This window comes from Equus asinus, chromosome 2 (assembly GCF_041296235.1).
Source record: "Equus asinus isolate D_3611 breed Donkey chromosome 2, EquAss-T2T_v2, whole genome shotgun sequence".
NCBI lineage: Eukaryota > Metazoa > Chordata > Mammalia > Perissodactyla > Equidae > Equus > Equus asinus.
Window position 1 is genome coordinate 21,105,473 of NC_091791.1, and position 121,896 is coordinate 21,227,368.

At 39.1% G+C, this 121,896-nt stretch overlaps 2 protein-coding genes and 1 long non-coding RNA gene across 5 annotated transcripts; 1 reads left to right on the forward strand and 2 right to left on the reverse strand.

Annotated features, from left to right (window-relative positions):
• Positions 1-23,137: 23,137 nt before the first annotated feature.
• On the forward strand, positions 23,138-36,462 carry SMNDC1 (survival motor neuron domain containing 1). 2 transcript variants are annotated; one of them, XM_044751045.2, is made up of 7 exons: positions 23,247-23,387; positions 24,621-24,740; positions 27,347-27,536; positions 29,395-29,537; positions 30,158-30,319; positions 32,153-32,306; positions 32,765-36,462. In XM_044751045.2, the coding sequence occupies exons 3-7, from the start codon at positions 27,534-27,536 to the stop codon at positions 32,900-32,902; spliced, it is 600 nt and encodes a 199-aa protein (XP_044606980.1). In that variant the 5' UTR covers positions 23,247-23,387; positions 24,621-24,740; positions 27,347-27,533; the 3' UTR covers positions 32,903-36,462. The 2 variants fall into 2 exon arrangements, with proteins under 2 accessions (XP_070339522.1, XP_044606980.1); XM_070483421.1 differs by lacking the exon at positions 27,347-27,536 and having other exon boundaries at positions 23,138-23,387.
• Positions 29,594-30,266, reverse strand: LOC123278345 (uncharacterized). The gene is made up of 2 exons (XR_006515692.2): positions 30,131-30,266; positions 29,594-29,732 (listed from the first exon to the last, which is right to left on the reverse strand). It is a non-coding gene; the product is annotated as an uncharacterized lncRNA (long non-coding RNA).
• A 3,626-nt stretch (positions 36,463-40,088) lies between the features above and the next one.
• On the reverse strand, positions 40,089-121,682 carry MXI1 (MAX interactor 1, dimerization protein). Of its 2 annotated transcripts, none has more exons than XM_014865714.3 (6): positions 121,285-121,682; positions 101,998-102,130; positions 75,998-76,027; positions 46,730-46,844; positions 45,944-46,115; positions 40,089-41,878 (listed from the first exon to the last, which is right to left on the reverse strand). In XM_014865714.3, exons 1-6 carry the CDS (start codon positions 121,544-121,546, stop codon positions 41,715-41,717), a joined length of 876 nt encoding a protein of 291 aa, XP_014721200.1. In that variant the 5' UTR covers positions 121,547-121,682; the 3' UTR covers positions 40,089-41,714. The 2 variants fall into 2 exon arrangements, with proteins under 2 accessions (XP_014721200.1, XP_044606971.1); XM_044751036.2 differs by lacking the exon at positions 121,285-121,682 and adding an exon at positions 104,651-104,934.
• Between the last annotated feature and the right edge of the window lie 214 nt (positions 121,683-121,896).

Below are 121,896 nucleotides of genomic sequence, written 5' to 3' on the forward strand. Positions count from 1 at the left end.
CAGGGCCTTTACATTTGCTCTTCTTTCTGCTGGGAGCATTCTTCCTCAATTTTTGAATAGGTGCCTCTTATTATCAACATGACCTCTTCATTATAACGTCAACTCAAATGTCACCTCCTCCCGAGAGACCCTCCCTGGCTCCCCCACTAAAAACAGCCTCTCCTGCTCATGATCCTATTTAATCTTCTTGATAGGCCTTATCTTACCTCAACTTTTCTTATGTATTTATTGCTGACTCCTTTAAAGACTGTCTTCTGCTAGAAGGTAAGTTCCTTGAGGGCAAGAACTCTTTTTTATTTGTGCTGTATCCCCATTTCTTAGAACAGTACTTGGCAATAGAAAGTACTACATAAATATAAGTTGTCTGGCTGCATCTCATCGGCTCATCTGAGAAGATGGGAAAGCAAAGTTATTTATCATAATATAGTCTCTATTATTTATAATCTCAGGACGCCAAGTTGCAAGTAACAGAAACCAAATTTAGGCTGTCTTAAGCAAAAGTAACAGAGAAGACCAGGAATAGGCCTGTATTCTGGCACAACTAATACCAGAGATACAAATTATATAGCCAGCATTATTGTCTTCCAATCTCTCCCCCGTCTCAGTTCTGCTTTCCTCTGATCAGCTCCACTCGTTGGCCAGCCCTCTCCATGCAGTGGCAATTGCCAGCTCTGTGCTTACAGTCCACACTGTACAGCTCAGCAACCCCAGCAGAAATACAGTTGCCCCTTCTCAGTAGTTCCAGCAAAAATCTCAGAACTGACTTTCTCTGGACCAACTTGGATCACATGCCCATCCTTGAACCAATCACTGTGTCTAGAGAGATGGAATATGCTAATCAGTCAAACCACATCACTCTCCCACTCCTAGATAGGAGAGTGTGATTAGAGGTTGGCATCATGTGAATCACATGGTTTGAGGTCAGAGGAGCAGCAAAGAAAACTGCAATGCTGTCACCAGAGGAAGAGATGCAAGTTGAGGGGAAAAAAATGATGCACACCATGATTGTCTTTTTGTTTCAGGGAACTTAAATTTTGCCAGTTCCAGAAGAACCTGTAATTTTAGAGCTTAAGGATGAAGAACTGAACTGTCTGGTTGCTGCCATCTTATAGGGCAGCCTGATGAGCTCATTCGTCCTCTGAACATTTACACAGCACCATGTACCTTATCTCATGAGGCCTGTATGACACCTCATACCCTGGAAGGGGTCATGCTTTGTTAGTCTCCTGTCTGTCAACTGGTGCTGAGTTTTATTACTAAGGCCTGATCTCAGGACCTTAGGGTCAACATCCTTGACTCTTGTTTCTCTGGTGTCAGGCTTCAAAGTTCCCTAGCCATACTGCACGAAGCCCTCACTCTCTGAGTCTAGAGTGCTTACTTTTGCCTAGCCTGGTCATTAATCTACCTGATTTTGCCCCTCACCTCATTTTGCCAGAGTGCTCCTTCCTACCCCACTCTTCTGAATTTGATTTCTGACCATCCCAGCTGAATCACCAGGCCTGTTGCTACCCAAAGCTGGCCTTTACCTCATTCACTTCCCTCACCAGGTGATTCCTTCCTTAATCTTCAGTAATGGGTGTACTCACCCTCACTAGTGTTCATTTCCCCAGAAAAGTAATGAGATCATCCATCCCACCACATGCACAAAGAATACATCTAAGGCAATCTTAAATGAGAATCATCCTGTACTAAAATATTTCTAAGGAAGGCCCCGCCCCAGTTTCAGCTGGCACCGGACTATCTTTAAGGGGAAGATACCCTCCCTTTGCCTGCTTTCATGTGAGGGAAGACCTGGAGATGTGCTGATCGCTACCTCTTGTGATTACCTTTCACATACTCACAGGTTGACGTTCAGTGGGTCATCGGTTTTCCCTTCTCCAAATTCCGCTCATTTATTAAAATCAAGTTTTCCTAACCCTTTCAGATTGTTACTCCCCATTCAATTTTCTGTATTTACCCATCTTATGTTCTGGGGCTGAGATCTTGTAATAAGAGCACTGTAGTTTTTCCTCTGAGTCATAAATTCGTGGACAAAGTATTCTTCACGATCCCACTTGTCATTTCCTTTTCCTTTAACTGCAGAAAGTCACTCTGGTGGTCAGGTGAATTCCTAAGCAGTGATCCTTTCAAGCAAGTGTCCCCATTCTAACCACTTACGTTGGCTGAACCCATCTACTTGCACAAGTAGGAACATAAAACTTATTTCTCTAGAGAAGCTGCTAACCTGACTCACGAAGGCAGTTCTATTCCCACTAGAATATAAAATCTGTGATGACAGGGACTCTTAGTTACTACTTTATCTGTGGTACTCAGCATACATGGGCACTCAATGACTATGAATTCGTTCATTCAACAAATGCTTATTGAGCATTTTACTAAAGAGGGCATTGTGCCAGGTGATACTTGGGATCAAAGAAATAAAAATGATTATATCTGGGAGGATATTTCAGACACAAGTAAGAGAACTGTCCTAAGCAATTAGGCATTCCACATAAGTGGAAGTCCAAATTTAGATCAGCTCAGGTTTGCTTGATCTGGGTTTTTTCACAGCTTCATCCGAGGACTTGTTCCCTCTGAGGAAGGGGGAGAGGAGAGGGAGTGAAAAGAATCATAGGGTGGCTTCCCGTAACAACTAGGGTAAGAGCAGGAGAAAGGGTAAAATTTCCTGCAAGAAGAAAACCCTTTCTAGAAGTCTCCAGCACTCCCCTTGCTTCTCAAAGGCCAGTACTGGGCCACACACCCATTCCTGAAACATGGATTTAGCTTCAGACCACTCAGCTCCTCACCTCACACCGAGGGTGGGGTGCGCTTCTCCTGAAGCTGGGGGACTGTGTGGAGAAGGGGCGGCCCTCTGAATACATGGAGGTTCTGTTAGAAAGGAAGGGAGTAGGAGCTAGGGGGCTGGGGGTGGGTCTAGGGGATAGCCATAGCATTCACTACAAGCAATAATGAGCATTTATAATGAAAGTCTATAGTTTTAAAAAATGCCTGTCTATATGTTGGCTCCTGTAATCCCTACAACGATGACAGAGTGGTAGTCCTCATCCAACCTAAGTAGAGATTCTGATTCAGAAGGTCTGTTGTGGGGCCTGGACATTTATAGATCTTAGAAGCTTCACGAGCGATTCTTCTGCCCAGCCTACATCACACACCAGGGCTGTAAGATAAGCACCATCATCCCATAGATGTGCAAATAAGAATTCAGCACAGTCCCTGGAAAGCCTACACATAATGTCGATTAAGATATTTTGACATATGTGCCAGAGGAAATCAGGGGAGGAAAAGCTCCCTCAAAGCCGGTAAGTTGCGGAAGGTTACTGGGAGAAAGTGGGACCTCCAAGGATGAATAAGACTTAAATAGAGAACCCTGGGAGAGCAATGCAGCCAGAAGGGCACAGCCTGAGCAGTAGTAGAAGAAGATGGAACACTTGTCAAATTCCAGTGTCATGTTTGTCAGAAGACAGGCTGATCTCTGGTTAGTTGCCATATTAGTATGTGAGAAAGGGAAGTTTTCTCATCTTGAGCCAATGATTAGAGAAACTGAGGTTTGTTTCCAGAACTCAGTGATACCAAGCGCTATCTGATATTCCTGATACTTTGTGAAAAGATTCACCAAGCTTCCTCTTTGAGCACAAAGGGGATTTTAAGAGGCAACGATTGGGGCTTTCACATATTTATGTTTTTAAAATCAGAATCATTGTGTGGAAAAACCCTATGAGATCATCTCTCGGCTCTGCTCTACCTGTGGGAGGTGGGGGCAGGGGAGATACACAATGATCTTCTTAGAGAGGGAGGCATTTCAAATCCTCCTCAAAGCAAACTAAAATGAACCCAGTCAAATCCAGCCGGGCTGAAGAAGTCATGAGGAGGAAGGTTAGAAGCAACCTGGACAATATGGAGGAAGTTTGTAAATTGGCTGACAACTGGATTACATTTAAAGATTCAATTAGTGACAGATTCAGAGTAGAGTTTCCTTCAGTGAGCTTTTTAACTCCCAGCAGAGGCTTGAAGGTTGGCTGATAGCACAGAAGGTGAGTCATATAGCACTTGCTCATTCAGCCAGGCTGGGACAAGCGTCACCCACTCGCTTTGATGGATGCACCCCATGCATAGAAATATGTGAACAGATATTGATTTTTTTTATCTCTATCATTACTCACTGTTCTTGACAACTTATTTTCCTTCTTCGGTATACCTTTGTTGTTGCTACTTCTACTGCATCAAAATTGCTTTTTAGTGAAATCTAAGGGGGTCTCCTTCATGCTAAAGGAGTTTCTCAGAGGTAGAAAGAGAGTTGGCAAGAGACTTACCGTGTGTGGCTTGGGCTGGACTCTGGAGGAATATTGCTTCTCCCAGGTTTCGAGAGCCCTCTCTATGTTCTCTATTAAGTGGGTTCAGGGCAAGAACTCTGGGTAGATCAAGAGGTATCTACAGAAAGTACTAATGTGGTAATTAGATTCAGCAGTGAAAAACCCAAAATATGTGGATACCTTTCAAATAGGGGACACCTGTAAACTTTATAAAAGAATGGCTATTGTCTGGGGGCTCCTAGAAAGAAAACACCAGGCTACAGAGGAGAGGGCTGGCATAAGCCAGTGAGGGCAGAGGTAAGAGTTGGCTCATCTGGTTCCCAGCCCTGTACCCAACCAGCTGCAGAAGAAAGAAGACGGAATGTGCAAGCGGGCAGCTGATGTGGGGGTGATGCAGTGGTAAAGGCCATCCCACAAACTGAAAGAAGAGTCACACCAGTTCAGCTGGGAGAGCCAGATCTTTCTGTGGGTTCCATCTTTCCTAGCGTGAGCTGGTCTCTAAGTGCAGAGAGAACGATTTCCCTAGTGTCAACTCTTTACTCTTCTCTTCATGGTGGATCTGAAATCAATAATGCTGATGAGCTGAATATGGCTGCAAATGAAAGACAATATTTTGGAGAAATGTGAGCCTTGTTTTGACAAATGAGTTGTTTAAACCCATTCTGGATAGACTCATAAGGGGGCCTACTAAATCTAGGTTAGGAGCAAAGACCCCCAGGAATACAAATGATTGGCATGAGTACTATTCCACAAAAAGTGGTATAAAAAACAAATAGGGGTAGTTTATCGCCTATAGCTGGGAAGAGTGCAAAAACAGTTACACTGAAAAAGACCACTCTCCCAGTTTAAGCCAGCTGGTCTACCCATATGCTAATAATCATACAAGGAGGCGATCATTTAGCCCAACTCATCCTTTTGGTGGGAAAATAAGCCCAGTATGCCTCACTACCTTCAGGTCTTCTTACCTATGCATGTGTACGAAGTTCCTCTCCTTGGGCCCTTACCCAATGTTCTTTTCCGATTTTCTTACTTACATATTTTCATCTTGGGAAAATTTATCATGGCAACGAAGATCTTAGTGGCTAAGAAATGGGTAGTATCCATATAGGTAATCAATTCAAACTCTGTTTCACTTAGGCATTCACTCATTCAGCAAACATCAAGCACACACCATATGCCATCTTCTGGAGATCTATAGATGAACAAGACTTGATCCTAAAGGAAAATCAATGATGAGAGTATAGTGGAACACTAGATATAATAGAAATAAGTAAGCACAGGATGCCATGGCATCAGAAAGGAGGAGCATGGGGACACCCGATTCCACCCGGGGAAAGGGCTCAGGGAAGTTATCCAAGAGGAGATGATCTTTGAGCTGAAGATTGAAGGACGCCTACATATTAGCCAAGGAAATGAGAGAAGAAGAAACTTCCACAAAAAAAGATCAACATTGGCAAAGCCCTAGAGGTGTGATGCTATGGCTCATTCAGAGAACTGCAAGAGATTTGGTATGACTAAAGCTGGAATGTCAGCAAGATTCAGATCTTGAAGTACTTTCTAGATCACACTAAGGTGCAGAAACTTTATTTCCAAAGGAATGGAAAACCACTGGAAGATTTTAAACTGGAAAGTGACATGATAAGAACTGGAGTTTAAAATAACGATTCTGGCAGCTGAAAGAAGAGAGAGCAGGATGAAAATTTAGGAGGCTTCCAGGCTATAAATGATAAGGGATTGAACTAATACTGTGAGGGGGGAAATAGTTTTGAGCTATGTAATGGTATAATAAATAAAGTTGGTGTCCCATTGAGGTAGAGAAGAAAGGGAAGGATGAGTCCAGAGAAACTACAGGCTTCCCTCTTGTAGGAGAATGTGGCAGGTGGCATCACTTCTCGAAAAAGGAAGTGTAAGAAGAGGAGCAACTTTGGAGAGAAGAAGATAAACTATTTTACACATGTCTGTGATCTGTGACTCATCCAGGTAGCAGTCAGTTGATATTTAAAAATAAGTTTGCTCAGTAAAAAATACACACCCACTGTGAAAAGAGGGACTACAACTATTTTGTGCACTGTTTTATTCCAGTGCCCTAAATTGTGCCTGGCACACAGTAGCTGCTCCATAAATATAAAAATCTTTTGTTCTTAGCAATTTGAGTATGATGTGTCCAGGTTTGGTTTTCTTTGTATTTATCCTGCATGGGATTTATTAAGCTTCTTGAATCTATAATTATATATCTTTCATCAAATTTAAAAAATTTCAGCCACTATTTTCTAAAAAATGTTTGAATTATTTTCTTTCTCATCTTTAGGGATTACAATTACACCTATGTTAGAACTTTTGATATTAACTCAGAGGTCATTGAGGCTCTGTTAGTTTTTCCTCAATCTTTTATCTCTCTTATCTTCAGTTTTGATCATTTCTATTGATCTGTCTTCAAGTTCACTGACTCTTTCATATGCCATGTCTAATCATCTGTTAAGCTTCCTGAGGAATTTTTGAAAATTTCAGATATTATATTTTTCACTTCTAGCATTTCTGTTTGGTTCCCTTTCATAGTTTCTGTTCCTCTGCTGAGGTTTCCAGTCTGTTCATTCATTATAAGCATATTTCTGTTGATGTTCTTGAACAGAATTATAATAGCTAGTTTAAAATAATTATCTCCCAATTCTGACTTCTGCATCACCTTAGGATCAATCTCCATTGATTGTCTTTTCTCTTGAGTATGGGTCACGTTTTTCCGTTTCTTTGATTGTCTGGTAATTTGGGATTGTGCTTGCACATTGTGAACAATACATTGTAGATACTACAGTTTCTGTTATGTTCCTCTGAAAAGTTTTGAATTTTTTGTTTTACTAAACAGTTAACTTGATTAGAGTAAATTTTTCTCCACATGGTGGGCAAGGGTTGAAATTTCTATTCAGTTCTTTTATCACTGGTAGGCTGATTGAAATCTGCTCCACACGTGTGTACTTCAGAAATCAGATAGAGATTTGGGAAAATTTAATGCACAGAATTTGAAGCTTCTTCTCTATGATTCTCTCTTTTCTTGGATACCCCACCACCACTACCATTTTCCAGTTGCTGTGATATCCTTTTAATTCCTCAAACTAATTCATCATAACTGTGGGTTTCTATCCAAATTCTAACTGACCCAGCACGGAACTGACTGGGACTTGCCTTCAGGCAAAGTCATTCTCAAAAAACAAACAGGAAAATCATCTAGTGCCAGTTCTTTCTTTTAAGTGTCAACTCTCCTCTAGTTTCTAGTTTGGTCACTCTTTAATGCCTCTAGGTAATTTTTATTTTCCTCCAGAGTTTGCAATTGTTGTTTGCAGAGGGATTATTCCAGTATAAACTACTCTTCTATTAATGGACATTAAATCCCAGGTGCTTAATAAACATTTGTTGAATAAATTCAAGTACCCACTATCTATCTCTATGTTGATCTCTATTAGACACCATACACTTAACCCAGCCCCAATTAAACTAAACTCTTGATTCTCTCTCTATCCCACTCCCACCTCTAGCAAACCTGCTCCTCCTGAAGTCTTATTTATATTTCATATGTACATCATATATATGACATATGAAATGACTGTAATCCACAAAGTCACCAAAGCCCTTCTAACTCTCAAAGACAGAGGGCAACTCTGCAGTTCTCACTTCACTTGCTCTTTGCAATGTTTGACACCTTCCTTGTGGAAACTCCTCTGTGGCTTCTGTGACATTATTCTCTTTTGGATTTCCTCTGTTTGGCTGCTGGGACCTTGGTCTATTTTAAAGGCTCTTTAAAAAATGTTTAAATAGCTTTTATTATTGAATTATAGTTGACATACAATATTATATTAGTTTCAGGTGTACAACATAGTGATTCAACATTTATATACATTTTGAAATGATTACCATGACAAGTCTAGTAATCATCTGTCACCATACAAAGTTATTATTATTGACTATATTCCTTATGCTGTACATTATACCCATGTGACATTTATTTTATAACTGGAAGTTTGTACCTCTTAATCCCCTTCACCTATTTTGCCCATTTCTACTCCCCTCCTCTCTGGTGACAACATTTATTCTTGGTATCTATGAATTTATTTCTCTTTTGTTTTATTTGTTCATCTGTTTTGTTTTTTAGTTTCTACATAAGTGAATCATATGGTACTTGCCTTTCTCTGTCTAACTTATTTCACTTAGCATAATACCCTCTAAGTGCAGCTATGTTGTCACAAATGCAAGGTTTCATTCTTTTTTATGGCTGAGTAGTATTCCATTGTGTATATATACTACATCTTCTTTATCTATTCATCTGTTGATGGGCACTTAGGTTACTTGCATATCTTGGCTCTTGTAAATAGTGCTGCAATGCACGTAGGGGTGCATATATCTTTTTGAATTAGTGTTTTCATTTTCTTCAACTAAATACCCCTTAGAGGATCCAGAACTGGATCATATGGTAGCACTATTTTTAATTTTTTGAGGAACCTCCATATTGTTTTCCATAGTGGCTGTACCAATTTACAGTCCCACCAACAGTGTATGAGAGTTCCCTTTTCTCTACATCCTTGCCAACACTTGTTATTTGTTGTCTTTTTTTGTTTTTTGTTTTTGGTAAGGAAGATTCACCCTGAGCTAACATCCATTGTCAATCTTCCTCTTTTTTATTTTAATTTTTTTTCCTTGAGGAAGATTAACCCTGAGCTAACATCTGTACAAATATTCCTCTATTTTTTGTATGTGGGTTGTCTCCACAGCATGGCTGATGAGTGGAGTAGGTCTTTGCCCAGGATCTGAACCTCCAAATCCTGGCCACCAAAGCAGAGCACGTGGAACTTTAACCACTTGGCCACAGGGCTGACCCCAATTGTCTTTTTGAAAATAGCCATTCTAACAGGTGTGAGGTAATATCTCATTGTGGCTTTGATTTGCACTTCCCCGTTGATTAGTGATGTTGAGCATCTTTTCATGTGTCTCTTGGCCATCTTTATGTCTGAGCATTTGTATATTTCTTTGGAAATTCAGGTCCTCTCCTCATTTTTAAAAAAATTGGATTGTTTATTTTTTTATTGAATTGTGTGAGTTCTTTATGTATTTTGGATATTAACTCCTTATTGAATATATCATTTGCAAATATCTTCTCCCATTCCATAGGTAGCCTTTTTATTTTGTTGATGGTTTCCTTTGCCATGCAAAAGGTTTTTAGTTTGATGTAGTCCTATTTGTTTACTTTTGTTTTTTTGCCTTTGCCTGAGGAGACAGATCCAAATAAATGTTGCTAAGACTGATGTCAAAGAGCTTCCTGCCTATGTTTTCTTCTAGGAGTTTTATGGTTTCAGGTCTTATATTTAAGTCTTTAATCCATTTTGAGTTTATTGCCATATATGGTGTAAGAAAGAGGTCTGATTTCATTTTCTTTGCATATAGCTGTCCAGTTTCCCAATATTAGAGACTGTCTTTTCCCCATTGTATCTTCTTGCCCCCTTTGTCATAGATGAATTGACCATGTAAGTATGGGTTTACTTCTGGCTCTCTCTTCTGTTCCATTGATCTATGTGTCTGTTTTTGTGCCAGTGCCATACAGTTCTGATTACTATAGCTTTGTAGCATAGTTTGAAGTCAGGGCGTGATATCTCCAGCTCTGTTCTTCTCTCAAGATAGCTTTGGCTATTTTATAGGTTCTTGTTCTACCACCCAGCCTGTGGATGCTAGTGCTCCTTGCTCATCCGTGTTTTCTTCTCCCTCTCTTCTATTCAAGTAACTTCAACATTCATTTAACAAACTTATTGAACACCTACTCCATGCCAGGCTCTTTTCTCAGTGCTAGGGATACAGCCATGACAAGGCCTTGCCCTCGTGGAGCTTACATTCTAGTGAGGGGAGAGATATATATATACATGTTCATATATATTTATATATAAATGAATACATTATACATATTTTTTACTGCATTCTTGGCATTTCCTTTTGAATGTATAATAGGTCTCTCAAACTCAGTGTGTCCCAAACCAGACCCCTCCCATCTCAGAGTCTTTGCACTCACTGTTCCTTCTGCATGGAATGATTTTCCACCAGATATCCACATGGTTCACAATTCTTACTTCCTTCAGGTCTCAGCCTCAAAGTCAATTTTTCAGTGCAGCTTTCCTGACCATTAGCTATAAAACAAATACAACCCATCCCCTCCTTTTGCAAGACCTCTCCCCTTAGTCTTTTTCATCTTTTCTCCATAGAACATATCACCATGTATATATTACAGATCTGCTTTTTAAGTTGTTGCTGTCAGGGAGCGGCCCGGTGGCATAGTGGTTAAGCTGGCGCACTCTGCTTTGGCTGCCCGGGGTTCGTGGGTTCAGCTTCTGGGCATGGACCTACACACTGCTCATCAAGCCATGCTGTGGCAGTGTCCCACATACAAAATAGAGGAAGATTGGCAACAGGTGTTAGCTCAGGGCTGCTCTTCCTCACCAAAAAAAACCAGTTGTTGCTGTCAGTGTTCCCACACTAGATTGCAACTCCATGAGGGCAAGGCCTTATCATGGCTGTATCCCTAGCACTGAGAAAAGAGCCTGGAATGGAGTAGGTGTTCAATAAATATCTATTAAGTGAATGTTAAAGCTACTTGAATAGAAGAGAGTGAGAAGAAAACATGGATGAGGAAGGAACAGTAGCATTCACAGGCTGGGTAGTAAAACAAGGCCCATAAAATAGACCAAGTTCCCAGCAGCCAAACAGGAAATCCAAGAGAGGAATAATGTCACAGAAGCCACAAGGGGAGTTTCCATAAAGAATATGTCAAATATTGCAAGGAGCAAGTGAGGTGAGAACTGCAGAGTGGCTCTCTGCTTTTGAGTTAGAAGGGCCTTGGTGATTTTGTGGATGACAGTCATTTCGGTGATGTGCTGGAAGAGCAAACAAGATCACAGTAGCATATGAAACGGCAGCAAATAGAAATATAGGGTCAAAGGCTGGGAGAAAGAGGTAGTGGGGAAGTAGTAGGCTAAAGCTGTGGGAACAGGGCATAATGATAGAGGAGCTCAGCCCAGCTGGAGGGGTTTGCCATGGGCAGGAGGAAGGAGATCTCACTCTTTGAGATGCAAGGAAGGAGGTGAAGATGGATTTGTTCATTTGATATAGAGAGTCAGGGCTGCTATATGTGGTTGTAAAGGTTATGTTCTGTTTATGAGGACCCCCTGAATGAGCAGGGAATTCTGCTCTCCAAGTCATAAGCACTGGTGTGGGGCAATGTTGGCACTTTTTATTAATGTAGTATCCAAGCCATGCCTCAGTGGTGTTGGGTACCTTTTCCTAAGATTTACAAAAGAGGCCTTATACAGAACTTACATATTTTTAAATAAATATATCATGAAGACTCCTACGAGATTTTGATTTTCTCTTCTTCTTTTTCCTTTTTTTTTTTTTTTTTTGAGGCAGATTAGCCCTGAGCTAACGTCAGCCACCAAGCCTCCTCCTTTTGTTGAGGAAGACTGGCCCTGAGCTAACATCTGTGCCCATCTTCCTCTATTTTATGTGTGGGATGCCACCACAGCATGGCTTGATAAGCAATGCATAGGTTCTGCGCCTGGGATCCAAACCAGTGTACCTGGGCCACCAAAGTGGAGTGTGGGAACTTAACCGCTGTGCCACCGGGCCGGCCCCTCTTCTTCTTCTTTTTAAGTACATTAAACATTATATATTAAAGAAATAAAATATTGCAGATATAGTGGACAGTCTCCTGGGTACCACTCTCTGATCCCGATGCCCGTCTTTCTTCCTCCGAGACAACGACCATCCTGAATTTGGTGTGTTTCATTCCCATGCATGGTCTCATACTTTTACTATACATGCATTCCCATAAACAACATATTTTTGCATGCCTTTAAAATTTGTACATATTACTCTGCAATTTGCTTTTTTTTACTGAATATTGTTTTTGAGATTTAGCCATATTGACCCATGTACCTCTAGTTCATTCATTTTCATTAATTTCATAAGTATTTATTCATCCATTAAATAAATGCACCACATTTTTTCCTCCATTTTCCTGTTGATAGATATTCAGGTTGTTATTTTTACATTTTTTGTTTTTAAAATCAAGCTGTAATAAAGTTTATGTGCCTCCATATTATATCTACAAGAGCTTCTCTCAGTGTGGAGTTGTTGGCTCACGATAAGTGCCCACCTTCAACTTATTAGATAATGACAACTTGCTCTCCAAAGTGGATATAACAATATGTACTCCTATCAGTTGTGCATGAGTCTTACCATTTTCTGGGTCTTTTTCAGATTTAAATTTTCTTCCATTTGATGAGTTATAATTTTTGTTGGCATAGCCCTGATTATTCATAAGCTTGAGTATTTTTCATATGTTTATTGGCCATTTGTTTTTTTCTTTTGTAAATGGTTTGTTCACATCTTCTCTTCTTCCTCCTCCTCATTCTTTCCACTTTTCTATTGGGTTATTTATCTGTTTTCTTAATGACATGTAGGATTTTTTAAAATATTCTGCTTACTAATTCTTTATTGCAAATATTTTCTTGTGGTCTATGGGTTGTCTCTAACTTTTAATGATCCTTTTGGTTGTATACCTAATTTAAATTTTAGTATACTCAAGTTTTTTTGATCTTTTCAATGATGAGTTAACACAAACAATTTTCAGGTGTGTGTGCTAGAGGGAGGAGTTATCAAAGGAAATTCTTGCCCAGTGATGTTTCTTTTCTCTGTAAAGTAGAAGGAGAAGTCAATTATTAAGAGAGAGCTGTAGATTCCCTGAGCTTCCTCCTTTAGCCAACATGTATTACTAATTGAGTCCACAACAGATGCCTAGACGTGGGAGTTGACTGGTGTAGGGGCAGGGAGGGAGGGGATGACATGGGATTTCATTCAGGGAGCCCTGCCCTACTAGAGCTTACCATCAGGGGACTAATACAAGTTAGACTGTGTAGACCTGATACACTTCAGTAGAAACTCAGAGGAAGGAGAGATGGAGGTAGGATCAAGGAACTGTCTTTGGACTGGATCAGTTGGAGAGACCATATGTCAACTTTCTTGACTTTCTATAAACTTAGGAATTACAAAGTCTGAGGGCTGCAAGGAAACATAGATAAGGAAATGGAAGCCCTCCAGAATTGAGGTCTCCTTGCTGAAACTCTCACAGCTAGTGAGAGGCAGAAGCCACACTAGAACTACAGACCCAGGTCCAGTGTGCTGTTGCCCCTGCCAGTCAAGCATGTTGACATGTATTCCTTTGGTCATAAAATAGAGATCTGAGAATGATGCAAAGGAAGAATTGAGTAAGACAAAACACAACATCAATGACAACCAAAAAAAACCCATGACCAGTTAATCCAGGCTCACAAACTGTCAGAAGTAGCTATTATATTTACATCAGTTTGTTTGTCTTATGAGGATACAGCAAAATATCTTATCCTCATGTTTTTTTTTCCAGATGTGACCCAAAAAAGTAAAGTGCCTTAACCCAGGGCACTTTACAAGTCACAGCAAAAGAGAGTAAATAAACATGGCTCCATGTCCAATACTTTACTTTTCTCTTCATAAACCACAAGACCAACAGTCCCATATTAGATCTATAAATTGTAGTCACTTTCTTGTCCCAGGTACATGAGTTTTATTCTTCCATTGACTGTCAGGTTAATTGGCTCTACTTCAGTCTACCTGTGAAGATTACATCAAACTAGGCAGCTAATCAGCAACACTGAAACAAATAAACTGGAGATACGTTGATTAAATTGTTCCCAATCAAGCTGCTATTATAGTCCTGTTTTTCCTATCTACATCCTTACCTGCACACAAAGTGGAAAAATCACTTTCAACTACCTGCAAAGAAACACATCATTAATTAGGATCAATCAGAAGTCCTCTCCACCAAGAAAATGCTTCAAAAAATTAACTCCTTATATCTTACTATAGTAATAACCTTATGAAGAAACTTCTATCATACGCCTAAGAGTCAGAGAAATATCATATCATAATTACAAGAAATCTCTAGGATGTTCTCCAAAGTCAAATATAACATTCACTGCTATCAAAATTTCTTTCTCTGTGTTCTCAAGGAGACTGAATTCTACTAGGGCCAGGCACACCTTGCCAAGTGTTAAAGATGCAAAAAAGAAAAAGACGTAATTACTGCCCCTTAGGTATGATGCCTAGTGAGGCTCTGTTCTAAAAACTAATAGTCCAGGATGCTGTTACTAGATGTAAAAATACTAAGGGAGCAAAATAGGGAAGCAAGGAGTTCTGCCTGTGAAAGCTGGTGAGCAGTCACCAATGCCCCATCAGAGCTGGGACTTTAAAGATATTCTTCCAGGCGGGGAAGTGGGGAAAGGCATGTGATGTCAAGCAGACACTAGGAGCAAAGTAGTAAGGCATGAAACAGCATGGCGGGTTTGTATATGGAGTGTGTGGTCAGTGCTCAGGCCAGGAAGCAGGCTGTGGCCATATCACCAATGACCTTAAAAAGTGGCTAAACAAGTAGGGATTTTAACAGGTAGGAGTGTGCATGCTTAGATTGGTGTTTCCAGAAGATCAGTCTGGCAGCCGAGTGAGGAGGATGCATCCCAGGGAAGGAATCCCATTCTTAGGCTATTGCATCAGGCTAGGTGAGAAATGACGACAGCCTGGTCTGCAGCACTGGGATGGAGAAGAGGGAATACATCCACAAGACATTCAGGGGGTAGAATGGTCAAATGAGCATAAGGAGGAAAAGTGATTCCATTAGCTGAAACTGGAAAAAATTAGGAAGAGCATCAGTGTGACAGAATAAAAACAAAGACAAAGTCAGGTAAAAACATAAACTTTTAAACTTCTTTATAAATAGCTAGTTATGTATTTTCTACCTGCAAAGAGGTTATTTTCAGAAAATATCATTTATTCCTCCTTTTTGAAAAAATAAAATTCACCCTAATGGCTTTTCTTTTTATAAGAGTCACCCTAATGGCTTTTGATGTGCTGAAGTAAATAATCATCAATTGTGCCAAAAACTTTTGGAGCATTCTTCAATAGAAGAAATGCTTAATCTTTGTAGCTGAGTTGCATATACATAAGCAAGCTCTCCTACAGCATAATATATATATATATCAGAAATTAATTTGAAACAAATATGATATCATCTGCAGGAAGTGCAGAGGCATTTTTCCATTAGCTTTTAATGTGAGGAAAACAAGATGAGAAGGTGACATTGTTTCATGGTTTCTAATACGGGTGGCTTCTGCAAGACACGCAGCATCAGAGGTGCTAGGAATAGGGGTGACATGGGGAAAGTATGCCTCCTTCCCTACTGCGGATGCTGTGGTGCACAGCTCAGATTCGCCTTCGGGACTGAAGTGCTTATTCTCCCAGAGGTGGAGAGTGTTGGTGGCTGTCAGTTCTCAGCTGAATTGCTCTTAGCCCCCTTCACAGGGCCAACCCTCATCTATTGACTGATCATGTGGGGTTGGGTGGGTATAAAGCCCTGGCTCCCTTGACTTAGTGGGGAACATCTCTCAAGAGCCATCCCAGCTCCAGAGCTCCTACAGGATTGGCTGAGGTTACAACCGCATCACAGCTCCTTCTCCCTCTGCTTGGTCCTGCTCCTGTCACCTCTCAAAGGTGATGTTCCCAAGGGTACTTCTCAATAAACCTCTTGCACAGAAATCTCAGAGTCATTTTCCCAGGAAACCCAACCTGTGACATCTACCAGGACCACAAAGAGCCTTTCATGAGCACTTTCACAGAGAATAAGGGATATTTACATGTAAGGAATAATTACAGAGAATAAGGGTGTCACCAGAAGAGAATGTGTTAAATGTACTGGGTTTTGAACAAAATGAGCCACCCTTCCCACCTATGTCCTAAAACTGACAACAGAGATGTTGTAAACAGCACACAAGTGATCTAAAGGACTTGAATATAAAGTTATTTTATTAAAAGAATCACAGCAAGGACAAATAAAAACGTATATATTAAAACCAAGAAAAGGAGTTGAGCACAGATGACCAGCAGTTCTTCATCACTTGGATACTATAAGCCATAGAGTTTTTGGCTGTTTGTTTTTCCCCGATCTCCTCCCCCACAAAGCTCCTTGGCAATGTTCCTTCACTAGGGCTCCATCACTGGGGAGCAGGGAGAAAACAAAAACAGACATCAAACATGCCTGTGTCCTCACTGCCACCTAATGGGTTCTTTGAGTATTAAGGCCTCCATTGTGTAGTTCCTTTTTTTCAACTGCTGACACTACATCAATAAAATGGCTAAATGTGACCCTATCAAATTATAGGCCAGTAGTCTTAATGGGGCAAAACTCTGGGGCTCATTTTGACTCCTGGAAAAAGTCATGTTAACTGTCTCCTTGCTCCTCTTTACATTTGGGAACATATATCCCCTGCCACCTGTGGTTGTTTGGTATAAATATCCTATTGTTCTATTATCTACCATAGATATTGTTCTATTATCCACCATACCACAAAGGTGATGTGGAACATTCTAGGATTTTTCTGCAATAAAGAAGCTTTTTCTAAGATAAATAAATAGGCAATATGAACTTGGGGTTGGAAAACACCGAGATAAGGACACTTGCAGGGGCTGTGATGCAGATGAATCCAATTAACTCTAGTTTAAAAGACCGTCTTAAGACTGCACCAGAGGCTATTACAGGAGAAAGGCAAACAGGGCCAACAATGAATAAAGCTCCTGCCACCACATCAGAGGGCAGGGCCCACTGGACTCTCTCCTGCATGTGGGGAAGTCACAGTAATTGTTTCTCATGCTTTCCTTCCTGGCCTTCAAAGAGCTCCTGTGACTGCTTTGGCCTCCACTGCCCACATCTTCCTGCTGGGCCTTGACCCATCCGGCTGTCTGCAGACTTTTGTTTCTGACAACCACAAATGCTTTCGTAATCTCTCATATTACTTCTGCGCTTGTTAAGCTATTGTTTGCTCCCAGAGTTCCCCTTAACTATCTGCAGCTTTCCCCCACCATTCCTCAAACACACACTCGCAACACCCACCAAAACTATTCTAGCTAGTCTATGAACAATTTTCTTCATCTTTTTATTTTGAAAAATTTGAAACAGAAAAATTTAAAGACTAGTACAATGAACTCATACATCCAGCACAATGACGGTTGACATTTTGCCACATTTTAATTCTCTTTGTCTCTCTCCATATATAACTATACATGTGCGTGCACACACACATGTGAATTTTGTAAAATTTTATATAACTTTTTTGGCCACACCATTCGAAGGTAAGTTATAGAGGTTATGGCACCTCATCCCTAAATACCCAAATAGACATTCTCCTAAGTAACCTAAGTAAACTTCACACCTAACAAAATTAACAATAATTCAATATCATCTACTATCCAGTCCATATTCAAATTTCCCAAAGTGTTCTCAAAATTTCTTCTATAGCTTTATTTTTCCAAACCAAGACCCAATCAAGATTTATCCACTGCATTTATGTCTTTTGTTTCTTAATCTAGAACAGTCTTCTGCGTTTTTTAATGACACTGACCTGTTGAAGAATTTAGGCCAGTTTTCTTATAGAATGTCCCACATTCTGGATTTGTCTGATTCTCCTCCCAGGATCATTGTAGTTGTTCCTCTCTCCGTGCATTTCCTGTAAACTGGAAGTTGGGTCAAAAGGCTTGATTATATTCAGGTTAAGCACTTTTGGCAAGGTTCCTTCATAGGTGATACTGTTACGTCATGTTGCATCAAATCAAGAGGCCTATAAAGCCAGGTTGTTCCACCATTAGTAGTGCTAAGCGTGATCACTAAGTTAAGTTGGTGACTGCTGGATTTCTTCATTGTAAGGTATATTTTTCTTGTTCATAATCAAGTCATCTGCGGGGTGATACTCTGACACTGTGCAAACATCCTCCTTTGCCCTGCCTCCTTTTATAAGATGGGTTTTAGCTTCTATTGATGATCTTCGCCTGAATCATTGGTGACTGCACATGGTGATTTTTCCAATTCTACCATTCCATCTACATTTATTGGCCGGCATTCTTCTATTAAAAAAAAAAGTCCCTTCCCCCACCCTTGATTTTGAGAATCACTCTGGACTTACGGATTTTAAAAATGTACTCAATGCTTTGATAATCTATCAGTCATTATTCTTTTTAGCAGCAAAAGTGACTCACAATTGGCCAGTGGAGTTCCCTCAAGCTGGGTCTGTAAGCTTTTGACTTGATCCTATTAGTTTTCGGGCATTTCCTTGATTTCTAGCACGATGTTCCAGGCTCACCTTTGTACTCTTTACATTCTAGGCCTGAGATCCAAAATCAACTATTTTTCCAAGAAATTCGATCTCCTTTTAGTGGGGAATGGTATTTAGATATCTAGATATGGGCATCCTCCACTGGGGTAACATTACTTCTAAGAAATATATATACATAAATAATTCTAATTCAGGTTTTAACATCAGAGAGTTTCCCCCCATAACTTTTTTATTTTATATTTTTCTTTCTTCTCAGAGTTTTAACTAACATAAATATATTAATTATTCACTTTATTTATAGTAGACATAAAAGAGTTTCAAAATTACACTACCAATAGTACTATTAGCAATAAGTCTGTAATTGAGATTTTTTTTCTTTGTACCCTCAGAATATATCCTACTAAGAATGTATGTAAGATTACTACTTAACACCACTTTAAAATAGGTCTAAAAAACTTTGAATGACTCTGCCATTTCTGATCCTTGTAAAGCCTTAGATCATATTTTTCAAACTGAAGGAATCTGTTTTGGGGGATGTCATTTTACAAATTTTTTTCTTGTGATGAGAACTTTTACGATCTATTCTCCTAGCAACTTTCAAATACACAATATAGTATTACTAACTATAGTCACCATGCTGTACATTACATCCCCATGACTTTTTAATTTTATAACAGAAGTTTGTACTTTTTGACCAGCTTCACACATCTCACTCACTCCCCCCAACCCTTGCCTCTGGCAACCACCAATCTGCTCTCTGTATCTGTGAGCTCGATATTTGGGGTTCTTTTAGATTCCACATATAAGTGAGATCATACAATATTTGTCTTTGTCTGACTTATTTCATTTAGCATAATGCCCTCAAGGTCCACCCATGTTGCCACAAATGGCAAGATTTCTTTCTTCTTTACGGCAGAGTAATATTCATGTGTGTGTGTGTGTGTGTGTGCACTACATTTTCTTTATTTATTCATCCACTGATGCACACTTAAGTTGCTGCCATGTCTTGGCTATTATAAACAATGCTGCAATGAACATGGAGACACATATATCTTTGCAAGTTAGTGTTTTCATTTTCTTTGGATAAATACCTAGAAGTGGAATTGCTGGATCATATGTATTTCTATTTTTAATTTTTTGAGGAACCTCTACCCTGTTTTCCATAGTAGCCACACCAATTTACATTCCCACCAACAGTGTACGAGGGTTCTCTTTTCTTCACATCCTCGCCAACACTTGCTGTCTTTTCGATAACAGCCATTCTAATGAGTGTGAAGTGACATCTCATTGTGGTTTTGATTTGCATTTCCCTGATGATTAGTGATGTTGAGCATATTTTCATGTACCTGTTGGCCATCTATATATCATCTTTGGAAAAATGTCTTTTCAGATCCTCTGCCCCATTTTTAACTGTTTTTAAATTGTTTTTTTGCTATTGAGTTGTATGAGTTCTTTATATATTAACCCCTTCTCAGATATATGATTTGCAATACTTTCTCCCACTTGGTGGGTTGCCTTTCCATTTTGTTGATTTCCTTTGCAGTATAGAAGCTTTTCAGTTTGATGTAGTGTTTTCTGTTTTTAGTGGCATGTTTTCTCTTCTTTAGTGATACAGTGGCACAGTTTTCTGTTCTTTAGTGGTACAAATGAAACACAGGACAGCTGAAAATGCACATTCTAAAGACAAACAAGGCAATACAAATTCAAGTGAACAAATCAGGACTGCTGTGACTGATGAGCATCTGCATTGAACAGCACCCATTTAAGGATGATGTCACCTAAGACTCATCCCAGGACATGGTTTCAATGCACTGTACCCCAAAACACTCAAGAAGCACAAAAAGCCAGGAGCACGCCCCTGCAGCAAATCTCCATGCAAACACTCAAAACACCTATTATGATTAAAGAGGGCAAAGGGCATAAGCAGTTATTATGACTATGTGCACATCTCTAATTCATCACCTTAGGCATTTGTGGATATAGCAAAAAAATCTGGGCAAATCGGGAGCTGCGTTTAGTCAAGAAGGGATACAATAAAAGCAAAGCTAAAGAATGCAATCTCCCAAGCCAGCCCTGATGGCCTAGTGGTTAAAGTTTGGCACACTCAATGCTTCGGCGGCTCAGGTTGTTTCCTGGTCACGGAAACACAACACCCGTCTGTCAGTTGCAATGCTGTGGTGGCAGCTCACATAGAACTAGAAGGACCTACAACTAGGATATACCACCATGCATTGGGGCTTTGGGGAGGAAAAAATAAAAAAAGAGGAAGATTGGCAACAGGTGTTAGCTCAGCACGACTCTTTTCCGGGGAAAAAAAAAAAAGAATGCAGTCTGCCATTTAGCCAACATATATTCGTTTACTGCATACTCCTGTGCCCTGCAGTGAGTTGGCACATTTCCAAAGGCAGCTGCTACACTCTAATTTTCTTTAGTATTTCTTTAATTTTCTTTAGCAGTGATAGGAAATAATTGTATATTCTGATGACAATTTGGGGTTTTAAAATCTTGTTTACTTACTAGGTTTCAATAAAATAAATACCAGGTTTAAAGAACTAGAGGTTTTAGATACTAATAATTTTGAGGAATAAACATGACTAAATTTGAATTAATGTTTTAAGAAAAATTAGACACTGAAAGTAGATTTTGACACTTGAAAGGAAGCGGTAAGTCAGAACGCCTATTTGAAGCATCACTGTTAAAGTTCACACTTGCTCCAGTTTTGTCTTCAATAGCATCTAGAATCATTACGAAAATTAAATGAATACATGTAAAGTTCTTAGAATGGTGCATGGTACCTACAACTGTTATCATCTCTTTGTGAGAACTAAAATTCAATATAGCTTTTCTTTCCAAATATAATCGATGTCGCACAGAGGGAGAAATTAAGAGCAATCTTGCAAACAAAAGCTTATCAAGGTGATAAAGAAATCTATACAGTAGCTTATAATAAAATATTTCCCTATTTTCCGACCTAAGAGGTTCATGAAGAGTTCCTATTTGAGAGATTTTCATACAACTATATAGTTTATATTCAAGGAAGATCCTCTTGGCATGGTTAAAATACACAAGGAGAATAAGAGCGGGTCCGGGCCGGCCACTTGGCAGAGAAGTTAAACTCCCGCGCTCCACTTCAGCGGCCCAGGGTTTCCCTGACTTGGGATCCTGGGCACCGACCTAGCACCGCTCATCAAGCGACGCTGAGGCAGTGTCCCATATAGCAGAACTAGAAGGGTCTACAACTACAATACACGGCTATGTTCTGTGGGCCTTTGGGCAAAAGAAGAAGAAAAAGGCAACAGATGTTAGCTCAGGTGCCAATCTTAAAAAAAACAAAGCAGTTATAAACTACATTGTATTTTAAACAAATTTCTACCCTGTTACGGAAAAGTACATCCTTTATGATTCGTCTTCTCTCTTAACTCTAGCTGCACACTGCTGCCCTCTGCAGGATTTTCGATTCTTTCAAATTGACTGCCATCCCAATCATACTCACAAACCTGATCTTGTTTCCATCTTTACAGGTTATCTAACTGACTATGAGGAATACGTGTGCGTATGTAGAGAAAAAAAGGAAAGGCCCCTTGGGGGCGGGGGGGGCGGAGCAAGGAGGAACTGAAGAAAGATGTGAGTTCAAAAGTTAGCCCATCTGAGAGGAGGGCCTTCTTAAGGGTGCCACAACAGACTCCAAGCCCCAGAAAAGGGTCTTTCTTGGCATTCATGCAGCCTCTTTGTGTTTCAGGCCTTTATCTTCTCTCTTTTTAAACTAGTTTTGTTTTTTAATTGTAAAAAAATTACATAATTTTAAAAAAGAGTAAACAGTAAGAACGGTAATCAGTGAAAACCTTTGGCTTCCACTCCAAATCTCGATAGGTTTGTGTATCTATCCGGAAAGTTTATATTACAAAATACACACTTAATGCGCATTTCTTTTTACACATAGATAAACTATTCACACCAGTCTGCTTATCATCCAAGACTATAACTTGAAGATTGTTCCCTATCAGGCTAGATTAACCTACATAATTAACTTAGTTAAAAAACAAACAGGCTGTAACAAAATGTTTTAAATAAATCCATCTCCTCTCCAATAAGCTCTCCCATAATTAGCTTTTTGTTGCTACTAAGGCGTTTATTATTATATAAAGCAGTGGTCCTCAAACTTGAGCGGACACCGGCATCACTTGGAGGCTTGCTAAAAGACTGCTGAGCCCATCCCCAGAGTTTCTGATTCAGGAGGTCTGGGTTGGGCGTTGAGAATTTGCTTCGCAATAAACAAGCAGGCGATGCTGATGCTGCAGGTACAGGACCACACTGTGAGAAACAACCACTAGCCACGAATGCTGCATTAAACCCCGTTCCTCCCACCTCCCAGCACCGCTCGCCTAAGAAGACATACACAATTACCAGCCTGGAAACCCCAGAAAGGACCCAACAGCTCACACACCCAAAAGAAAACTCTAACGGCTCCCACTCAGAGCCGGAACTGACATAAAACCAACGCACGTCCGGCTCCTGGCGCAGCCCAGCTACGCCATTTCCTCCTTACTAAACTCCGCCCACTCTGCGTCCTTAACGCCACTAAGGGCGGGCGGCCTAGAGGGTGCTAGTAATCACGTGAGTCGAGCCATGTCTCGCGAGGGTTTTTAACCTCTCGCGATGCTTCATCCGCCTCTGTCTTTTCCTTCTTCCAGTGACCGGCTTTTTTCCCCTCCCCCTCACCGCCGACCGAGTTCTTCCTTTTCAGAACGAGTGGCCTTGTTGTCGCCGCGGAGATTTTTGCTGTCGCTGTCGCCACCGCCACCACTGGGCTCTTTTGCCCCGACCCCTTCCCGCCGCCCCGCCCCCAACCCCACACAAGGTAACAAACCCGGTGAGGGAGAGAGTAAGGCCTCGCCGGGCCCCGGCGTCTCCCGAGTTGAAGCAGAGGCCTGAGGCGGGGGAGCCGGCCTCGCCGGCGAGGCCTGGGCGCCGGCGAGAGCGGTGGGGGCCCCGGGTGCTTCTCCCGCCCGGAGCTGAGCCCTCAGCGGCCCCCGACGGGTTGGGGCTCCGCGTCAGAGCGGCGAACACGGCCAACAGGGGGCCCGTCGGGCGGGGTCGGGACGCGGAGGCCTCCTGAGGACATCCTGGGCCGCTCCGTGCGGAGCCTGTCCGGGGGCGGCGGCTCCGGCCCCGCCGGCGTCCGCTGAGCTCGCGTGTTCGGTTTCCCTGGAAGCTGACGTCTGAGTTTCGAGGTCGGAAGTAATGGAGCGAGTTGTGGCGGGCTTCGCGGTGCGGGTGCTGGGGCGGAGGGCAGCGGGCTTGCTCGGGCCCTTTGGAGCCCTTCCAGGTTCCAGGCTGTGGTCGGACGGGACTCGTAGGACAGGGTCCTCGGGAACCCTGTAGGTTTGCTTCCAGATCGAGAGCGGATTCTCTCGGATCTTTCAGGAGAAGAACGAGCCGGATTTGGTGAGGGCAAGTTCCTTAGAATACCTAAATGGCAGAGTATTTGTGCTGTCTTGTACTGAACAAAACTGCATCGGCACCATTTAAGGGACTGGGTGAAAGATTTTTGCTCTGGAGAAGAGCTTTTAAACACTTATTAATTGAATAGCTCACGTAGAGAGAGTAATTTGTGTAGTTAATCCAAAAGCCATTTATATTTGGTTTTGGAAGTATTCTTGAGTGCTTAAAAATAATTTTGTCGGAAGTCTCTATTCTTCTAGCAGATTAGTGCTGTGTGTTTTGTGGTGACGATGTAACACCCGTGTTAATTGAGCCGAACACAATGCCTTCCCTGTTACAGGAGTTTTTTTAAAAAAATGACAAATCCTCCTTTTCCCGCTTATCTGTTGTTTTTTGTTTCTCTTTCTATATGGAATTTATCTGACATGTTTATAATCTTCAGAATCCATTGCCTTGAAGTCTCTGGTTTGGCTCACAGCTTTTCTCTGAACTGAGAGGAAAGGTCATGGTGATAAATTAAGCTGCAATGATTTATAATAAAGAGTTAAGAGCAAAATTGGTAAGGGTTAATTCAGGCAAACAGGGAAATTATTTTTGGTGGTGGTGGTGTTTGGTTCAGTTTTCATGATTTTACCCTTATTTCCCCTAGATGTCAGAGGATTTAGCAAAGCAGCTGGCAAGCTACAAAGCTCAACTCCAGCAAGTTGAAGCTGCATTGTCTGGAAATGGAGAAAATGAAGATTTGCTAAAATTAAAGAAAGATTTACAAGTAAGTATGAGGGGACACTTACAGTTACATTGCTTGAAAAGAGTCTTTTTGTGTTTTTCCAATGATTTGTTGCTTAGAATGTATAGGTACCCAAAGCACCCTTTGGAGTGGGTGTCCGCCCACTTAGTGGGTGTCCACTTATAGGCATATATGGCTTGTAGAAGTAGGATTGCTTCCTCAGTTTTTATACATCAAATTGAGTGAAGCGTTATTCTTTGTTACGTGAATCTTGGATGCTCATATAATTTTTAAAAATGATATTAGAAGTCTCTCTTAAACTTTCTAGAGGAAAGATATGTATAACTTTACAGTGGAAAGTGCTTTTATTTTTAAAGACCTGGCAAAGGAAATTTAGTTCAAAGGGTAACTAAAATTAAAGGAGAAAAATATAACCTGATTAAGATTCTTTTTAATGTCACAAGATTCTCTGAAAACGAAATGAGTGTGTTTTTTCAAAGCTAGCCCGTAGCACTTTGTATTGAAAACACATAAAAATATCTAAAGAGATACTTGTTTTCTGCATAAATGTCACGTAATATTTGAAGTTAAGGCTAGGTTTTACAGTGTAGTTGTTGACACTTGTTGAAGTTAAATTGATCTAATTGAAAAGGAGATTTTAATTTACATTGTTTGTTTGTTATGGGAGAGTTCACTAGGTATGAAACCTGCTCTTAAAAACTTGCTCTGGGTTTTCAAGACAAATGTAAAGCCATAATAGTAAATATCCTTTGTTTCTCCGAACACTAGGTTGATTAAGAAAAACACTATGTGATATTTGTAAATATATGACTTTGCCTCTTAACAAATTTGAGAACTTAAAATTCGCAACCTGATTTTTTGGAAAGTTTTGAAAGGAGTTTTGATTAGGTGGTCTTTCTTTACTGATTCAACACAAAACTTGAATCATCCTTATCCTGAGTAATCCTTTCCCTTCCTTTATCATCCTCTTGCCTATCAAAATTACTAATATTTTAGGAATATTAGAACTGCAAATAAATGAAACTTATTTAAAATGGGGTCCAGATTCAGGATTCTAAAAGAGCTTATCTGGGCATAATAAAGATGAGTTGAATATTTTCAGGTTCATATTTTGGATTTAGGAAGCTTGTAAAGTTGCAATAGTATGTTATTTTTAAAAACACAGAAAACAAGACCCTTCTTCAATATGTAGAAGTCAGGCCAGTGGATTTTAGGGTGCTAGGCAATAAGAAAAAGACATATTGGGAGCAGTTTCTCCCACTCCCAGGCCGACTTTTGTTTGCCTCAGAGAGAGATCCTGGCATCCCCTCATCTTCTTTTACCAACTTAAAAGCAGGGTCTTTTTCTTTGAAGAAAATAAAACATTTTGTACCAGTCTTGGGTATATTGCTTCCTGGGCAGTGGGAGGAAGGGTATATGTGGAACTGGTGGAGGAGGAGTTGGGAGTGAAGCTTGAAACAGCATTATTATTAGGTCTTTTTAATATTTCTAGAATAAATTGTCAGAGTCTGGGCAGAACTGCCTTATATGACATGGTCTACAGTGGAAAGTACTGTAGGGAGAGAGACCATTGTGGTAGACATTGTAGTAAGCACGTAAATGACTGACTTAGGGCTCATTGATGACCTAAGGGTCATTTATCTGTAAAATATCCTCTTTTCTATAACCATTTAGAACATCACTGTCCAACAGAACTTTCTGTGGTGATGAAAATGTTCTATGTCTGCTGTGATACCGTAGCCAATAGCCACATAGGGCTACTGAATATTTGAAATATGGCTAGGGTGGCTGAAGAACAGAATTTTTAATTTTATTAAATAGCCACATGAGACTACCATATTGGATGGCACAGATTTAGAAGCTTAAGTTCTAACACTTCAGTTAGTAGTAATACAGAATGCTTTTCCTGACCAATGTTGATCACAGTTTCCTTTCCTCCTCTTTCTATCATGAAAAAAAAATTTCATTCTGGTTTAGATATAGGTTTGTTTTGAACTGCAAATTATTCAAAGATGGAAGGCATCATTTAAGGTTAGATAAAATTCTGAAAAGTGTTTGGATATCTGCTTCCACCTAGTAATTGTTGTCTGCATTGACTACAGTTACGGCTTCTATTTTGTCATGGGTTTTTTAAAAAAAATTTTCCTCTTTTTTTCTCCTCTGCTTTTTGGGATATGCCTTGTGCCATTGATTTAATTCTGCCTTTTGTATTTCCTAAAAAGTCTGTTCAGACTGATGACTGAGTTTGTGGCCTCCTTTATTTTCTTGAGTTCCTCTTATGGAATATCCTTAACCTGGTTATGAATTTGTTTGCCCTATCATTTGACAAAATACTCTTTCTGCATTTTTTTCAGTGACTTCCATTTTGCCAATAAGGATCTCCTTATGTACTGTCTTTCATATAAAATAAAGTTACTCAGCAGGCAGGAAACTAATCTACGAAAGTCCTAATTGCCTTTCTTCTTTCATGTAAAAAAGTCGGTATAGTGAAATCCAGGCTAGCTAGCTGACTAGCTCCCCAGGCAGTCTATGATAATCACAAAAATAGTCAATTTATTAGGCTGTTTTGCTGAATAAACTGGTTCTAAAGGAGGCAGGGGTCAAGTCACTTGTCTCATATATTACAGTGGCTCTCTGCATCCCCGAAACGCCTTCCTTCAGTAAGCAGAGTGCTTGAGTGCACCCCCTTTGACCTGCTGATATGTAGATCACAACATCTGATGCTTCCTGGAATTACCGATTACTGTAACTGCTGCCCATCTGTCGATGAAGGAGCAGTTTCAGAACTCAGACTTGGGGGAGGAAAAGTAATTAATGGTATGTACCTTTAAGAACCCCCTCATACATAAAATAGTGTCTCTAATACTTTGATACATATGCACATGTGAAGAAAAAAATTTAGAAGGGTCTCCAGAGTTTGTTGGGATGGGTATGTAAAACATGGCAAAGTGAAAGGACAACTAGGGATAAATGCTCTGGATTTTTTTAAAAAGTGTCACTTAAGTGCAGGGCTCTGAAAATTCTTTGTAATATGCACAGCTTTTCAGGACCCTTTTCTTTGGTGAAATGTATTTCCTTATGAAAATGTGGTGGGAAGATGTTGTAAAAGAAGTAGAGTTCTAAATCTGATACCTACAGATGCAGAATTCATGTTTGTACTCTAGTAGTGAAATGATACCTAGATAAATGGAATTATTTAATGATAGGGATTGTATGGGTTCTTGAGTCAGGCTTACTGGATTACATTCCTGGCCGTAAAAGTGGTTAATTAAAAACAAAACTGGATAATTACTCTCCTCCTTTGTATAGTACATGATCTGTTTATTTGGAAGTTCTTTGCTTTATTTGCAAGTATTGTCTAATTAAAAAGTATTTGAATGGCTACTTGGCACCTAATAAAACTTCATTAAAGCTACTACTTGACTGAATTTTTAAGTCAAATCTGAGACATCCAGTTTTTTTGTTCACAAAATTTTTTATTCACAAAACTGACCTTTTTCCACGAGCTAAATTTTTTTTTTTTTTAGGCTCAAATATTAGTTTTTCAGAAATAGCCAGGAAGATTTAGAATCTTTAGGAAGAGGTAATATTTAACTTTCTTGGCTACTGAACCAGAACTACTATTATGAAACCTTAGTAGGAGCCAGAAGAAACTCAGTACAGAGTTTAACTTGCTAATTTTTCTCCCCAAACACACACAATGTGATGTTTTAAGCAACAGTAGGGGAACAGGTATGCAAGTTCTTAAATCAGATAAGATGATGCATAATATGGATCTTCATTAGAGTAAAAATATAGGAGATAGGTAGCAGAATCTCTCAACTTGTACTGTTTCTTAAGTTTTCTAACCAACCCTAGTAAACACCTTTGAATGAAGCTAGTAAGTGTAAGCCTGAATTAGAAAAAGTATTTGCCACACAGAAAGGCATTGCCTGTCTGTGTGTGTGACATTTATTTTTCCCTGTTAAATGGAGCTGTGCTAATGTGCTTAACAGAAAGATATTGGGATATTTTAAATCTAACCTGGTAATTTGCTTACCCGAATGGGCTAAGTTTTACAATAAATAAATAAGAAGACTACTGTTTTCTTAATATATGCCTACAATATTTTAGTAGAAATACTATGAGCAGGAGCATTTTTATTACTAATAAGGCCACTTCAAGTGTTTGAGGGGGAGAGGGAGCACGTTGGCTGTGCAGTTAATACTACTGCCAAGTAATGCTCTGTAAAACAGCACAGTTGTATGAAATATACATGACAATGATATGGGATAAAATGATCTTGAACCTAGTTCAGTCCCTCATAATTGACTATTTCTCATCTTTAGAGATCTGTTCAGCTAAAATAGGTGCTTAGAAATAATGTACGGTACAAGCTCGTCTACTCTATTTCTGTTAGTATTTGAGGTTAATTAAGCTGAAAGGCAACTGTCTGGGTTTAAATCCCAGCTCTACCCGCTGTATAAAATACTGTATCTCATTTTCTACATGGGGATAATCATAGTACCTACTTCATAGTATTTTTATGAACTGCAAGTAAATGTGTAGAGTACTTAATAAGTGCTATGTGGTATGAGAGCTGTCATCATCAAAAACTGAAAGAACTTGCCTGTTGAAAGTAGGTGACTATGTGAATTATAAAAATAACGTTATTGTTTTTGTTTTTCCATTTTAGGAAGTTATAGAACTAACCAAAGACCTTCTGTCAACTCAGCCTTCTGAAACTCTTGCAAGTTCAGACAGTTTTGCTTCTACTCAGCCCACTCATTCATGGAAAGTAGGAGACAAGTGTATGGCAATCTGGAGTGAAGATGGACAGTAAGTGTAGAAAAAACTCTAACTATAACATGAAATAATAAAATACAATGGTAAGATGTTTTTGAAATACCCTATTTTAATCTTTTTATGTAGCCAATATGATATACAGAGCCAATTTGATTGTGGGGTGGTTACCATTAATACAGTAGGTTTTAGCTTTAGGTTAAGTTTTGGGGCAGAAGATTGGCTTGGATCCTAGAGGAAAGAAAAATGAAAGCAAAGGAAAATGAATGGATATTTTAAAAGATAATCTAAATTATTTTTTCCTTATATTGAAAATTGACTGAATGGTTGGTATCTTAGACTTCTGTGAAGCACATTGAAATTATTCCTGTAAGAAATATCTTAAAGAGACTGACTAAAGCACATTTAGTAGACATGTAAGAGACTTTCCTGATAATGTTTTAATTAGGACTTCTTTTTTGATAGATGGCTAACTCCAACTATTCCTTTATATTATCTTTGTTAAAGGGCCATTTGATTGGACATATGTAATTAGACACATGTAATTACATCTAATTACATTAGACACATGTAATATTTGAATCACTGCAGTTTAAGTCTTGTAGGCTGAGTACTAAACCTTTACTCACCTGCTTACAGCCATGATATCTTTACAGGTGTTATGAAGCGGAGATTGAGGAGATAGATGAAGAAAACGGTACCGCTGCAATCACCTTTGCTGGCTATGGCAATGCTGAAGTGACTCCACTGTTGAACCTCAAGCCTGTAGAAGAAGGAAGGAAGGCAAAGGAGGACAGTGGCAACAAACCCATGTCAAAGTAAGTAACTTTGACTTTAGCATTTTAAGTATAATCTTCCCCGTTTGGGTATTTGAGGTAGTCTGCCGAATTTATGCAGGCTAGATTAGGGTAAGAATGTTGTAATACTGTTTACCGTTATCTTGAAGATCAGAATTATAGGGTCAGTGTTGTCTGTATAACTACGTAAAGTGATGACATTTTGATTCCCACTTAGGCATTCAATAAATATTAAGAGGATACTATGTACCTCTCATTAAATCAGGTGCTGGGGTTCCACCACAGTGAAGACGATCAACTCGGGCCTTCTGACTGAGTTTATAGTCTAGAGAACAAAATACGTAATAAAAGAAGGACTTAAGTGTAGAAGTTATGAAGGGAACATAATGGGTCCTTCAAGGGAACAAAGAAAAGGTAGCTAAGCTGCATTTTAGTCATCAGTTCACATTTCTTTGAAAAAATGACATCTTAACTGAGATTTGGGGTCGGGGGAGGAGTTAGCCGGGTAACAAACTAGAAGGTATGACCTTGGGCAGGCTGCTTAACTTCCGTTTCCTTATCTGTAAAACAGGGTTGTAGTATCTACATTATGGGGTTGTATTAAATGATAGCATTAATAAGGCATGTAGCACAGTTCTTGACATGTAGTAAGTGCTCAGTAAATGTTTACTTTTTAAAAAGAAAACATGGTGGGAACATAGAGGTAACAGAAAGAAATTCCTGTGGTAAAAACTTGGGGCTGAAGGGTGTGTAGTTTGACAAGAGAAGAGGTTAGAGAGGTAGAGGCCTGACCAGAAAGAGCTTGAAAGCCAGTGATGCATTGAAGTAGAGGGGATATAATGTGATCGGATTTGAGCTTTTGAATGATCACTGGCAGCAGAGACAAGGCAGCTACTGCTGTGATCCAGGTGTAAGAGAATGGTGGCTGGAACCCAGGGAGTAGCAGTGAGGATGGAGAAGTGTACAGTTTGACAGGTATTTAAGAGAGAGAATTAAGAATATTTTGGTTAACTTGTTCATATCTGACACAATTTCCTATCGTTTGGATTTGTCAAGAGTTCTCAAACTTAAGTTGCTGCATAAATATATTTGAATTTTGGAAAATTATATCATCTATTAAAATAACATTTGAATTAAGCACCCCAATAAGAAAATCAGATCAAAGAACAATAGAACATCTCTGTTTTTAGTCTTTAACATCTGTGTAAAAAGCGGCTCTTAGCTTCATAGTGGTCATTATATGATACAGAGGAGTCTAGATCTTACTGCCTCTTTTTTAAAGACTTCTTCATCTTTCTTATGGTGAGAAGTCAGTGTTAACTGAGGAGAAATTACTGAGAGAGCTTTAGAATCAGATCCTGTTGAGAGTGTTTTTGGAAAACCCAAGTTGTTTCTGTTTTAAGAGTTGTTAGCTATGATTTGCCTTTGTGCTGCTGTGCTCTTCCGATCTAAATGAAATAAAGTTTTAGCTGTACTGAATCTCTCATACACCTTTTCCAAATGCAGCATATTATACTTGCTAACTATTGATTTAGAAATTGATAAAGGTTCAGACAGCTACTAATGTTGAAACTCATTCCTAAAACACAACTGGCAAAAGTATGTAAAGGTCAAATGAAGAGTCATAATTGAAATATTTTATTTACGTGGGTAATAGATAGTTATGTTTGAAAGCTTTCAATGTAATTTCAAATAACATTTATTTCTTAGTAGTGCTGGGTGATTGGCATTGATACTAGTGTTTTTATTCATGGAGAGGAGAGTGTATACATTTATAAGTGTTTTTGTTTTTTGGAGTTTTTTTGCACTGCTAAATATCTCCAAGGAAGTCATTTAGCTGTTATATCCTCACAGAAAAGAAATGATTGCCCAGCAGCGTGAATATAAAAAGAAGAAAGCTTTGAAAAAAGCACAGAGAATAAAAGAACTTGAGCAGGAAAGAGAGGACCAGAAGGTGAAATGGCAGCAGTTCAACAACAGAGCCTATTCTAAAAACAAAAAAGGCCAGGTTTGTAAATCTTTTCATCATACTTTGTAAATTTGAAAAGTACAACTGTCATTAAAATAAGATTAAAATGAAAAAGCAGGTACACAGATTTTAAAAAATACATAACTAGATCTTGAATTCAGAATCTACTTCAATCTTCACTTTGGCTTATTGAAAAGTATCTCCATTAGCCAATGTCTCTGCAATAGAAACACTATGAATGAGAGTTTATGTCAAGAATTAGAAAAGATCTAGGTTCTTTTCCTTCTACAAACTAAAATTTGAAAAATCTGCTGCCTTACATACTGCTTAGAGTCAGTGTGTTGAACCCTGCCTGCTTTGTTAACATGCCTTATGCTGGGCATCACTGGTTGTTTTATTTAGAAGAGCACTCAGGTTCCCTTGATGTACTTTTCTTTGTAAGTGTATTTTGATTTTTTCCGAAACTAATCAAGAATGATTTGTGTCATTTTTCCCAGGTAAAGAGAAGTATTTTTGCTTCACCTGAGAGTGTAACTGGCAAAGTTGGAGTAGGAACTTGTGGAATTGCTGATAAACCCATGACACAGTATCAAGATACCTCTAAATACAATGTCAGGCATTTGATGCCTCAATAATCAGAAAAACTGTTGGATTTCATCTCTGCAGGGCTTTACATTTACCTTTTTATCCTTATATTTTTCTAAAGGTAAATTATTTGTTAGATGAGTAAGGAAGATACCATTGTCGTCATTGTTTGACTTCAATAGAATGAAACTTGAAGAGATTGCATTTGATACCTATTCATTTAACTTTTTTCATTACTACTACCAGTGTTTCCTCAAAGTTTGTTGGATAAAGCAACTTTTCTAGATAGATGCTGCATAAATACAGCACTTAGATGAAATGTTGATTTTTCCTAATATCAGGCCCCCACTTAATGGATGGTAGATACTTTTTGTAAAGTCCTAATTTGGAATTTTCACATGCTTTGAACATGCCATATATTCTAACAATTCACTGGAACATCAAGGCAAAATATCAACCTGCTAAAGAGATCTTTTCATTTTTTTTATCTTCAGCTTAAACCTCACTGTTGCCTAATTAAGCCTAAAAATAGGTTAATTTATAAATGGTAAAGTGAGGTTTTTCCTTGTTTCCTAAGCCCGTTAGACCATCTCTAAAATTGATCCAGCTCTTTTATTCTTTTCATTGGGTTTTAGTTTTGTATAAGAAACAATGTTTAGGACCAGCTACCTTTTCTAATGTTTTTTTTTGTTTGTTTTGTACGTTTGCTTTCTTCTTGTGTTGATTTTTCATTTATGGTAGTGGTACCATTTTTTGGATGTGTAATGTTTATATGAGAAAACAAAAAGCTGATGTATAGCCCTGTATACAGTGTAGATACTATTTTTGTAAAAAACCAAGGCTAAATTAATGAACAAGAGTACTGAATGTTTCATCATTAAAAATTTACTGTATTTCTTGTGCATTAATCTGACCATAATTTCCCTGTATATTATGTTCATGTAGCTGAGTTTGTAATTTTTGTTAACTAGATCAAGGTGTCAGCATTTCTTGGTATAAGTGAACGTCACAGTTATCCTGAGTTGAGTTTAAGCCAAATATATGCATAGAAAAGGGCCTTCCTATTAATGGAAGACGGTGATTTTTAGGATGTGTGTTAATTTCAGTTTTTGTATGTTTAACTTTTATTAAATAAAGTGTTTTTAAAATCTCCAGGGTGTGTTAACAGAAGGGTGAAGTCTTAGCTACCAGCACTGATAGAGTGATTAAGCCTCAGTATACTTGCATACATTATTTCCACAGAGAACACTGAGTATGTGATAAAAGTTTCAGTAAATCTTATGTACTCCTTCCATTAGACCTAAGAAATTGGATCCTAAAGAACAAACCAGTTTTATTTCAAGGCTTTGTGGTGTGTATACAAGTGTTAAATTTTTGGTAGAAGGGAAAAAGAAAAATTTTTCTTTCATGAATTTTATTCTTTTACTTTTGGTAAGTTGAGGCTTTTAGGAGGATAGTGATGAGTGGCAGAATTCTTTATATTGCCCCTCTACCTCCCTCCCAGCCCAGGAGATCACTGTTTTTTTTTCCTATAAGTGATGGCCATAGGGTAGAGCATGTAGGACAGAATGAAAGGTGAAGTATTTTTTTTAATACAAGACACAAATTACAGTAGAAAAAGGGCTACTTAACCTGAAAAACTTGTAAATTATATTAATGTTCTTGTTACCAGTGTAACAAACATCTTAAGAATGTACTAAAAATCAACAGTATCCTTAAAGGACTGCAAGAGAACCCTTTGAATTAAAAACCATTTTTAAAGAAATTTGATATAATTGTGTTAGCACACAAAATGGTTTTTGGTGAGATTACCTTCGTACGTTGCAACAGTAGTTCACCTAGTGTGTGTTTGTGTGGGCAAGACTCTTGTACTAAGACTTGTGCCTTCTTTGACCCAGGGGCCTTATTTTCTGCATGTTAATTTTCCTGGAGGGTTTTGTAGTAGGAGAAAGAAAAAGGAATAAAGGTGAACGTATTATATAACACAGTTAAAAAAAAAAATAGGCATATAGCATGAGATAGGGGGCCTTGTGTCAAAGACCTGGATGTGACCCCTTGAAAAGTCCTAGTGTCAGGATGATGGTAGGGTCTCTGGACTTAACTAAAAGGACTCTTGGGGAGATAGAGTACCTGTCTCTCTCATAGTGTGGTACTGGAAGTAGAGCAGATGCTTAAATTGAAGCATGATACCAACAGTATTTTACAAATAAAGATGTTAAGCTCTCAACATTCTAAAACCAAATATAACTCTTGGTCTTATGAAACTTTGTTATAAAATTTAATGTATAGTTTCCCCTCTGTCAGGAAAGGAGACTTGAAGCTCTGAAACTAACACATTGAACCATTAGTCATTTATGGCCCCCAAGTAGCTATGGTTGCATGTGTCTTCTCAAAACTTGACACCTGACTGTTATTGACCATTTCAAAGAAAGAACAGTCCTAACACTCTCAAAATAAGTAAGGTTTTAAATTTTAATATTAATCACACATAACAAATGCTTTTTTTAATTAACATGTAGAAAGGCCATATTGGAAGAGCAAGCACTCGGAGTCAGACTGCTGTTTGAATCTTGGCTCCCTTATTTATTACCTGTGTGCATAACTCCTGTTTGCCTCAGTTTTCTCAGCTGTAGAATGAAAATAATACCTATTTCATTAGGTTGGGAGGATGAGTGAGTTAATGTGTGTAAAGTGCTTAGTAGAGTAGCTGGCATGTGGTAAGCACTATAGAAGTGTTTACTGTTACTGTGCAGAGTGGTAATGGTGAGTATCTGATCTTTTTTCCTTAACGTGAACAATAACAATTCACATTATAATGGATATTAATGTCCACTGCTTATGATTTGAGGCCCCTAATTATAAATGTATTACTGAAATGTTAACAAATTACTAAAGTTAGATGTTTAAGTACATTCTAGTAAAGGTTTAAATTTTTATATTAGAATATTTTAGGGCATGTTTCTTAATGGGAAGGGGATACAGATTATAATAAAATCACCCCTAATGCTTGTTTGAAATTAAAGGAGGGTTCCTGGATCTGGGTCCTACCCCAGACCTATCCAGGCCAAGGTATGGCTGGTTTTGAACAAACCACAGGTGATTCTGATAACACATCCCTGGCCAAGACCTATGTTTTAGGTTAAATGTAAAAGCAGTTTGATTGGTTTTTGAAATGAAGGAGCAATTACCTTAATAAGTGGCAGTTTTGTTAGCCCAATTATGAAGACTATTTATCAAACCAAAATGAAATGCATCTATTTAACAACTCATTTTTTTAAATGCTTGCTTTTGTCACAGTGAAGGATGTATATGTGTTTCAGTTAGAATGCAGTTGTAATGCTGAATGTGTCTGCCTTTAAAATAGCACAGGCAAACCATCAGGTAACATAAAAGGAAAATCATAGTTTTGTAAGTGGTATGTGTCTAGATTGTAATTATAAAAGGTGAACAGTAACGAATTCAGCTAAGAAATATTTTTAAACTTTGATTTGGCTTTTTGCCTCAACATGGATATTAACTGAAATGTAAAAGAAGAAAACCTATTAAAACCAACAAGATTTTATATTTGTTAAAATTTTTAGAGAGTTCAATAAATATCTGCTGAATTGCATTAAGTATTTGTATTATACTATGAAGCAACCAATTAGTATAAATGATAATTTACAAGTTCAACAGTAAACGTAAACATTCTTTATATCTAGGATTTTTGAGTTGCAAGTTAAACTGAATTTTCACTGCAGTGGAGAGGAAGAGCATAGCAGGCAAAATAACAGGTAATACTGTATTTTAAACAAACAAAAACCCAAGTAATTGAATCCCCTTATACTATAATTTTTTAAAAAGCATATCTATGTATATAGATGTGTTTTTAAGAAACAAGAGGTTCAGAAATCAGTATTGACATTAAGAATTTGTTTTCACCTAGCCAAAAGTAGTAAAAGAAAACGTAAGATGAAGGTGTTAGATTTCTGTGAGGTTCTTCAATTGCCTTTTCTGCCTTTCAGCTTATGTATAGAAAGGTGGTTCTTTTGTGTCCTTGGGTAGGGTAAAGCAGATCTGAGAATAACACTGGCCTTGTGGTAGTTGACAGCTGAACTAGCTAAAAATATCAAATTTTGGATACTTAAGTTATCTTTCAGTTCCCAGGAAATAAAAATTGGCAATTTACTTCCACCAAGCACCTCACAGTTCATTTTTACAAAACCAGTACAGATTTAAGTTACTGGAATTATTAAAATTGTAATTTGTGTTTCCCCAGTTGTCTTTCGTAAGAGAACAGCTAAAGCAGCCATGGTTATACTCAACAGAAAAGGTCTGCTTTTTGTTTGAAGAGCTACTTTCTTAACTTGAGGCCCCAAATCATGGTTATTATCTTGCTGGCTCATGATTTCCCTTTCTTGGTGAAACTGATGTGCTTTTGTTTTTTTCCCTTTCAAAGCCCTGTACTCACTTTAACAATATGCAGTGAATTCCTGACCAAACAACAATTCAGGCTTGGAGGAACACTTGACTCTATGCTGGGAAAACTAGAGTTGAAGCCTGAGATGTGCAGCTAGGCTAGTCTTAATAGATGGTAATTGTCCAATTGTTACTGCTCAGAAGTATGCAGGAAATAGGAGTAAGGGTCCCTTGGGTTGTTTTGCCCAGAGTTTTTCCCTCCAAAAGTGTTGTCAGGTTTAGTTGACCTAGCTTTCAGAGTAAGTGTGATGAAGCTGCTAATTTAGAAACAACTGGCTTAAATTTGTATTTTTTAATTTAGAGATATTTTATGTCTTTACAATGCTATTCTGTGCTCTGGTGTGAAAACCTAAAATAAATATCCCAGTCATTGCACAACCAATAAAGACTTTATGCATTCTTCCATAGCGAAGAGCTTGAGGAAATGGAAAAAATTCCAAAATTATAGGCAGTTAGTTGGCAGTACTTTAAAACAGCTTCCTTTAAGCCATTTCCCCTTATAATTTATGACTGTGTAGAAGGTAAAACAGAACCAAGAAGTGGTCAGCCAGTACATATTATTTTAAACTACACTGATTATTTAAAAGAATCAGATGCATTCCATGAGAACACTAGTTTCCTAATAGATATGGTACATGGGCCAAGATTTTTTTTCTTTGCAAGGCCAGCACTAAATATTAACTAGGACACTCACTTATTATGCAGTAATTACTATCAAGGTATAACATACTCAAGCTTAGTTTTTTTTTTTTTTTAGAAAGACCAGGTAATCACTAAAACCGATGATAGATCAATCTTATAAAGCCTTTATTTAAAAAATTCTATAGGACATCAAAAATGACTTCTTACAAAGTATAACCTGCCACGGAATTTTGTGAAAATGAACCATTTTATTTAATAGAAGTTTGTTCCTGCAAGACCCAGAGTCATAATAACTAAAATTCATGATTAAGGATGAAGAAATTAGAAGGTTGCATTCATCAGCGAAAGTAGAGTACAAACCTCTTAATTTCCTTTTGCGCTACAAGCTCCTAGATAGGGAGGGGGTTAATTTACATATATCGGTTTTAATCCTTACAACCTTTCAAGATAGAGGTAGTATTTGTAACAACTTTTCAGGAGGAAACAGGCTCCATGAAGAAATTAAGTAACTTGCTTAGGGTCCTTAGCAAACGTTAGAACTGGGATTTAAACATGACCAGAACCCTTGTTCTTCCCACATTATCCTGTTTTTGGTAGGGAGTATGTAATTTTTGAGGTGGAAGGATAATAAAAGAAGAAAGGGAAAAGGCAGCTAGTTGCTTCTTCAAGTGGAAGAAGAAAAACTCACAGAAAACCTTCCCCCAAGAGGCTAAACAACTTTCTCATGAGAAATGACCCTGGAAGCAGTGTGGCCTTGTTAGGAGCTTTGCCTCAGTAATCCTCACTGCCTTTTAAAATTCTTTTGTAATGCTAAAAGCTGTCATTGTCACGGGGACTAGAAAAGGCATTTCCACCAGAGTTCTCGTACCTATTCTAATCAGAAACTAGAGTCACAATGATTTGATCAGAATCTTTGGTAATAATATAGACAGAGATAGGATTTACCTGTACCTATTAATAGCTCATTCAGGCATTTTACATACAGGGTAGCTTAACTCAGGTTAATGAGGACTAAATGGGAACTTCTGGACTTGTTTTCAACTGGAATAATAGTGTAGCCAAAGGGATTCCTTAATGTTATTTGGAGAGCAGATAATAGGAATGACAAATAGCTTTGTGTCCTACCTGAAGCAGATTATCAGATACCTTAAACCATCTGCAGTTAGGTTTACGTGGCATTATCAGTCAAGAAGGCACCTATTTAAATTATAGAACAGGAAACTTCAATGATTCAAACTGCCATTAATTCCAGACTACTGAAGTAGTATCAACATAGACATTTAGGAGTTAGTTGCCTCTCAAGGTGTGGAAGCTCATTCACATTGTTTCCTTCATAGAGAAGGGTGGTACAAAAAGCACTCGGGTATTCTTCATTCACAATTTTTATTTCTTGCAATTAACTTTTGTATCTTCAAAGTCGATTTGTCTTTTAAAAAATTAAAACTTCTTACTCATCATACAATCCACACCCTCCCCCAAGGAAAACAAACCCAGGGAAGGAGTAATTTAGTGGGCAGTTGAAATAGGTACTATAGGTTTGTGACAAAGGCTTCCCAGCCCACCATCCTATACACATACAACAAAATGGCAGCACCTCAAGTTCACCTGAATGAATTCCCAAATTCCAGCCCTAGGCAAGTGATGCAAGTGAATGCCATGGGAATAACAAAATGGAAGCTTAGTCACTGGCTTCCATTTCTTTTCCATGGTAGTTAGCAGAGTCTTCAAACTGTCTCACTTGGGAAAGTCAAAAGTAAGCAAGTATATAGAGCAACATTTTGACCCAGCCAGGAGTAATCATTAATGAAACCAGAAATAATTTACCTGGGCCACAAAAATGAATTTGTTTTATCATGTTTTTCATTAAGTCCCCAGCACCTGAAGTAGCAAGTTCTAATAATGGGCTTCTAAAGGCATGCAGTTTTCACATATCTACTTCAAAGAATTTCTTCCACTCAAAACATAGCACAATCAAGGATAAAATATTTTTGGAGGCACAGGAAGAGCACAAGAACAAGTAAGTATACGCTGATGCCTTGTGTATGACCAAGATGGTACACTTCATATATAGAAGCAGTGAAAGCTGTTAAAGTGCTACTTACAAAGGATAGTCTAACATTACACACACAACTCAACTCACTGCTAAATATGGTTGTCTTTATTTTCTTTTTCCTTGCCCAGCCCTATCTAAAACAAAATAAAACTACAGGACTGAAATTAACAACCCATTAAAATCAGCAATAAGTTATGAAAATCATAAAGCTTTTTTTTTTTTAAGTAATTAAGGGTAGTTAAATTATTTAAAGTATACAAAGTCCAAAGATCCAGGGGTAAGGTCTCCAAGAAGGCTTCCTGGGGTAAGGGAGAGGGCCAGGGGGAAACCTTGGAGTTTGAAAGACAAAGTGAACACATGACATCAAAGTGCAGGCTAGAAATTTCACTTAAAAGAAAATAACGTTTCTGAAAATATTGATAAGAGCAACAATAGCACCTGCACAGCGGGATTGTGAGGAAGAGAGAGACAGCCCGTAGGAGAACGGAAGCAAATCTTTACATTAAAATGAGACAAGTGCCAAACTTAACTATGTTAACTATGATAGTGTGTCTATTATAGATATCAGATGGTTAAAAGCTGGTAAAAGGTAATGATTCTAAAACAAAACAAAAACAGCATTGACCTTTTTTCTACGTAGCCCAGACCTCATTTATTTTGTGCACTATAAAGAGTGAGGTGTGAGGTGTTATCATTATCAAATGCTGCATCAAAATAGATGATTTTTTCCCATGTGTTTTTCCACTATAAAAGACATCTATGTTTTTATGGACAAGCTTTAAAAAGATGTCATTTTGGTTTTCAACACATACAAACAGTTATCAAAATCTGAAATAAAAATGCTGCTGTGGCTCAGACCTTGGCCTGCTAATCTGCGTGCACAACTCTTCTGGCCCACGCAGACACAGAGGCACGTGAAGCTTTTTCCTTCTGGCCCCTCAATCCAAACTCAGGCCCTGTGTGGTAGAGGCTGTCATGTACAGACTGCCCCATGCTGCCCAAGAGCCTAAGAGCAGCTGACTGTTGAGCTGGCGGTTGGGTGCCCTAGTGCTAACAATGCAGGATAAGGTTAGCTTGCTTAGCATGGAATCCAACAGAAAGCTGAGCTGCATGATGATCCCTTTCAAAAGGCTTCATGGGAGTCTCTCCTTTGGCAGAGCATGAAATGAGCTTTTTTTTTTTTTTTTTAAGAATTGATCATCCACAGGCTTCATGATAAGCTGTCCCAGGCTGAGTTTTAATAGCTCTTTAGCTATCCAAGATTAATGCCTGATTATCTTGTCTTGTCATTACTATAGGTTTGATTTTGTTTTTAGGACCATAAAGCTCAGGAAGGGTTCATAATCCCAACCTTAAGTGTGTTTACTCAATGCGGTATGAGCAAACTAGAAAAGAAAAAGAGGATGGAATCTCCAATGTCCTCTTTCAAATCAACTAAATCAAATAAAGAAAACTTCACACAAGTTTTCTGCTGCCATTAGAAATTGTGATTTTCAAATATGAATATTATGAATATTTGTTCTGCTGGGGAGGCTCTGCCCCACTTTTTGCTAAGTATTTACTTAAATAGAGGTCTTTTGACCCTTTTGTTCAAGTATAGTTTTGTTTAGTTTTAAAGAGGAGACTGTATCATGAACCCAATTTAGGAGATTGTTTGGATTGAATTGGCCCAGTGAATATTTTGCCCTGCACTGTTGTCATGCTGGGTTCTAGGAAGTGAACGAAAGTTTGACACTGGCACTGGAGTAACCCTCGTCACTCCCAATACTCTGCAGGCTGCTGTGGTCATCAATGTCACTGATGCTGGTGGTACTGATATTGTCCACTTCTCCATGGGAGAACTCTGTGCTTTCAACATCCACTTCAATCTCCTCTGCCAAAGGAAAAAAAGGAAGAACATTAGTAATCTAGTATATGTGCATTTTCAAAAACTAACAAGGCATGTGGAAAAGTGATTACATTTTGTAGTATAAAATAATTGTTATACAAGCTTATTATCAGTGATCTCTGGAGAACAGAAAGAAAGGTGAAGAGACACAGGGATATATTTTGCAAACAGGAATGTCTGGTATACACTGGTGGTCTCAATTTAGGCAGCAAGTTTACTTAAAGCCTTTGACGCCAGTCCGTCTGGACCTCCCACCAAAATCACTTGGCCTATTTGGGAATTAGTGCTTAATATTAAAAGATCCCAACCCCAAGTGGTTTAACGACATCTGTTTTGCATTTAACTAGAAGCTAATTCTCAGTGATATTTATTAATCAGAGTTGCCTTAAAGGGGGAAAAAAAGCATAAACTTAATATAGGTAAACTAGAAAATTTATCCATCCAGGCCTTTGGTGGTATCATTCCACAGATGGTTATACAGACTTCTAGGATTCAGTGCACAAAATAAGCTAGTCATTATAAAGTAGACTCTGAGAGATTTGTCTTCAATTTTCTTGCATCAACTATAGCTTGAAATGAGGGCCTGAGGCTTAAAAGTCTTTGGATTATAGTGAGATCTACAGTAAAGATTATAGTAAAGGCATTTGAATGGTGGTATTTAACTTTACTTCAAAAACAAACATGAAAAAGAAAGACCCTAAATGCATTTATGACCCAGCTATCCATAGATATCTTAACTGTTAAATACTATATCTACAATCACCAATAATACATAAAAAGCAATAAACATTTTAAAAAATAAAAAGCACTTGAAAAATTGTTTTCTCCCGTAACAGAATGAACTCAAGATTCTTCAGTTTTCTTAAAACAAACTCAAAGCCTGATGTTTCATATTTGGCACTGACTTTAAGGATTCACACTGATCACAACTGCTTTAGGAAAAGTGGATTCTTGCTGAGCCTAAGAAGACAGAGTAAGTTATTTCAAAGAGTATAATTTTCAAAAGGGCTTGTTCCTTCAAAAAGTTTTAGAGGTCTGTTTTTAAAATGCAGGCAGCTGTCCAAACAAGCTGTACAAATAATCCTATGAATTCATAACTATTTGTTTCATATCCATAATGCTTCACAGCCTATTTAGTGTTTCCCAGTATCACAGAACACTCATCCAACCTACAATTAGGAAATAAAATCGAGATCTATCCAACAGTGCATGCTGAATTCAATCAAAACAAAGTAAAATGAGAGACTGCTCTAGCCCCATGGACTAGAAAAGAACACTGGGAAAGAGGGCCACCAGATAAGAACAAGAATGGTACTAGATAAGGTACAAGCACACTGAGAGTACTAAAAAGATGAGAACTATTATGATAAAGATGCATCCTCTCTGAAATTTGGAGGTGGGATGGGTACAAAGAGGAGAGAACAGCAGGAAGTGGACTAAAGCATGAAGACCTGACAAGGTCACACAGCTAGTAAGCAGCAGAAGAAAAGACTAGGACCAAGGTCTGCCTCCTAATTCAAGGTTATTTCTGTGACACCTCACTGTCACTCATAAATGTAGCATGTCCTTGAGGTTCTTGCTGCTGCCTCTGGTGAATTTTTGTTCTTCAAAGCTGAGTGCCACATAAAAACAAACTTTTACATAGCAAAACAACAACAACAAAAACAACAAACCCAAGGACTCCTAGGGTTGTGTTAAAAGGGATCAAAAACCAATGTGAAAGTCTCCTACAGAATATGGGAAATTTGAGTATTAAAAAGAATGACTGCAATGAAGTGGAATGCATTCAATACATGAAAACATATGAGTTCATAAGATAATCAAAAACCAACAGCAAAACAAAACACCTTGTTACCTCTGGAGGTTGCCACAGCAGCAACTCATTGTTCAGAAAATAGATAAAGCAAAACCCAAAAAAACCAAGCATTTATCCCATCTTCCCTGTATGGACTTTTACTTCAGGGCAACCAAAAAGCTGACGAGGAAATGTTCTTTATAGAAGAAAAAGTTGATAAATGCAAGAAGAATGACAGAATTCAGAAATAACTATTTTATAACACCTAATGAAATGAAATAATGATCAGGGCAACAATCATCAATGATTGCTAAAACTATTAAGTGAAAGGTGGATACATTTTCATAAATGTATCAAGATGACATCACCTAAACTCACTGACCAATGTTATCACTAGAGTGAGACAACTAGACATAACACTGATGCAACAGGAAGTACACAATACAACCTATGAAGTATTCTTGCCTCAAAAAAAGAACTTGAATTTAATCAAGCCACTAGACCTACCAACCAGTTTACAGGAAAGACGGGGGACAGAAGAACATGTTAAATAACACCATGAGGATTCCATTAGTCAAATCTAATATGTGAGAAATTCTATAAGAAAAATGACCCAGTTTCCCAGTTTCTACAACAAATAAATGGCACCGAAAAAAAAAGTGGGGAAGGGAAACTATTATAGATTTAAAGTATCTTAAAAGACACAAACAAATGTAATGTGAACTTTGTTTGGATTCTAATTCAAACATACCAATGGTAAAGAGCCATTTTTGAGAAAATCAGAGACTGGGTATTAGATGACATTAATAAATAGGATTATGTGATTTTATTAATTTTGTAGGGTATTATAATAATAATATTGTGATGTTTTCATAGTCTTTTTTATTAAAGATAAATACTAGGGACAAAATGATAATATTATCTGGGATTTGATTTAAAATATTCCAGAAAAAGTGGTGAGGCTGAGGGTGGTGGTGAATAGATGAAAGAAGAATGACAGAATGTTGATAGCTGTTCAAACTGCATGATGGGTACATAAGTTCATTATTGTACTTTTGTGTATGTTTGAGAATTTCCATAATAAATCAAAATAAGAAATTCTATAAATTTTCTTTTTTTGTTTTAGAATCCTTAAGATCTCATCAACTCTATTTTCCCAAATGTAAAACTTAAAATCACCAGAGTTCACCTCTGTGATCTTTTACTGTGGTATGAGGCCTGATGTGGTGAAAGCAATACACGAATAGATCAGTGAAATTCAAACAATTTCTTTTTTGGCTGATTTTTGTTCTTTAATTCTGCCAAAGACAAATATTCTGGGACAGATGGAAAGAGAAATGGGGGGTGTGATACTTTAAAATACAGATATAAAAATTAACATCACCAGTAATAAAATATATCAACATCATATATCTTCCTGATACAATGAATTAAGAAGGGCACAACATCACTTCTGTAATATTTCTTCCCCCAAATGTATAACCTCAATCTAACAGAGAAAACATCAGACAAACCCAAATTGAGGGACACTGTATAAAATAACTGGCCTATAGTCTTCAAAAGTGTCATGGTCATGAAAGAAAGACTGAAGAACTATCTAATGCAATGTGGGGTCCTACATTGGATCCTGGATCAGATAAAGGATATTATTGGGAAAACTGGTGAAATTTGAATAAGGTCTATGGATTAATTGTATTGCGTGAATGTTAATTTCCTAGTTTCGCTAACTGTATTACGGTTACATAAGATGTTAATATTAGGGGAAATTTGGAAGGGTATATGAGAACTCTACAATTTTCTACAGAAAATTTACAACTTATCTGTAAATCTAAAATTGTTTCAAAGTAGAAAATTAAAAATACATACATATATAATCAAGAAAAAAAGTTCTATGCAGTCATGCACCACATAACAATGTTTCAGTCAACAACAAACCACATATACAACAGTGGTCCCATAAGATTAGTGCCATATAGCCTAAGTGTGTAATAGGCTATACCACCTAAATTTGTGTAAGTACACTCTATGGTGTTTGCACAATGACAAAACCCCCAACGACGCATTTCTCAGAATACATCACCATCATTAAGCAATGCATGACTGTAGTTCATACAGGCATTGTTAGACAATGATGTGACTACACAAAATTTAGAATGATACAGTGTTGGCCAAAAAGAAGCAGCAAATACAGTGACTCCCTAAATCCAGATACAAGGATGCTTAGTATTTCATTAGGGAAGAAGTACACTGCCTACCTCGCTCTGAATCAGAACGATCTGAAGAAATAGTGGATCCAATGCTGTCCATTCGTATTCGCTCCATCTCCTGAGGACCCTGCAGCTGTTCCAGTCGCCGCTTTAAAAATCTCTGTTCTCGTTCCAAGTTCTCTAGCTGGTGCTGGCTCTTCCTTTCAGCTTCTTCAAGTTTCTAAAATGATAAAATGATATTTAAGTTTGTATATAGTCCAATACAAACAATAAAACTGATTTGTACCTAAAATATCAAAAGTTTTCGTCTTTGGCAGAGAAAACATGAATGAATATACAAGTATGTGTGTGTGTATAAAAACATACATAAATACATATTTTTAAACATCAAAAATAGTTCTTCACTTTTTTGTATGTGTAATGAATGCTACATTACTAGAACAGTATGGAATTTTTAAAGTCTGTAAAGTTATCTCCACAAAAGAGACACTTGCTCTGTAGTCTAGTTTGATGGAAAAATACTGAGGGACACAGCCAAATGAAGTCACCTCCACCAGAGGGCACAACTGCCTTTCTTCTGGGTGTCAGCAGAGTAATTGTTATTTTCCTAGTATTCCCAGCTCTTCAAATGGCCATGCTGTCAAAACAATTTAGTTTAATCAGGTTACGTTGCTCCCATCAGATTCACTGATAAATTTTTAGAAAGATTTCTCTTGAGGTCAGTTATTAAGGAGGGCATGGTGAGCTAGCTGATGTATATGAATAGGAATCATTGCTTATAATGAATCTGGGACCGAGAGAATCAGGTGCAAATATGATAGCAAAAATTCTCACCTTAATGTGTGCTTTGGCTTTGTTGAGCAAACCAAGTGTTGTGTGCCTGGTGCAGTCTGGTCCTAGTGGAATCAGAACTTTTAAGCGTTCTAAACACAGGCGCAGATGAGCTCGTCTAAAAAAGACAAAAAAGTCAAATTAGCACAGCCTGAATATTCCACTAGAAACATCCTAAAACCTGTTTTTTAAGACAAATAATTATTTATACATAATTCAGTCTATAACTATGTTATACTCCTAAATCTTCAGTTTCAAAGTATCTGCAAGTGCAGGCATGCCTACTGATTTTCAGTCTCTGCCATTTCTGTTGTACTCTGGAGACACTGGTCATTTCATATTATTATCCCCAGTGGTAATCTCTGTCAGAGATGATTTAATTTTTAACCTGCCCCATAAACTGTCTCAATTGTACTAATGTGGAAGTAGGAAAGCATACTAGGGCAATTGTATTTGATTTTGAATGCCTAAAACCACAGCCTGGAGTAGGGGTTTTCAGCAGGGGTACCCCAAGGGAGTATAAAACGTTCACAAATTTCCATTTCCTCCTTCCCACTTTTTACACACACATACACCCCTCTCTACAACTGTAGCGATCCTACAGTGTTACATGTTATTATGTATTAGGTTGAACCATATGAAATTTCTGATATTCAACCATTTCTCATTTATATGAATGGCAACTTCATATGACCCAACATAAAACAGAAACAGAAAAATTCTGTGACAACCTAGGATAGTGTTAGGCAAAAGATACTGGCCCTGTCATCAATTCTAGCCACTGAAACAACAGCCCATACAACAGTCCCCTGCTTCCTAATATTTAAGGGTACCAGTTCGTTAGCTTTTAATTTTTATTTCTCTCTCTCTCTTCTCTCTTACTACCCACCTCCGATTTTCTACACATGGAAAAAAGCCAGGTGACAAAATTCTTTACTAAAAGTCACTGTATTCTTTAATGCGTCCATCTTGTAGACAAATTAGGGGAAATTTCTCCTGGAAATACTAGCAGAGAGCCTCGTGGATTTACCTTCCCTGTACCCTAAAGAAACTATGATCACCATGAGAGTTCTGGGTACATAATTCCACTCTAAAAGAATACCAGTCCACATCTTTGGTCCTGTGCCTCTTAAGGCATAACAAAATTCAGTAGTTAATAGCGGATCTGAAAAGAATACCCATAAATGTGTTCATAGTTTAAAGAGCTATAACAACTTTTAACAGCTGTCTCAACTTCACCGGGAATAAACACATCCTCCATTTTCTCCTCAAAGAGTGCCAAAATGGTTTTATTGGCTCATCCACCAAACTATGCTTTCTCTGCCTTGATACACAAGAAATAATGTCAAGTGAAATTCTCAAATACTAGCAGTTTGAAAGAAGGGTAGGAGAAGGCGATAAACAGCCAATTATGTCACTGACAAGCAAGGATGATTAAGGGTAGTAAGGTCAAGAGGTTTGGCTGATGAACTGTCAAAATTCTTCCAGTACCTGCTAGCCTACCTATACTTAAATGTTCATTAGTATTTCTATTCTAAATTTCCATTCTCTTTATTGAATTCAGTAACTCAGTTCTAATAATTGGCTCTAGGCTGAAATCTGACATACCTGATGTGGATAAACAAATTTTGTTAATTTTCACCAAATGAAAGGCATATCAATAGATTCCCCTTAATGAGATTTAACAATTTTAAGGTCACTCTTCTCCCCTGTTGTGCTACCCAAAATCATAGAACCCTTAGCATTTTTTTTTTTTTGCTGAGAAAGATTCCCCCTAAGCTAACATCTGTTGCCAATCTTCCTCCTTTTTTTTCGCTTGAGGAGGATTAGCCCTGAGCTAACATCTGTGCCAATCTTCCTCCACTTTATATCTGGGTCGCCACCACAGCACGGCTGACAACTGGTGTAGGTCCATGCCAGGGATCTGAACCCGCAAACCCAGACCACCAAAGCAAAGCATGCTGAACTTAACCACTACACCATGGGGCCAGCCCCCAAAATTTTCATTTTTAATTGGAAAACCTTAGATGAGGATTCTCACATGCTCACAGCACTCTTGCTGAGAAGACTAAAAACAAAAATCCACAGTAAAAAGTACCTGTAAATTCTTCATTAGGATTATTATAGCATATGCCTAACAACTGCACTCAAATGATATGACTGGAGGGTGGAGAGAGAGACTGGTGGTTCTCTTGCTAATAATTAGAGGCTCCCAAGGGGGCTCTGAATTCGGTCATCTAAAAAAAGTTAACAAAGCAACTAACTAGTAAAGTTAACATGTTGCCACAAGAATAACTTGTCAATTTTGCTTAAATTACTTAACCCCAGAAATTCAGTGTATATATAGGAAATATCTTCTACTTTAAGAAGCTTCAGAATGACCCCTTACTATAGTTTCACATCAAGGAAAAAAAAGGGTGGGTCAATTTTCTGTTTTATGAAATCTAAGTTAAAGTCTTACTAAACTAAGTAGAAATCAACTAAAATAATATTAAAATGTCTATTTTTTTCTCTTTTTTAAATCATTCAGTTGTATATTCATTACGTAACTTTTATGTACTCAGCAATGTCCCAGACGCTTGAGTGAGAAAAGTAAAAAAAGAAATGTAAACTAAGAGTTTATAATCTAGACTACAGAATGAAACATATTGTTTTGTTTCATTGGGTTCATAATGAAATGAGTCATACAGATATCAAGGGCAAAAGAATCTGAATAAAAGGAGAGACTGTAATTGGAGGGGGGAGACATATAAAAGAGGTTGAAACTTGACTTTGGACTTGAAGGATACTGAATTTGTCTATGAAAAAGCACGGATTTTCAAAGTTATTAAAAGAAGAGTACAGGACTCAAAGTTCATATATTGGGACCAAGTTTAAATCTAAAATTAGAAATGCCTTAGTTTTCTTTATTCAAGGGAAAACAACTGAGTTGGAATTCTCTAAGAAAATATCAGCCAAGTTAGCAGTCTGGTGATCTGCAACAGCACTGTCAAATCAGGAGCAGCCCAGGCCAAGGAAGTCAAGGCGTAAGTAACGCCTAAACGAACAGGGAAGGCAGACTGCCCTCTAAAATACTTTTTATTAGCCACTATTAAACATTTCTTCAGTCAAGTAATTATAAGTTTGCTCCAAAATACAGCTTACACCAAGAAAACATACCCTGAGATATCATGTCTCACAAAGGCCAGTTATGCCATTTTCCATATTTTGTAAATACGATCCTCCAAAATAGACAACAGTACAAAGGATGAATGATGAATGATGTCCTCTGCTCTCCTGTGGGGAAAGGTGTATCTGTGGGAGCCAAATGTCATTTCCTCCAGTTTTTCTACTTGTAAGTGAATCAGGCATTTGAAGAGCAGAATAACCAAGGGTTAATGCCCATTGAAGGACAGCAGCTGACCAATGGGGAGCCACACTTTTCAAAGTCGCCACCCAAATACTGCACACAGTTTTCCACATATGCCACTTTTAGGTAAATACACCCTTCCAAGAGTAGTGGATACCCTATAACTGTAAACTGGAAAGTTAAATCAGAAAATCCATTCTCCTTGATGTGCAAATTTTTCTCTCCAGTAAATTATTGAAACAAACATCCCCAATCCTTCTTCCCTTACAATGGTGCTGTGCTGCTCTCTACCCTTACCCCCATCCCTGCTAGTAACCAGATTGCAAGCTTAACCACCAACGACCTAGAAAAGGCGTATCTTTTGATGCCATCTGGTCCTTTCTTTTCTTTTCTTCATTCTCATGTGACTGGTGGCTCAGGAGCCTCCTGTACGGGATTGCCAAATCATGGGCTGTAAGATATTGGGGGAAGAAAAGAGGACAAGAGACAGAGAAGAAAAAAGCTTGGTTTGATTTGAAAATCCTTATGCACTGAGAAAAAAAATTGCAAGTATCACAAGATGATGTTTTCCAAGTCTCCAAGAAGTGGAAGAGCTGACACAGAGAAGAAGGATTCATGAAAGGCATGGTCCTGTATCTTTAGTCAAAGTAGGAAAAGCAGATTGGGGACAGTTAAGGCTGCTGTTCTGAATATTCTGATGAACACTAGACTAACAACCAATAGAAAAAACCTGACATTGTAAAATTTATGGAACTAAACTTGATGGAAAATGTGAAAAAATTTTAGCCCCCTAGTTAGCATTTACTTAACTTTTCACAACACATGGGTAGCTCAACGAAAACTATAAAATCCTTCCTAATTTAGCATGAGTGACTGTGATGCAAAGTCAGGATGAGACACTGCGGTAGGAAGCACCCTGTGAGAAAACTGGAGTCTCCTTGCTGAGAGGGAGGGAACAAGAAAATGGAGAGATACTAAAGTACTTTTATTTTCAAAGACACTTTGAGGTCTGTTTTAAAATGAGATTTAAAAGTGGGTTTTATCCAGGGGAAAAGAGACAATTCCCAGAGACTAACCCTGTTAGAAAGAAGGTCCTATCAAAATTACCCACACCTTCACAAAGGGCAAGCCCCTTGTGGGAAAAGGAACAATTAGAGACTATCTGGCTTTTATTTTGGTAGATTGGGATCATTTTTCCCCGAAGGAACCAATGCTGCTTTTGGTTTCAAACCTTGTAAACTCTACTGCCGAAATGAAATATCGCAGAACATGAGGGGATATGATTTTGCTATAAAATGACCCCTCCTAGTAGCTGCGATATTTTAAAGCATAGGTATATCAACCACAAGCACACATTGTTGAGGGAGGAGAGGGGAAAGAATTCGCTTTCAGGAAAAAAACTGCAAATATAATAAGATGATGTTTTTCAAGTCGTGTCTCTCTCTCTCTCTCTCAACTCTAATCCCTCTGCCCAACAACAAGAAATTTAACCCCTGCCTGGCCTCACAAACCCTGATGCCCTTGGAGGCATGGTCCTTCATTGGAACTTGCTTGTATTTCATTCCTCCACTACAGGATACCAAGACTTTGCCAAGTAACTAAATCAAAATGGAAAACAAGTCAAGTGATAGGGACAGTACTTGTATTTTCCTCGGCTGGATGTTACGCAATGGGCTGAGAGTCCTCCCTTGAGCCACATTCTTCAAAGCTGCAGTGGCTTGTGGCCAGGTTTTCCAACTCCCTACACAACACTTTTGTACATGACAGCAGCTAGCTGCTTATCCTACACATTTTATATTCCAACGCTTCTCTAAAATTTAATGTGTTGAGAATCTTCTGAAAATCTCCAAAGTTACTCCCTCCAAAAATCTGCCTGCCTCCTTTTCTTATGAAAAATGACATTAAAAATGGAGCCAGATATCAAGCACATTCATGCTACTCATGAATTTTATTTACAAAACCAAATATCATGTTCAGCTTATTCTGTTTGTGAAATAAGAAAGCTTAGACAAGCTATTCCCATAAAATGGCATACAATTATGTTTCACTTCTAACTTATATATTACCTACTTCACAAAAAATAAACAGACAATAACAAAAGTAACTCCCAGGTAGTAACTTAGTAAGTGGCATTTCCCTAGCATCAGACCTGGTTGTGGTATCATGAGGCTTAATGACAACAAAATAAAAACTTAGGAGAGAATAGCTTGGACACTCTTCTCACTTTTCAAAAAAACCTGCTTTTATTAATATTCCTCTTTTTTTTCTTTTTTACAACTGTTGCCAATCTCCTTCCCCCACCCCCCCGCTTCTTCTCCCCCAAACCCCCAGTACACAGTTGTATATATTTTAGTTGTGGGTCCTTCTAGTTGTGGCATGTGGGACGCCGCCTCAATGTGGCCCGATGAGTGGTGCCATGTCTGTGCCCAGGATCCGAACCAGTGAAACCCTGGGCCACCGAAGGCGGAGCGTGCAAACTTAACCACTTAGCCATGGGGCCGGCCCCTCATTAATATTCCCCTTAATTCAATTTGTATCTTGTAAAATAACCAGATAGGAATATTAACACGTATTATAATGAAGTTGCAAATTATATGAATTATATATACTATATAATATTATAATAATATAAATTATTCTACAGTCACATTGTTCACCTCAGCAATAAAGGGCTCATCCATACACAAATAAGAAATAAAATCAGTAAGGTTGAGACACACATTATTCACTCTTGGAAGATTTTTTTTAAATCGCTTTCTCCCAATAAAATCTTAGTTCTTATGGTAGGGAGCCAGAGAGTACTTAAAGCCAGAAGGATAAATACAGTATGCCTTCCAGAACTCATAATTTTCCTCAAAGATTTGAGAAAAACCCACCATTTTATATAAAAACAAACACAGATAATGCAAAGTATACTTTTAAGATAAAACAAGACTTCAAATAAATCTCACATTATTTCACACTACATCCCAGGACCTCCAGGATTCTATGTTAAAACTACTAGACGAAATTACCACAGATCACTATCAGAGTTCTAGACTTCAGAACATCATTTCTGAATTATGGCTTGGATTATGTTTTTCAAACGTTTACAGAGGAAGAATGGCGGGGGAGAGAGGATGAGGGGAAGAGGGAGAGAGGTGAGTACTCAATAAATTAATGATGATAAAATAGTGACATATTCTTTCTCAAACTACACAGATTCTATGTAGGCTAAAATTTTATTTAGTCTTTACACCTCAGAGATATGAACAGGAAAAAGTGCCACTCAGTCAATAACAATGATCATCAGTAAAAAATGAGCTGCACCAAATTGTGCCACTGAACTAGATGCCATCAAGATTTTTAAAAGATGCCAGTAGTATTCTTTATCTGTTTGAAGATGCTACAATTTGGCCTTCTGCCTACCACCTTTCCAGCCTCACTTCCCATTACCCATACCCTTGCAAACCTCTTCCACAAACCAAATGTGCTTATATATTTACTGATTTCTCTACCAGGAATGCCCTCCTCTCCACTGTCCACCTAGTGGGCATCTAACTCATTTGTCAGCCCACAGCCAAACTATTGTTTCTTCATGAGGCCTTCCTTGACATACCTCTTCACACTAATCACACTATATTTTAATTATCTTCTACATAAGACTGAAGGAATACTTTCAATCATTTCAGTCCTTCCGATACGAAACAGAATGACTGGCACAGTGGGGAGGAGGGATGTAACATATTTCTAGGATACTTCTGGGACTCTTAACTCCCCAAAGTTGAGGTAGCAATACTAGGGCCTCCGAACAATATAATCAGATGCCAGGCCAATATTCATGAGAGATCTGCTTATGGATGCCAGAATTCTACACTGGGTTTTTTTGTGTGCAGCTGAGGTCACCACGAAAGATGAGCACATGTAGAGTAACCGACAATCTCTAACTTAACTCTTGATTAGAGTCGACATCTCTTTTAATAATGAAGCAAAAGGTTAAGAATTACAGCCATTACAACACAGTGACTTGTCAAAGTATTTACAGGAATGGGGGACTAGGACAAAAAAGTCAGATGAAATTCATAGATAATTTTTTAAGTCCAATTTTTTTGTCTCCAATTTCAACTTTCTGACTTTATTAACAGGCCTCTTAGCAGGGAGAAAATTTGACTCTTTTAAGTTTGGCTTCTGTTCTAGTTGCAGTTCAAGAAATAGTGATGATAAGAATAATGACATGGGGCGAGCCTCGTGGCCAAGTGGTTAAGTTTGCACGCTCCGCTTCAGCGGCCCAGGGTTTTGCTGGTTTGGATCCTGGGCATGGACATGGGACTGCTCATCAAGCCACGCTGAGGCAGTGTCCCACATGCCACAACTAGAAGGACCCACAACGAAAAATATACAACTATGTACCGGGGGGCTTTGGGGAGAAAAAGGAAAAATAAAATCTTTTAAAAAAAAAAAAGAATATTGACAGGAAGGCAATCACTAAGGAGAAAAGAAACAGCTAAGAAAATCCAGGTTTGAGACGGGAAAGTCTAAAAAGAAATACTCCACAATGCAAGGCAGGGAAAAAAAAAAAGTATAGTTTTTATCCTGTCTGATACCATGAGAAACTAGTGTTGCACAGTTTTTACAACATCCCAGGACTGCTGATCAGTTGAAGCTCTAGTGCTTCACGTAAACACACACATAAACAAATTATTTTTTTTATTGTCCTGCATTCATCTCTAAGGAAGACTTGACTTCTGACAGCCTCATTTGAAAAAAATAATTAAAATCTGGTTCTGGAGGCATATGTTCTTCACTGAAACTCCCATAAGGAATCCAATCTCCAAAATGATTTAACAGAAATTGTTCACTTGACGTCCATTCTGTGCTAAATTTAGCTTCCATGCATACATCTTAACCCCCCACTTATCTGTTTATGAGGATTTGGTTTAAAAAAAAAAAAACTTGATCATTCATTCACCATATTTCTTCATTGGTCACACAAGAACTTTCTGTATTCCAAGTTTCAAAGTCTGGGAAATAGGGCCACATCACTGGAGAAAACAGTGGCAATTTGTTCTAAATACAAAATAGCTTATTTTCCTTTGGCCACTCTCCAGGGATTCGGGCGAAGGGAAATATCCGGATACTCCTCTCTGGAGAGACCAGGCTCTGAACCTGGCCTACTGTCAAAACTTAGCTGTGGGTGGGAGAGAAATTTTTTAAATTATTTTCTTTCACATCAATTTGGAAACTGATTAAAGATTTTCGCATTATTAACAGTTTTTCTACTCTTCAGCCTTTTGTTGGTGTTCATCCCTATTCTGGCAGCCCCCATTGGCTGCTTTAATGGTACCAAGGGGCTGAGAAGTGTTGCTGTCCAAAAGAAAAAACATGCTCTCACAGGGACTGGGAAGGCAATCTGCAATCACAACAGTAGCTACTTGTTAATTTTCTATTTGAAACCCAGTGATGTCAATAGTATTGTACCCTGCCAGCCACCATGGGGTAAAGTACATTTTGAAACCAAAATAAACTTCCTACGTGGTGGCAAGTCAAATTTGAGGCACAGTGATAACGTTAGTTCTATAAGACATTGCCCTAGTTTTATATACAAAATGTACACAACAAGCATTAGTCTACTCTTCTATAAAAGTTTAAGTCTAACTCTCACAGCCTTACTCCTACCCACAGCTCAGTGCAATTGCTTTATTATATCAAATTACAGTCCAGGATGGCAGAGGGAAATGAAGAAATATTGTTACTGATCTCTAATAAAATGGCAATCCTACACAGCACAAACAGCACACCCGAAGGAAGAATGCTTTGTAATGTAAATGTTCATTTAGAAGCATAAAATGAAAACAGCACAAAGCCTTTAAAAATGGCTCCACTAATAAGAGCTGTTTAGTATAATAGTTCATTTTAACAGACTGTATTCACTTAAGAGGAAAGACATGTTTTATTAAATGGAACAGGAACACTCTGGCCTATGAATTAATGCATCCCTGGAAGATGAATATTCACAGTATGTACTGAATATGAGTAACCTGAAATAGGGAGCTAAATGATTAAAAGTGGTGACCATGCTTACTACTGGCAGACGGCAAATGGTTTGGCATTGCTGGATATCTGCCAATTCAGTCAAGCCAGCCAGGGATTACTTTTCAAGTCACATTTTAGCAAAATTTCCCCAAAATCAAAATGCAGGGTTTTTTCATTTGTTTGGTTTTGTTTTTTGGGGGAGGGGGTAAAACTTGGGACAGGAAAAGGATAAAGAGCAATTTGTTGGCCAATGTGTAATTTAAAAAAAATAATAGTAATCCCGAAGTATTCATAAATCATTTGGAACCTCTGGAAAAATAAGGCTCAAAGAATTTTTTAAATGCCATAATCCTGACAAGCAGAGAGATTTAATGTTTTGGTATAACTTTTTATTTCAATGTTACTTAACGCTTCTGATCTTTCTCTTCCATTATACTGTATCACATTTTTTTCTGACCCCAAAGGGCCCAACTGAAGAATAGTTTTTGAAAGTTACTTTTGGAGGCAGCCTCGCATAACACCTGGCACCAATCCTGGACATGCTCTCCTCTGATAGAGCAGAAATTTTTTCAGTGTTGTTTTAGGGTGATGACAGATGAACATTTTTAGGTAGATAGAAAGTGAACATGCCTTAAGAACTACCTTATTTTTTAAAACGCTTATGAAAAGGAAAAGATATTCAACAGATTAACAATTATTGTAGTCTCCTAAAAGGCAAGCTTTTATCAGTAAAAAAACTGGGTTCAAATTATGACTGGTTTGCAACACTACAATTTGTGACTTGTTTCTATTTATATTTGTCTAAATCTTAGTCTGACTCTCCTCTGGATAAGCCCAGGAAAAAATTAAATGAGAGAACAATCAGAGATCTAATATTTATTTTGTATGATTCCAGCCTCAACTCAATACTATTATAGTTTTCCATCTAAGAAGGACTGCTACATACGTGTCGTTAGACTTTGATTCTAGAATAACCCTGAAAAATGCATACTGTGCTGTGAATCTGAGAAGAATGAAAAACCAGGCTGAGGGAATATGTTACATTCTGTTACCATCGCCAATCAAAATCCTGGCTATTCATAAGGGCAGGTGTGTGGCTCTCTGGCCTAAGGATATTCCAACCACAAGAACATAAAAATTGTTGCTCTAACCAAAGAAGGTGGTAGAGTTTGGAGGATAAGTTTGTCCAACTTGGCTATATTTCCTTTCAGATATTAGAGATACTGCAGGATGATAATCCCAAAACATCTTTCAGGATCACCAACATCTCTAATTTCAGGAAACAAAACATATATGAAGGATCTTTTGAAACGATAAAAAATAAGACCCCAAATTTTTCAGTATTTTCTCCTAAGCACACCAGTATTTCCTGAACATTGCAAGCCAGCTAATACACGTTTCCTCCTCCATCTGATCCAATACATGCAGCAGTAAATTCCAACTGCTTTCAAGGGAGTTCTAAGAGCCCAGTATTACCAAATTGCTCTTTAGGAAAAGCCTCTTCCATTACAAAAATAGCAGTCTTGCAAAGTCGTTCAGCTCTATCTAAATTGTGTTATGTTTACAAATGTTTTAACTGCAAAGATGGAATTTCCAATTGAAAGAGAACCTTATTTAGAAGAGACTGGATTTCTTTTACAGCTATGCCAAATACAAGCTGTTCTGTAAAGGAATAATTGTGAATCAGGCTGGAATAAAGTGAATCAAGATAGAAAAACCATACTGACGTTACAATCTTAGAGAAAAATGCCATAATCGGTCACACCAATGATCTAAATGCCAAACAGTATGTTTTTGTCAGTGACACCAACAGATGGCTCAGGGAAACTATGATGGTTGTCCTCCATGACAATACATATATATTACAGAAACAGGGGCTGGCCCCGTGGCCGAGTGGTTGAGTTCGCGCGCTCTGCTGCAGGCGGCCCAGTGTTTCGTCAGTTTGAATCCTGGGCGCAGACATGGCAATGCTCATCAAACCATGCTGAGGTGGCGTCCCACATGCCACAACTGGAAGGACCCACAACTAAAATATACAACTATGTACCAGGGGGGCTTTGGGGAGAAAAAGGAGAAAAATTTCTTTAAAATCTTAAAAAAAAAATACATATATATTACAGAAACATAACCCAACATCTTACTAAAACTCAATAACAATGTTTATCAAAGAACTGATCTAAATTGCTTGATAAATTCGTTGATTTTATTTTCATTTTTTATTAGGGTAGTAAGTCCCTATTTAGTTAGCACTTACTGTGTAAAGTAGGATTGTCCCTTTTTTTTTTTAATTTGAAATTTCTTCCTTCAAGCTTCAAGGGCATATACTCCCTAATGCTAGTCTAATTTATGATTTTGGTGAAAAAAATTTTAGCGTATCCTTTCTTAATTTCCAGATTTCTCCCCGATCTAATTTAGCTATTGCATTTCCAAATTAGATAGCCCATATTTTCCTCACTTAATTTTAGGTTATTTTAAAGGGTCAGCATTGCTCAAATTACTTTTGGATAAAAGTATTGGAAAATAAAGCAGTTTATGAAAAATAGATTTTTTTTTTTTGTAATGGCATAAAATCCCATATCAACCTCCCATATCGGCTTTTAGGAAAACTTAAAAGAGAAAGGTTATATGTTGAAATTTTTAAGTCAATAATCTAAGGTTGATGTACTACAGCAGGCAGAAAGTTTACAAAGGAATAGGATTTCCCACAGAAACATCTTGTTTGGGGTCTCTATTAAAGGATAAATTGAGAAGCACTCACAGGAAACAGAAGTTACAAGGGGAAATACATGATCACAAAAGTTACTAGGCTCTTCATCATATAGGGATTACTAGAATAAAATGTACATCTTCAACAATACTCCCAAACAAAAAGACTTAAACCTAAGAGATTCTGGAGAGCTAAGGAGATGGTCTTTCACTTATCCTTATTTACCCAAAGCTATAGCAGATTTTTCTGTCCCAGTTGAAGCTTTTGGTTGTTTTCACAAGACACTTGGGCATTCACCAACACTGCCACTACAGGAGAGGGAGAAGAGTAGTAGACATCCTTTCGTAGGGAAAAAACAGCCATTAAAAATGACACTGTATTTTAGCTGTCATTGGAGACATACCAGGAAAGCAACTATAGATTAAGAAAGTAAGAAGGCTTTATCACACTCTCTAAATGTAGTCCCAGGCCCATATCTATCTTATCCATGCTGAATAGCTGAAATAAGTGACAAACTATACTTTAATGATTAAAAGAGCAAAAAAGCTTCATGTGCAGCATTTCTCCTGAAAGCCCATTCAAACATACTGAAAATATGACAAAACCAATTTTGACAAACTCCTAGAGAGCCATGCAAGTCACAGGAATAATCATTCATAACTAAATTGTTCATATTAGCTTCAGCCCATGATAACCACCTGCTATGAGTTTACCTCAACTCTCATCTGGGATACATACAACTTAGCACTTAATTACATATTGCTCATAGGGCTTTATAATAATAATAATCTTTTGTCTTCTACCTAGTTAGATTATAAATCCTTAAAAGCAGGGCCCAGGATGACTTCTTTTATCCTATCACCAATACCTAGCATACAGTCAATTTCTTATAAGTGTTTGTCAGTTGATTTTTAATTATCTTTTGGAGTCTTTTGTCAGTGCCAGGAACTAAGCCACTTCAAACGAACTCTCACTTCCACCAAAGATTTTAAATCAGAAAACATGATCTCAGGGTTAATGGTAAATAAAACTGTTAAGAAACCATTATTATAGACATCTGACCATTACCTATTACTTGTAGGTCATCCTAGATTGATATTCAAAGGAGGTTCAAAACAAATTCTAAATTTTCAAGATCAAGGAAGTTTAAAACAAATCCTAAACCTAAATTTTCAACATATTTCCTACTTATTGCAAGTAAAAGGGCAAAGGGTGGGGGAAGGGAGAGAGTTTGAGAGAGAGGTCAAATTGTACTTTAGTGCAAACAGTAAAACTCCTGCTAAAAGATACTATTGCTTATTCCTAACCACAGTTTGTTGAACCTGTAACTAGCATCCAATTCCTCCCTACTAAAGGTCTCAAAGCTCCATCAAAAATGTTGGGCCAGCCCAGTGGCATAGTGGTTAAATTTGCAAGCTCAGCTTTGGCAGCCTGGGGTTCGCAGGTTCAGATCCTGGGCACGGACCTACACACTGCTCATTAAGCCATGCTGTGGTGGCATCCCACATATGAAAATAGAGGAAAGTTGGCACGGATGTTAGTTCAGGGCCAATCTTCCTCAAGCAAAAAGAGGAAGATTGGTGACAGACATTAGCTCAGGGCCAGTCTTCTTCACTAAAAAAAATGTTGAGAAACCTCTAATTAACTTATACTTGCCAAGAAAGATAGGGCCATTTTGCAAATTAAAGCTGCCAAGTTCAAACAAATGTTTGAGCTCCAGCTTTGCTATGTCTAAACCAAGAAATCCTAGATAGAAGTAGAATACAATTCTTCATATCATTTCCAAGAAAGCTTCTCCATAGAAGACCACCATCTGAAAAAATTTATTTTTAAATTAAAGCACTAACCAGAAAATGCCCTCAAACTAATGTTCGAAATCCATTTTTCTATTCCATTAAAATATTACTAAATTAACCACTGCTGACTACAATTTTAAAGTAAAAGGAATTTTATTATGGCAAATTCTAAGGCCAATTAAAACTTTAGAAAATGACAGGCAAATGGGGGTCAGCCCCGCGTCCTAGTGGTTAAGCTCAGCCCACTCCACTCCAACAGCCCAGGGTTCAGTTCCCAGACATGGATCCACACCACTTGTCGGCAGCCATGCTGTGGCAGCAACCCACACACAATATAGAGGAAGATTGGCACAGATGTTAGCTCAGGGCGAGTCTTCCTCAAAAAAAAAAAAAAAAGAACAATAAGCAAATACCTATTAACTTAATCATGAGTAAATTAATCTACATATCTTTATTTGTATGTAAATAAAAAATCTACAATCTCAAGAAAAGCAAAAAACTAACCACTAATATCTTTCCATATCTTTCCTTCCAAGCATAAGTCAAAACGTGCTAACCATAATTATCTTTTAAATTTCTAATAAAATGCTCAACAGAGCAAAAACAAGTTTCAGTATACCATATTTGAAATTCTCTAGTTACAGATCACTTCCTATTCTTGTTATCTCTATTTTAATTACTTCACAGCTTTCAGATGAGCCAAACTCCTAACTGCTTTTTTAACAAAGCTACATATTTTTATATTCTTACATACACACATACGCAAACAAATACATATTTTTAAATTCTAGTATAAGAAGAATGGCTCTAGATGAATACCTATGAGCTCCAAATGGACATTTCAGTAACAATCTCTTTGTGTAGAAGGACTTAGGGAAATTATCAGCATTCTATGATGTTTTCTTACAGCTATTAATTCTAAACTGAGAGAGACATTACCCTTCCAAAAGAGAGTAAGTCTTCCCAAGGCTCCTCCCAAGAACAATGTTCTAGCTGATCATGGAAACTTCCATTAAAGGATCTGTTTAAATGATTCTACAGGCTTTTAATGACATCAAATTAAACAGCTATCAGAATAAACCAAGTTACAAAAAATCAGAAGCAAAACAGGATTAACACACAACTGCAGATAAAAATCATAGAGAAGAGTCTATATCTAAGAAAGCAAGCTGAAATTTAATAAAATGCTGATATCAAGTTATATAGCTATGTAGACAGAAGAGGGTGACAACACATCAAGGGCAAGACACTTGTATAAATTCCAAACATTTTGAGGAAATGTTTTTACACCCACAACAAAAGATCTGTCACAGCTTCTATGCTATTTATAGTAAAACATTAAGTCACAGTTGAGTTTCTTGGTCTGCCGTATACCAATTCAAATACAGAGAGAAATGTATTTTCATCTGTAAAACCATCACACTCAAGAGGCATTTTCCCAAGGTACGACAACTTCAGCAGAGGTCCCTATTATGAAGCACAACCACCACATATTTCCTAAGTGGGTCATATTACCTAGAATATCCTATGGGGACAAACTGTTCTCTCTGAAGCAAGCGTGGAGAACATAACTACTTTCCTTGGAAAGGGAAGGTATTTGCAGGGTGGCAAATATCTCTATGTGCCTTCCTAAAATATTTTCTATCTTCAAGTGGCAGGTTTCACAAAACAAAACAAAACAAAAACACACAGCTATTTATTTGACTTGGCATTTAAATTCTTTCTCTTAATCTAACATGAGGTGCATAGCCTGCTACAAAAATCAAACAAATAAAAGTGTTAATTACTAATTCACTGACCACCTGTTATGTGCAAGACACTGTGTCAGACACAAAGACAAGCAAGTTATAGTCCCTCCCCTCAGGGAATATAGATGATCTAGAAAGAGAGGACATTACAGTATAAGGTAGTGTGGGTTAAAATTCATCTGAGTGACACAGTGAAGAGAGAGGAATTTAGAGGAGGTATCACTTTGAACAATCAGGAAAGACTTCTTGAAAAACACATTTTAGCTATACCTTGAAAAAGTTGTGATTTGGGAATCAGAAAAATCTAGGTTCTCATCCTGACTTTGTCACTGATCAGCTTGGTGGCGCATGTAAATTGGAGGGACTTAGGTTTCCTTATCCATAAAATAAGAATACTAGACTAAATGATTTATTTTCTAAGGTCCCTTCCAGCTTTATCATCTATGGAAATGTACAGATAGGATTACATTTATTGCCTTTGTAAAAGGAGGAACAATGAACAGAGAGGAATTTGAGCCATAAGTATAAAAGCAGAAAATATAGGGGAAGATGAAGAAGTTAGGACCAGGCATCCTATTTTCAGCAAAGAAGGAAATGGGAGTTATAATATCATACTGGAAACATCTTCAGACTAGGAGTTGGGAGATATGGGCCCTAGCTCTGGGTTCAAAAACTAGATCTGAGAGTAAAAAGCAGGATTGGATGCTTGAAATCTCAGAATTTTTTCAGATTAGAAGAGATCTTAAAGATCATTCAATTCTATCACCTAATTTTAAAGAAACTAAAGCCCTATCCAAAAACTGGAATGTGATTTTTGATGACCCCTAGCTTTGTGCTTTTGCTCCACACCCTGCTGGAGGGATTTTTAAAAAAAGGTTTGAATAGTCACAATAGTCACATTTATAAGATAAACGCTTATAGGGAGACAATAAGGAGTGAGAATGGCTGATCCGTAAGGAGGTTACAGTTAAGGACAGCAAAAAGTTCTACAGATCCAGTCAGCACAGCTCTGATTTCCAGGACCCTTAGCACCTCTGAAGGAGGGAAAAAAATAAATAGTGGAGCTGTCCCAAAATTAGAGATGGGCTTGGCAGACTATCAAAGCAGTGAGGACGTTATTGAAAAGCTACTCTGATTGTCCAAATGGTAAGGAAGAAAGATTCCAACATACTGATCTGCATCTACTTTCTCTTTAGACTGTTTGTAGACAAACGTTCTAAATAAACTAAGTCATCCTTCCTTGGAGTTTTGTGTAACAGTAGTATGCCTTTTACTCCTGGTATGGCACACCTCATCTAATGATCACTGGGGCCTATTAAAATGACTGATTCCACATACCAATACAATACAGTTACAACCACAAAACCAGATTTCTGAAGCCTGTGCAAACATAAACTTGTCAGAGAATTACAAAACAAAAAGAAGCAACCAGTGGGGCCAGCCAATTGGTTAGGTTCATGCACTCTGCTTCGGTGGTGGCCCATGTTTTGGCCGGTTTGGATCCTAGGTGCAGACATGACACCACTCATCAAGCCAGGCTGAGACAGCGTCCCACAAAGCCCAACCAGAGGGATATACAACTACGCATTGGGGAGCTTTGGGGAGAAGAAGGGAAAAAAAAATGATTGGCAACAGATGTTAGCTCAGGTGCCAATCTTTGGGGGGAGAAAAACTGACCAGTATTTTGCACCATAATGTTTATAGATTAAATTGTTACATTTCCTTAAAAGTCAATGATATGTGTTTTTCCAAAAGGGACAAGGTCCTATACATTCATTAGTATTTAAATCTCAGAATTCATATCTATATGTGTGTGTGTGTACAGTTTTAAGGAATGTGTTTATATTATTTATAGACACAGACGTATATGCTTCTTAGGGCAAATTCTAGTTATATAGAAATATTTACTATTTATCCTTATAAAATAAGTACTTATAAAATAAATTTTTATCACTGTAGCTATAGCACCATGTGTTATAATAATCTTTAGATATTTTACAAAGTTCCAAAGTTTGAACGAGGTGAGGTTCTAAGCTCATTTTTCCAGCTCTTCTTTTATTTTGTATGTATGTGTGGGTATTTACATAGATACACACATATGTATATATTTATATCAAGGAAAACGGTTTGGAGACAGAATAGTAATTAAGTTTCTAATATGGCTACAATTACTGAACTTAAAAAATTGACAGAACTATAAAATTTTTCATGTAGGGAAAGAATTCAGAGAGGTCTCCTCCTTTACAGGGAAAGCAAGACCCCAAGATGTTAGACAACTTATATAACATCTATAGCCTATTAGTAGTAGAGATGAAAGGAAAAATTATTATCTTCTAACTTCTGGTACAATTATCACTTCAATATGCATTACATATCCCCAAAGAAGCCATCTGTGTTGGATTCCAGATATCCTTTTTGATAATTTAGCTCCTAAACCATGTTTAGTATTTAAATTACCTTTCTCCATTGGCTTTCCCCAAAATAACAAAACAAGGAAGTCATTTACTTATGAGTTCATTAAGTTTCAACTTTTCTTGATTTAGAAGACATGAGTATAAGCAATATATCACGTGTTTGTCCCAGGGCTGAATTAATTATTTTTCAAGCAAATTTGTCTTCAAGAACTGGTTAGCAACTAACCATATTAGGAATTTCTATTCTCATCACTGAATCCTCCTTTAGACCTGTGGTTTTTCACTATGGGACTTTTGATTAGCCTTATTTACTAGAATACGTAGCAAAAGATAAACAAGTACAAAATAACTATCTCCTTCTCTGCAAGAGCTAAAATATATAAAAATAATCTGAATCTCTATTTTTAAAACATAAGTAAATGCAAGATACTGAAGAAGTCTTTCATGTAATAAAAAGATTTCTTACTGATGTGACTCTTGGCATGCTTTAATTGCCAAAATTTATACCAAAATAGAAATTTCTTTAAATGAATAAGATGCTAGTTTAAGAAAAAGTACTCCAATTCCACTTGTTATTATTGTTAAACCAGTATTTATCAGAGTAGTTAAACTGCATTAATTACTGTATAGGCAAAATAATTTAGCAAAATAGCATATAGTCATGCATCACTTAATGACAGGGATACATTCTGAGAAATTAGGCAATTTCATTGTGTGAACATCACAGAGCGTACTTACACAAACCTGGATGGTATAGGCTACTACAAACCTAGGCTATATGGTACTAATCTTATCGGACGACCATCATATATGCAGTCCATCGTTGACCAAAACGTTGTTATATGGCACATGTTTAAGGCACTGTGTTACCTTAAAGTCTAGTAGACTTCTGCTGCTGTATAATAATTACGAGCATCAGTATAAAAGATTTGTTAAGTTTTATGGATTAAACACATCCGTCAAAGTTGCTAACAGAATAAATTTTTGAATGCTGCATCTAAAATATATCAGAAAAATCTATTAAATTATTCCCTTTTTTAAAATTATGAATTCATAGTTTGAGAGGAAATGTTTTCTTAAACAAGTTATAGCTGCACTGAGATACAGACTTTGCAATCACTTGGATAAAAAGCTACTGCACCTTCACTATAATATTTACCAGGTCAATTATTTAAAGTCTGACTTAATTATTTGTTTATTTCTAAACATAATTTTAGAAGCTGAGTTTCAAGTTATATTTCTGGGTTATTTTTAAGACCTAATGATCGCATCTCTTCCCATGTTGTAGAGTTGATTTAAACTTCAGGAAATGGATAGCTGAAGTTCTGAGAACACATGGTTTCTAGAATGCAATCCTTGTCTGAGTCAGCCTCTGTCACCTTGCAGCCTGGGTCAGGGAGTAGAAAGCTTAGCCTTAATGAGCTATTTCTGACAAAGGTCAATATACAAACTGTGAATCTATCTAGACACAACTGCAATGACTTCATTGCATAGACTGCATTTTAGATGTAATTTTATCCTGGCTATGCTTCCTCTATTAACCATAAATTTTATCTCCAAAACTCACCCGTTACTTCATCTCTATCTCATATAACATTCAATCCCAACTCTAACAAGTGCCTATCTCTGCACTCTTACAGCTATTTTTTTAGTTTGTCTACAGTTTTCAGCATTCCTACCCCTGTAAAATATAGTTTTTACATATTCATTTTTTTGTATATTCATTTTTCTGTATATTCATTTACTTGCATATAAAAATAAATGCATCAATTACATGTCTCTGAAAAATGATCATGTTACTCTGTGTATTGGTTGATAATGTTAACTTCTATATTTATCTGGCTCCATAGCTTCATAAATAGTCCAATTCAGTTAAATAAGTGTCCCCTACTTTCCAATGCATAGCTACTTTTTTAGTGTTCTATAGTTACTCTCAATAACTCAATACTGTAACTGGACTGTCTAAAGAAATACAAAGAATAAAATTACAGGCATACCTTGTTTTATTGCACTTTGATTTATTGGCCTTTGCAGATATTGCATTTTTTACAAATTGAAGGCAAAACCCTCCACCAGCAAAAAGATTACAACTCAATGAAGCCTCAGATGATGGTTAGCATTTTTCAGCAATAAAGTAGATTTTACGTAAGGTATGTACATTGCTTTTTTACACATAAGCTATTGCACACTTAGACGACTACAGTATAGTGTAAACATAACTTTTATATGCAAAAAATTCGTGTAACTCACTTCATTGTAGTAGTCTGGAACCAAACCTACATCTCCAAGTTATGCCACTATCTTCTTCAGGACTTTTACATGAATTAAAAATAGGTGTTTCAGTTTTCCATCTTTAGACTAAGAAAGGGAAGTAGCCATCATTTTTATTTGCCTAATCAGAAAACTAGAACATTAGCTATTTCCTGGCCTCTGAACAATGCTGTTTCTCCTTCCCTCCACAACTATACTTTTCAAATTTTGTTGTTCCAGGCCTAACCAACACAATCGAGTTATATTTTATTATACCTTAAGTGAAACTGATACAATTATTATATTCTTTCAATATATGGTCTTAATTTTGTTAGATTTCATTGTTAATTAGGGGCTCTTAAAAATCTTTAAATATATCCTTTTTATACGTTACAGAGCTCAATCTTTCCTCATTATGAAGTACTCAAACCACATCAGGTAGTAGCACCATATAATATATTAGAAACATATGTGGTTATTAAGGACATTGTAAAGTGTTGAGTCATTTGTGCAGTGCCATCAGATGATGATGACATCAGCACTTTTTAAGTGCCGAACTGCGAGGTCAGTGTTCTTTTCAGGACCTTTTCCCTAATCAGTGGTGACTGGTATGATGAATGGCTGACCACAAAGTTGATGAGCAACACTAGTGAGCCATTTTAGTGAGTGTGAAGTGGTTATTTCATAGTTTTTATTTGCACTTTCTTATTGATCACTGATATTGAGTATTTTTTAATGTGCTTATTAGCCATTTGTGTATTGCTTTTTTGGAGAAATATCTATTCAAATCCTTTGCCCATTTTTATATTGGGTTGTCTTTTTATTGTTTAGTTGTAAGAGTTCTTTATATATTCTGGATACAAGTCTCTTGTCAGATGTATGTTTTGCAAGTATTTTCTCCCATTCTGTAATTTGTCTTCACTTTTTTTTAAAAAAGATTTTAGTTTTCCTTTTTCTCCCTAAATCCCCCCAGTACATAGTTGTATATATTTTAGTTGTGGGTCCTTCTAGTTGTGGCATGTGGGATGCCACCGCAGCATGGCCTGATGAGCGGTGCCATGTCCACACCCAGGACCCCAACCGGTAAAACCGTGGACCACCGAAGTAGAGTGCACAAACTTAACCACTTGGCCATGGGGCCAGCCCCGTCTTCACTTTCTTGACAGCGTCCTTTGAAGCACAAATTTTTTAATTTTGATGAAGTCCAATGTTTCTATTTTTTATTTTGTGGTTTGTATTTTTTGTTTCATATGGAATAAACCATTACCTAGTCCAAAGTCACAAAGATTTACTCTCATGTTGTCTAAGAATTTTATAGTTTTAGCTCTTAAATTCAGGTCTATGATCCATTTTGAGTTAATTTTTTTATGGTGTGATGTAGGGATCCGACTTCATTATTTTGCATGTAGATATCCAGTTGTGTCAGCATCATTTATTGAAAAGTCATTGAATTGTCTTGGCAGCCTTGTCAAAAATTAATTGACCATAATTATGAGGGATTATCTCTGAACCCTATTCCATTGATCTCTAAGTCTATTCTTAGGCAAATATCACACTATCTTGATCACATAGCTTTGTAGTAAGTTTTGAAATTGGGAAGTATGAGTCTTCCAACTTTGTTCTTTTCAAGATTGTTTTGGTATTCTGGGTATCCTGCATTTCCATGCGAACTTTAGGATCAGTTGTCAATTCTTGCTAAAAAGGAAGCTGAGATTTTGATATGGCTTACATTGAATCTGTAGATCAATATGGAGAGTACTGCCAACTTGACAATTTTAAGTCTTCCAATCCATAAACATAGGATGTCTTTCCATCTATTTGGGTCATCTTTAATGTCTTTGAACAGTGTTTTGTAGTTTTCAGCATACAAATCTTTCACCTCCTTAGTTAAATTTATTCCTAGGTATTTTATTCTTTTGGATGCTATTGTAAATGGAATTGTTTTCTTAAATTCATTTTCAGATTTTCATTGCTGGTTTGTAGAAACACAACTTTGCTAAATTCGTTTATGAGCTATAATAGTTCTTCTGTGAAATTACTTAAGATCTTCTATACATAAAACTATAACATCTACAAAGAGAAATCTGAATGCCTTTTCTTTCTTTCTCTTACCTAACTGCCCTGGCTAGAACCTCTAATACAATGTTAAATAAAAGTCATGAAAGCAGACATCCTTGTCTTATTCCTGATCTTAAGGGAAAGCATTCAGTCTTTCACCACTAAGTATGATATTAGCTGTGGGTTTTTCATAAATGCCCTTTATCAGGCTAAGGAAGTTACTATAAGGTATTTTCATACTGAGATTTGTATCTTTGGTAATAAACCAAGGCTAAGAAGAGCTTTTGACTAAACTATCCAGAATCGTCAAACCTAGTCCAAAACTTTAGACTTTTGATCCAGCTATAGTTATATATTTCAAACCTACAATAAAAGTTTAGTTTCCCTAACCCCATAACTTGCCTTTAACGCAAACAAATATCCTTTAGGTACTATTAGTTGAGGTAAGAGTTTAAAGAAAGTTCTACCAAACCAATTTTATAATTTGTTTTTCCTCCTAACAAAAAAAATGCACATTTTTTTCTAGAATGTGCACAGCATATATAAAAGTGTATGTTCTTTTTAAACAAATGCCATACAAGCACCTAAAACATGCAGCTAAAACCAGTTAAGATATGCTCCTCCTGCCAAGGAATCCTAGCCAGGTGATGTACTAAGAAACCATTGCCTAACCCAAAGGTTTATTACTCTTATGTTTTGTTCTAAGATAAAGTAGATCAAATCAACCACTCTATCAAAACGTCCATGTCAAACGGGGACATGCAGATTGTGTAGAAAAAAATATTATATTCATTATCATGTCCAAACTATTGGGATAATCATAACTAATACATCAAAAATTCTAACACAAAAAAGTTGAAATTTACACAAATCACAAAAAAGTTATGATACTCTAGTCTCCAAGTACATATAAATCTTTACCTCATAAAAATGCTTACCATTTTCAACTCATGGAAAGGAGTAAAGACGTCACAAGTGGAGCACGAACTCCATCAGGTAAACTGTTCCCCTTTATAAAATTACCTGTCTTTGTCTTAGTGCCCTATATAATATCCTAATGAACTGAAAGAATCAATTAGGCTCAAACAAAGTTATTGATTCTCTTCTTATAAGCAAGATAAAGTCCTGCATAGTAAAAATCCCTTAAGATGTTCCCACTTACCAAGTTTTTTGCATATAACTTCTTTACATTTTAAGAATTCATTAAATTTTCCATTTATCTCCTATGAAATTATTTTATCATAATATGTCTGTTGAGCTCTCAAGAGTATTTTATATATTTTTCATTTTTCACTTAATTTATTATAATTCAATAACATATCAATTATAGATATACTCAATAGCACATATAATCACTTTTTAATTCAATGAATATTTAGTGAAGGACTCCTATGTGTTAAGGGTAAATAAGACAAAGTCTTTGCCTTCTTGCAACTTATATTCTAGCGAAAGAACTAAAATAACTCAAATAAATAATTCAGACAGAGATAAATGTTAAGGTGATAGAAAAGGCAGTGGGATAGGGAGTGACTGGTGGGGCGATTACTATTGTCTAAGGAGATGACCTGAGAACTGAGAACTAAATAATGATGAAGAGCTAGAGCAAGGGCTTTCTAAGCAGAAGGAAGAGCAAGTGCAAAAGCCCTAAGATGGAAATGAACATGGTGTGTTTGATGAAAAGAAAGGAAACAGTGTCAGCTGGACCATAGGAGACAAGGGATAGAGCGGTAGGACTTTGTAGGTCATAGATTTTATCTAATAGCAATGGGAAGCCAGTGGAGGATTGTAAACAGAAATGACATGATCTGATATATTGTTTGAGAAGATCACTCTTGCTGCTATGTGAAGAATGAAATTTAAGGAGGAATGAACACTAGCATTTAACAGAAAATAATATTCTTTCTTTATGGTGTTTCTTAGTCCTCTCTCTTCTGTTCCCAATTCCATCACCTGAGTGCTGGTTCTTATATCCTTCTACTATATGGCTACTGCAAAAGCATCCAAACTAATCTCCTTGCTTCTACAGCTGGACTGTACTTTTAAAAATACACAAATGCTTTGATCAAGCCTATCTCTTTGCTTCAAAAACCTCAAATATTCACTACTGCCAAAAAATAAAATCTAAATTCCTTGATATTCAATAATATTCCACAATCTAATACCAAAACACCTCTCTGGCCTCATTTCCCACTACTAATTTGATGGACTTTGCTCTTCCACTCAATATGGTCTACTCACTTTCCTGATCACAGCTTATGATGCCACCTTCCTGCTTCTATGGCTCTACTCACGCTGACCCCTTTTCCTTATTCTTTCCTTAGATTCAAATCTACCTCTTCTTCATGGCTCAGCATATATTCTCCTTGACTATCCAGAGCAGTGGCTTTTTGACTATGACCCAGTATTTTACATCATGACCCAGGATACACAAGTTTTACAATTCTACATTTAAGTTTACTTCAAACAATGCACTTTGGTTATTTTCTATTCTATTCTACTTATTTTTCAAAATGACTGGAAAGACCACTAATGGGTTTCAATCTTCAGTTTGAGAAACTCTTTTTAATGCACCTTTCTAGACATTCACTGATAACTTAACCAGATGCTGGTATTGAAAGATGAAACCTATAACTACCAAATTACAATAACCTTAACCTTAAGGATAGGATAGGGCCAGTATCTTATACTTCATTTTATCTACTATGATGCCAAGTACATTATTTATTAATCATTACTGAAGAGAAAGACTGATATTAAACATAGCTGTCATATTTATGATCAGACAGGATCATGATTAGGACTGTTTTGTGTTCCTATCATCTTGCTTCAAATTGTAGTTATGATGGTCAACATGGCTAGTTTTCAATAACACTTTGACCTACACTTTCTGCATTCCTACCTTACGGGATTATATAATAGCTTTGCAGAGTGAGGGAACAGTACTCCATAAATGCTCATTTTCATCTTTCCCTCAGAATTATGAGGAAGTCTCTATATGGAGGACACCTATTACCATTCATTGAACATGCTTCTCTTTTATCACAAATACTCAGGACTTCTGCTCTGCCTAGGAAGGCATTATTAGACCAGTGTCCTCATTTGGTCCATCTAGCTTTGCCAAAGTTGTAATAAGGGTAAGCCTTTGTTTCAATGGAATGACAGCTATTAAGGTTGAACAGCCTCTCCTGCAGTCAGCACTAAATTCTTGACCATTACAGTTCTATTAGAGTTGTGGACTCTTTCGAAAACATCAGGAATTTGAATAAAGAAAATGAAAAAGCAGTGAAGCGATCTAAAATCTGTACTAAATGGTTTCTTCTCTGGCAAAGGACCCAACTCATAAGATAAGTCAATGGGCAACGTAAATTCTTAATTCTTAAATCTCAGACTCGTTAATTTTACCATCAGATAATTCACACAGGTTCATGAAGAATGCAGAACATCCAAAGGTATTATGCTTCCCTTTTACCTCCACTCCCTGAGCCTGGAATGACCTGTTGTGGGTCTAGGGAACAGGGTAAGTACACAAGTAACAAATGCTCTGAACCATCTAGACCAGGTTCAGTGTAACCATCAGGGTTTTAGGCAGAAATAAGCCCCCAAGACCTATCCAAGAAAGAATCTGAATTTCTTCATCAGTCCTGAAACTATGTAAAGCTCCCTAATGGACTGTGGGTATCTTGGAGTAACTGGGGACCAGAGCAAATAACTCTAGGCCTGCCAGACCCCAAATCTCCACCATTAGGCTTCCCTCTGAGATCTGGGAGTATATGAACCTCAATATTTGTTGACTATTGTCTCCTCAAGGCCAGATCCAGGGCTTCAACAATCTTAGAGCTTTGTTTGAGATAGCCATCTGGAATTACTCTGTCATTCACTAACAATTCAAAATCATCTACTCTAATTCTCACTGCATTGTCCCAGTAAAAAACACTAACTCAGAGCAGCTTTATATGCAAGATTTTAGAACCAAGCTAAAAAAAACTTCTGACATGAATATATTATATATAAAGTGGCAAAATTTCAAGAATATGAATCATTTCAGGAATATCTTTTCAGAATGAAGACAAAATCAAATTATCCTTTTGATAGTGAATTACTTTCCTTATATAAGCTCACACTCAAAAGTAAATGAAAGGTAAAGACAAAATTCTATTTATTTTAGAGAATGACAAAGCTAAGTTAATTTTCTTTAACATGTCAAATAAAAATGGTGCCCTGGGAAAAAAGATGGCCATTAAATAGAACTGGCTGGGGGCTTAAAAAAAAATAACAATATAGGCTTAAATTTTAAAAATATTCCTGTGCTGCCTTCCTTCTATTTGGCTAAAACATCTCCTTCCGTTTAAATCATCCTGTGTCTACCAATATTTTTGTCTTTTTGCTAAATAACAACCCAGTAACTTTTCAGAAGTGGACTACAGGTTATCCAACTGGATTCTTCCTTTGGCACTCACCCTCTTACACATTCCACTAAATTAGGGATTTATTGACATTGATAAATACCAGTTTTAAAAGCAAATACACCTTGGAAAAGTTAATTCTATATTACCTCTCAATTAAGCCTCAAGGAAGAGAAGGAGAGAAGGAGGGAAAAAGGAAAGGAGGGAAGAAGGGAGGGAGGAGGAGAAATAATTTGAGGAATTATGACTATCTAGGACTATCAGAAGACAAGGGAACCATGCCTTAAGTGAGGCAGGGTAGGAAACCAGCCAGAAAGTCTTAGATCTAAGTAAATAAAATGGGAACAAAAAGCCTTCACTAGAGACACAGATCACATACAATTCAGGCAATAAAAGCCACACACATTATACCAGTGCCATAGACAGATACTAGATTAAACAACTTCAGGGCATATCAAAGTAGTATTATGGATGATAAAGTACTACTTCTGACTTATCAATAAGTCAGAAGTGATATGCAGAATTCATTAAACAAAGTTTACTCAAAGATTTAAAAAGCTCCATTCCAAACAGTTTACAAAAGAATCTCTTTACTCCAGGGTTAAACAAGTTTTTGCCAGATTTCCAGTGAAGGTCTTCCAAGGACCACATTTAGGTGGGTGAAATAATTATAAAAGCCACATGTTTATCAGTATTTAAAACATGTGGCCCCAAATACACTTTGTGCTCTAATTTAAAGTTCAATATAAGGTTTCATTTTCAGAATCCTCAGAGCTGTCATTTCTTGGTCTTTTTGTCATGTTTAAACTAGCCAGATACTTCCTTTAATATACTGGAAATATAAGGCAGAAAAGAGATTCTTTAAAATAAAAGGTCTCCTGCCAAACTGCTTTGCCACAAACTAGCAAAACACCTTTGACTAGACCACTGAACTTCCTCTAGTTTCGTCCTTCACTCAATATTAAAGCCATTATCCACCATACCTGCATGAAATGTTAGGCACTAAGGATACAAAATTGAACAAAACAGAATCCCTGCCTTTTAGGCAGTCACAGTCATCTGGCAGAAAGAAACATATGAACAGATAATTACAATACTACCTGGTTAAGTTTTACAATAGGAAATATGAACAGATCATTGTGCAAACAAAGTGGTAAAAACGACTAAGTCAGCCTGGAGGACGATGCTAAGCCTGTTCAAGAGGATTTGACATTTAAATTCATCTGCAATGAGGCAGTTAGGCTAGTCCATCCATAAGGCCCCTTCTATTTAAAAAAAGGCAGGACAAAAAGTTGAAGGTCATGGAGATCTTGTTTGACGAAAATGGCTGGTGCAGACAACTCCAATTTGTTGGTTATTAATCTAACCTCTGTATCAAAAAGAGAATACTTTACTCCTACAATCCTCATTTCCTCTCCCAAACTTGTCCTCTTCCTATACTGTTTCTCGGTAAATGGTAATACCATCTAAAACTTAACTTTCCATAGCCAACTAGTCACCAATTTCTACTGATTCTATTCCATACTATCTCTTTATTCTGTCTACTTCTATCTCCAATGGTTACCATCATCTTTTACTTTAGAGGCTTCCAATAGCCTCCAAAAGAGTTTTCCTGTCTCTGACATCCCTTCTCCCAATCAACCAGTTCTTCACACTGTAGCCAAAGTGATCTTTCCAAAATACAAATCTGATCTTATGACAACCCACCTTAAAATCATTCAACTGCTCCCTATTGCTCTCAGAAAAAGTCCAAACTCTTCAGCATAGTTGTCAACATCTGTCCTGGCTTGCCTTTTGGCTACAATCGTTTCTTCTCATATCGAACCTCCTGCAGTTTCCTCAACACACGGTGCTCGCTCACCATCCTCTGCAGAGCCTTCCAAGACTCCCTCAAAAGAGAACTGAGTGACCATCCAAAATGATCTCTCAGCACCCTCTGCTTCTGCACTACCATACTTTCCACACTATACAGTATTTTAATTACCTGTTTGTCTCCCCCAGGAAGCTGTAAGTTCCTTAAGGACACAAACTATCTTACACACTCTTGTATTTCCTATGTAAAATATTATGCCTGTGAGGCACTAACATATAGTTTATGCTTAATAAAGATTTGTTGTGTGTGTGAATAAATGAACGAATGAATGAACAAACTGCAAAGAAACTGAATATCCTACAATTTTTCATAATATTTATTAGCTACACTAAAGAAATCTAATCCTTTAGCAAGACCACATTTAAACCCTGAGCCTATCACACTTACCCCATTTTCAGAGACAGAAATAAAGAAGGCTATACCATAAACTAAAAATTCAAATGAGCTTAAAAATGTATTTACCTCTTCCAATTTAGATAGTATAAGCTTATTATTTAAGTCATTTTTTTGGAGAGAATACATATATATCAGAATCATGATATGCTATACATTTTTTTTAAAATTATATAATTAGATATGCACTATTACATTATTTTCACAGGTAAAACATTGAGTTTGCTTTTTTAACATAAATGAAAGCTGCATCTCATCACTGACTCACCGATTCTTTTCCAGCTCATTGTGCGTAGACCTTAAAGGAAAAAAAAAAGAGCATTAGCCATGTTTTGTCACTAAGGCTATAGAAAGGGGGATTAGTTTAGTTACTGCTATACCAACCACAACCAGTGAATTTATTTAACATTGCAATATATGGTCGGACTTCTATAATCTCACTCATCAAGAAGAAACAGTTACATTCACTAGGACTGTTCATTCAGATACAGTGTTTTCAGTTAACTCTAAATATTCTGAAACTAGAGTTTCATTGTTATTTTAATAAAACTAACACACGTTCTCTTGTCTACTTCTAGTATCCTACATTTTGTTGATTTGTAAACATTATATCAGAAATTTTAATTCACACAGAATCTTATTTTTGTTTAAAAAGAAAAATAAAGGAGTAGTAAATACTTCTCTGCCCTCTTCCATCTCAACTTTCCATTCCTAAACATGCAGAGAAAAAAACATTTTGCCTAGCATAGAAGCTGAAAAAGGCTTGCCTTACTGCTAAGTGATACAGACAAATTCAAGCCTTGCTGCCCTTTGTGTGAAACATAAACAAGAAAAAGTTGTACAAAGAAGAAAAGTAACATAAATAAAAGAAGAAATATTAATAAATCGAGAAACACGTTTTTAAAAGACTGGAAGCATACAGCTCAAAATGCTAACAAACGTTTTCTTTTAGTGACTTTTTTCATTTTGATTATCAGTATCTGTTATAATAATACTTACCATCTATTGAACAAGCATAGTGTCTGCTAAATAGTGTGCTAAGCAGTTAACAAACATTATCTCATTTTTATCCCCAAAACAATCATTGTTTTATAAACAAGAATACTGAGGTTCAGAGAGAACAAGAGACAGGCTCTTGTCACAAGAGGTAAAGCAGCAGCCACGATCTAAGACCAAGTCTTTCTTACTCCTTAACTAGTTCTTAACCACCACCAAGTTCTTAACTACTTAGTGACAAGCAATACCAAAGACAGGTTAAAGGCACAGACTCTAAGGCCAGACTGCTTGGCTTCAAATACTGTGTAGCCTTGTTAAAGTCCCTTCATTTCTCTGTATTCAGTTTCCTCATCTATGAAATAGGAAAAATTTTCCTATTCCTATGACATAGGAAAAATTGCCTCATATGATTGTTTTGAGGAATAAACAAGTGTACAAGGAACAGCAAAATACAATGAACTCTATCTAAAGTTAGCCACTATTAGAATTATGTCATACTAGTTCTCTTGCATGAACATGTATTACTTTTACAATAATTTAGCATTAACAATAACAGGAATTTTATAAAGGAGAGTTTAAGTTCCTGCCACCAGAACTAAAACTTTAATCACTTAATATATTCTGATTAATGTCAAATGCCTTCAGAATATTACATTACTGATTACTTTAATCTCATTTATTATTCCAATGGATTTTTGTTGTTGTTGTTGTTGTTTGGTGAGGAAGATTGGCCCTGAGCTAACATCTGTTGCCAGTCTTCCTCTTTTTGCTTGAGGAAGACTGTTCCTGAGCTAACATCCGTGCAGACCTTCCTCTATTTTGTATGTAGGATGTTACCACAGCATGGCTTGATGAGTGGTATGTAGGTCCGCGCCCAAGACTGGAACCTGCAAACTCCAGCCGCTGAAGCAGAGCACACGAACTTAACTACTACACCACCAGGCCAGCCCCCAATGGATATTTAATAACCAAATTTCTAAATTTTAACAATAAGAGTATTTTTGTCAGTCTCATAATTTGTGGAAATTTTACCCACTGTCTTAGTTCAAGAGCCAAAAGGCTTCTTTGAGTTACTGTCTTCTGTCTACTTTTTGCTTTCTTAGCAGTTTCAAAAGGTCCAAGAGACACGGGATGAAAAAGACTGATGTTCATTTTCAAGAGATTATCTTATGGGGCTGGCCCCGTGGCCGAGTGGTTAAGTTTGTGTGCTCTGCTTTGGTGGCCCCGGGTTTCGCCGGTTTGGATCCTGGGTGCGGACATGGCACTGCTCATCAAGCCATGCTGAGGGAGCATCCCACATAGCAAAAGCAGAAGGACCTACAACTAGAATGTACAACTATATACTGAGGGGTTTTGGGGAGAAGAAGAAGAAGAAAAAAAAAAGAAGATTGGCAACAAATGTTAGCTCAGGTGCCAATAAAAGAATTTTAGGATGCTTCAAGACTTCAGCCAAATTATCAGCAAGGATATGTACAATCCAAATGGAAGAAACTATAAAAACATAGTCAGAACTTTTAGTCTAACAGAGATTCAGAGTTCAAAACCCAATAAATAAATTACAACCAAATTTCTATCACCATATAAGTATTTATAGAAAGTTTTGATGAAGTTCTTTTTTGTTTGAATAAAATGATAAAGTAAATCAATAAGTTACAAGAGAGAAAAGCCATATTTTAAAGAGATTTGAAACAAAAAATATTATTCAAAATTTGAGTGCATAATCAATAAAGTAATTCCCTACTCCCTCTTAGTAAGCAAGTTTTGGTTTAATTGCCTTCATCTAAGAAGAAAACTTAGAACAAGTAAAACAAAAACAATGAAATACTAGAGTAAGTAATAAATGAAAACAATCTATTTAGAGAGAAGTAGGCTATTTACCATAAACTTATTCTAAACAGTCTGGCAATCCCACATATGGCCATAAATGTAAAAGATAATATATCCAAAGATAACCAATTGCTCAATTCCAGTATTATATTGAGACTATTATCAAAGCTAGCACCAAAAGAACATAATTTGACCCACTGCTGTGAACAAAATTAAAACAGCAGGTTCTTCCCACCTCTCTAAGACTTTATTATTTATCTTCTTTCTAAAAAAAATATAAAATGATAGCTAAGAATATGAACTTGTTCACCAAACCAGGAAATGCATGCCATATCTAGTTAAGTCACTAGCAAAATTTAACAAGATTTTGAAATACCAAGAAGCAAAAATGATCATACATGTATGAATCTTTACCATATTGCCATGTTCTTCCAATGTTTAAAAAATGCATCAGTAGTGTTTACTCCTATTTTGATGGCTTTTTTGCCTGTGATATCAAGTCAACAAATACTGAGTATATTCAATGTTCAAGACTGTCTTAGGCTGCAGGGAATCAAAAACAGTCTCTAGTTGGTAAATTAAGACATGTATAGGAATAATTATAACTCAAGGCAAAATAAACATATAAAGAAAGGTACAGAGTGTGTGGGAGTTTAAAAGAGGCAGTTTACTTCCAAATAAAGCTATTAGAAAAAACTTTAGAAAAAGGTGGCATTTAGTTTGGGGCTTAAATGATGAGTATATTTGCTACTAGGAGAGGCTGGATCTGGTGGGGAAAGGACATTCCAAGTGGAAAGGATAGCATAAGCAAACAAGCAGAGTTGTGAAGTCCAAAGCAAAACCAGAGAATAATGTATAGGTCACAAAGACCTCTGGTGTTAGAGGAAAGAAGTCCTGAGTTTAAATGTTAACTCTATCACTCACACTAGTTATGTAACTTTGGACAAATTATTTAACCTCTCTGGTTAACAGTTTCCTCATTTGTAAAATTGGAATAATACCACATGACTTGGCTGGGTTACTGTGAGAATTAGAGAAAAATATGTAAAAGCATCCAGCATGTAATAAGTATTCAATAAATGCTATCTACTGCAAATATTATTATTATTTTTAACAAGACTAAAAATATACTACGCATAATGATGTTAACTATACTATGTGGGACAAAAAATTGGTAGATTCTCAGTAACACTTGGAATTAACCTGGAAATAAACAAAAAGACAATAATGATGAAAAAAACTGAAATAAAAGATAGATATTTTCATCATTTAGTCATCTGTACGAGGACAGTACAAAGTTTAGGGTATGAAAGAGAGAAAGATGCCTAATTATATGTACACAGAGAAAATAATGATCCAAATAGTGCTGGCAATAAATGACTAATTGAACATATCACATGCTAGCACACTCAGAAACAACCTCTTTGCATCTCTGAGCCTATATGTTCAACCAAGCCATTCCAATAATGTGCCATAGAAATATTCAATTATGACAAATTCCCTATAAGGTTGAGATGTTCTGAATAATCCATCTGGTTAGCCCACTTTTCTTCTCCGAATAAAATGTACCACTGAGCGCAAACACTAATGAACTGCCTTCCTTTCAGTCCCCCTTACTCTGAATGCTTAACAACTTCCAAGGACAGAAAGAAAAACATTCCTATTATTTTACTATTGAATCACAGGTAATCCCTTTCACAAATAACATCCCTTTGAGAGAGACATGTTAACGCTATCTCTATTTGAATGGGAATCATTATCTCAACCAGACTGGTGACTTTTCATTGAGTACGACACAACTCTAATACATAAACTTTTAATTCTTTAGAGTGCAGTTTGGTGCAGTCAATGAAATGAAGCAAAGAATTGAAACTGCACAAAATGGTATAGTTTGGCTCAAGAGTAGTGCCACTATGGAAAGAAAATAAAAGCCCCCATTCCCAGAATTAATATTCTCTTCTAGCAAAAGAAAAGACCTCTATCTTTGTTGAGTTAATGAGCCAAGTCCCAATTTGTTAGCATTTTTATTTCACTTACTTTCTAATCCTAAAGTCCCTAGTGGATGTTGCCCTCCATACAATGAAAAGAACACATTCCATAAAGCTAAATGATTATCTTCTAACTGTATCCTAAAGCTTATACTTTATATACACATACTCAAAAGGCAAGAAAAAAAGAAAACTTCAGGTACATTAGAGTAGGGGTCTCCAAAGTATATACCTAAAGGGAATTGAAAAAGAAAATCTACTAGAATTAGTGAAATGATAAAACTTCTATTTATATTTATTATTGGTCTTAAAATTTATTCTGTATTTATAAAATATTAGTACAGTAATACATGTACACAGTTATAAATACATAAGCATATATTGGAGTACAGTAATACATGTATACAATTATAAATACACACACCTATATTGGGGATATAGAATTTTTTGTTGCTAGTGGTATAATAAAGTGGGTTTAAAGTTTAAACACTGTAATAGAAGAAAATCATGCTAATTGTCAATAAAGTAATTCTTTCAAAAAGGTAGTTTTGTGAATTTGTTTCTATAAAAGGTATATATTTTAAAAAACCATTAAAGGCAGTAAAACTTGAATATTGCGGACTTTTAGGAAAAATGCCTCATGAGACATGTATTGTTTCTTCCTTAACAACAACAAAAACATCACCACCACAATAACTAAGGCCACAAAAAAGCAAGGGTCTAAAAACACAATAACAGTAACTACAATCAATAAGTTTTTCCTTAAGACTTACACATCAAAGCTGAATATATGCATACTTTATGACTCAGTATTTCCACTCATAGGCATATACCAACTAATATATGTATATATGTTTACCAGGGGACATACAAAAGAATGCTCATTCTTTTTGTACTAGCCAAAAGCTGGAAACAACTCAAACGACTATGAACAGGATAATTGGTGAATAAATTGTGAAATATTCATACAATGTGATACTATGGAGCACTGAGAATGAACAACTACTACACAATAACAGGGATGAATCTCCATAAATGCAACATAACGTTGAATGAAAAAAGGCAGACACACAAAATACATACTATATGACTCCATTCATGTAAAGTTCAAAACCGGCAAAACTAATTTATAGTATCAAAAGTCAGAATAGTGGTTACCTAAGGGAGGGAGCAACAGAGACTGGAAAGAGTCAAGAGAAGGGCTTCTAAGAAAAACCTATAATATTTTATTTCTTCACCTTTGTGAAAATTCATTGAGTTGTACACTTAGGATCTGTACACTTTTCTGTACGTACCTTTTCAATAAACAGGAAAAAATTACATAGGAACTAAAATCTGCAAAAATCAATTTTTATTTCAAATATAGAAAAAAAACCAATTTAAATCTCTGAAAAATCTTTTGGCCTACTATATAAACATTCCTAAGTTATTTACTTTGTAAAGCATAATTTTCAATAAATTAATAAGTACTAAAATCATACAGAGTAAGGTCTCTAAGCACAATGGAATTAAATTAGAAATTAAGAAGACAACCAGAAAAAGAGCAATATTTGGAAGATAAGCAACAAATCAAAGAACAAATCACAGAGAAATTAGGAAATATTCTGAACTAAATGATAATGAAAAGACAACATATCAAAATTTGCTGGATGTAGCTACAGCAATGCTTAGAAAGAAATGTTTAGCTTTAAATTCTTATCTTAGGGGTAGGGGAGAATCCAAAATCAGTGATCTGAGATTCCACCTTTAGAAGCTAGAAAAAGAAGCAAACTAAACTGAAACAAGTTGAGCAATGGTTCTCAACCATGGTGAGTTTTGCCCACCAGAAGACATTCAGCAATGTCGAGAGACGTTCTTGGTTATCACAACTAGGGAGATACTACTGGCATTTTGTGAGGAGAGGCAAGGGATGCTGCTGAACATTCCATGATGCTCAAAACAGAATTATCTGGCCCAAAATGTCAACAGTGCTGAGGTTGAGAAACTGATGTAGAGGAAAGACATAATAAAGCTAAGAACAGGAATGAACAGAATAGAAGACAGGAAAAAATACAAATATCAATAAAACTGAAGGCTGACTTTAAAGAAATTGTTAAAATTGATAAACTTCTAAGACTTATGAAGAAAAAAGACAAAAATTACCAACACACACACACAAATAACCAATATCAAGAATGAAAGAGTGCACATTACTACAGATCCTACATACATTAAAGGATAAGAGAATATTATGAACAACTTTATGCCAATAAATTCAACAACTTTCTTGAAAGATACAAATTATCAACACTGACCCAAGATAAAGAAGGGCACTACATAATGAGAAAGGGAACAATCCAACTAAAGGATATAACACTTGTAAATATCTATGCACCCAACATAGGAGCACCTAAATATATAGAGCAATTATTAACAGACATAAAAGGAGAAATAGACAGTAACACAATAATAGTAGGGAGCTTTAACACTCCACTTGCATCAATGGATAGATCATCCAAACAGAATATCAAAAAGGAAACATTGGCCTTAAATGACACATTAGACTAGATGTACTCAGTAGATATAAATAGAACATTCCATCCAAAAACCACAGAATACACATTTTTTTCCAATGCACATGGAATATTCTCCAGGATAGATCACTTTTTAGGCCAAAAAACGAGTCTCAATAAATTTAAGAACACTGAAATAATACCAAGCATCTTTTCTGACCACAAGGGTATGAAACTAGAAATCAACTGCAGGAAGAAAACTAGAAAAGCCACAAATATGTGGAGATTAAACAAAATGCTACTGGACAACAATTGCGTCAATAAAGAAATCAAAAAATACGTGGACAAATGAAAATAGAAACATGACATACCAAAATTTATGGGATACAGCAAAAGCGGTTCTAAGAGGGAAGTTTACAGCAATACAGGCCTACCTCAACAAACAAGAAAAAGCTCAAATAAACAATCTAACAGTGCACCTAACAGAACTGGAAAAAAGAAGGACAAACAAAGCCCAAGATCAGGAGAAGGAAGGAAATAATAAAAATTAGAACAGAAATAAATGAAATAGAGACTTAAAAAAATCAATGAAACTAAGACATGGTTCTTTGAAAAGATAAACAAAATTGACAAACCTTTAGCCAGACTCACTAAGAAAAAGAGAAGTCTCAAAAAAATAAAACCAGGGGCCAGCCTGGTGGCACAGTGGTTAAGTGTGCACATTCTGCTTCTCAGTGGCCCGGGCTTTGCCGGTTCTGATCCTGGGTTCAGACATGGCACCGCTTGGCAAAAGCCATGCTGTGGTAGGCGTCCCACATATAAAGTAGAGGAAGATGGGCATGGATGTTAGCTCAGGGCCAGTCTTCCTCGGCAAAAAGAGGAGGATTGGCAGTAGTTAGCTCAGGGTTAATCTTCCTCAAAAAAAAAAACTCTCAAAAAAAAAAAAAAAACCCAGAAGTGAAAGAGAAGAAATTACAATAGACACCTCAGAAATACAAAAGATTTTAAGAGAATACTTTGAAAAGCTATCCACCAACAAATTGGATAATCTAGAAGAAATGGATAAATTCTTAGAATCATACAACCTTCCAAGACTGAATCAAGAAGAAATAGAGAATCTGAATAGACCAATCACCAGTAAGGAGATGGAAACAGTAATCAAAAACCTCACAAAAAGATTCCTCGAAAAGTTAAAAATAGAAATACCTTATGACCCAGCCATCCTACTACTGGGTATCTATCCTAAGAACCTGAAATCAGCAATTCCAAAAGTCCCATGCACCCCTATGTTCATCGCAGCATTATTCACAATAGCCAAGTCATGGAACCAACCTAAGTGCCCAGCAACTGATGATTGGATAAAGAAGATATGGTATATATATACAATGGAATACTACTCAGCCATAAAAAGGACAAAGTCGTCCCATTCACAACAACATGGATAGACCTTGAGGGTATTATGTTGAGTGAAATAAGTCAGACAGAGAAAGACGAACTCTGTATGACTCCACTCATAGGTGGTAGTTAACATATACACAAAGAGAACTGATCAGTGGTTACCAGGGGAAAGGGGGAGCGGGGGGAGGGCACTAGGGGTGAAGTGGTGTACCTACAACATGACTAATGATGTACAACTGTAATTTCACAAGGTTGTTAACTATCATAATCTTAACTAAAAAAAAAAAAACCTCCCCAAAAATAAAAGTCCAGTACCAGATGGCTTCCCTGGTGAATTCTACCAAACATTCAAAGAAGACTTAATACCTATCCCTCTCAGACTCTTCCAAAAAATTGAAGAGGAGGGGAAGCTTCCTAACTCATTCTATGAGGCAAACATTACCCTGATACCAAAACCAGATAAGGAAAATAGAAAAAAAGAAAATTACAGGCCAAAATCACTGATGAACATTGATGCAAAAATCCTCAACAAAATACTAGCAAATCAAATATAACAATACATTAAAAAGATCATACACCATCATCAAGTGGGATTTATTCCAGGGGTGCAGAGATGGTTCAACATATGCAAATCAATGTGCTACACCACATTAACAAAATGAAGAATAAAAATCACACAATCATCTCAACAGATGAAGAGAAAGCACTTGACAATATACAGCATCCATTTGTGATAGAAACTGAATAAAATGGGTATAGAAGGAAAATACCTCAACAAAATAAAGGCCATGTACGACAAACCCACAGCTAATATCCTACTCAATGGAGAAAAATTGAAAGCTATCCCTCTAAGAACAGGAACCAGACAAGGATGCCCACTTTTGCCACTCTTATTTAACATAGTATTGGAAGTTCTAGCCAGAGCAATCAGGCAAGGAAAAAAAAAAAATAACAGGGATCCAAATTGGAAAGGAAGAAGTGAAACTGTCACTATTTGCAGATGACATGATTTTATATACAGAAAACCCTGAAGAATCCACTGAAAAAGTTTTAGAAATAATAAATGAATATGGTAAAGTTGCAGGATACAAAATCAACATACAAAAATCAGTTGTGCTTCTATACACTAATGAAGTAGCAGAAAGAGAAATTAGGAATACAATCCCATTTAAAATTGCAACAAAAATAATAAAATATCTAAGAATAAATTTAACGAAATTGATGAAAGACCTGTACACTGAAAACTATAAAACACTGTTGAAAGAAGCTGAAGAAGACACAAAGATATGGAAAGATACTCTGTGCTCTTGGATTGGAAGAATTAACATCATTAAAATGTCCATACTTCCTAAAGCAATCTACAGATCCAATGCAATCCCTATCAAAGTTCCAGCAACATTTTTCCACAGAAATAGAACAAAGAATTCTAAAATTTATATGGAACAACAAAAGACCCCAAACAGCCAAAGGAATCCTCAGAAAAAAGAAGAAAGCTGGAGGCATCACACTCCCTGATTTCAAAATATACTAGAAAGCTATAGTAATCAAAACAGCATGGCACTGGCACAAAAACAGACACACAGATCAATGGAACAGAATCAAGAGCCCAGAAATAAACCCACACGTCTATGGACAGCTAATTTTCAACAGGGAGACAAGAAGGTACAATGGAGAAAGGTAAGTCTCTTCAATAAACAGTGTTGGGAAAACAGGACAGCCACACGCAAAAGAATGAAAGTAGACCATTATCTCACACCATACACAAAAATTAACTCAAAATGGATTAACTTGAATGTGAGACCTGAAACCATAAAATTTCTGGAAGAATATATAGGCAGTACCCTCTTCAAAATCAGTCTTAGCAACATATTTTCAAATACGATGTCTGACTGGGCAAGGGAAACAAGAAAATAAACAAATGGGACTACATCAAACTAAAAAGCTTCTGCACAGCAAAGGAAACCATCAACAGAATGAAAAGACAACCTAATAATTGGGAAAAGATATCTGCAAAGCATATATCTGATAAGGGGTTAAGATTCAAAATAAAGAATTCATACATCTCAACAACAACAAAAAAACCCCTAACAACCCAACTTAACAATGGGCAAAAGATCTGAACAAATATCTTTCCAAAGAAGATATACAGATGGCCAACAGGCAGACAAAGATATTCAACATCACTAATTATTAGGGAAATGCAAATCAAAACTACAATGAGATATCACCTCATGCCCATCAAAATGACTATAATTAACAAGACAGGAAATAAGTGCTAGAGAGGATGTGGAGAAAAGGGAACAACTCAAAGACTGCTGGTGGGAATGCAAACTGGTGCAGCCACTGTGGAAAACAGTATGGAGGTTCCTCAAAAAATTAAGAATAGAACTACCATACAATCCAGCTATTTCACTGCTGGATATTTATCCAAAGAACATGAAAACATGAATGCATAAAGATATATGCACCCCTATGTTCACTGCAGCATTATTCACAATAGCCAAGACTTGGAAATAAACTAAATAAGCAAAAACGGACGAATGGATTAAGAAGATGTGGTGTATATACACAATGAAATACTACTCAGCCATAAAAAAGGATGAAATCTTGCCATTTCCAACAACATGGATGGACCATATGATCTCACTCATAAACAGAAGATAAAAACAAGAAACACACACAGATAAAGAGATTAGATTGGTGGTTGCCGGGGGAAGTGGGGAGGGAAGAAGGAGAAAGGGGTGACTGTGCACATGTGTATGGTGATGGATGGTAATTAGCCTTTTGGTGGTGAACATAATGTAATCTACACAGAAATTGAAATATAATTATGTACACATGAAAAATAATGTTATAAACCAATGCTACCTCAATAAAAACATTTTTAAATCTGCAAAGAAAAAAAAACTGACTCAAGAAGAGAAACTCTGAATAGCCTTTCATCTGTTAAAGAAAGTGAATTCATAATCAGAAACCTTCCCCCAGAGAAAACCCCAAGCCCAGAAGTCTTCATTGGCAAATTTTACCGAGCATTTAAGGAATAAATAATACCAATCCTACAGAAAATCTTTCAAAAAATAAGGGAAGGGGGAACATTTCCCAACTCATTTTGATGCCAGTGTCACCTGATACCGAAACCTGACAAAGAAATTACATTTAAAAAAAACAAAAACCCCATAGACTACTCTCTCTCATGAACACAGACACAAAAATTCTTTTTTTTTTTTTTTTTTGAGGAAGATTAGCCCTGAGCTACTACTGCCAATCCTCCTCTTTTTGCCAAGGAAGACTGGCCCTGAGCTAACATCCATGCCCACCTTCCTCTTTATATGTGGGACACCTACCACAGCATGGCTTTTGCCAAGCAGTGCCATGTCTGCACCCGGGATCTGAACCGGCAAAACCCAGGCCGCCAAGAAGCAGAATGTGCGCACTTAACTGCTGTGCCACCGGGCTGGCCCCCAGACACAAAAATTCTTAACAAAATATTAGCATATTGAACCCAACAATATACAGAAAGATCAGTGTTATAATAAAGAATTTGTCTGGTATTTGTCCCGACTTCCTGGGACAGAGCTTCTAAAACCTTGGAATTTCTCTAGTTATAGGAGTGTCCTGGTTAATCATGGTGGGCCCTGGGACCACACTGAGTTTATGCTAAGGAGGTGACACAAATTGGGGGCTGGTCATGCCAGAAAGACCAACCATATGAATAGAGGGTTGGGGCTTTGAGCCACTGATATCAGCCAGACCTCCCAACCTCCAGGGAGAGGAGAGTCACTAGAGATTGAATTCAATCATGTGGCCAATGATTCAATCAACTGTGACTACATAATGATACTGAAATAAAAACTCCAGAATCTGAGGCTTGGGTGAGCTTCCTAGTTAGTGAATGTATCAATGTGCCAGGAGGGTGAGGCACCCTGATTCCACAGGGAGAGGACACAGAAGCTCCAGGTCCAGGACTCTCCCAGATCTCGCCCTGTATGTCTCTTCATTTGGCCAGTCCTGATTTGTATTATTTATAATAAAACTTTTAATCATAAGTATAGCACTTTCCTTAATTCTGTGAGTAGTTCTAGTGAGTTATCTAACCCGAGGGGGTTGTGTTTAACACCCAATTTTATAGCCAGTTCATGAGAACTGCAAGTAGCCTAGAGATTTCTGAACTTGCTGCTGGCATCTATAGTGAGGACAATTATGTTGGGGACTGCACCCTTAAAATTGTGGAGTCCGTGCTAACTACAGGTAGTTAGCATCAGTATTACAAAATACACCAAGGCCAAGTAGGGTTTATTCCAGGAATGCAGGATTGGTTTAAGATTCCAAAAAAAAAAAAAAAAAATCAATCAATGTAATCCACCATATTAACAGAATAAAAAAGAAAAACCACAGTACAATCTCAATAAATGTAGAAAAAGCATTTGGGAAAACTCAGCATCCATTCATGATAAAAACTCTCAGCAAATTAGGAAAGAAAGGAATTTCCTCAACCTGTTAAAATGTATCTACAAAAAATCTACGATTATCATACTCATTGGTGAAAAAATGCCTGCTTTTCCAAGATCAGGAACAAGGCAAGATGTTCACTCTCACCACTTCTATTCAGCACTGTACTAGAGGTCTTAGCCAGTGAAATAAGGCAAGGAAAAAAAATCACACAAAATGGAAAGAAAGAAGTAAAAATATCTTTATTGCAAACATTATTTATTATCTTTTAAGAAAATACTAAGGAATATACAAATTACTAGAACTAACAATTGAGTTTAGCAAAGTCAGTTTACAAGGTCAATATACCAAATTCAACCGCCATTTATAATAATATCAAAGAATATTAAACCCTTAAGGATAAATTTAACAAAGTATATGCATACTCACACACTGAAAAACTACAAAATATTGCTGAGCCTTAATAACATCTAAACAATTGAATAAATGGAGAGACATACCATGTTCATGGATCAGAAGATTCAATACTGTTCAGATGTCTCAAGTCTTCCCAAATTAATCCATGGATTCAACACAATCTCCATCAAAATTCTAGTGGGTTCTAGTGGGCTTTGTTGTAGAAATTGACAAGCATATTTTATAAGGTATGTGAAAATGCAAAAGACGTGGAATAGTCAAAGAAACTTTTGAAAAAGAAGAACCAATTTGGAAAACCTACACTACCTGATTTCATGACTTATTAGAAAAACTATGATAATTAAGACAGTGTGTATTGAAGTAAGGATAAATATGTAGATCAATGGAACAGAATAGAGAGTCCAGAAACAGATTCATATATATGTGATTTTTTTAATGATTTTTTTTACAAAGATGCCAAGGCAACTCAATGTAGAAAGTATAGTCTTTTCAATAAACAGTACTGGAACAACTGGATAGCCATTTGCCAAAAAATGAACTTCAACTCTTACCTCACACCTACAACAAAAACTAACTTTAAGTGAATATCAGATCCAAATGTAAAACCTAATAATATAAAACTGCTAGAAGAAAACATAAGAGAAAATTTTTGTGATCTTGGATTATGCAAAGATTTCTTAGGATATAAGCATGAGCTATGAAAGACAAACATGATAAACCGGACTTCCTAAAAATATATAACTTTTCTTCTTCAAATGGCACTGTTAAGAAAATGACAAAGGCAAATCACTGAGTAGGAGAAAATCTCTGCAAAACATATACATAATAAAGGACTTGAATCCAGAATTTACAAAGAATGCTTACAACTCGATAAGAAAACAAACAACTCAACAGAAAAAAAGGCAAAAGATATGAACAAACACAGCACCAAAGAAGATGTATCAATGGCAAACAAGCACAGAAAGACACTCAAGGGCTGGCCCAGTGTTGTAGTGGTTAAGTTTGTGCACTCCGCTTTGGCAGCCCAGGGTTTGCAGGTTCAGATTCTGGGCGTGGACCTACACACCGCTCACCAAGCCATGCTGTGGTGGCGTCCCACATATAAAATAGAGGAAGATTGGCACAGATGTTAGCTCAGCAACAATCTTCCTCAAGCAAAAAGAGGAAGATTGGCAACAAATGTTAGCTCATGGCCAATCTTCATCAAAGAAAAAGGATGCTCAAGATCATTAGCCATAAGGAAAACGAAAGTTAAAACAGTGAGATATGACACATCCACTAGAATGGCTAAAATTTGAAAGAGTGACAATACCAAGTGCTCTCCAAGATGTGGAGCTACTGCAAGTCTTCTATACTGCTAGTCAGAATGTAAAATGGTATAGTCACTTTGGAGAACAGTTTGGCAATTTCTCTATAAAGTTAAATATACACTTACTATATGACCCAGCAATTCCACTCCTATTTAAGAAAAATGAAAACATATGTCCACAAAAAGACCTCTTCATGAAAGTACATAGCCTTTTTACTTATAATATCTAAAAACTATATGCAACCTAAATGTCTATCAACTGGTGAAGGAATAAACAAATTGTGGTAGATCCATACAATGTACTATTACTCAGGAATATAAAGGATTGAACTACTAATATGTAGAACAACATGAATCAACCTCAAAAAAAAAAAATCATGCTAACTGAAAGAAGTCAGACACAAAAGAGTATATATGCTATATGATTCCATTTATCTGAAATTCTAGAAACGGCAAAACTGTAGTGATAGAAAACAGACCAGAAGTTGCCAGGGACAAGAGGTGAAGATAGGAAATTGACTGTAAAGAGGTAGTAGGTAATGGTTTGAGATAATGAAAATGTTCTATATCATAATTGTGTTGGGGGTTGCATGACTGTATACATATGTCAAGTCACTGAATTGTACACTAAAAATTGGGGAACTTTATTGTATGGAAATTACATTGCAATAAAACTTTGGGTTTTTTGCTGAATAAGATTCACCCTGAGCATAGATGTTAATCCGTGCCAATCTCCCTCTAGATTTTAGTATGTGGGCCGCTAACGCAGCATGGCTGCTAACAGAGTGGTATAGGTCCGTGCCTGGGAACCTAACCCAGGCTGCCAAAGCAGAGCACACTGAACTTAACTACTAGGCCACTGGGGCTGGCCCAAACTTACTTTTTAGAAAAAGTAATAAACCCCTTCCTGAAACTGAGGCAATGATCAAATCTACACAAAGTACTGAGGAGTGAGAGTAAAGTATCAATTCCTCATTGTAGGAGACTAATAATATAAATTACTAGAAAACACATAATTTAAAAACATCTTTCCTTTGAGGAATGTCTGTATTTCAGGTACTTTAAAAAAAATTTTCATTTCTGGCATATAATTAATCTGTAGTTAGTCAAGAGTATAGACAGTCAGATCTTCATCTTCCATAATAGGAAGTCAATAGATAACAAGCAGAATAAGCTTCTTATTTAGAAATATGAAAGGAAACAGCAGAAGAAACTGATAAATTACGCGAGGGGGTAGCCTCTAGGAAGAAGGCATTGAATGCGGAGAAATGGGGCAGGGGAATGTTATTTTTCCTTACTAGCCATTTAGCATAAACTGACTTTTAAAACTACATACGTATATTACCTTTTTTAAATGCTAAGAATGAATTTAAAATAAAAGATAACTAGCTCACTTTCTATTCATAGTAGTGCCAGAAATTAAGAAGCCTCTAATACATGTTAAAGTTATACAGTATTTGTGAAATAATCACTTCTTAGGTGAGAGAGCAATAAGAGAAACTACAGAGAATTCTGAAGATTGAAATTATTGCCCTTAAGCATATTTTCAAGTCAAAACAGGACATTTAAGAAAATAAACTACTAATTATCTAGACTACTTCATTAGTTGATAACCCATTCTATTACAGAACAACATTCTAAAAACCTTTAAAAATGGAGAAAATATCAGTGATTTCCTAAATCACTTGACTTCTGATTGTAATTCAATATTTTAGGAAAGAGGCATGAAATAAACAATCAGTAGATACTTGTTGGGGGGCGGAGAGAATGGTACCATAATTAACAGCATTACTCATAATAAATATAAAGCCCATTTTTTTAAAGTAGACCCTAATTTTTATTTTTAATATACTCCATTCCTCCCTATAGTATTAGAATTAGATGCAGATATTATATACCTATTTCAAAGAATCTTACTGTCTAAGGGAAGTACATCACACAGAAAAGTGATTCTCAAAGGGAGTAAAGGAGGAGAGTTTGGCAGGATAGCTGAATCTCCTTGCTGTGGGGGCTGCAGGAAGAATGAAGGTGGCTTCTTCCAGCTAGCTACACTCCCTACTCCTCAACTCTTATTGGTTTATTTCACGTTTTAAAGGAATCATTGTTTAATATTCATTCATTCATTCATTTCACCTTTAGTTCTTTCTGGCATTTGTAACATGTTCAAGACTCTTCATTAAGTTACTGTAATAAATAAAAACAGGCAATCTTTTTTAAAAAACAGTTTTATTGTGGTATAATTTATATACTATAAAATTCATCCATTTTAAGTGTACAGTTCAATGAGCTTCAGTAAATTTATACAGTTGTGTAACCTTTACCACAATCTTGTTTTAGAACGCTTATCACCCCAAAATTGCCTCATATCCATTTGCAATCTTCACTCCCATCCCTAGCCCACCACTCATCTGCTTTCTATCTCTATAGTTTTGTCTTTTTTATAAATTTCATATAATGGTATCATACAATATGTATTCATGTAATCTGACTTCGTTTATATGTTTTTGAGGTTCATCCGTTTTGTTATATGTATGAGTAGTTTGTTTCTTTTTATTGCTGGGTAGTAGTCCATTGTATGAATATACTACATTTTGTTTATCCATTCACCAGCTGATGGACATTTCAATTATTTCCAGCTTTTTGTAATTATGAAAACTGCTAGGACCATTCACATTCAAGTCTTCCTGTGGATATGTAGAATAGGAGATCTTCATCTTATAGGACAGTGCCTCATACTTGTTACTCTTTACCATTAACATTCAAGTTATTTTTCACAATTGTGAAAATGGCCAACAGTATGAGGCACATACTGGTACTTAATAAGTTAATATTAAATTCCTACTGATATTTAAATGTTAAAAGAAAAAAAGAAACACATTTCTCAGTTATTTCTGATAATATGGGCCTCAACTTCAAATGTTAAAAAAGCAAATACAACTTTGTCTCCAATGAGTATACTTGCTACCAATAAACTGACAATGAGAATAAAGATATTAAACATCCCTAGCTCAGTTTCATACAAAGCAATCAATTAAGCCTAAATTTTTTTAAAAGTCTTCTCAAAAATATGTCAACACTTCATTAAAAAATACCTTCATATCTACATGATCATGCTCAAAGTATTCAGACATGCATTCATTCAGCAAGTATTTACTGAGTATCTACAATGAGAATATAAATAACCTAAATTTACAAAGTCCCTGCCCTCGTGTACCTCATATTCTATCATCCAATTTTTGCAAAAGATAAGTAAGGCAGGACTTATTAAGAAAATTACCACTATATACCATACACTTGGCACTATATCCTTACATTGTTAGATAATCACCATGTAATTCTGTTTAATTAATTTGTACATACTTAAAAATGTTTAAATTTTATACAGATAAATCATTTTGTTTCTTTAAACAGTCAGTGGACTAAATATGGTGCTTATGATAAACTCCATAAAAATATTTGAGCTTTTGGTAACCTCCTGATAAACAGTGGTTCTATAGAAAAATGAGATTCAAATACTTCTTATTGACTCAGAGTGCTATTTCCAGGGATGTAACCTGCATTCTAAAGGACAAGTGACTGGATAACATGTTTAAATGATAATATTAAGTACACCAAAAGGTTTAGAGCTAGGCCTAGAAGTCTAAATTTTAAATTGTAACTTACGTGCCTTGATTGTTACCAACAAGGACTACAGAAACCAATCCTAACAGACTCAGTATTAATGAAAATATATTGTCCAGAGTTTTTGTGGAGACTGAAGATGACTTTTGTTCTGTTATTCATATAGAAGATACATACTATCGTGATGAAGATTAAAAACCTGAAAATTTATATTTCTTCTAATACCAAGATAAACTTACTACATTTTACCCTCTAGTCTCTTTTATAACTAACAGGAAAGGTTCTTTATGGTTCCTCAAAGAGAATCCTAAATTGTCCCTGTCTAATTAATCAAAATAAGAATAAAGGAAAATCAGTTGCTTTATCAAAATACATGACTGACTGAAGACTAAAATTACTTTCTTCTATAATTTAAAAATGCCCATTTCAAATGGCTTGTCATGTGGCCTCCAAAAATGGTGTCTACACAGTGTTCTCGAAAGATTATCAAAAATATTTCCCATGATAAAGGCAAGGAAATAAATATCACATAGAAACCCCTGTATCCAATGTCACAGAACTAAATACAAAGAAAATCTGTAACACTTTCCCCTGAAATGTATGCAGTAAACATTAGCAACAAAATTATTTTCTCTTATAAGAAATTAGTTACTTAGATAAAACATAAGTAATTTCACTTTAATACCAAGTTACAGAGTTCCCATATCTCCTTGAATGCATGTTAATCAACGAACAAGTATATACAGTGACTCTACACTGTTTCTACAATAACCTACATACAGTGTTTGTTACAATAACCTGTAATCTCCCTTCATATAAATAATTTACTCTCTGTGCTATCATCTGACATAAATAAAAATGGCCCTGTTTATAACATCTTACCCATTTGTATTATTTATCATTTTATTATATACATATCTTTCCAAATGTACCATAAGCTCCTCTATGGTAAGAAGCATATATAGCAATGCTATGTACACAAAGTAAGCTCAATAAATTTGGTTACTAATTACCTTTAAGAGATCAGTTTTAATAAGTAGTGAAAAAGGAAGCAAATTGCAAAGGGTGAAAAAGAGCACCGGTTGGAAGGCACTAAAGCAGCAGGTACAGACCACACGCTTCAGGCATTTGGCAGAGTGGAAAAGGAGAGTACTAACACATAAATTTCAGGTTATAGTCACTGAGTCTTTGTTTTTAAGAAAATTATTACTAAGGACTATTTGCTGATCCAAGAGAATCAAATCCCAGGGATTTGTCTCATCTTCTAGTTCTACCTTTGGAAGTTATTTTGCATACCAGTCCAGTTTCCTCATCAAAAAAAGAGAAAATAATGCCACTTCACGGAATTGTTCTGAAATTCAAATGAGATAATAATGTATAGTAATGGGCTTTATAAACAAGTAGTATATTAAATGCAAAGTGTTACTATTATTATCATTATTATTATTATTGAAGATGAATTCTACCCTTTGACCCAATTATTCTTATTCTTCATGTTTATTCTAAGGATCTACGTGGACAAATGCACAAAGGTATCTACAAATGCACAAAGATGTTCATAGTAGCCCTATTTGGAATGAAAGAAAATAATTAAATGTCATCAATGGATGACTGGATTAACAAATATGGTACACACATGAAACAGAATATCATACTGTAATTAAAAACAATTTAACACATGTATAAACATGAAAAAATGTTCAGGACAGTGAAAGCAAGACTGCAAAGGTTCAACCCCAAGACACCTTCCTTCATCTATTAAACTTGATCAGGTCCTCTGCTATATTCCTCAGAGGATCCTCTATTGTTCCTATATTAAGTTCATCACAGTTTGAAATAACATATTTATATGTTCACTTGATAATATGTGTTTCCTTCATTAGATGGTAATGAAGATGGTGTATATCCCACCCCACACACATACACAGAGGAAAGAAGTCTACTAGTATTTTAAAATGTAGGATGCCAAAACAAAAAATCAAAACAACCTAACAAAAACATACGCATACTTAAATTATATCAGCACTATTGACAAAAAATGAGATCTGGGAATATATTTTGCCAAACCATACCATGAAACCTTTTTGATTAGATTAGTATCTGGAAAATTGTCTTCACTTAAGAAATAAAAAAGAATCATGCTATATCCAAAATGAGGCATGTATGTCAATTGTAAGGAGAAATCTAGAAGAGAAAGCTTTCTTCAAGTCAATAGCTCTGCCTGGTTAGAACAATGCATATACTGCTTAAAATACAACTTGATATTAAACTCAACCACCACCTATAGCTATAAGGCTTGGGCAAATCACTTACCATCTCTAGGACATATGTGCTTTAATCATAAAATGAGTGACAGTATCCTACTTTCATAAAGCAGAGAACTGTACCAGACGAAATCTTGAATTCCTTTTCTATGATTTGTGATCCACATCATATATTTGTGTTTCCACATCATATATTCAATATTCTGACAAAAGGCCTCTCATCAAATAGGAACAGAAGCAATTATCCTACTGACTTATAAGGCACGACCATGCAAACCTCCTTCAAACAATACTTTCAAAGAGGACTGTATCCTTAAGAAACCCTGCAACAGCAAACTTATGCTTCAATGAAGCATTTAATAGAAAGTCTGAGTTTGTTTAAAGTAAGGTACATATATAAATCTTGTGAATTTTTTACTTAAATTCAGTATTAATGGAAGACAGACTATCACAGAACACATCACACAGGATGGGTTAATCATTCAACATTTGGAAAATACTGAAGAATAATACTAACATACATCATTAAGAGTTTAGCTGCTACTAATCTCCACTTTTATCCTGAAACTTCAGGAGTTTTCTATGGAACAAAGACCCACAAACTATTTCTTAATATAAAAAACTTGAAAAACATGTAATAGCAGAATGAAATTTCACAAAAATAAAAATAAGCCTTCATTCAGTTATTCTATGAATAAATAGGTACCTGTTTAAGAATAAAAACAGAGATACAACAAATCTCAAATTACTTGCACTGGAAAAAAATCCTCTACAACTATTCTGGAAAAAGAATTCACCACCACCTCCCCCAAAAAACTAATAATCCATAAAGATGATAGCCAAAAAGTATATAAAGCTGAAAATATAACAATATAATCATTTCCTCTAAAATAAGACTAAAACATTTCATTATTCTGTAGTTTAAGAAAAGTTAAACTAAAGTCTTACAAGCAACAAAACTTGTTTTGTTTTGTTTTTTAATGATCTCAATCTTAGCAGGTGGAAATGAAATACTGCTGCTGTTGTGAGATTCTTTAGTGTCCAAAGAATACTAAAGAGAAGAAATTTTTCATAACTTGAAATTCACGCATTAATTGATACTTATTAGATCACCTCAATACTTCTACCAACACTTTCTAGATGACCTTAAAATAATGCAATACTATGTATGTATCGCAAGCTCATACTAATATTCATTGCCAATATTTGACAGACTTACGGTTCTTTGCATCTACAAGTTTTGACGTCATTTTATTTTCATGACATAGGATGACAATGAGTGTTCTGTAAAATTAATTGTAGCATTCTGAAGTCTGTAACATACTTGTAAAAGAATTGGCAGTTTATAGAGATTTTTATTCTTCAAATACTGCATACTGTTTTCCTTTCCAAATGTATTTTCGTTAGCGTCCTTTAGAATACAAAGTAATCAAAGAGTCTGCCAAAGCAGGAGTTGCATATTCTTCCATCATTTCTCCTTCCAAAGTCTAATATAGTACTTGGCACAAAAGAGAAACTCAGTTCCAATTTAGGACAGTCTACCTGGAGTTTAGAAACCTTTGATTCTTTAGGAAACATCTACTGTGTACAGGGCACTGTGATAGGTACTGGGGATAGACGTTTAAGCAGAGAGATTCAACTCCTGTCTTCTTGGAGTTTTTAATCCAATGAATGACACATGAGTTTATCAAACACTCAGATAACTGTATTTCTACAAACTGTGATAAACACGATGAAAGAAAACTAGAGGTTCCGTGAGGTATGTGAACACGATCTACTTTGGCAGATGAGGAAAGGCTTCTGTGAAGAAGTTATGATTGAGCTGAAGTAAGAGTGTTATTAGATAGAGATAACTTGGCCAAAGGGGAAGAAAAATGATTCCCAGCAGAGAACAGAGTATGTGCAAAAACCTTGGGGTAGGAGGAAACATGGTGTATTGAAGGAACTGAAAGGAGACTAGCCAATATAATTCATCAGAATTCCATCTGGGGCAAGAGTGGTTGCAGGAGGACCAGTTGGGAAATTACAACACTTGTCCAGGTGAGGGGTGATGGTATCTTAGGTTAGGAAGGTAGTAATGAAGAGCAGATTCAAGAGATATTTAAGAGGATATCAGCATTACACTGAAGCTATGTAGAGTAGACTTTAACAGAGTTTTGAAGATGACAGATTTTTCGATTTGTCTGTTGTGAGACCAAACAGTAAAGAAGCTGGGAATTTGAACTTATCTGATGCCCTTCAAAGAGCCACGTAGTGACTGTATCCAGGTTCTCTAATAGCAGTGACATCTTAGCAACGGTAATTTTAGGAAGTGTGCCAGAAGCCATGACCAAGACTACAGTAAAGTCAACTATGTATTTTAAAAATAATCATATATTATAGGTTGCACCTCCCAACTGTCAGAAGGATCTCAAATAATAAAATTACTGGGATTTTCAAGGTACAAGCTTGTAATAACACATTATATCATTTATTTTCTCTCCTTGGTATCTCTGTGAAAATAAGATCTCAAGACTTAGTGGAAAGGAGTAATAGGAATGTATAATATAAGTCAACTCTCAGCACAAATTTACAAAATAACATTTTCTATCAGGAGTATCATATTATACCTGAGAATATTAGGGGAAAAAAGCCAACCAACACTATATCTTAAAGATGCTACAATGTCAGAGAAACAAAGGTCATTTTATGACATACAAAATATCAATGTTCAAGACATGTAATAGGAAGAGCAACTTACACATAGGTAGCTTTTTGATCACAAAAATAAGGCACATATACTCATTAACTCTACTCCTTTCCTTGTTTCAGATGACTAATAAATGGCAATTTTTTACAAGTCTTCTTGCCTTCTGCTTTATGTAACCAATATAATAAAATCTCAGTAAGAGGCTTAAAGTTAACAGGAAGTCTACAGTGTCCCCTTACAAATGGACTAAAAACACTATTTCCCAAGTACCCTAGTACTGGAATTTGATCCTTGGCTCTCCTACTCCATGAAGCAGAAATTTTAAATAAATGGTAAGGAGAAATAATTTCTAATGTTTCATGTTAACATACTAGTTCTTATCTATAGGCTCCAGCCTAAACCCCACACATGGGTGGACCTTGAGATGATATATTCTAAAATCTATTTCTTTCTCTCTCTTTCTTTCTTTCTTACTACTTACATTCCCACGAAAAACTGCCTTCCTTAGTCTTAGGTGGTCCAGTGTATATGTACTTATTTTCCCTTGGGTACTGTAAGAACAACATGGCACACTTGTAGTTTTACAAATTTTCTGACATGCTGTGCTAAAAACACAGTAATTAGCACTGTGGTCCCACACACAATAGTAGAACTCTAACAGGAACACTAGCATGAAAGAGAAACATTACTTTGTCAAAACCCCAAGCTGAGCAAAGTATAAGTCAACAGATAAGAAAGACTTATTAATGACTTGTAACATAATTGGTAAAATCTAGAAATGCACATCTTATTTATGCCTCTATAATCCTTGGGTTGTTAGTAAAAATGTCACATCTGAAATGATAGGGTGGTATACAGAATAACTAATATAGTAACTGATCTCTAAAACTGTCAATAAATCACTGTCACCGAACTTTAGAAGAAGAAAGGACTTTGGTGAATACGTAGTCCATTCCCTCATTTTACAAATGAAAACAGAGAAAAAAATGTAATGAGATCATAAACCTGATTTCTAGAAAATAGGAAAGACTCAATAAATACTTGTAGCATGAGAGAACCCAGGTCTGGTTTCCTCTCAGGTACTCTTCCCATGTCTCCAAGTTAAAAACAAATTTTTTTTTAATCTACACATGAATTGAAAAACCCATAAATTCCTGAATATAAGTCTTAATTGCTGATACTTTAACCAGAGAAACTGTGAAGGGCGAGAAAATTTATATATTTTTTTTAACATTACATATCATATTTTCATCCTAAACCTACCATACCACAACAAACTCACTAGACCTACACCTAAACAAAAATACAGCATATTAAGCTTATGGCTAATATTTTTATAATTTTAAAAATTAAGTTTAAAAAATACAGAATAGTCTTATTGAAGAAAAGAAGCCAAAAAAGGAAACATATAGCTTCAAAGATAAAGTCAAACGGAGAAGAGTGAATCCTAGTTTTGCCTCAGATCTGATGTCAGAAATGCAGAGTGGGAAGATCCAACCTTTGAGCTCTGTTATCTATAGGAGCCTTAGGTTTTCTGCATCAATTAGTAAGAACTCCTACTCCTCCTCCCTCCCCAAGTGACTACCCAACTATCTCTCTGGAGTTCCCCAAAGCCTTCAGGCAAACTTAGTTACTCAGAGATTGCTCTGTGCCCCTCCAAAATGAATGTTCATATTCTCTAGACAAAGCTTTGGGAATCAGGAAAAAAGGTCTCAATTTTTCTTATCAGCATCTGAAAAGACAGCATCTGTTGATTTTCTTTTGAAAACTGATGGCCTTTTGAAAATTTCACATGAGATGGATCTTCAGAATTTACTGGCCCTCTGGATCAAAAACAACAAAGAGACAGCCAGACGCTACCAAAAATTTTCACAAAACAGAAGTCAACCACGTCTGAGTACATCCAGACAAGTATTTTCCAGGATCTGTTATGACTAAAGAATAAGAATCTTCTTTACTTTTTTTTTTCTTTAAAAGTTCCCTTACGCAGCCAGCCCTGATGTCCCAACAGTTAAAGTTTAGCATGCTCTACTTTGGCAGCCCAGATTCAGCTCCCAGGTGTAAAACCACACCACTTGTCTGTCAGTAGTCATGATGTGGCAGTGGCTCATATAAAAGAACAAGAAGGACTTACAACTGGAATAAACAATTATGTACTGGGGCTTTGGGGAGGGGGCAAAAAAAAAAAAAAGAGGAAGATTGGCAACAGACAGTTACCCAAATCTTTCCCAGCAAAAGAAAAAGAAAGCTCCCTTACCGATTCAATCTTATCATTAAATAAGAGGCAAAACTTTCACAGCATGGTCTTCCTCTTCATCCTTAAACAATAACTAGACCATGTCCACTAAATTCTCACTCTACCTAAATATTTTTCTTCCTTTAACAAAATCCTTAATTCTGCTTTATATCTTGCCTGAGTTATATCTAATTATTAAAAATTCTTCTTGGATCATCCAAGTTTAAAGCTGGCCCATGAATACTTTTAGCACGTGGTTGCATGCATGGACACACGCTGCCAAGTCTCTCAACTTACCGTCCCTCTAAGCCACATATCTCCCCACTTAATAATCCCAGCAAGAATGTCTTTGGTTGTCTTTCCAGATTCTATTCATTCCCTTCCACATAGTCAGGTTATGATTCCTAGACTTTAGTATTTTAAAAGGGCCAAATCCCCAGGGATTGTAGTAAAGGAACCCATCTGGCTGTTCAATGGTTGCTCCAGACTTGGTATTAGAGAACTGAGGTCAGTAGGGCTGTCACTTCTGAGTGTGTGCTCCTTCCCTCCAGCTGCCCTTTTTAAACCTCCCCAGCTTGCTACCTGTTGGCAGTGCTGGTGTTGCTGCTCCCGCTGCTGTGTTTCTGTGCCCGGCTCAACCTCCGCGGGGGCTTTGAATGCTGCAGCCGGGGGCTCGGCATGGAGGGGAACGTTGAGGCGTAGCCATGTTCACACTCTAAAGAGACAGCAGGAAAAAAAGATGTGATAAGGGGAATATACCCAAATCCACAGATCTCCAGATCTGAAGTCCTTGCAGTGAGAGGTTGTTGAAAACAGGAGAAGGAAAAGAGAGAAAATTTTCCCACTCTTTTTGGTTGGAAGATAAAATTCCAAGTCCTTGCCTGGACGTCAATCCTGTGACATTGTACACAGCCCCAACCCACTGCCTGGAAGATGTACTGATACCTCCTCTAAACCAAGTAACGTCTCCCTCCTACCCAAAATTCTCTTCTCTAAGAATTCTTGACTTGGTGGTGCTCCGTGGGCAAGTGGTTAAGTTCACATAATCTGCCTCAGGGTTCGCCAGTTGGGATGCCAGGCGTGGACCTACACACCACTCATCAAGCCATGCTGTGGCGGGGTCCCACATAGAAGAAGTGGAATGACCTACAACTAGGATATACAACTACGTACCAGGACTTCAGGGAGAAAAATAAAAAGGGAAGACTGGCAACAGATATTAGCTCTGGGCCAATCTTCCTCACCAAAAAGAAAAGCATACTTTAAAAAAAAGAATTATTGACTCAAACACCCTAATTTCTGAGACCAGTTACCATTCACCTCAATTATTTCACTTGCCTCAAAATCCGCCTTTTCCTTTAACTCTCCCCATTCTAGATGTCTCTCTAAGCCCCACATTTTCATGTACTTCAAATAATTCAATCACCAAGTCTTAGAAGGACATTGTCTCTCCTGACACCCCAATTCCGAGTTCCTACTCTTCATACCCCAATCCCTGTCCATGTCCATCCCTAAAGGGACCCCATCTTCGCACACCTCGGGTGCCCAGAGGTCCCTTCCCACAGGTGTCCCTCCTCGGCCCTGCTCTTCAGCAAGCATTCCTTTTCTTGGCTCTCCGCGCCTCTCACCCTTCCCTGCTTCCTTCAGTCCTTCGCCTCCACCCTCCTCCCAAGTCCTCCGATTGGCCTCCACTCTCCCATCTCCCTCCTTCCCCGAGCCCGGGTTCACCTCTTGCCAGCCCTGGGGCACCCTTCTCGGAGCGCGGGTTCACCCCTCCGCGAGCCCGGGCTCACCCCTCGCCAGCCCTGGGGCCCCCCAGCCTGAGCCCAGGTTCACCCCTCCGCGAGCCCGGGCTCACCCCTCGCCAGCCCTGGGGCACCCCAGCCTGAGCCCAGGTTCACCCCTCCGCGAGCCGGAGTTCACCTGTCGCCAGCCCTGGGGCCCCCCAGCCTGAGCCCAGGTTCACCCCTCCGCGAGCCCGGGCTCACCCCTCGCCAGCCCTGGGGCACCCCAGCCTGAGCCCAGGTTCACCCCTCCGCGAGCCGGAGTTCACCTGTCGCCAGCCCTGGGGCACCCCGCCCTGAGCCCAGGTTCACCCCTCCGCGGGCCCGGGTTCACCGCTCGCCAGCCCTGGGGCACCCCAGCCTGAGCCCAGGTTCACCCCTCCGCGAGCCGGAGTTCACCTGTCGCCAGCCCTGGGGCACCCCGCCCTGAGCCCAGGTCCACCCCTCCGCCGGCCCGGGTTCACCCCTCGCCAGCCCGCGGGCACCCCGCCCTGAGCCCAGGTCCACCCCTCCGCCGGCCCGGGTTCACCCCTCGCCAGCCCGCGGGCACCCCGCCCTGAGCCCAGGTCCACCCCTCCGCCGGCCCGGGTTCACCCCTCGCCAGCCCGCGGGCACCCCGCCCTGAGCCCAGGTCCACCCCTCCGCCGGCCCGGGTTCACCCCTCGCCAGCCCGCGGGCACCCCGCCCTGAGCCCAGGTCCACCCCTCCGCCGGCCCGGGTTCACCCCTCGCCAGCCCGCGGACACCCCCACTCCATCCGCCCAGGCGTCAGTCTGCTCCCCGGCGCCCCGCAGCCTCGGGCGCACACCTGCCCACCGGCCTCCCCTCGCTCAGGGGCGGGCACGGACGCCCTCCCCCCACACGCGCGCACCCCTCCCCACACTCACACTCCCCCTCACACACGCACCCCTCCCCACACTCCCACTCCCACTCACACACGCACCCCTCCCCACACTCACACTCCCCCTCACACACGCACCCTCCCTCACACACGCACCTTCCCTCACAGGCGCACCCCTTCACACTCACACCTCACACGCACCCCTCCTCACACTCACACTTCCCCTCACACACGCACCCCTCCTCACACTCACACTTCCCCTCACACACGCACCCCTCCTCACACTCACACTTCCCCTCACACACGCACTCCTCCTCACACTCACTCCTCACACACGCACCTTCCCTCACACACGCACTCCTCACGCGCACCCCTCCTCACACCCACACTTCCCCTCCTCACACCCACACTTCCCCTCACACACGCACCTTCCTTCACACACGCACCCCTTCACACTCGCACTTCCCTCACACGCGTACCCCTCCTCACGCACCTTCCCTCACACGCACCCCTCCCCTCACAGACTCACACACACACCCCTCCTTTCACACGCACCTCCTCTCACACGCACCCCTCACCGCCGCACCGCCCTCTCCACCCGGAGCCGTTACCTCGGTCCCGGCGCTCCAAAAACTCGGCCGCCTCCAGCAGGCGCTGCACGTTGATCATCCGCACCCGCTCCATGGGCCCCGCGGGCGGCGACCGGGGCCTCGCCGCGCTCCCTTCCCCGGCCGACAGGAGGCGCCGCAGGCGGCTACCGTCCGGCGCCGCCCCAGCACATGTGCGGCCGGCGGGCGGGCCAGCCCGGCCGCGGCTCGGCGCGCTCTCCGCCGCCCCGGCCGCCCCGCGCCGCCCGCAGCCCGCGCGCGGTTTGTTTACCTCTCTGGACGAGCACGGGGGAGGGGCGGGAGCAGCGCCGCGGCCCGCCCCCTCCCGCCCCTTCCTCTGCCTCCTGGGAAATGTAGTCCCGCCACCCCCTGCACGCCGGGAGTCGTAGTACGCACACCGCTCCAGTCCGCCTGCCCTCTGCCGAATTCCGCAATGGCCGCTGGGAGATGTAGTCCGGCTCGGCTTCCCTCTCCCGGGTGGAAAGACTAAGTGGTTATCTGGGCTTGGCTTCTGAGAGGGAAGGGGTTGACGGAGCTGTGAGTCTTCTCCTGGGAAGCCCTTTTTTCAGCGAGCCCCGGCGGGGTCCCAGGAGCTGCAGCATTCTTTATCCGAAGTGCCAGGTTCCACTCCTCTATCTACTACTACTTTCTTATCTAACTTCTGTGCCTGTTTCCCCATCTAAAAAAGTGCGCTGCTCGGACAGCACACATAGAAACGTTTGAAAAGCCGAAATCACTGTTCAAACACAAGGGCTGATCCCATCAGAGCCAGAGAGGGCTTTCCATAAGGCCCTTCTTCCACCTCAGTTTCCACACAGAAGTAGGGTTTTTTTAATCTTATTTTTTAAAACTCCTTTCTCCTCCCTCAGCCCCTCAGTAAGGATTTTAGAGGCTAGAAACCCTTTCTGGTGCTGCAAGTTAAGGATCTAATTCAGTGGGTAAGTGATTTGGTGCTGGAGTCACACAAGGTTCAGTTCAAATCCTGACTCTGCTACTTACACTAGCTGTGTGGGCTCTCAGGCCCCATTTTCCTGATGTATAAAATAGATATAATTACTCCATTTATCCAAACATTGAGGGCCTGCCATGTGCCAGACACCGTACTAGACATAATGTGTACCTAATGAGAGAAACAGGCATGAACCCGGTTCTCCAGGAGTGTATAGTCAGTAGGGCTCATTGTGATGATTAAATAATTCCAGCACTTAGCACATGACACTCAATAACTGGAAGCTATGAGGATTGTTTCCTCTCATGTTCTCCTCCATAGAGAGGGAACTGAAAGCAGTAGTTAAAGAGAGCAGGGACCACATTAAAAGACTGCCAATAGCTACCCTCACCGCCACTCTCAAAGTCCTCAATCTAGCAAGTCCTCAGCTCTAGACCAGAGTTCCTCAACCTCAGCATTATTGACATTTTGGGTGAATAATTCCTTCTTGGGGGTGACAGGGATGACCTGTGCATCGCAGGATGTTCAGCAGCAGCCCTGGCCTCTACCCACTAGATGCCAGTAGCACACCACCAACCTTCAGATGTGACACCCCAGAATGTCTCCAGACATTGCCAAATGTCTCCTGGGGCAAAAAATCACCCCCAGCTGAGAATCAATGGTCTAGAGAGAGGAAGGGCAAGAGGGTCAAAACTGTTGAATGCTCTAGGAGCAAGCTTGGAATTGCATAAACATCCATAACTTTTTCCCACCCTGATTATTTTAACCTGCTGGTGGACATGCAAAATAACAGGAAGCTCTTGGTGAGGGGAGAATTTCCCCTTCTCTGTGGTCATTCCAGTGGCTACCGCAGAAAATAACATCTCAGCGCAGAAATCTTATTTTCGAAAATGTCATGGGCTTCATGCTGCATTTTAACACCCTCTCCCTTTTTGGTTTTTTTTTTTTCAAAGTGAACAAGATTTCCAGTGAGGTCAAAAGCTGCAAAATTCTGCCAGCCCTTTTAAATATTACAGTTGGCACCACATTTAAGAACCAAACCGATGTTCCATCAAATGCAGGGAGACCCAAAATGAGAGGTGTTCACAGCCACAGGAGAATTAATTTTTTGTAAAGCCTTTGAAACAGGGACTGTGCTTTTTCAGCTGTTGGCTAGGTTGTTTTAGATCTGGGCTTTCCCATAGGGTGTTGGTAATAACCACCCTCCACCCTCAACAAGGGACATATTGGGTAGGGGAAATGGAATTATATAAAAGAAAATACCAACTAACATCTGTTAGTTGAGGGTACAAATTATTAGGTTGAAAGTTAGTTTCTGCCACTTGCAGAATCCCTTAAAGCTTTAGATCCTAAATTGCTAAAGGCTACCCCAGGAACTTAAGAGAAGTAGTTTTATAACAAATAAAAGTCTACCCAATGGGAGGGAAACCATGTGACATGCATTCAAGAAAAAAAGTACAAACTGAAGATACGCATGGGTTCGAGATGAGTTTAAATCCATAGATCAGAAGCCCTAGCAGGTTATTAAGAGAAAGCAGGATGCTTGGTGCACATGCCTGGCCTTTTACAGTTGACCTCCAGATGAATTAACCAGCCCTTCTTTTAGAGCCACGGCCAAGAGGGAGATGAGGAGATGGAAAGTAGGGCAAGAGTCACCAAAAGGCCACCTGCATATGTTCAAGAAGAGGAGAGGTGATAGTAATGGTGGACAGTGGGCAGTGTTACAGGGCTGGTTTAGGTACAGAAAGAGCCAGCCTTTTCTAACAGCAATTGAAGGTTCTCCTTGCTCTGGCTGACTCTTGGAGTTCTTGCATGGACATTGGCCACAAAGGACACCCACAGCACAAAGTCTGGGGCTCTAGCCTTGGGAGTGATGCTACCCACAAACCATCCCTCAGCACCAGTCCCTGTCTGGAGGAACCCAGAGGCAGCCATGGCCTTTCTTTTGCTCGGATGAATCCACTTTGTACTACAAATGCAGATGGGGAAACTGAGGAAGAGCAAGGCTTCCAAAGTCTACCAACAAAAGAACCTGGAATCTGAACCACAGTCTCTGATTCTGTCCTCTCTCTAAAGTATCTCTCTCAGGGGAGTCTCATTTGAAGATCAAAAAACTCCCGGAGTCCCTCAGGCTTATAACACAGCCAGAATGGGGATAATCGCCTTCTGGAGCAAGCAGGCAAAGCTCTTGATTCTTCGGGGTCCTTTCCCTGCACAGTTTACTCCCTGCAAATTTCCAAATGATTTATTGCAGATTCATGAACAATGGAGGAGGCTGGTCTGTGTTATATCTTTTCTGCAGACAGGAGAGACGGAAAGAAGGGAAGGGACCATAAGGTTAAGTTACAAGTCCAAAGTCACTGTGTTAGTGACACCTGGTGCTTAAGAGAACTTCCCTGAAACTGCGAAGTGCTTACCGTGCAGGGCAGTGTTTTCTGCAATTGTCTTTAAGGATGGGGGTTTTCAAATAATCAAGGTTGGAGACAGGGTAGGGTGAGTTCTGAGCTCCTACATCAGAATCATAACAGTTACACATCTTTGCATCCTCCAGCCCAAAATGACAATAGCAGCATCCTCCTCGTTTCTCCCCTCAGAGCCCAGAAACGTGAGGAGCTGCAGAAAATATTTCCCTCTGCCCAGTGAGTCAGCCTTGCCTAACTTCATGCGTAAGCTCTCCTCAAGTCAGTGGCAGCTCAGAGCTGCGGGTCTGTGTGCAGCCGAGATAAATTTGGGTCTAGAAAAGATGACGTAATGCTAAACACGAGAGGTAGCTGCCGCCTCCCAGGGCTCCAGTCGCCAGGGCTGCCGGGCTGACATCCCAGCCACACGGAAAAGCACCAAGCGACCCAGGTGCCTGAGCTGGGGAGAAAGGGAAAAAAGAACGTGGGGGTAGGAGGGAACGGCAGGGGGAGGCAGTGTTAATCTGAGATCGCTGAATCTGGAAGTTTGTTGTTTTTTAACTTCAGTTTTCTGGTGAGCTCAGGCCACTGGCAGAGGTTCAAACAGCTGCACTTGACTTCCATCCTAGCCTCTCTCTTCCCCCTTAGAAAAGGGCTTCTTAGATTTTATTAAATAGCCCTTATTACAGCAGCCTATTTCGGTGATTATAATGGATGTGTTAATCTTGAATGTCCTTTTCCTTCTTTTTTGCATTAACTTGGATCCAAGAAGAAATCTGCATTGCAGGATTCAATTAATATGCACCTCTAAGAAGGTTTGCTTACTCTGGAGCACCCCACTTGGGGATGCAACCGATAAGGTAATCAGGAGGATTTTGCCAGGGCCATGTCAAGCGAATGTTCCCCCAAATAACATTTCATGGTTTATTTCATAGAAGTTTATGTCCTCAAGCTTATTCCTCAATCCAGTCTCCATTTTTCAGATAAGAAAACTGAGGCTCAGAGAGGTACAGTAACTTAACCCAAGGCCACACAGCTGTCAAACTGACGAGCAAGGGTTAGAACTCAGGCCTACAGCCTCTTGTGCTCTCTACCCATCTCCATCATTCTTTTTCTGGTTGATTTGTGTTTTAAAAAATAAATAAATAAATGAAGTGGAGTAAGTTTTCTGGTCTTTTAAATCTGTGGAGCCCCAATCCTTTAAATATCAAGATCAAGTTACATTACAAAGAGATCCAAAGCCTGCCTTTGTTTTCTGTTCAAAGTTCATTCTTCCCTAAGGAAAGGTTGGCCTCAGAATCAACTCCTCTGCTAGTGATGACCACAAGCCACAGGCACAACCTCAGTGCACAACTTCAATTAAAAGACCACCGCAGGTAAATAATCTGTGTTGTATGGAAGTCTTCTCGTTCATTAGCAAGCCCTCCCGAATACTTTCTTCCAATGACATTTCACCATTTATTGCTGTAGTGGCACAGTATTCTCCTCTAATTTGTGGTTATAATCACTTATGCCAGCAGATTTTGTGACTTTCAGCCATCTCTGGCATATAGCCTGGTCAGCCGTGGTACATTATTATTTTGAAACACTGCTCATTCCATGAGCTAATATTTTGTGTAGAATGCTTGCATCTATATTTAAAAGCAAGAATATACTGTAATTTTTTTTGTTGCATTTGTCAGGTTTTGGATGCAATGACCTGTTCTTTCAATGTCAGATGCAACTGGATTTTAAAACCTTGAAAAAAAAAAAAAGATTGCCAGAGGCTTTCCCTTGCTGTTAAAAGGATGCCCCACATTCTTGCCACAGCCCTGGGTAACCCTCCCTCCCCTACCAGGAGCCTGCCTAGGGTTGCCCTGCCCCCACCGCTTGGCATCACCCCTCTCTGCCAGGCAGCAGAAACTTGTGGAGGTCACTCTTAGGTGCAGGCAGGCCCTGGACACTAAAGCACACACCCAGCCCTGCTGCCTTGTGGCTGAGTTCTCAGCCTCAGGTACACCATTTAGAATAAAAATGCCAGGCCCTTGCCTGCCCAAAGACATCGGTGATCTCGCCATCTCTTCCAGTTCCAGCATTCTGATTCTAGGATTCTGGGGTTTTCCAGAGATCCTAGAACAATATGCCTCTATTTGCCTACTAGCTGCCATGTAGTAATGAGAGCCAACTCTTTGCACGTTGCTGCCTGTACAGCCAGTTCATTTAATCCTCAGCACACCTCTGAGATCCCTGTGTCACAGACGAGGCCCAGAGAGGTTAAGTGATTGCCCAAGGTCATATAGGTAGTGAACAGATTCAAACATGGATTTTCTAACTCTTGGACCCCACACCATACATCAGGGTATGTTCAATAGGACAAGGTCAAACAAAATTGGCTAGGGCAATGGTCTCAATCAGAGGTAATACCATCCCCTAGGAGGTTTTGGAAATGTGTAGGAGTGTCTTGAGTGTCACAATGACTGGGGGGCTCTGATGGCATTTAGTGAGTGGGAACCAAGAATGTTAAATCCTTCAGTATTCGGACTAAACTGCACAAGAAAAACTGTCTCATCAGTAGCTCCCTTGCTGAGAAACACTAGGTCAGAAGGTTAAGGGCAGAGAATTCATCATTCATTCAACAAATATTCCTTAAGCATCTATTATGTGCTGGGCACTAAACCAGATGCTGAAGATAGAATAATTAACAAAACTAGTTATGGTCCCTGTCCTCAGGGTGCTTGCATTCTAGCCTGACAGACTGATGATAAGCAAGTAAAATCATTGTACATTGTGATAAGTAAGAGAAGGGATAAATGGTAAATGGGGAAGGGTAGCTTTACGTGGGTGGAGGGATCAGGGAAATCATGAGGGCTGTCTACGCCAGCTTCTCAACCTTTAATGAGCACACAGATCACCTGGAAATTGGAGTAAAAGATGATTGGACCTGATTCAGCAGGTCTGGGGTGGGACCTGGGGGTCCCATTTCTGACAAGTTTCCAGCGGATGCCAAGGCTGACCATCTTCAGACTATACTCACTCTAAACGGTCAGGGTGAAGGCCATGAAAAGAATGTGGATTTTATTCTAAGTGAGACAGGAAAGAAACTATTGAAAGGCTTTAAACAAGTAAGTGACATGAACCCAGTTCTATTTAAGATCACTCTTGTTTCCTAGATCTCGATCGAGGAGAGGAAGAGGTTGGACCTACGCCGTTTGACCGAAACCAGCTGGCCCACACTGTCACAGTGGCAGCCAGGGCCTCAAGCTCATCTCTGCCGCTCACACTTGCCTCTCTCCTCTGGCTTCTCTGGCAAAAGCCCTTGGCTCCAAGTATGAGCCAGACCAGTTGCCCTACAAGCTCGGGCACCTTCAGGAAACCTAGTACAGCCTGATAGGGTGTGGATTCACACCCCCGACACCCTAGCGTCATAGTCGCAGGAGCCCTACTGGTTGGGTGAGTTCTCCGGGGGGTGCTGGGCAAGGTGGTACTGCACGTGCAAACAACAACACCCTAAACCATCACCCTCCAGAAAAGGCGCCTTATGTGGCTTCAGTGTCAACACCCAAAGAGCCCCGGAAGGTTCTGGTTGCCCTCTCTCTACTCTGTGATGAGTGAGAAGTAAAGGAAGTCACTCCTGGGAGGCATCCCCAAGGGGACCCTCAGCCGGGACTTCAAACATTCCAGATTCCATTGCCTCCTGCTCCCTGAGGCTTCTCCCAGAGCCTTAAAGTCTCCTAGGAAGAAAGGGAAACCTGGGTTTGAGTCTCAGTTCTATTCTTTGTTAGTATGTGGCCTTGGGAAAGTTAGTCAGCCTTGCTAAGACCAAGGCTTTCCTCATCTATAAAATGAGGATAATATTAGTGCCCTTCTATTGGATGGTTGTGAGGATTTACTATAAAGAATTAGCATTGTGCTGGCACATAGTAACTGCTCAGTAAAAGGGGACCATTATCACTACTCCTTTGGAAAATAGAGAAGACATTGCACTTATCAGCAGCCCCCTTGGGGACAGGTTATCAGACTCCCAAAAGACCGAAAAGAATTATTCATTGTCTCTATTTGTCTATGACTTACACTGGAATACAGAACGGGAACTGGAGACCATACATACATATGCACTTTGGAAGCAACAAGCACAGTGCTTGGCTCCCGGCAGGTTTTAGAAATTATTTGTTGAATCGAAGGGCTAGCCCCGTGGCCGAGTGGTTGAGTTCGTGGGCTCCGCTTCCTCAGCCCAGGGTTTTGCCAGTTTGGACCTTGGGCGCAGACATGGCACCGCTTGTCAGGCCACGCTGAGGCGGCATCTCACATGCCACAACTAGAAGGCCCCACAACTAAAAATATATATATACAGCTATGTACTGGGGGGCTTTGGGGATAAAAAGGAAAAATAAAATCTTTAAAAAAAAAAAGAAAGAAATTATTTGTTGAATCAAGCTAAATTTTATAGCTGATGGAAAGAGTGAAACAAGGTTGTAGGCAAGGCTCAGAGTCTTGGGGGTCAATAAATATGGTAGGGATGGTCGACACAACGATGCCATAATGTAGTTCTGGTCCCCTGTAGCAACAAAAATAAAAGCCACACGAGGTCCCATTGCCACCCATAGTCAGAAACAGCAGCCCTGGGCATGCCCTCCATTTTAATACAAAAGTATTAAAATAGTCCCAAATCATCTTTATTCAAGTATCCTTGCTAATGGCAATAAAGATACAGAGTAAAATATCTCAGATAGTAGGGAATCCAAATCCTCTTTTACTGGCTTTAGTTTGAATTTCCCAATCTCCCTCTCCCTCAGGACACTGTGTTTATCTTTCTAATTTTGCTGTGTTTAAATTTCCTTAGCAGACACTGGAGTTGGATATTAGAGGTATGTGGCCAAGGGCATGTCGTATGGGAGAGCGGGCTTGGTAGGAACACTGGCATGGACAATCCTCCAAGTGCAAAATGCCCCAATCGGTAAAGAACCGAGAGTGGAATGTGTTTATTTACAAGGCTGCTTCTATGGTCCTGGGTTTCCTCAGCAGGAGGGGAAAAAAGGTTAGATCTGTGAAAATTACAAGGACAAATACAAAACACAAAGGATTTTAAGCAAGGGATGGGGAGGGGGTGCAGGGAGGGGAGGATTACTATTCCTTTTGGAAGCCTAAGATAAAGTTTTGTTCTATCTGTAATGATGGCTAGAACCAAAGACACAAAGCCCAAGTCAGATGCAACCCCACATTGTTGCGGTTCACTTTAAGACCACTGAATTTCTAAAACCTGGCACTGGACTAGAGTATACACTCCATGAGGGCAGGGACTGTAGCTCCGGGGCCTCGCACAGTACCTGACATAAAGCAGTATGTGCTCCTTAAAAGCCAGTTTAATGAATGGATGAGGGAGCAAAGTCACAGAACAAATTTAGAGAGAATTCCTGGCATGCAACATAATTCCACATTTTATAAAAAAGTATTTGCCGCAAAGGACTTTTAAACAGAGTTTCTGTAAATTTTTTTTAAAAGGGATCCTATTTACATATATTTCCTGGAGATTTATTGCTCAAAGCAAGGGTCACATAAACTTTCAAAATCTTTCACAAGCAAGGGGCCCGGCACAGCATTCTGCCAAGATGAGGAAGCAAAGGAGCCTCCAGCTCAGGAGGAGGTGGCAAATGCCCATTATTTGGGGTCAGAGAGATCAAGTCAGCTGTTGACAGCTTTAACACCTCCAGCCAGGCCACTCAGGGCCAATGATCTGAGAGACAATTATTTCCCTTTAGTTTAGCAGAAGAGCCAGAGAGCAGGTGTCTGTCCCTGGGGAACTGAAGGCTCTCTGTCTTTCTGTCTCTCTGTCTCTCTCCAGTGTGAGCCCAGAGGTCCCCCAGAAGGAGGCCCTTTCAGGAAGACTTGAATTCCTCCTCCTCAGTGAAGGCTTAGGTAGCCAGCCTGTCACTGTCACGGCCTTTGGGCTCCTTCCAGTCCCCCCAAAAATGTAAAAGAAAATAATTTTTTTACGTGACAAATTCAAATTAGCTTCATTTTGAAAGACTATTGAGAATGTTGCAATGATCTTTGCAATAACCGGACACACCCTAGGATCAGTAAACCAGGTTTGAGAATTGCTGACTTTATGAGCACCTGACCTGTAAAACAAAAGCCCAGTTTGGGGCTCTGCCTGGAACCCATTCTCATGTCAGACGGCAGGGAACACAGCCCAAAAGGACCAGGTTCTGCCTCTTCTGTGTCATCTTGGGCAAGCCACAGTCCCTCTCTGAGCCTTAGCCTCCCCATCTGCATCATGAAGATGATGGATACTCTGTGACCTCTGGGGCTCCTTCTGGCCCTGATGCTCTGTCTTACCACCTGCCTCCTTTAAAAAACAAAACCCAAAATGGAGTGGAAGGAAGAATGGGAACGAGAAAAGAATGGTTCAGAAGGGCAGACTGCAATAAACCTCCCCCCATTTCTGCCTGCTGAAAATTGCTTCCTTCACTCTGCAAGAAGATTCCCATTTCTTGCTGGGTTGTTGCTTTTTCACTTCTCTCTCTCTCTCTCTTTCTGTCTCTCTCTTTCAACTCAAAAGCCACAAAACCACAACTCACCTCCCCAAAACGGGTCATTTGGAAGCCAGAGCTGTCGGGGGTTAGGTGTGTCAGGCCTGGCATCCTGGTGGTATCTAAGTGAAGACCAGGCCAGGGCAACATGTGCGTCTCCTCTAAGAAACCCAGTTTAAATCAATATTTATCTAACTGTATTTATAGAAAGTGGTGGTAGGGAGGAGGGGGTGGGGCAGAGGCAGGGGGGATCTAAAACAGAACAAGCCACAATGACTGATGCAAATCTTTGTGACCAATTCCTTTCTGTAGGGCCGGGCTTTTTTTAAAAAAGGCAAAAGACCCAGCTTTTGATGAACCTGCTGTTGGCCCCAGTACCATAGCAACAGCCCCAAGTCCTCTACTATGCCCAGAGGACAGACTAGGGAAAGGCAGCAGGAGGAGGGTGGTGTTTCCTAGGAGCCTAAACTTGAGTTAGGGCCAGGATTGTTGAACAGCTCTGAAAAACAAAAAAACCTCTCTGGTTGGCTATTCTGTCTCCAGCCTCACTTCTAAACCTTTTCTAAGCAGGGTGTTTGCAGGAAGACCTTGGACAGTCAACAGGGTGTTTCCAACACCAGCTCTGCTTCAGATTGCTGAGTGACCTTGAGCAAGTCATTTCACCTCTCTGGACTTCATTCCTTGGCTATAAAATTTGTACACATGTACTATAGGGTAAGACCACAGGGTCATTCTAGAATCAGAGGCCTAGGTTCAAAACTCAGCTCTGCCACTTACTAAACGTGTGACCTTTGGGTAAGTTACCCAGCATCCCTTCTCCTCAATTTCCCTCTCCATAAAATGGGTGTAATAAAATTGCACATATCACAGGGTCATTGTGAAGACTGGAGGAGTGCATGTTTAGCCCCATGCTTGGTATAGAGTCAGTGCTCAATAAATGGTGGTCAGTATTGATACTATGCAATGGAATTAGTTGCTGCTGTTGCATGCTGGAACCCTCTGAATTTCCTTCAGTTTTACCTCCAGACTTTTGCCCAGCTATCCTCAGATGAAAATCCCCATTTCTGGGTGTGTCAGTGGGACAGTGTTTTGGTCAGAGAGGGAAGGTAGTTGAGCAGCTGTTGTTTTTGCCTTGGAACTGATGGAGTCTCGTTATTCCTCCCAAACCAGGAATGGCTCAGTGCAGCTTCTCCAACTTCCCAAGGCACTTCCCCCTTTCCCTGGGTCCTCTCCACAGGGTACCCAGTCCCTGGGAGCTTTGGGACTATGAAAGCCACAACAATATCCTCAAAACTCTACCTCTGGCATTTACCAGTGGCCAGATATCATATTTAAAACTGGAAAAAAAGGTTGAATCTGGGAAACATAATTTAGGATGCAGAGGAAATAAGAGCCTGATTTCAGAATGCTCTTTACATAACTTCACCAAAAACAAATACCCTACTCATTCCCACCATAAATCAACCCACAGAGTTTTCCGAAAAAAGCAACTGCATGTAGTAGATGCTCAATACATATTTGTGGACTGAATGAATGAATCATAAGATGCCCACTATGAGAAACGTGACCTGCTTGAACATTTTGCCATCAAAGCCCTCAACTTTAGCATAAGTTGCCCTAGTCCTCTGCTTTCTAAGCCAATAATTGGTTCGTTTTCAGGGTCACAGCTGATGACAGTAGGCAGCTTCAGCTCTCCAGTCCTGACCTACCATCTCCTTGCAGGTCCTGGTCTTTACAGCCCAAGAACAGTCTTTGTTGATTATGGGAGACGTCCTCCCTCCTGGGAAGAGATCAGTGTTTCCAACTCTTCTTCAAATCTTCAGAAAGTCTGTCATGTGTCCCCTGGCCTTTGAACCTGATCACTGTGCCATAGCCAGTAAATGACAAATCCAACCAATCAAAGAATGTATATTAAGTGTCTACTGTATGTATGTGTATGTATGTATGGGTGTATGTATGTGGTAAGCTAAATGCAACAGTAACATATACTGAAATACTGTAGGTGATCTTTTCCCTTAAGATGCTAAGCATCTCCTTGTGAGGATAAAGCTAATGCACAGGAAGCAAGTAGAGAACTGCGTGGTAGCGATTGTCAAAGCTCAGAGAAGTGACTATTAAGCACCTACTATATTCCAAATACTTTAAATGTCTAAAGGGAGCACTTCATTTAGCTGGTCAGCTATGATGTGAGGCTGGTGCTATTGTTATCTCCATTTTACAAAAAAGAAATGGAACCTCAGAGAGGTTAGGTAACTTGTGCCCAAGGTCACACAGCCAGTAAGCAGCGAAGGAAGAATTTGGGCCCTGCTCTGGGTGACTGTACAGCTTTCATTCTGTCAACTACCCTGACTTAAGAAAAAGCCAGGGCAGGCTTCCCGGAGGAGGTAGGAATTGACCTAGGTCTTGAAGGGTGGGTAAGATGCAGATAACCCCAGGAGAGTAAGAGAATGAGAGCATTCCAGAGAGAAGGAAGAGTCTGTGGCAAGCACAGAGGCATGACCGTAAAGCCTGCTTGCTGATGGACCTGCTGGATGGGAGCAGAGGAGATTAAGTGAGGAAGGTAGGGTGGGGCCAAATGACACCACAGGGCAGCAGCTTCCTCCATCAGGAGGAAGAGGCTGCTACTTGGCCTGCCTATGCCCCTAGGAAACCACCTCACCCTCCAACACAAATAACCTACTCCAGAGAGCAACCCATGACTTCTACTCCCATTTAATCATTCTTCTCTATCTCAAGTATTACCCTCAATGCCTCTTTCCCCAGACACTGGGAAGGCCATTTCTGTCCTCTAAACCTTACCTGTTACCATGGCTCCCACCTGCCTGCCAAACGGCTTTTACGCACAGAACACCCCTTTGTGAATCTCTTTCTTTTTCCCTTTCTGTTTTCACCTTTCAAAATAGAAAGTAAATATTTTCTAATTATCAGTCCTAAATTGCCACCCCTCCACGGGACCCCAAATGGATACAGGTGATGATGCCAGAGGTTATTTATATATAATTTCTGAATTTGTGACAACAGGGTCACAGTCTCCAGGATTAACATTTCTGGAGTCCTTTAGTTTGAGAGACTTAGGGAAGCACATCAGTTGGAACTTCAGTAGAATATACCTGCCTATCCTAGGGAATCCTTGCTTTGCACAGAGCAGACGGTCAATCCTGCGTAACTTAATTTGAACCCCCTAGCCCCAAGAAAAGCCACCATATCTACTGAGAATAATTCAGCACTGTGGCCACAACTTGGTGAGCACTCCTAGTAAGGAAACCTCAATGAGGCAAAGAAAAGCAGTTCTGGCGACAATGGAAAATAAGGCAAGCTCCTGCCAAGAAAGTACTTTGCAAACAACAGTAAAAACGGAAGCGTGAACTCGTGACCAGGGTCTATCGGTGCATTTCGGGAAGGTCTCGCAGAACCCGAAATGGAGAATGAAGGCTTGACACCCGTCTCTGGGGAGAAGAGCATCCCTTTAAGAAACGATTGTACCGGCTGGTCGCACTACAGCTCCCAGAGATTTTCTGGCTTGCCTCCTAACCCCACCCCCGGGTCTACGGCCTCAGCAACGCGTGACGTCAGAGGAAGCGGAAGCTGCCGATTGGCTGAACAACGCAGCTAGGTCAAGTCCAGTCAGAGGAAAGAAGTTTGTCTCCATGTGGAAACCATGTGTCTCTAGCTGGGAGGGGGAGGAGGAGGAGGCGGAGAAACTGAGATCAAGTGATTACTGGGGAACTGGCTGAAATGAAGGCTGGGAGGTTGTGCACCTGAGCCGGCAACCAATGCCCTTTGCAGTAGTGACCTAAAAAAACCCCAAAAACCCCAAAAAACTTGCCCAAGAAACAAAACTCGAGCCCCCCCCCCATGATCATCATAATTAAAAAGCTAGAGTCTTTGCTTTCTCCCCGAAACCAGGGACCTGGGAAATGCTGGAATTCTATCGGAACGCCCCGATGCCCATCCCTCCCCCCAACAACTGAATGATGTAAGCGTTTCGGAAAGCGGGTCTCTGAAGCAAAACAAGCCCCGCGCGCGCGGAGCGACCCGCAGTGCCCGAGCCCGGCGCACGCACGACCCGCCCCCCGATTCGCGTTATTGCTGTGCACACCCGGACCGCCGTGACGCGCGGGCATTGTGTGCAGCGAGCAGAAAACAACGGCGAGCGCCGCCAGCGCGAAGAAGCGCCCCCAATAAAATGAGGCAGCTGTAGGGCCCGCCGTTTTCCGTAGCAGGAGCCCCAGACCGGGCGGGGGGGAGGGGAGCCGAGAGCGGGGGAGATGCAGTAGCCCCCGTGGGCCGCCCCTGTTTGTAGGGGAGATAATAGAGGGCCCCGTGGATGGTCGCCCGTGGGTGCTGGAGGTGACCTCGCCTGGATGAGCAGTTGGGGAGGGGGCGAGGCCCTGGAGCGAGGTCCCCGCAGCCAAGCCGGGCACGGCGCAGCGCCCCACGCTCTCGGGGAAATCTGGGGGCCGTTGGCATCACGTCATGCAGAGCCAAACAGCGGCGGCGAAAAGAGGCAAGAGAGCTAAAAATACTCCCGCGGGGAGCCGGCCGGAGGAGGGGGGGCAGCGGGGCCGAGGGGCTGATTACGCACACGAAGTTGACTTTGGGGCGCTGAGGTTCCCGAGCCCCTCTTGGGGGCTGGCGGGCGGGCAGCGCGGACGCCTCGGGAGAGGGACTGAGAGGAAGCCCCTTGGCTTCCTCAACCTCGGGAGCCCAGCTCGGCGCCGCTGGCCCGCCCCGTGCGGGGCAGCCCGGCCCGGCGCGCCCGGCCCTCTGCTTACGTGACTGGTGGCCACGCCGGAGCCCCGGCACGGGGTAAACAAGGAGGTGGCGGCGGCCGGGGGCGGGGGGAGGTCTCCGATTGTCTGCGGGTGCGAAGGGGGGCGCGGAACGCGGTGGAAGCTCCAGCCTCCTCCTTAGGATACCTCGCTGGGATGGGGGGGCAAACCAGGTTTGCCACAGACTGCCAAGGTGCCCTCTTTGGGGGCACCCCTCTCCAGACCCGGCACCACGGGACAGACTCCGGAGAACCGGGGACCCGGGCAGAGGGTAGCTACAGAAATCGCGCCCCTCCCCCCTCCAACAAAAGCAAACACACCAAACAAAACCACGTCTTCACCCAGCTCCGCATCATCTCTGGCTTCTCCGAAACTACCCTCCAGACGAATGCACACTTCCCCCCTCCCCCACCCCCATGAATAATCGCAAACTGATTCAGCTACACGGCCGGCGATGCGCCTTTCTCGCAATCCAGGCACTCCGAGAAAACAGAAGAGAAAGAAAAGAACGCACTACCGACCTCCCAACACAAATCCTTGTTTTCCCCTTACAGCTTCTGCACGATTGTGCTGCCAACACTCGGTTACTTTAAACGTGGAGGCCCGGGGTGTCGGTCAGCTAAGGTGTTTTTGTGTCTGAGGGTTGTTGTTGTGTTTTGGGGGAGAGGAGGTTGCAAGATCTGACACGTTGCAATCGGACCATTTTCTTTTTTCTCTCTCGTCTCATTGATCTTCCTACTTGTTCGGACAGATTAAACAGCCTGGTTTTGTCAGTCTATTAGTCTATCTGCCTCAGCCCCTTCCCCCTTCTCGCAGCTATTATTGCTATTATTTGTGAGCACCGTGCTGTAGACACCGCACCACGCGTGCCCCGGTTAGGGCGCTGAGTCGACTGCCTGGGGAGGACTGGGGGACCTAGCTGGCAGGGGCAAAAATGAAACAAACACAAAAAGGAGGCCAGGCTGGGGTGGGGCTCCCAGCGCCGCTACCCACCGCCCTCCGCAACACTCACAGACACACAACGCATCACTTTCCACCTGAGGGGGCGGCGGAGGGGGGGGGGAGGGCGCCGATAGAAATCGACCAGGAAGGCGTCTGCCTTCCTTTCCTTGCGCGCTCGCTCGGGAGCCTTCTCCCGGAAAATAAAGAAACCTCACACAACAGCCCACACCTTCTTCCCCAACTATTGTTTCCTGCGAGATCCCAAAGTTTCCTTCTAGCCGCGTCCCCCTCGCCAAGTTTCCCGGGCGCAAGACGGCTGGTCCGGGGCGAGTTGCTGGTGCTGCTTGGCCCTGCCAGCCTGTTTCTTGGGGGGGGGGGGGGGGGGGGGAGCGGTGGCACCCCAAGGCAACAGAGGCGCAGAGGGGACTGAATTCGTGGACGCGATGGCCTGAGCCCAGTCTTGTTGCGAGAGGGGAGAAAAAAGCAAAGTGGACAGGAGAGGGAAACACAGCCGAGCCAGCCCGAGCCCACGCTGTGGAGAGCTGTTTGGTTGTTGTTGTTGTTATTGTTGTCGTGTGTGTCTGTGTGTTTTCTTTCTGGAACCGCTGAGCTCTGCCTACGGTGTCCAACTTTCGGCTTCTAATCCCCACCCCACCCAGGAACGAGCGACAGAAAAACAACACTTGTCTGCCCGAGAAGGCTCCGGAAAAAAAAAAAGAAGAAAAAAAAAGGAAGAAAGGCGACCTCGAAGAGATGAGCTCTCGGCTCAGTTGTCAGCAAACAACAACACTCCCCCGCTCCTTGGCCGGGCGGTCCTCCCAGCCTCCGGGAGACAGACAGACGGACGCACCGACAGGCTCCCTTCTCCCCCCCTCTCGTCTTTGTTACATCTTTAGCAGCTTTGTGCGTGCGTGTCCTTTCTCCAGTGTCATCGGCTTTACTGCCGAGGGCTGAATGTGTGCGTTGGGGGGAGGGGGACGCGGGCCGAGCAGGCGACAGGGATCGCTCAAGTGGGCGAGGAAGAAAGAGCCGGGCGCCGAGGAGGAGCAGGGGCCCCCAAACTTACTTTTGTTTTCTTTCTCGATCTGCTCCAGGTAGCTGGCGGCCTCGAGCAGAATCTGCACGTTCTGCAGAAAAGTGTTGATGTGCTTCTCCATCGAGTTCTCGCTGGTGTTGAAAATGTCCGAGAAGGGGCACCTGAGCTTGGCCCCCGCGGGCTCCTCGGCCTGGGCCGGGGGCTGGGGCGCGGCCACGGCCGGGGGCGCGGCGGGGACCTGCCCCGCGCCCTCGCAGCGCGCCTCCTTGCGCGGCCGCCCGCGTTTGCCCATGGAGGGACCGGGGTCCGCGGAGCTCGTCCTTTGATGGGGCTGCGCGGCCCGGCCGAGCTCAGGGCCCCGGGGGAGACCGGCTGGCTGGAGCGGAGGAGGCGCCGAGGCGAGGAGGCGACCTGACTTCCCGAGCCTCGCTGCGTGCGGTTGTGTGTTTGAGTGTGTGTGAGTGTGTGTCGGTCTCGCAGTGGGTCTGTGTGTATGGGAGATTGAATGAACCTACAGGACAGACGGAGGCGCTCTGACGCCTGGGTCCTAGTGCGAGCCTGTCGCCATCCGAGCGGTCAAAATAAAAGGTGGAGACAAGCGAGGCAGGGACCGCCCCCTGCCAGTCTCCGCACCCTTCCCCG

What these genes read in the sequence shown, in the direction of transcription:
- SMNDC1 (XM_070483421.1), top strand. Translation starts at nt 24,621, where the DNA reads ATGTCAGAGGATTTAGCAAAGCAGCTGGCAAGCTACAAAGCTCAACTC. An exon ending in GGCAACAAACCCATGTCAAA is followed by an intron (nt 30,320 to 32,152) that starts GTAAGTAACTTT and finishes ATATCCTCACAG; the next exon opens with AAAAGAAATGATTGCCCAGC. An exon ending in CTAAAAACAAAAAAGGCCAG is followed by an intron (nt 32,307 to 32,764) that starts GTTTGTAAATCT and finishes CATTTTTCCCAG; the next exon opens with GTAAAGAGAAGTATTTTTGC.
- MXI1 (XM_014865714.3), bottom strand. Translation starts at nt 121,546, where the DNA reads ATGGGCAAACGCGGGCGGCCGCGCAAGGAGGCGCGCTGCGAGGGCGCG. An exon ending in GATCGAGAAAGAAAACAAAA is followed by an intron (nt 102,131 to 121,284) that starts GTAAGTTTGGGG and finishes CTGTCTCTTTAG; the next exon opens with AGTGTGAACATGGCTACGCC. An exon ending in TCGTTCTGATTCAGAGCGAG is followed by an intron (nt 41,879 to 45,943) that starts GTAGGCAGTGTA and finishes TTCCTTTGGCAG; the next exon opens with AGGAGATTGAAGTGGATGTT.